This window comes from Phalaenopsis equestris, unplaced genomic scaffold (assembly GCF_001263595.1).
Source record: "Phalaenopsis equestris unplaced genomic scaffold, ASM126359v1 Scaffold000761, whole genome shotgun sequence".
NCBI classification, from domain to species: domain Eukaryota; kingdom Viridiplantae; phylum Streptophyta; class Magnoliopsida; order Asparagales; family Orchidaceae; genus Phalaenopsis; species Phalaenopsis equestris.
The window spans coordinates 5,170,195-5,298,144 of record NW_018165201.1 but is presented as its reverse complement, the minus strand read 5'-3'; the positions used below and the strand labels follow the sequence as shown (position 1 = coordinate 5,298,144).

The following is a 127,950-nucleotide window of genomic DNA, read 5'->3' as shown; positions in this document are numbered from 1 at the left end:
TCTGATTAGGAGAGTAGATGTTTTAAATTTGGTTTTTGTTAAGAAAGGCAGAGGTAGACCTAGGAAGACTTGGGCTTATTGTATTAAAAATGATCTTAATTTATTAGAACTAAATGAAAATATGATACTAAATAGGCAATGGAGAAAAAGGATTCATGTAGCCGACCCCACGTAGTGGGATTAAGACTTTGTTGTTGTTGTTGTTGTATTTATTCAATAATTTTTTTTTAATTAGATATTATTCATTTATTTTAATTGAAACTAGAATTAATTATTTTTGTGGGGATACGATTAGATTTAAACGTGATATGTTATATAGGATTAAATTATTTTTTATTTCAATATTTTTTTTGGTAATGTTATTTCTATTAATCAGGAGTCCTTGTATTTTGGATTACTCTATTAATGAATGAAAATTAAAGCTTCTTCTTATTCTCTTTAGTCTCTCTATCTCAGTTCTCTCTTTGCTAATTTTTTATTTTTTTTTCTTATATTTACCAACTTTATATCATTTGTTATTTGAGCCTTATGAGCAGACTAGATGTCTGATAATCTTACTTGGCAAGTTATAAGATTTTTGTTTATGAGGTTCTCGGGCAATTCATATAATGCTAGATGGCCGAACTTTCTTCTTCGGAATCAAGTGGTTTAAAGGGTGCAAGCTGTACAATATCATTTTCTATTCCCATATTACATATGTAGAAACTTGGTTAATATTTGTATATTTTCTCCTAAGACTTTTGTGTGAAGTGATCGCTTTGTAATTAGTTGTTTTCGAATGTAGAAATTACTTAGTGTAGAATAGAATCATGTTGTATTAATAAGGGTGTAATGAAATACACATATGATTCAAATTATCTTTTCACCCTCGTTTTTAAAGACCTTGAAAAGAAATTCAAAAGTTTCATCCTTTGGTCTCTCTCTTTAACAAGTCGCGACATCCTTCTAGCAGCCACTATTTATTGTCTAGTTGGGAGGACATTCTCCTTCCATCAGCCATCACCTATTGTCTAGTAGTCAGGACAGTATAAACTTCCTCCTTGCGATAGCCTTCTCCACCTTTAGCTTCTATCTTTGCAGCAAGGAGAACCACAATACGGAGAATCGTCCGCTATTATAACAACAATAAGAAGAAAAACCATAGTTTTAATAGTTTATATGGATGAAATTATTTTAACAACAAATCTTTCTTAAAAATGGAGGAAAGTTAAAACTCAAAACTCAACAATTCAAATAACTTGCAGTGAATGATCTAAATAGATTCAAATATTTTCTTGGAATAGAAGTGACTCACTCAATTAGGATATTCATTTTGTTACTAAAGGAAATCTGGAATATACTGAATGAAAAATATTTGATGGGATTCAAGTCTTTTAGAAGTTCCATTTGATTATTGCCACAAGTTTTGAAAGACAAATTACAACCCAAAAGTTGATAAATGAATGTTTCAAATGTTGACAGTAAGCTTTTTTTCCTCATTGACATAAGATTGGTTGTAACCTAATCTGTAAGTAATCCAAGTCAATTTATGCCTATACTGAACAAGTGTATTTATAAGTTACATATGAACCTCTTCATCTTCTCAAAGCAATCTCATGAAAATAAATCTTATTTAATAGAAATAGAAGACTCGTTTTAGAAGCAGACACATATTCTGACTGGGTGATTGCTTATACATATAAAATCTACTTCTAATTATCGTTCTTTTTATGATAAAATGTAATCATTGATTTATGAATGGGTAGGATTTCTCATACATATAAAGAATCACTTTAGAAGGAGACACATTCTAATTATAACTTTTTGTTCCCAAGATTCTTCATGGCTAGTCTGAATGCTCTTCTGATTTTCTTCTCTTTCAGTCATAAATCTATAAGGTCTCTCTTGCTACTTATTTTGATTTTGTCTATATCTTTGCGCATTGATCTTATCTCTCATAAAGCATGACTCGAGTTTCTTTTCATACATTCAGATTCACTTATGCACCAAACTTGATCCCATGCTTGATATAGTCTTATGATCCTTTTTTATTTTAACTGTATCAATTTTCCTTCTCTCTTCCAATTTCTTGCAACAGTCATAAAATCATCAGCATAATAGCTCGTGAGAGCTAAGTTAGTGAAATGTAGCCATCTGAATTTAACCTTGCAACATTATCAGCTTTTTCCCATTTGATTTTATGATGTGTAAGTGAAATTTGTTGTTGAACGTGTGTTTGGTGTGGTAATGTTCAGATCCACCTCTTCCCATTTGTTTTCCATTTTTTTCGAAGCTATTATTTTTATTGCCAGAATATTTTTTTTTGATACTAATGAGTTGCCTCATTATTTTCAGATCTGCAGTTGCATGAAGACGAGATTTATTGCTCTTTAGAAGATGAACAGCATGATGGATTTCAACCCCAAGTATGCTCAATTTTACCTCAACTTAAAAAATAAATAAAAACCTAGAATTTCGTATCTAGATTAAATCTCTGATTTTGTAATAATTCTTTGGTAACTTAAGGGCTTTGCAGTCCCAAACAAAAGATAACTTGAGGGTTTTGCAGTCCCTAACACTTTTGCAGTCTATGTTCTTATGCATGAGAACTGTTGGTGTTAGAGTTGTATGCATTCTTTTCAATATGTGCTAGGCATTATATCAATTTAAGAAGGTGTTTGATTAAACTTGTTGGCCCAATCTTGCTTGATGCTTTACAACTTGATCCTTTGTACAATTTTGCTTGAGCAACTCTGTTCTTGTTTTATCTGTACTGCATTCTTTTGACAAATTTTTCTATTCAGAACTTTTAACAGTACGACGCATTCATGCTTCTTTAACCTGCTTATGCTTTCGATTCCTCTCCAGTAATTTGGAGAGCATTTAACAATTTTTTGCCATTCATCCTTTTTCCCTTCCTTGGTTGTATTAGTAAGTTATCACGTTGGCCATTTTGCCATACCCACCTAGTTTTGTTTTCTTTTTCTTTGTGTACTGAGACGTTCATGGCTAATCCTTTCTCCTATTGTTTCAATTGAAAACCTTCTGAACCTGTCCATTCCTCCGATGCCCCACATGTATGAAGGAGCTCTTTTTTTAAAAAAAGTTTTTTTTTTCTATTTTTCAACGCAATGCTTTGAAGTGAAGAAATCAAGTGGCAAATGCATTAGTCTTCTTCAATGATCAACAAACCAGCTTCTTGCATGTAAACTCTCATCTTCTTTGGTTTACTTGTCACTTAATGCTTTCATTTGATGACTAAAATTCTTCTTGGTCATATCATATTGTTTTTAATGTCAGCTCTATGATCTTTTGGTGCATCATTTTAGTCTGGATGCTAGGCTGCATATATTTTTGCTAAAAAGGATGCATAATGGGTTGTTTATTAAAATGTTGCCTTGTTTTTTATATTTCTTGAGGGAAGTTTTAGATTGGTATGGTATTGATAGATGTTTTGAGAAAAATCTTACTGGTTATTCCTTTTTACCAAAATATAACAAACATTATTCTCCTATAGTAGTTTTTTACATATAGCTAATCATATTTCGTGACAGACTCCATCTAGGCCAGCATACAGCCCCCATAGAGCAAGCCAACATTCTTTTGAGCTAGCATCCAGCGTTGGATCCAAATACAATGATCACGAACATTTAAATACCTCTAAGTATGAAGATTTGCTTGATAAATGTTATATTCCATATGCTGAAAGATACAGAATGAAGAATCTGAAGTTCCCTTTTGGTGAAAAAGAATCACACAAGCGAACGCCTGAGGGAATGTCTTTATACTCCAGACTTCGTGATATACACAAGAGAAAGAGGCAAATTTTTAAGGACCATCCTCTACCCACTTTAGATACGGGATCTTCCATTCATTCAGAAGGCATTTCAGAGAGGACTAAGCCAACTGAAGAAGTAATTTCATTCTTTCCTGAGATCATGTTTCCAGCTAACTGTGTGCCTGAAAGTGCTCTCCCACTGTTAATCACAGAGAAAAAACTCAAGGTTGAAGTTTATGGTGCACTTGATAATTTACCAACAGTTATAAGCCCAAGTCCAGCAATGATGGAAAGATTTGGCATAAGGCCAGAATACATTAAAATGGGAAACAAATATAGGGGAAAAGGCGGATCTGAAGGGGATAAGAGTCCTCTTAGTCAGGAGCAAGCATCTCAAATGGCCCACAAGGCGGTAGCTCGTTTGTTCACAAGTGTAGGTTTTGAAGGTGGAACTGAAGTCTCAATGAAAATTTTCTCAGATTTTTTTAGTAGCCATATCAGTAAGTTAGGACGCAACTTAAAGCTTCTAACTGATAACTACAAAAAGCAAGTTTCATCTATAGAGCTTCTCAAAATGTTTCTGCAAATCTCAGGTCATGGGTGAGTTACTTACACTTAAACCTGTTTGGTTTTATTCCCTTATAAATATTGTTGTTTATTGTTTTTTTTTTTTTTGAAAATTGGATCATAAGAGAATGCCAACGTTTTGCATGCAAATAAACCAGCATTTTTTACCTTCTAATTTCGTGTTGGTTACTTGGGGCTTATATTAATGAGACTTAAGTGCACATGGCTTATTAGTTTCTTTTATATGTTAGTGCTTTGACACTGTCGGCGCTTAAAAGGGGAAAAAGAGAGTTTTTTTTAAAAGTTTGGGAATAGCTAATAATAATATTCAGTCTCTTCCAACAGAATATTTTTCAAAGATAAGATTTGGATTGTATAATGTTTAGCTTCTTATAAATGTGAAATAAATTTATGATATATTGCTCTCCTAATTTGTTATCTTATTAAAAAATTGGACTATTTAGCTCTCTTCACTTTGTAATCCAGATTATAATCCTCATTTGCTTTATGCTTCACGTCTTAGCGGACGTGCATATGAAATAAACTTCTTTCTGATTTAGCAGAAAAAAAGAAATTTAACAGTTAAACATAAAGAGAATTTGCATGGTGGAAATCTTCCAACTTAAATTTCTTCTTCAGTGAATCATTGCCAAATGTCCAGGACAGTTAATGATACATGTATTGATGATTTTGAGCAACAATGATTTGCACTGCTTTTTTAATCTGGTTTGATTTTGAAGGTTCGATTAGATGGAGTAATGCAAACTCTTCTTTATCTCTCTAGTTTTGCCAATGCATTAATCAGGAGCTCAGCTGTAAATTTGAATAAACATTTCTGGAATTTTATGGAGATTTTACCATCCTTTGCCCATGCATGGATCCTCCATGGAGATTGATAGTTGCATAGTATTGCTCTTGTTTCTATCACTTCCCGCTTAATCTGGGCTGTCATAATATTAGATGAAGCTAATATATCAAGTTTATTTACTTGGTCATTCTCTTCTTTCACTCCACAGAAATCTAGGTACCTTGGCAGAAATTACTAAAAATAGTAGCAAGGTTGGCTTTACCCATCAGACACAGCAAATTGTTCGTCAACTTCCTTCACCGCAACAAAATCCTCTTTTACAAGCCCAACAGGCAAGTATTTTCACCTCAAATTTTTTAATTTTTGAACATGTTTGCGTGCTGTTTTCTAAAATTTTGAATTTTTGAACATGTTTGCGTGCTGTTTTCTAAAAGTTAATTGACTTCTATTCCATTCTGTTGACAATTTGCATCTTTTCTCTTATTACAGTATGTCATACACTTGCATTTTAAGAACATTTAATTTAGGGTACTGGAATGATTGAATTTAAGTTTTTGACCCCTCCAATATTGGTGATGATGATTGATAACTAACCCCCAGGGAGTTTGCACTTCTTATATTGCTTGAAAAAAATATTTTTGGTGCAATTACATTTGGAATTGGGTCCTACGTGTTTAAATTTGACAAAAGTGTTGATAAAAAAATTAATTTAAGAAAATTACATGTGTGGCTTGGGAATGTTTGCAAAAGCAAATTCCCATTTTTTTTACTGGTGTTTTGTCTCTTGTGTGCATTGGTTGCAAGTTGTGGTTTAGTGGCAACAGTTTGATATGGGCTTATGTACATTAGCTTTAAATGGTTTCACATACGTATTTCTAGTCTTTTTTTTTTTTCCTTTTGTTTATTGCACATTTTTGTCTTCTAGCTTGTTATTTGGATAATTGAGATTTAAATTTTGAATTTGCTGGACCAAATAGGTCATGCTTTCCTTTTACATCATGTTTACTAACTTAAGGATGCAATTCTATAGATAAATACTTGAGGCGTGTAATTTTGTCCTGTTTGGGATTCAATATATTTATCGATTATATCTTTGGAAGATTTATAGACACATACCAATCAATTCTTATGTATTTACATATCTAATACCTAGAGTTCTATTTTACATACATACCGCCTTTCCTATGCATGAAAAAGTGTATGTCACTTCTTAAAAGTTAAAATAGTGGTATTTTTTATGTGATTTGAAAGATTTGTGTTTTATAAATGTAAAGAATGAAATTTTGGTCTTAGATATGTAAATGCATAGGAAATGGCTGGTATGTATGTAAATACCCTGCGACTTTCTTTCTTTTATTTGCTTGTTTGATTTGGAATTTTTTAAAAGTCTGGGGAAAGTATGACATCTTCCTTGGGAAATTATCTTCACTCACCCTTGTAAGACCTGAACTTTTCTCTGTATTTATGATTTTTTATTGAATCTAATTAATTATCCAGTATTTCTTTACTAGTTATGCTAACATCCCAATTTTTTTCAATGTCAATACAACTAGATTTTCAATTGGAATGCGTAGTTTGAATCATCACTTCTTCCCTATATCAATGCACCTAATTTTGCATTCTGCACGTTATAGTTTCAAAGGCAAATGCATCCCCAAATGAATTTGCTTCACCCACAAAATATAGCATTTCAGCAGCAACAACAGCAGCAGCTACAACAACAACAACAATGGGATAAGTTGAGGCGTCGACAGGTATCGGGGCGTGGTTCTGTAATGATTATAGACAAGGATCAGCCTTTGACGGATGTCAAAATCGAGAATATAGTGGAAGGACCTATCGATACAAACAGTTTCAATGCCCTCAATAAACAACAGATGCATTTGAGGCAACAACAGATGGCTATGGCAAATCATCCGACACAATCTGGACAGCATTTTAAACAACTTCAGTCTATTCAGATTCCTCAACTTCAAGCACAGCTGGCTCAGTAAGTCTTATACAATGACTAAACGCTAAGGGCCTTTTTAAATTAAAAAGAGAGGAGGAAACATGAATTTATTCATATTTCTCTCCGTGAAGTCTTTCATATCATACTAAATTCAAATTGTTTTATATTTTTTTTAATGAGTTTGGTCCTTGGAAGCTAATATCTTGGGTGCAGGAATACATTTAATATGAGAAATGTTCCGGTTAAAGTAGAAGCTTTCCAGGAACTAATGAGTGGGGATTCAACACTGAAGCTTGAACCTGATCAGAACAAACTGAACCCTCCAACAAAGTAAGCAGGTGTTTTTTTAGGATTTCGATGAAGTGGATTGATCTATCGCATCTAGTTTATTGTAATAACCTCACAACTTATCAAAATGGTGTATATTTTTATCGATAGTTTTGTAATACGAGTGTATATCTTTACTGGTGATAGGCCTGATCATCTTCTAATACTTGACGAATATAGCTTAATTATTTCATTCTTACCTAAACTTGGGGCAGAAACTATGATTGTGCATAATATCAAAACCCCATTAATATGTGGGATTGTAAAGTAATATTCATACACCGATAATATGTGAATAGCTTGTGGGTAATTAAGGCCTGTGATAAATTATTTTATGATTCCATATATATGTGATAAATAGTGGTTCATTTTTTTTTTTATCCAAGTAGTGGGAATATTGAGTGGTAAAGGAATGGTATTGAAGAAGCTGATCCCATTTGCCTTTCAATGTACTATAATAATCTTGAATAAATTTGCTAAGAACATGTTGGAGTTGAGAGTCTGTACTTGATACGAGTTACTATCTTGAAACAATAGATTGAAGAAAATCCCACATCCCTTTTATATTCTTTTGAGACATGATGGTAGAAGAATTCATATATTTGAGACTAATGAGCATCCATGTGAGAATCATGTTGGTTTGAGAACCAAAAATTTTGGTTGATGAATTTTCTCGTGAGAGAAAAAAAAAAACAAATGAAAAACTTGAGACCATGAGGGATGATAAGTGCCATTACTTTTGAAAGTGGTACTAAATTGGCATATTTTATTTTAGAGAGAAGTGGAGGTCAATGTTGCCATAGAGGAAAGGTCACAATCAAATGAGGTACTAGATGAGCTCATTTAGCAAGCTTGCGCACAAGCGGGACTATGTGAATGCTATTGCATGTGTGTGAGAAGGTTGCTGACAACAGTGTTTGTAGAACGAGTAAGGACATTGGCCAGAGGAAGGGCTACGATAGGTGTGAGGGTTGATAAGCTTGTGGATGCCAATGCACACAAATTGTAAGCATTGTAGATAATAGTAACGCGTTTGATGGGCGATGGTTGGGCTTGAGAAAAATACTGTGTTTATGTGTGTGTGTGTGTGAGAGAGAGAGAGAGAGAGTAAAATCAAGCCTTAACGAGACTTTGATATCATATTCAAATAATTAAAAACTATTTGATATATTTTAACTATTTATTATAGTGCTTATATATTGGCCAAGATAACAAATGAATTTATGAGGGTAATATCTTCAATTAAGAGCATAAATCATAGAATGCATACAAAATATTGACAATTAAAAAGTAAAAACATGATAACAATGCATATGTATATGTCCGTGCATGCGAATGATTGGTTTACTATTCTTTTCTATAAAAAAAAATATAATTTTTAATACAATGTTATTCTTTTTTTTATTTTAACTCATATAAAATTAGATTGGCAAATCAAGGCTGTTCACCTTAGATTTTATCATGAACAAATTTATGATTATAAACATGCAATTACAAGATGTTTTGACATTCATTAAACCTGAATAGTAACATGCTCTTTGCTTGGTTGAAATAACATGATAATTGATTTACTAATTTCATGGTACGTTAAAATGAAATGAAAATTTTTAAGCATGTTTAAGAATGCATCTTAAGTAGTTTAATTTAAAAAAATATTGAAGATATATTAATTTTATTAATGGTCATTCAAACGTATATTTCTTCATCATGTTGGATTGACGGTTTTTTTTTTTCTTAAAGTGGCCGAGAAATTAGATCATCAAATTGGATTTAGATTATAAAACAAATCAATAATCTTAAAATTTCAATCAAAAGTAGTAATATGCAAGTTTATGTGAATAATAGAGTTTCCAAAAGATGATTGCATTGTCAAAATGCTCTGTATCTCAGAGGTTTAGGAAAAAATGGGTAGACCTATTTTTTGCTGAAAGATGTTTTTGAAAATGGTTTGAGATCGATAGGTTTGACAATTCAAAAATGCTTTATTGGAATTGATAATTTATAATAACGACCTTAAATAATTTGGTTAGAGCTCATGTTGACAATGGTGATGTAAGAGGTTTATAATTCAGTTTCATAAATTTAAAGCTGTCAAGATTTATAATTATTTTATTTTATTTTAAATAAATTAATTTATCGATTTTTTTTTTATAGATATTTCCTTCTAAACTTCTAAACATTGCAAGTCTTAACAACTGAATTTGACACCTACTCAGAAACAATCAAACAAGAACAACCCCACCGAGGATTCACATTGAAAATGCAACAACACAATAAGAGTTATATAATAACATAATGTTATTGTATAGTATGATGAGTTATATAATAACAAGATAATATATATTAATAAAATTTATGAAGATCCACAGATTCAAAAATCCACAGATATTCCTCAGCCTTTTCTCATGGCTGAGGAATGTAGAAATATAATTAAAATAAAGAGAAATTTGCATACATAGCACACAGTTCTTGTGCATTTACATATCTCACACCTAAAAACGTATCACAACTAAAATCACAAACAAAATTCAAACATCACGCAGAATATACATTAAAAAAAAAAAAGGCTAAGGGTCACTCAGTGCACTATTTTTCTTTCTTCTTCCTTCTACCTGCAGTTGCCTGAACATCCCCTTCAGCGTTTGTCTCACATGTTCCCAGATAATTTTTACTCTTTGCTTTCGCGCCACCTCTCTGGCATTATGAGGTTTGTTTCCACTGCCGGAGAGGTGATGCGACAGCGGAGAGTCAAAATCTTCTGGGAGCTGGTGTCACAAGTGCTGAACGGGATATTCCGGGTGCAGGTGCGGGTGCAGGTGCAGCGGAAACGCCCTGATGGCCTGCTGATCTTAATTTAGATGGGAATTTATTATATTAATGATGCAATTCTCATCATATTATCATTAAAAATCTTGCTTAAAAATGTGGAGTAGCATATAGTTTATCAAATTTAATCATTTCTGACCTCATATCTAAACATTTTTATCAAGTAGCTATTATTGGAAAGCTTATGCACTCTTTTCATTTCACGATTTCCACTATCATCTCAGCTGTGTCTTTTTATTGGCCCCTAAACTCTTCTTTTCTTATGCAATGTAGTAGTTAAAGCTTCTCTGCATGTCTTATTTCATGGATTCGAGTATCATGTGATTTTTTTTTTTTAATCCTCACCCCCTGCTTTATGCCCCTCTCCTTTTGAGAATGCCTTTCTTTCGGCTGTGCATTGGTTCAAAGAATTAAGCAGAAGAATTTTATTTACGTAATGGTTATATCTTCTTGTTTGGATTAGGCATAATTGATAACGAATTAGTTTTACCATGAAAATTAGAATGCGTGCATACATTTCCTTACGATTCTCTACTTAAAAACTGACTGAAGTGTGCATTATGCTGGATTGTTTTCATTATTCGAAGGTTTGGTTATTGCTTCATGCAGAACAAAAAATGTGAGGAAATTCTCAGAACAGACTTCATTGCTGCTTCGGTTGTGATGATAATTACACGATGCTATTATGTTATGATGGGAGCAATTCTAGTGAATTTTATATATGCTTTGTATCTACATGCTAGATGAAGTTGGATTTACTCTAGAACTTACGAAGAATTCTCTGTAGGGCTCATTTGGCTGCTTGGAGTTAGTAAAATATGCTTCGATTACACTAACAAGTTGACTTTTTGATTCCTATTGCATTTGTCTTATTACTTTGGGTATGTCTAAAAAATTATTGAAAACAGTCTCTCAGATATGATGAAGGTGATGCCTACATGCTATTATTTTATCTCCTTCCTTTTTGTTACCTGCACCCCCGAATGTCCCATTCAGTAATTGCGATGCCGGCTCTCAAAAGATTTGAACTCTTTGTTGTCGCGCCCCCTCTCCAACATCTCCCTTGTTATAAGCTTTACCGCCACATTCATACCGTCAAGAGCCCATTCTTTTGATTTATAGCAATCTGTTTTGCCGAAAAAAAAATAGTCTCATTTAATTTTCTCCTTCAAATGATTCAACGTATTCTGCTTTATCTGATCACATTCATAACGCAGAAAATTCCATTGGCTTCAAACAACAATAAAGTGGTATTACCTGCAAGGAAAGAAGTTTTTGTATTTGCCACCAATTATACTTTGTCTTACTCACATAGTCAATTGTCCTGTAGCAACAAAATGGCCGCCTCTATCCTCTCCCTCTTCTGTAATTATACATGATGGTTACAATGTGATATTAACTGGTGCAGTTTAATGGATGCTGCAGCGAGCAGGCAACAAAAGAAAGAGCTTTAGTTGACAAATTATTCAATTCTGAAGGTATATTGATGAATTTCTCGTGTGCAAATTGAATACAAGAGATTTATCAGTATATCTTCAGAATTGAATAATTTGTCAACTAGAGCTCTTCCTTCTATATATTGCCTGCAAGCTCCAATATCTTTTAGGAGCATGCTCAATAGTCATGAAAGCTGCGCCAGTTAATATCAGATTGTAACCATTCTTCTTCCTAGCATAAGTCTCATCTCTGTGTCAAAGGGCTTCCATCAAGTATATCTTCATCGAGTTCAGGAACAGCCCCACTACACATAAGGCCATCGTCCTTCAGCTGATTGTTCAGAGAATTATGTCACTCTACCCGGATTCAAGATAAAAAGTTACGTACGGTCTTTAATCATGTTTTTAAATTAAAAAATAAAAATAAAAAATTAGGCCCAGTGAAATACACTTTTGAGTAGGGATGATCTACATACGGTGAACGCAGAGAAAAATTTTCCGAATTTATATGGGTGCAGCAGAGCTGGTCTAGATTAATGAGCATTGTACAATATTTATAGGTACATAATAGCATATGAAAACGAAAGTTTATTAACACCATATAAATGCTTGAAATAAATAAGAAATTAGTGAAAAGAGATATAAATGAAATAATATATAATACAATAAAAGAGAATAAAAATAGAATAATATTAAATACAATAAAAGGTATTTATGACATTCCTGTAATACTTTAATGGGTTGCTTACTAAGAAGTAAATCATGACATATCACAATGAGGTTAGTTGACTGATGATCTGTAAACCTTGCTCCTTCCTCCTTTATTTATATTTATTTATATAAAGAAATATTAAATATCAAGATAAAAATAGTTGTTTTTTAAATTTAAAAACTCAAAAGATACTCTCAAATCTTCCTCAACTGATATTTAATATTTTACACAAAAATAAATATCACAAAATTTTTATAAATTTATATGTTAGTTAACTCTTTATATTTATTTATATAGTACTTCGATAATATTCCAAATGAAGAACCTCTCAAAATAAAAAAATTTAGGTTTTTTTTTCCTACTTTTTTTTTTAAGGATTATAACTAATGTGTGCTAGAAAATTCGCAACAGTAGAGTAGTATGTTATCATCTTAATGTGGTACGAAGATTTAACATACACTCAGAAAAGAGAAAACAACTAATAATAATACCATAACTTTTTACGTGGTAAATCCGGAAAGAAAAAAACCATGAAGTCTGCCTCAGCTTAAGAGTTTTATTATAAAAAGATGATTACAATTGCAACTATTTACCCACAAACGGAAAAATATTACTAGATTTTCCAAGTTATATAGTTGATGTGATGATGAATTTGTTTCTAAGAACGGGAAAAGACTGATGGCGATTGGCAGCATTCGGTCAGTAGTGATCGGTAGTGCTCGACGACAGTCAGCGGTGGTCGACAGAGATTAGCGATGATCGATGGCCGGTAGTGGTCAACGGAGGTCAGTGTTGGTCGAAGGTGGTCAACAATAAACTACAGAGAACGACAAAAGTCGATGACCGTCGACGGTGACAGAGGTCAATGGTGGTCGACGGTGATTGGTGGTGGTGGTGCTAGAATTCAGCTTATTATCAAAGTTTTAAGCTTTTCCTCATATCTCAAACTCTTTGTCCCCTTATGAGAAAGGTGAGACTCTATTTGTAAAATTTGATGTGCAATTAATGTAGGAATATGAACCACTTTGATCAGACGGTTCAGAGAGCTTCCTTTGATTATACAACGTTTGATAGACATTTGAGTGCCTTAATGATGTTAGAATTGTGCGATCTCGGGTTCGTTCAATCAGATTATAAGCTCATCAAATTTGGCTTCCGTTTGAACTTCCAAAAATGACCAAAAAAATTCCAAAAGTTATTTAATAGCTTGATCGGGGCTTGATTTGACTTGGATTGGGCCTATTTTGGTATCATTGGGTTCGCCTCGTCAAGCTGGTCATATGACTATAAGTCTGCTAAAATTGAAACATTATATGACTTTTAATCAAAATTTGAATATTTTTTACTCAGAAGATTATCTCGAACTCCATAACGTATAATAGAATTATGTTGATGGCATATCTGATCATTTTATTATATAGATAAGCTAACAGGGGAATTCAAAAAATTTCTTTATAGGTATAATTCAACTACTTTAATAAAATCTTGACATATAAATGACCATCTTTTAGCAAGGACAAATTTATTCATTTTTGTAACGAAGAAGCACAGTTGCTATTTGACAAACAAATGGCTAAAAAAATTATTAAATACACATTTAAGTAACTGCTTATTTAATGTTTTATTAATATCATTTTATTAATTTATTTATATTTTACGCACTTTCAAACTTATATATATTTTAACAAAAAAATACGATCGCCCTAATAACAAATACTTAGATATACATATCAAGCATTTTTTTTATTATTATTTAAACCTCACCTAAATAATTTAAAATAATTCTTAAGCGAACTATACCAATTTTAATTAAAAAATTATAAAATTAATCTTTTTTAAATTATCAATAAAGTAAATATCATAAAAAAAGTACGGTGATACGAACAGAGCACTTGCCGTGCGTGATATACTTCTCGTGGTTAAGACTAGAAAAAACTAAAAAAAAAGTTGAATTGTGGAAGTTCACATTGAAGTCTAAAGGCTTTCATTCGAGTAGAACTAAAATTGAATACATTGAATGTGATTTTAGTAGTAGTAACTCTAGTAATAGGGTTTTAGCCATGGATGAACGCTTTAAATATCTCGGGTATTTTGTTCAAAGTGATGGTGATATAGATGAGGATGTTATTAGTAGAATTCAAGTTGGTTGGTTGAATTGGAGGAATGTTTCAGTCCTATTGAGCGAGAGAAAAGTACCGCTTAAAATGAAAAGAAAATTTTATAAGATGGTTGTGAGACCTGCAATGCTCATGGCTCCATGACACTGAATGTTGGCCTATAAAAGAGAAGCATAAAATTTAGTTAAGAGTTGCCAATGTGAGAATGCTTAGGTAGATGATTGGCTTTACACTTAAAGACAAAATGCAAAATGAATATATCCATGATAGGTTTAGTGTAGCTCCAGTGACAAACAAAATTAGAGAGTTTTTTTAGATGGTTTGGTGACATTAAACATCGACCATCTGATGATCCGATTAGGAGAGTAGATGTTTTAGATTCTACTTATATTAAATGAAAATATGACACTCAATAGGCCTCAATGAAAAAAAAAAAAAGGATTCATGTAGTCGACCCAACTTAGTGGGATAATAACTTCTTCTTGTTGTTCATTTTATTTGTTGTTATTGTATAATAATAATAATAATAATAATAATAATAATAATAATAATAATAATAAAATGCTTAAGAATTAAAGAAAAGTAGCTGTACATATTTTTTCGCTATGAAGAATAAGGTTGATTCCACCTTCTGCCCTCCACCATCGGAAAATGAATCATAATTGATGCGACATAATCATCATAAATATCCAAAATTGTCCATATAAATATAAAAAATGCATGATCTTAATAGAGAAAAATTGGGTCAGAAAAACCCGACCCAAATTTGATCATCATGACTTTATAATCATTAAATTTACTTTCAAGATAAATTCAATATATGATTAATCAATCAAAATATATCTCAAATTCATCTCAAAGAAATCTAATAATTATAATATCATTACAATTTGTTTTGAATTCAATATAAACTCATCTGGGCTGGGGAGCAATAATCTGGCAAAATGCAGACGGCTCTGAGGAAGCTATAGCTAATGCAGGTATCTTCCGGTCGATCGAATATTGGAAACGGTTAGAGCCGCCAAAGCTTTCAATGGATCTCATGTACTCCGACGCATTATTCTCGATGATGAGGGCATCCTCGAGTTCACGAACAATGTCAACTATGTTAGGTCGGTAAGCAGAGAAAGGTTCGATGCATGCCAATGCGGCCTCGACGATGCGCCACATTGCCTCTGCATGATAGCTACCCTTAATCTTTGGGTCCACAATCTCATCAATCCTTTGTTCCCTAATGTATGGCTTAGCCTACATTTGTATGCATAAAGATATGTAGAAGTAATTAGCTTGTGCGAAATGAACAATAAGACGGCAATTATAAAGTATAAAAAGAGCTTGTTTAGTGTAAGAGCGAGATATGAAGCGTAGTTGATGAAGAAAAACTTATTTCAGTGTTTTCAGAGAAGCTGTTTCCATGATTAGAACTTAGGATTGCTAGAAAATAATAAACGCGACCAAACCATCTGATCTGAACTTATCCTATAGGATTTGTTGTATATTACTCATAATACACATGTCCAGATGAAATCGCTCTCTCTCTCTCTCTCTCTCTCTCTCTCTCTCTCTCTCTCTACATTGGAAGATATAGATACATGCCATTTAATTTCAATGTATTTACACATCTAAATCAATTTTTACACACATGCCAGCTTATAAAGTTATATATGCGTGGACAACGATGTAGTTCACTTTATAAGAGTTAAAATGATAGCATGCTTGATATAATAAAGAAATTTTTAGGTGGTATAAATGTAAAAAATAAAGTTTAGGTAAAATAAGTAGAGTTTACTACTAGAAAAGCTAATGAGCAGATACAGCTAACTATGTGCATCATGGTGAGAGAAAAAAAAGTTCTTAATCATACCCATTCAACTAAGCTCCATTCGCTGCGGGGCCTTTGTAAATTTAGCGGCTCTCTCCCGGTGACAATTTCTAGAAGAACCACTCCAAAGCTAAACACATCACTTTTTGTTGATAGTTGTTGGGTCGAATAATATCTGGAGATGAAGAAAGCAAATCCTTCAGTTTTTCTTTTGATGTTTATTTAAAAACATGTTCTATAAAATACAAAAATATGTGCGCCAGAAAATTGAAATCTCAACTTAAAAGTTATGCCATAGTCCAACAGGCATAGCGATAAAACTTATTTAAGAATTTAGACGATTGTCCAAAGAAGAAAAAATATTCAACACCTCCCACTTGGAAGCTCGTATATCTGAGTTTTTCAAATTTGTGGCACAGCTGAAAGAATGCAAATTCCATGAATCATTGTTAGCCCAATCTCAACTACTTGAGGTAAGCATTATGAATCATCATCTTCCAACATTCCGCTCTTCCATCATTCATAAGGCGCATGATGCAAGATGCCTCGTAGTTATGATTTTTAAATGTAAATAATATTACGCATAATGTGCTTTCATGCAAAAGAGAATTGAGAATTCACAGATTATAAGTTATCACACAAACAAAAACTTATTTTCCTCAAATGATAACAAAAAAATTAAATTCAAGAAGCTTAATTGATAATAAAGTAATCTTAAATTCTTGAAAAAAAAACGCAGGCGAGAGAAGAAACTTCCCCTCTGTTCGAGAAGTCTTCTGTTTGCAGCGCAGGAAACCCCTCTGCTCTCATCATCTCACGATACACTCGCGCCGGGAGTTAGTCGGGAAAGTAGTAATGGGATTGCAACACACAAAGAACCGAAACCTACCTATCTCCTGCCGATAACTCCTCGCCTGCCCTACTCATAGCAGGGAAGCAACGATGGAATCACTCAGGCTGGCCGGGAAAGGCAACGGCGGCCCGAAACTCCCATCGCTCTTCTCCTTCCGCACCGTTCCTATCCGAAACCATGGAGGAAGATGGAGAAAGCCTGCCTAAGTTCTGCTGCGCCTCTTCCCTGTCGCACCGTAGCCTTCTCGCTTGTATTCCTCCCAGTTCGAAGGCAGCTAAGCCTTGTTCGTTCATCTTTTTCAATCCGCACACACACACACACCTGTTTTTGTTGTTCGAATCAAAGCGACGATGTGAATTCCCCTTCTCTTCGCACACAGAAACTCTTTCTTTTCCTTTAAAAAATGCAAGGATTCCAAATTCTCCACTCTTCTGCGATCTGTTCCAGGAGAAATTATTGCATCAGTGTGTCCAGTAACAGTAGGGCCACGTTGCCACGTGGCAATTTGGGCCGGGTTGTCAACACAATCAGATGTCCTGTTCGGGAGGGAATGTATATATCAGCAGGCCCACGTACATTAGCGCATTAATTGGTCATGTGATTAAAATCGATTCTTTCTCTATAAGACAACAAATGAAATCTATTTTGAGTTCTGTTTCATTTTAGCTTCAATAATGACCAGTATAAATCAGAAGAAATGGTTGAGCGCAATCAAAGATTAGCATGGGAAAATTTGTGAGAATCATTGGCATTCGCTACCGACTGCCCTCTAGACAGTCCGGCAGTGGCAGTAACGCTCGTAACGAGGGAGACGCCGGTGTATTCAAAATCTTCTGGGAGCGGGTGTCGCAAGTGCTGAACGGGATATTCAACGGTGCGGGTGACAGAACGAAAGAAGATAATTAATACATTAAGTTCTTATTGTGTTGCTGTATTTTGAATGTGAATCCTCAGTGGGGTTGTTCTTGTCTGATTGTTTCCAAGTAGGTGTCAAATTTAGTTGTTAAGGCTTGCAATGTTCAGTTATTGTATCTATGAATCCATTAAGTGTTTAGTATTGTATTTTTTTTGTCGCTTTAAGTTAGGGGTGAACGTAGTTCATGTGAAGGGTTTTTATGGTTTAACAGCTAAATTTGACAGCTACTTGAAAAATTTTATAATTATAAATATAAAAATCATACTTTTTGTGTTAGATATGTAAATAAATAGGATTTGTGTGGTATCTATGCAAATGCAAATTTCTTTTATTAGAAGATACTATAATTATTGAAAAGTTTGCGGTCTTTCTCACTAGCAAGGCAATTCTTTTTGTTTTCAACATATAATTGAATTGAAAGGGTTTAGAGATGATTTTTAACTGTAAATAATATTTGTGAAATCCCTTCAAGATGCACCCTTTGAAGTTATTTGATTTAATACATGCTATAAATCATGTAAAATGTCTTAAGATATTAAATGTTACAACTAAAATAGCTCAAGAACATAAATTTACATATAAATTTAAACGTTTTCATGTGCTCCAACCAGTACATTGAATAATCAAATATTAAGTTTGAGAATGATGCGCAAGCTAATTGGGTCACCTCGTTTACAAGACAGAATTGTAATTCCTATTCAACAAATCTGAGCCTCCTCATAAATAATAGAGTTGACGAGTCTAGTAATCCTTAATAAATTTCCAAATCCTAAAAATAAAAATTTACAAGTCCAATCTTTCAGTGTGATCATTCTCCTTGTAAGGACAGGGGTCGACAGGACTTATACCCTAAAAAAGATTAAATTAACTTTCTCATTTAATATAAATATTTTAAATGTTTAAATTCCTAATAATGGTCATGTTGATTGAAGATTTCAACCGGAGAGGTCAATCTCTTAAATCGAGATTTTTAAAATAATCAACCAAAACTCAATTTAAAATTCAATCACTAAAAGCTAAAAGTAAATTTCATCCACCCTCCGTAACATTTTGTCGAGAATGAAAAACTTCTAATTGACTTCAGTTCAGAAAGAGCAAATGTCATATCAAATGTACAAATATATTCACAATCAAATTAATTGTATGTCAAAAGGACGTGGCCCGAGTCTTCTATCCGTATGGTTATGCTGTCAAATAGCACTACAAAATAGTGATGACGGAACCATGAGATTTTGATCATGTTTTCTCTTCATTCTCCCACTATCTACTTTAAGCTCCAAGTGATCAAATTTGCAACTAAATCCTAAGCCTCTTATTATTGTATGTTAAATACTTGATTTTTAATGACCAGTCTTAATCAAAAGTGTTCTCCAGCTATCAAAAGGGGTATATTGACTACAAGGGCTTGTACCTATGGGAAACCTCGAACCCCAAATAAAAAAAAGTCCTCACTAAATAAGGACAAAATTTTTTAATAGTGACTTATCTACAATTAAATCTGCTTCTGAAAATTCAACCCTTCAAAGCTCTCAACAAAACAAAATGTGTTCCTGGGGAGCGGCCATGAATTTTCGGAGTGCACATAAATATCTGAAGAATTTTAACAAGAATTCAGAAACAGATTAAATCATAGAGCAAATCAGACATCAATTTTTAACCAAAATAAAGAGTGCCAAACTATCCAATAACAAATTCTACAGAAGAAATAGATAACGGAAGAAATAATCGAAGTAAAAAAAAGTTAGTGGATAAGATTGATACAAGATTAATCCTAATTAAGGTTTAAATTAATCATCAATTTAATTTAAATCCTAAAACAATCAAAACAGATAAACCAAGTGTCAAGTCCGACACAGTTCTGTGTCGTTTAATTTAGCCACAAGTCCAAACTTTTTGAAAATTTCCAAATCAGCCACAAACCACATGCCCCACCAACACCTCCACGGCTCAATTATAGCATGACCAAAAAACACCTAAAAACCAAGATAATTCCATACTCTATTTTATGAACTTCATGAATCTGAAATACTGCTACAGAAAATCCTAAATTCTATTTTGTGAACTTCATGAAATGCATCCTAAATTCTATTTTTGCGAGCTTAATCAAATGCATCCTTCTAGTTTAATTAAAAAAATCTTAATCCAAAACTGCCCTCTGCATAAATTGGCCTTGCTTGTTTCATACAACAGGTTATTGATGGAGATTTGAATTAAAAAACAACATATAAATAATAAGCATTTATAAAAAAAAACATGCATTTAGAAAAACATGCACAAATTTTCAACATCATCCGTAGTTTTAGCCTACCTGTTGTGATTTAGTTTTTTTAATCCATTTTTCCATCAATTTCTATTTAGAGAGTGGAGCAAAAACAAAGGAAAAAACAAGGCGAATTTCAAGGAGACCAACCATACAGTGGAAAAACTCATCTATCCCAGAAGTACGCCTGCACAACAGCCTTCAAGCAAGAGAAATGCAAAGAAGGAAGATTTACATAAATACCACTTAATTTCTATGTATTTACATGTTTTACATATACAACCTCGCCTATGCATGAAAAGTGTAGTTTACATTGAATAAAATAATGGTATTTTTTATGAGTTATGAGATGTGAAATATTTGAGTGGTATAAATGTGAAAAATATAGGTGTTAGATATGTAAAAACATTGGAATTGTTAGTATAAATGTAAATGCCCCTACAAAGAAATATAAAAGAACTGAAACCCTGCTGCTCAATAAGCAAATAATACAACAAGAAAAAACAACACATGTAACAAAGATGAATCTAAGCATATTAACAGCACAAATATGAATACCTAAACTTACTCAGGATCAAGGTAACCGGCTGTTCCTCTGACTTCCAAAGAAGCGCCACTATCCCCCTCTTGTGGTGCATATTTAGAAAAACCAAAGTCCGCCACCTTACCACACATACTATGATCCAGAAGAATATTGCTGGACTTCACATCACGATGAATTATGCATCGTCCAGGAAAGGTATGCAAATATTGTAAACCTGAATAAAACATACCAAAGAGGATAAATATGATCTTGTCATTGAGTTGCACCAAAGTGCTATGTATGCAAATATGAAAGTTTAGGTGTGAGATATGTAAATACATAAGAATTGTGTGCTAGGTATGTGAATTTCCCTTTTATTTTTTGTCATCATCATCATCACCATCATTTTACATAATTACAAATTACAAAAATTAGAACCCAACTGATGAGTTGCCATTTATATACAATTTAATCAGTAAATGCCAAGCTCAATAAGAACTTTGGTGCCCCATGTAATGAAAAACTAGGAAGCATATAAGAAGAATATTCAACACCTACAATCCCTTATATAGCTGAAATAGTTTGCTCAGAACTTTCATTTATGATATAGGTATCATTAAAATGGTTGCACACTTTCCCTAGAGAATCCAGTATAAATAGCATAAATTGCATAAAGCATATGCTAAAAGCCTCTTCAAAACATGCTAAATCGCTGCTAATGAAAACTGAACAACTAAGAGAAAAAGAAGAAATGAAAATTAGTAATTACCTTATTTATTTCAAGATTTTTTTTAAGTTCACAATTTCAACTTGTTTGAAAGCTAAGATAATTGTGATCAGCAAACATCGCTTCAATGAATCCTCATGCAAAAAAAGGATCTAATTAGTCCATTCCTTTGAATGACTAGTGGATGTTACGAGAAGCACTGAATTGTTCATACTGTCTTTAAGAAACTAATAATAAAATGAGGAAATTATTCTGGAAATAAGAGAATAGAACTTTTCTTGCCTCTAGCAGCACCGAGCGCAATAGAAAGTCGTGTTGGCCAGTCTAGAACTTTTCTTTTTGATGCCTCCCCTGAGGATTCATTAAAATTAATAGACAGAAGAAAATGAATGATTAACCGAAACCTATTTGATACAAAGCTGAATACCATATAGCCGTTCTTGTAAAGAACCGTTGGACATGAAAGGGTATACTAGAATTTGCTGATCACTTTCACAGCAGTAACCGAGGAGTGGAACCAAGTTCTCATGCCAAAGTTTCGAAAGGAAGTTTACCTAGAAAAAAAAAAGGTTATTTGTTAGAAAAAAACTAAATTTTATATTTAATTTCAAGAACAAGTCACAATGACTGTCGTGGAAAAAAAAAAGAGGGTGAAATAAATTAAAGTGGCAGTAGCATCGAACTAAGCTAAACTTATGTGATATCTCTAACGTAGATAATCTATGTGCAAAGATAATGAAAAGTATCATTCTGATTATTTCTGCTTTACCAAATAAGAAGATGATAAATTGTCCCGATCATAGTACAATACAAGGTCCTCTTGAGGTTTGAAAAAATGATGAAAGCATGCCGTTACAAACATGGAATCAAACTCCCGGTTTCTAGGAAAATATAGGCTATAAACAAAATAATAAGCCGTACACAGAAAATAAACTGAAACTAAAAAGTAAAATAATAATAATAAAAATAATAATGCATTTACAACTAGCTTGATTCATAAACGCTCAAGCAAGACCATTCAATTAATGAATAAACAAACTTTCATGCTAAAACTACAAACTGAAATACCATTCAAAAACTAGGCTCAATGAGCAAAATGAAATCTTAAATTTTTTACCTCATTATCAAACTCACGTGTCCCCTGCACTGATGTGGTTGACCGCACCTTCACCGCAACTTCTTGACCAAGTGAAAGTGTACCACGATAAACTGTCCCAAACCCACCTTCACCTATTAAAGTTTGGTAACCACAGGTTGCTTTTTTAATGTACTCAAGAGAGAAAGTCTTCACTTCAGATCCAGGTTTATTGAGAGTGTATTGGATGCTGGGGTCTGCGAACCCCAAAGCTGCATATTTGAGTCAAAACTCAATCTAATGAACATACATTTTTTTATCAGAAAAAAAGCACAAACATAATGTTTAATAAATGCACATCTCCATGAATGCAAATGCCCCTAAAGAAAAATAGTAAACAGGGTTCCTAGATCTAAATATCACTTGGTTAATAAATGCACATCTCCATGTAGCAATTATGTGTTCTCTGAGAAAGATAAATTAAAGCAAATAATGATGAAAAAATAAGAAAGATACTGTCCAAATAACTTTTTTGTTCCAACAATAAACAATCTCCAACTACGGGGCAAAGTAAGCTTTTAAAGAATATAGAAGCCATACTCTTAGTAACTGGGTAACCCCTTTTCAAGGTTCGACGAGGACGCTTGTAAAAGCAGCTAAAAATAATTCCCAGTGTTGCTGCAAAAGATGCACCAGCGACAGTGCCCATGACATGAATATTACTTTTTTGAGGAGTTGAAGCAATACACCCAGAGCTGCAAGCAAAAAATAAAAAATAATGATAAATAAAAGGTACAGATGGTTTCCCACCAATGCTTAAAGATAAGAAAACTCCTCGGTAGCTTACAAGAGAGTAACATTTTTTCTACTTGACAAGCTGGATGGAATCTGGCTGCTTAGCTGTGGGTTGCATTCAATGGATCTAGAAAAAGAGCACAAGTACATGTTAAAATTGAAAAATACAATTAAAATTTCTTGACAATGGTCATTATAAAATGTCATTTATTAAGAAATCTATCAAATTTGATGAGAGATATTTGGAAGGAATGAAAAAAAAAAAGCAAAAGGGTAGTAAATCAAGTTGTAACGTCTGATAAGATAAAAGTTACTAGCATACAGTTTTGACAAATTAGGAAGAGAAGCCAAGGAATCCGGAATAGACCCAGAAAAATTATTATACCGCAGATCCCTGCACATAAAAAGTGAAGGAGAACCTTAAGTTGATGGCATAAATTTCATAAAGAATAAATAAATAATTGTGCATAAAATTAAAACATACAATTCGGTAAGTTCTATAAGATCTCCAATTACTGCAGGAACTTCTCCTTGGAGGTTCATTGATGAAAGATTTCTGAGTAAATTATGTAAAAGTTGTGCCCTTTAGCATTTAGCTATGTACGAGATAACAAAAATGAAAAGTGTCGAAATTATAAAAATCTTTCACAGAAAAAACTAATTATAAGAAAATGGTAAGGTGAGATAACAAAAAAATAATATTAAATAATATGTAAATAATAATAAAAGGGCATGGAAGCATGGTGAGGCCCTGTAGACCAGGAAGGCACCACAGATACCAATTGAATTCAACAAGTCTGTTATTGTTAGAGAAAAGACTAGCCTGCTAGTTTCTCATTGTTTTCTCATCGTCAAGACAAACTTACATCTTTGTAATGGCAGAAGAACCATTCTTCTCTTCACAGGCCATGCCAAGCCAGGAAGCAGGACTACATGGGTCGCCTTGCCAACTCCTGAAGACCTCATGTTTAGAATTTTCCACCATCAGCTCATGCTTGAGTTTCATGACAGCAACCACTGGAGAATTTTTAGAAATCACATTAACCACTTAATATGAAAGAAACCAAAGGTCATTTTCCAAGATAAAAAGGATTAAGAGAGAGATTATTTCTTAGGTTGAAAAAAAAAATGCTTTGTAGGATGCACTAATCACTGCTCAAGTTTAAAAGCCCAAACTAATTCTTTCCTTGTCTATTTTGGGTAGAAAATTCTTAAGGTTGAAATTGCACTCCAAGTTTATTATACTGGCTTTTTGGTCAATACCATGCTTTAAGGATTAAAACCACTTGATTTAATACTACTTCAAATATGGGGCAAAGTCAGCTTTCGATCAATCCTTATCCTAAGTTTATAAGAATTCACTTTAGTCCTAGCTAAGCTCATTCCCAGAACCTTCTCCATTTTTACATTTATCTACAAATTCTCTTCTTCCAGGGTATTCCTTTATGTAATGAGAAGAAGCCATAAAAAATGCCCATGGGAGGAATGCAGTAGGGTTGACAAGATACTGGGAGAATTTTAAGTATATATATGAAGTCAAATCCAAACTCTCACACATCGAGCTACTATCTGCTTCAGCCAAATGGCCCCATGGTTTTGTCCCTTCAGCCAAATGGCCCCTTGATTTTATCCCCTAAGTGTAACTTCCTAGGAAATCACCCATCCTGAGAGTGCTTGCATATGAGAAGGCTTAAATTTGGAGTTTCTATCAAAACTCTTAACTGTTGCACTCCATGATGTTTAAATGTTCAGCTTCAACTTACTTAAGGGGGTCCACATATGAGTAAAGTTCTCTGAGGCAGAGCACATAAAACAGTAGAAAGCAAGTAGGCATCCTCGTGAAACATAAATTCCATTATTTTTTAAGTGCATTTTTATAAATTGAAAATATATGCAAATGAACACAAAATAATTATTGTTAGTTGAAATATATGCTTGCAGACCGGCATCAAATTATGAATAGAGTTGATCATTAATTTATGCATAATCATGGCAATAAAACTCAGGTATAATAGATTTAGAAGGCTGGGAAAGTATATTATACCATCTCTTTGAATCGTTTCAGTGTTTCTTCGGAGCACCTGATAGATCTCATAAGCACTGCAAATCGGCCCATATTTACCATTGACCTGAACTTTGACTAAAGAGATATTGAGAAAACCATTTGATTTCACCCGAAGGGTGACTACTCTGTAGTTAGAAAAATTCTCATTATCCAATATATCGAAGTTGGCTTGCTTTTTATAACCATTAACATATATATCAAAGACCCTTTGCCTAGTTTGCACATTGACATCAAGCTCGAGGAAATGAAGAACAATAAGTAAGTCATCATGGTCTGTCACAAGACTCTTCAGATTAAATATCAACCGTTCATTATCCGTGATAGCCGTCTGGAGAACTTCTAGTGGAACAGAAACATTAGATCCACGCACAGTTGTATTAGGTGATTCCAGTATCTTGCCTCTAATAAAACCTGCTTCCTCATAATCAACATGCCAAATGCGGTCTGCAAGATCCTTGGGAAACCTAATCACCAGAAGAAAAAAAAATGATTTTTTTCATTGCCTGTATTTATGGTAACATTGCATGAAAAAGTTCACAAAGGCCGTCTTCACTAAGGATTGAGCCAAAAAAGAAAGGGGGCATTTACATACATAGCACACAATTCTTATGCATATACATATCTCAAATCTAAACTTTAATATGTACACACATAATGCTCAAAGCTTCAATATCACATAAAAAATAGCAATATTTTCATGCATAAGTTTGAAACACCAAAGTGCTAGATATGTAAATACGAAGGTTTAGGTGTAGATATGTAAATACATAAGGATTGTGTCTACATATGTAAATCTTCCAAAAATAAATTGTACCGGTAATCGAGATTCTTATTTCCAAGATCGATACGAGTAACCAACTTCAGAATCATAGACGAATAGCCTTGAAGGTAAAAAGCATCGTTTAATGGCCTCAACTCTAACTTCGATATATAAGCATTACCATCCTCACTTCGAAGGCAGAAGCTTGTGTGGTAATCAGTGGCCGCATAGATACCTTCTACCTCCAAATATTCTAACGATGAATTAATTTGAGAGATTGATGTGGATCCAATTGAAAAGTTAAAGGTGTTTCCCGTTAAAAATTGGGGCAACTTGCCATTCATAAATGTAGCCCTCACTAGGTATTTCTGGCTTTTAATTACAGGAAGATAATAGCAGAACCTTTTAGAATAACTCTCATTAAAGATACGGGCAATTTTATGGCCAGAAGTTCCAGAAGCAGAAAAGTTCTCGCATCTCCCAGCACCATTAAATATATGGTCATCCGATGTCCATTTTAAGTTAGTTCCTTGATCAGTAAAATTTGATGGTGCACAACACTGAATGCTAATAAAACCTGCACACCCAATCACAGTTTAATCAACCAAAATACCATAGAAATACAAAAATTTCATATGAAACCAACTTTAGGATGCAGGTTTCAAGCTACACATGATTGCCGAGTGAGGAAATAAAATGAAAGAGAAAAGGATTGAGTTTCACCAAGTTTGCATTGAAACAGAATCGAACACATATTACCTTAACAGTTTAGTAGCATTAAACAAGTTTTTAAATAAATCAACAAAAACTATTGTGACATGAATTACCAATGAATAACACCAGTTTCATGTTAATCTCTGAAAGCCAGAAGACACAACAATAAAATATAAACTTTAGGTACTTCTACATTAACTATCTATCCTGAAGCCCGTGAAAAGGTTGACAAACAAAAAAGTCAATCATGTTTTTCAACTATTCAATTAATAAGAGAATGTTTGGTCAGCCAATGAAATGATGCAAAATGCCTTTATCATTATCATTATTAGCAAGTGATGTAGCTATAATGATAAACTACAACTAGCATAATTTATTCCGATCAGTTCAACGATCTATGCTACCATCAGTCCTTCCCAATTTATTGTTTATTCCAGTTCCTAATGTATTTAGATACAGAGCAGCAAAATTGTTGGCACCTCTCAATCATGGTTCCATTGAGGGATTCGAATATGGATAAACTAAAAAACAGAACCAACCTAGATATAATCAGATTTTTTAAATTTGAGCTGGCTCTCAAGTTCTTAAAATCTATGATCCACAAAAGCTGGCCAATTCTCATTTCCAACATAAGGGTCTATAGATCAAACATCCATACCATAGATGTATATGGATAACTATAAATACCTACAAAAATTCAAGCATAGTTATAAGTTGTGCATATCTATAACAATTATACAAGCCAATAAAATTGAGTGCTTAGTGTAAGTAGAAAGAAGATCTTAATGACAGATTTATGCTGAATAAATACATTTAATATGAAATAATTAAGAAGAGACAAAAAGTCTCTAATTTCTGTAGAAAAACTAGAGCATAAGAAACCTTACATAGCACCCAATGAGATGGAGGAGGATAAATGCCAATGAAGATGATGATGCGTTACTTATCCTTAAATATGATACCTAACTAAAAATATAGGCTCATAATTGACACCAATAACACAGTTTGAATGAACGATGAATAATTTAGTTATCAATATGTTAAATCCAAAAGTGTCCAGAAACACACCCAAGAAATAGAATGTTCTGCTAAGAAATGATTAGAGAGAGAGCACAATAGAGAACAGTAAGTAGAGTTTAGCTTTTATTCATGATATGGATCCCCTATTTATAGGCATATATCTCAGTATTACAAAAGTACATATTAGTCCTCTCATCATTAACTTTTTAGGGAGACTTTTTGGTAATTACAAAGCTATTAGCGTATAATAAGATCGAAAAACCGATTCGATCGATAATAGTTTGTCGAATGTTAGGTGTGCCTTGACTTAATTGATATCTAATCCGACTAAGAGTTTTATATTGATTGTCCTGAGTGTTGATCCCCACCTTGTGGAAAATCTTCTGGCACGTTCCGCCGATTGCTGGAACAAAACGACTCCCTTGCCAACATCCAGCTCAAGGCGGTCAACAGTTATGCCCGGTCGTAAGTATCATCTTCTTGAACCGTTCACCTATCTTGAGATTCGTGCAAACATATTTTTATATGTACACAATATCTAGGCAAAAAATGATACCGAACTAAAATTATAAAGGATATCAATCATTATAGCTAATAAGAAAACACTACATAAATCTGCATTCCAGTAGAATGTTCTGGTCAACAACCTCTTAAAACTTACTTTCCACCGATTTAACCCTAATATCAGCTAAAATTCTAAAATATCAAACAAACTATCCATCCTTAACCACCTTTCTAACTCCAAAATTACTTAAATTTCGCAAGGCCTACGAAAATGACCAGATGGATGGCAACATCCAATCCGCTGTACATAAAAGACACTCAAGTCAAACGTCCCGAACCGATCGATTCCACAATCAAAACCTCGTCAAACTCGTCAATCAACAAAGATAAACAAATCTACACACTGTATCAATTCAACAATTCACAGCACTCCAATCCGCCTCCAACGATAAAAACAAGCAAAAAAAAGGAAGAAGATGATGAAACAATCGCCGCCGATTACCTTCCTGTGCACAAACCAAATGAAGAAGGGCAAAGACTAGCGCGATCTCGATCGCGATCATGTTCATCCTATCTACAGGGTTGAAGCGGGCGGTGCCAAACCATGTTACCTCCTCTTTCTAAATGATCTCAAGGAGATTCCTAATGTTCCTTCCACCCCCATTTCGCCACCCTTCGCCGGCGAATTGAGTGGGACACTGTCCCCGCTTAACGCTGAAGTTCGCCGGCGAGGTCTTGAAGTCTACTTCGCCGAGTAGTCGTTTTGAATTGGTCAGTAGGCAGACTCTCAGACGTCGCGGTTTCCTTCCCGCACTTATAGTACCGAGTAGAGCAGTGAAGGGTTTGCAAGTTCATCCAATGAGTTTATTGATTTACAAATCTACCTCAAATTATTATTTCATAAAAAAAATGAATATTTGCAGAATGCTTTATTTTTTACAATCATTTAAATGCTTATAAATGAACATAATATTTTATCTTAAATTTAAAATCTCTTGAAACACATGAATTGTATTTTTTAAAAAAATTTCTTACAAAAATAGTTTACATTTATATTTCCGGCACCACTCCTAACTAATCAGAACAACTATCTCATAATATATTTAGAAAAAAAAAATTATATGACATCATGGGTATTTCGTCAATTAAAAAGCGATCTTGCCTAACGTTGTGTTTTTTTATTTTATTTATTTAGACTTTTTCTATAAATTAAAAATAATTGATTTATTTTATTTTATTTTATTTATTGTGTTTAGGATCACTTTAGGTTATATATATATATATAACCTAAAGTATATATAACCTAAAGTGATCCTAAACACAATAAATAAAATAAAATATAGTAGATTTTTTTTTTTTTTTTTTTTTTTTTTTTTTATTTTTTGGGCGGTCAGTGACGGTCAATACTTTTTAGTTCAATTTAAGTCGAGTCTAATCTAATTTCATGTTGTAATTGTGTATTTTTTTCATTTTTAAATACTAATTTATTTTTTTTATTTCTGATGTAATATTAATACAACAACAACAACAAAGCCTTAATCCCACTACGTGGGGTCGGCTACATGAATCCTTTTTCTCCATTGCGTCCTATTTAGTGTCATATTTTCATTTAGTTCTAGTAAATTAAGATCATTTTTAATACAATAAGCCCAAGTCTTCCTAGGTCTACCTCTGCCTTTCTTAACACAAGTCGAATTTAAAGCATCTACTCTCCTAATCGGATCATCTAATGGTCGACGTTTAATATGACCAAACCATCTAAGACGACTTTCTCTAATTTTGTCTGTCACAGGAGCTACACCAACCCTATCACGAATATATTCATTCCGCATTTTGTCTCTAAGTGTAAATCCACTCATCCACCTAATCAAATTAAAAATTAAATTGTATTAAATTTAATATATATAATAGAAATTATATATTTTTGAATTCTTTCAAGACATGTTCCATATTGTCCCCTTACTAACAGTGAGCTAAAGAGAAAAATAAAAATAGAGAGGAAGAGAGAGCCCTTCTTTCTCCTCTATTTTACATTTGACTCCTATTTATAAATGTTTATGCCTTTTTTTCATAGTACAAAATAAAGAATATATATAAGATACATAGTAAATTTCTGTCATGTCATGCATATTTATGTTGGATCGTTATATATAGTTAAACTGGACAGCTCAAGAGCTCAATATCTCGGCATCTTAACAAATAAACCAGCTTGAATGTTGATGCGGACATTGGTTTGAGATCATGTGTGGGCCAAAATCAACTAAGATTTGTTTATAATAAAACCTTTACACATGACGTTATTAAAAAATTTTGGCTATATCAATTTTTTTAAATTTAGTAACCGAAATTAATTAGTTCAACCAACTCCAAAAATGAAGCAACACTTCTACTCCAAAATATTATCTCGTGCTAACATACATACCACTCAATTCTTATGTATTTACATATTTAACATCAAAATTTTATTTTTTTACTTTAATTCCACTCCAATTATTTATATCACATCAAAAAATCAATATTTTGGTTTTAAAAAGTGAAATATATCTTTTCATAAGCATGTAAAGGTACATGTGAAAAAATAAATTATGCTAAGTACAAAAAAAAATGTAAAATAAAAATGAAAAAATAATCCCCTATTATTTATATGGGGTAGTTTCAATCCAAAAATTTATAGAAATATCAAAATAATCCTGACTTTTTAAATCGAGCCTTAAATAATTCACCTGAAGAATTATTAAAGCTCAATTTTTTAAATAATTTAAATTTATTTTGACACTAGCCCGTAAAAAAGCGGGACTATATTGGTATGTATTTCCTACCCCCAATTGCCTGATATCTCCGCATCTATAAAATAAAGCGGAAGTAGATTTCATTAAAAATTAATCATACGATTTCTGATTGTTTCCACAATCAACTAATTATTTTTTAAAAAAAGAAAAATCTTCCTGCTGCGAATATTTTTAATCTCTACAAATTAATATATAATTACAATTTCCGTAAAAATAAACTCTGTTACTAATGTTAGCAAGTCTACAACAACGGACAAATTACATATAAAAACAAGAAACAACTTGCATATATATATATGAAGAGATGTATTTTACATTTTAGAAGTTAAGGGGGTACATACATAGATAACACCCAATTCTTAAGTGAAATACAATTTTTCATGCATAGGTTGAAAGCACCAAAGTGCTATGAGGTGTGTGATATGTAAGTATATAAGAATCGTGTGCCATGTATATAAAATCTTGAAGTTAAAAACAGTGATATTTTTTTATGTGGCATGAATGATATGGGTGGTAAAAATGCAAAAATGCAAAGTTTAGGAGTTTAGAGATGTAAAATGCAGAGTTTACATGTAAAAGTTTTCACCAACTGGATCTGGCTACAAACCTGGCAGCCATCAATCCACAGACATAGGTTCAGACCCACGAGCACCGGCCTCGTCAATGCTACTCTTCTGCTCTTCCGCCACAGTCCTCAGCTCATCCATCAAACTCTTCTGCTCCTCCTCAACGGTGTTCTGCAGTTCATCAACCTATGGACACCACACATGGAATCACAACTTAACAAAAATAATACTCTGACAATGCGATTTGGAGAACTTTACATACATGGCACCCAATTCCTATTTATTTACATATAATACACTTAAAATTTACTTTTTTACATTTATACTACCCAAATCTTTCACATCACATAAAAAATACCGATATTTTAACTTTAAAAAAATAATAATAATAAAAGACACATTTCCATGCATATGAAATGTTGCATATATGTGAAAATTGAAGTTTAGGTGATGGATAAGTCAATATATAAGAATTGAGTGGCATGTATGTAAAACTTCCCTCCTAACAAAGTTGACATAGCAAGGAATTTGTCTTTCTAGAAAATACAGAGAAAAATAAAAATCTGCCTGCCAGCTAAATTCATGAGTACGCTAAATATTAGGAAAAAAATAGAAAATTTGAGCGTGGCCGTTAAGTATTTAGAAAAGATAAACTAAACAGGATGAATGGAGTGAAATGAATAATAATAAGGGTACTTACATACATACCACACAATTCTACTGTATTTATATATCTAACACCAAGCATTCATATTTAGATGCATACCATTAAAATCTTCAACATCACATCAAAAATACCACCAACACCACCTTTTTAAAAGTGAAATACACCTTTTCATGCATAGGTTTATGTCACCAAGGTCTGATAAATGTAAATATCAAACTATGGGTGGCGTTAAATATGTAAATACATAAGAATTGTGTGGCATGTATATAAATTTCCCATTATAATAAGGATGATCTGCATGCATACCACTCAATTCTTATTTATTTACATATCTAACATATAAACTTCCATTTTTACTGACATACCACCTTACCTAAGCATGAAATGGTGGACTTCACCTTTCAAAAGTTAAAATGGTGGTTCTTTTGATGTGGTATAAATATAAAGAGTGAAGTTTAGATGGTAGATATGTAATAAATAAGAAATGCATGGCATGTATGTAAATTTCCCATAATAATAACCTTCGGAATATAGTTAAATTCAGAATTCATAATTACCACATGTAGCAGAAGCGAGAACTGTTTTTTCCTGAGATCAAGCAATCTCACACCGGCCGCATTCTCTGCCTCCAACGCCGCAATTTCTTTCTCGAGATTTGAAATGGTCTGCTGGGTTTCAGACCTCGGCGGCTGCAGTGCAATCAATTTCCTGATCGCTTCGCATTCCTCTTTGTGCTGCCTCTCAATCTTGCTCTCCTCGAGCTGCTTCTTCAGATCTTCGATATCAGCCCGAGCTTGCAGAATCTGGCCATGGATTTCCTCCTGAAGCTCATTGAAGCTCTCCTTCTCTCGGATATTGGCATCGACCACCGCCTTACTTTTAATGAGCGGCATCTCAAAGGTGGCCAGCTCCTGTAAGAAGTTCTTGTGGAACTTCTCGCACTCATTGTAGTTGTCGAGATCCTTCTCCACTTCGAGCGTGAATGTGATGAATTTCTTGTTGAGCTTCTTCAATGGTGGTTCGCCCCTCGTGGTTGTAGTGCGTGTGAGAAGTCTATGTTTGATTATTGCATCATCGTCTTGAGGACTAAAGGCGTAGTTCGCCGCCATTTCTTCTCGCCCAACAGCTTTTCGTACCTTGGCGGACATTTCTATGAGTGTAGCCCACAAAGGAATGAGTAATGTCAATGTTAACCATTGATTGAAGAAAGACATGAATTTTTCACCAATTAAATTTAGAAAATTTTACATAAGTCGCACACAATTCTTATGTCTATGCACATCTCACGCCTAAATTTTGATATTTACATGCACAGCATTCACATGCCTTAAAAATATGTATTTGACTTTTAAAAAGTGGTGATAGAACTATTTTTTATGTGATATTAAAGGTTTGAGTGCTAGGAGTGTAAATACAAAAATTTAGGTGTGAGATATGTAAATACATAAGAATTGTGTGCTATACATGTAAAGATGGCATTTCAACAAAAAAGCTTGGAATGATCGTCAAATCCTTACATCTTATTCTCTCTCTTTTTTTTAAGGACAATTTATGCAACTAGGAGAATAACCATCTGAAATCTAACAAGTAAAATCAACCAAAGATCATTAACATTTCTAACAGTCAAAACAGCTAACAGAAGCAATTTATGGTTCTAGCAAAATGGTAATTTGAAGAGCCCCATCTATGAAATAAAGAAAGCCTTTTTGAAGGTATATATACAGCAAAACTCCACGTTTGGAGACCCAAATCTCCTTATCTTCTTGCATTGAAAGGGTATCAGCCTTTGCATTGATAAAACAGCCACGGATGCAGAAGTATTGATCGCCCAACAATATAAAAAGAAATTATCTTTCAGTGAATTTTTTTAAAAATATTATTTTTCATTAGTCTTCCCTAATATTTGGTTTTAAAGTCCATTTCTAAGGAAAGTGAAGATATACCAAATAGAGGTGACGATATTGATTTTTGGTAGGAATGTGCTCGTTAAATTTCTAAACCAAAATCAAATCAAAGATTTGCACAGAAGAGACATCATAGAAGCATAAAGAAGAAAATATTGCATTGCGTTGATCATTAAAGGCAAATGAAACCCTCTATAATCCCTTGAATTTTAAACCGGGCTGCAAGCAACTTGTGGCTCTTTTTCTATTCGTTCTTTAAGCAAAAGAGTCCAACACAAACTTTTTTTAAATCAATTTATAAACAAGCTAAACACGAACAGAAGATTATTTGATCGTGCTCAGCCCTTTTCAGCTCGAATTAATTAAATAAATAAATAATAATAGAAATTATAAACTTTTTTATATTAATTTTTATACAATTTTTTAAAAAACTATAAGCTTCATTATTTTTTATATTATTCACGGTGATTCAAGCCAAACACAAGCTGAAACAAACAAAAGAATCTAGGTTGAGCAAAACACAAACCCACTATTCACGAGTCATTTCGAACTCGAGCTGATTTCAAAAAAATTTTGAACGGACCATACAATAACAAACACTAGCTAGGCTTGCACAAGCTCGGCTCCTTTACAGCCTTAGGTGAAATACAAACTATTCAGCATTAAGCAATTTCTATTGGTGCTACACAATAGCACAATCACAGGAAGATTGCTTTAACCAGCCTATAAGCTTGTTTAGGTAGAAAAATCCAATCATGATTTTCTTCTGAGAAAAAACATATCCCTATAGCGATTCGGAAAAAAACTCCTTCATCCAATGCAACCAGCTTTTTATAATCAGATTAATACGAGCAAGATAATTTTGGAAGATGCCAGAATAAGCTACAACCCCTAAATCAATAATCTGATTAAAATAGCACATATAACAAATACGAAAAGAAAATGCACAGAAAATTTTTAAGGCTTCCAAGAGCAACAGCTTCTATTAAGCTTTAGAGAAAACACGATAGTCTGCATGATTGACGGGCACAGGCAAAGAGAAACTAAGGAAAAGCATTTATAGGTTTTATGTGGTTCAAAATCCTTACAGAGTACCTCAAATTGCTTCAATCATTTTGTTCCCTATTAGGTTATAATTCAGTTATTGTTCCTTTACATTGAAAAGAAGAGAACTTCTAATTTCTTGCTGACTTTTAATATGTGAATCATTTTAATATGTGAATCATCATGTTCCATTGCATGAATTTATACATTATATTAATTGCATTAAAAACCTTAATCCTAACTTGTCCTATAACGATATAGACAGTAAGAATCCTAAGTTGACATCCTTAATCTCCTATTTAAAAGTTCATATTTTGTTATTGTCTCGCTAATAGGAGAATTGATCTCCAAGCCATATAAAAAGTATTAGTCATCCTTTGATCATCTTTGTATTTTTATTTCATCAGTGTCCCGTAACACCTAACGGGAATTTACATGTATATCACACAATTCTTATGCATTCACATATCTAACACCCAAAATTTGATATTTTACACTAATAAAACAGTGGTGTCATAATTTTATGCAAGAAAAGGTATATTTCACTTTTAACAAGATAGTGATGGTGCTATTTCTTATGTGATGTTAAAGATTTGAGCAATATGCATGTAAATATTAACATATAGGTGTTAGATATGTAAATACAAAAGAATTGTGTTGCATGCATGTAAATGCCCCAACATCTACTTTTCAAGCCACACTCGTAAGGATGGGCAACAGAAGAAGTGAAAAGTAAATGTCAACATGGAGATGGAATGGATCTTAGTTTCTAGTATGATTGCACTGTTTGGTTCGGCTCTGAAGTGAATCCTACTTGAAACCGAACAAAAATTTTAAAAGTTTAAAACTGCACCGTAGAACTAACCAAACTTTTTGACTTAGTTTCTGAATAATTTCCATAAGAATCACAACACTGAAATTACGCATAAGCTAGCAAAATTCTGCATTGATAATCAAAGCCAATCGAACCTATAATTACGAAACTGCATTGAAGACCACAAATTCTGTCAAATCCAATCTAAACCTAAAGATTAATCACTCAAGAACTAAATAATAATAGCCTATCAAGATATTCTATTGCCGCTATATCGGATAATTATAGCATAGAACACTAAACTGATAAAAAAAACCACGTAGAAAAACACGAAAAGAAGAAGAATAATGTATGGTTGAACGATACTGCTACCTCCAGTTAGTAGTGAACAAAGTCGAAGCGTTCAGGTGAGATATCTCGAAAAAAAGAGCGGGAGACACGAACTGTTTCTGAAATCTCAAATCCACTGATCAAGCTCGCCGATGAGGTTTACGGATTGGCGAGTATTTCTTGGTGAGCTCTGGACAAGCAGGAAAGCAGGAGAGGTCTCCGGCAGCGGCTACGAGGGTTTCGATTGGGGGCTTTAGCGAGGGTGAGGAAAATTTCTTATTTATTACTAGTGCAATTTTATAATGATTTATTAAACGAAATATATATATAAACTATAAAATTGGTCATATTTATTTCTCATAAATCGTTTCAAATTAATTTATTTGTAATGAAAAGTATTAAATGTTTCTTATCATATTAATCTGAGTCATGTTTAAATTGATTAAATTTAAATTTATTTGCTTTCTAAATACACATTATTTATTGTACTCTTAAATGCTTTAGGTTTTAAACTTTTTTATCATTTATATCATTTCAAACAACAATAATTTCTATATCATAATAAAATTTTAAGAGAGCATAATGTTAAAATAAATGAAATTGTAATACACTTAACAAGATTAACAATCATAGAATTAAATTATTATATAAATTATAAATCTAATAATATAAAAAATTTTCCATTTTCAAAATTCTGATGTTAAAAAACAAAACTTTCATGCACTGCCAGATTCACACACTACATATCGAATATTGAACGAATAAGTTTATTTTTAATTTAATAAATAGGTAAATTATGGTGACATCAAACATCGACCATCTGATCTGATGTCCGATGAAGAGTAGATGTTTTAGATTTGACTTTGTTAAGATAGAAAAAAGTAGACCTAAAAGTGATTTAAAAAATTATTGCTTTAAATAATTATAGCCACAAATACTTCACTTTCTACTAATTTTGATAGCTTCAATTCGAAATTAAGACTGAAATCGTTGAAACAATCACAACCATCAAATTTACTGGAGTTAAAATATTATATGTTTTTTTATAAAAAGGTTCTTACATAACCAAGACCCAAAACATTAATAATTTAGGTGGTTAATATGTAAAAATCCCATAATCTGAGGATTGAAGCCAAACGCTTAAAACGCCAAATCAACGACAAACCCCATAAAATAACTGAAAAATTGGGGCTGAAACAACGCAGCGGTCCAGTTATAAATTCACTCAAATACTATTTATAAACCTGTGCGATGGAGTGCTAAGCATTCTTGCAAAAATCAGTATATAAGCCATCTCCCTACACAATTGAGAGTTTTGGCAGCAAAATCTTCCATCTTAAGAAACTCCAGAGCTCGAGCCGTCATTTGACTTATGCCTTTTTACATAACAACCACCTAAAATATTTTAGATTTACATTTTAAACACCTATTCAAATATTTACGATGTAACCACCATAACCATTCACTTTCTTCAAAATCACTGCCCTCCTTTCTCTCTCTCGTAACGTAGTTTGCCTCCATCCCATTTCCCGTGGTGGAACTGCCAAAGCAATAGAGTGAGCAAATTGCAGAAGAGAGCTGATGAACGGCGAAATTGTCAACCTCACCCTCGCCGTTCTCACCAACACAGCCCCGCTGCTCCAAGGACTAAGAAGGAACAGCCTGGCCCGCATCAACCCAGCCAGCTCTGACCTCCCCCGAGGCGGCACCAATGCCAGCGCCTACTGTCGGCACCGGCTATGAAGCCAATTACATCTATATGCCAATCTTCTCAATTATCCTAACAAAATTCCTATCAAGAGAATGATCAAATTAATCATTCACCATCGAATGATCGTCATCCAATGTCAACCAATGTTTGACTCATCTTCCACATCTTCTTACTTATTATGAGAACAATCAAATGGACTGCAAAGCACACCCAACATCTAATGTTTCCCATCGGTTGTAGTCTAACACCGGTCACAAACCAATCTCCAACTTTTACTTGGTCACATCTTCTCCTTTCTATAAAGAGAGTGATCAAACCAACAGGCAACAACCCTCCGTCACCTAATTCTTGTTCCCCATTACAACAACAACAAAGCCTTTTTTTTCTCCATTGCGTCCTGTTTAGTGTCATATTTTCATTTAGTTCTACTAAATTAAGATCATTTTTTTTAAAATAAGTCCAAGCTTTCTTAGATCTACCTCTGTCTTTCTTAACATAAGTCGAATCTAAAACATCTACTCTCCTAATCAGATCATCAGATGGTCAACTTTTAATGTGACCAAACCATCTAAGACGACTCTCTCTAATTTTGCCCCTCACTGGAGCTACACCAACCCTAACACGGATATATTCATTTTGCATGTGTTCCCCATTAAAAAGCGCAAAATGTCTATCAGCGGCCATTAATAGATATTAGACGATCACTGACATCCAATGCTCATCCTCTCCATTAGGGCTTTGAATTTTGCTCAAAGATCGTTAATAACTCGAAAAATGATTTGAATTTCCGCTACCTGATTCATGATGTTCCTCATTAACAGTCGTCCAAGTCTATCAATAAACATTAATAGATATTTCCCAATCACTGGCATCCAATGCTCATCCTCTCCATTAGGGCTTTGAATTTAGCTCAAAGATCGTTAATAACTCGAAAAATGATTCGAATTTCCGCCACCTGATTCATGATGTTCTTCATTAACAATCGTCCAAGTCTATCAATAGCCATTAATAGATATTTCTCAATCACTGACATCCAATGCTCATCCTCTCTATTAGGGCTGTGAATTTAGCTCGAAGATCGTTAATCGCTCGAAAATCGATTCGAATTTCAGTCACTTGAATCATGATGTTCCTCATCAACACTCGTCCAAGGTCTATCAATGGCCATTAATATATATTTGCCAATCACCGACATCCAATGCTCATCCTCTCTGATCTCCATCACTAGCTCTCCCGTCTCCTACCAAGAGAAAAACCAGTAAACCACCCGTAATCCCTCAACCTTTGCAATCCAACATGAACTGTTTTTTGAACCTAGTTGCTTAAAGGAACTTCAGCATCTCAAAAACTCCTAATACCAAAATAGGCATATCTTCCATTGTTCATATATATTCCAATATATTAAAGCCTTCTCTATTTAAAAGGAAAAGTGTTTTTTGTAATCATTAACTCACACAAGTAAAAATATTTCAATTAGGCTAGGCTCCATGATTTTTCCCCTTTTCAAATTTTCACATAAACATTTCGCATCTAGTAAACATTGCTCTCAACTTATATGAATGTGTAGGGGAGTACCTTCATACAATCCTGAAATATTAAATTATCTATGAAGTAACTTGTCTAATCACACTAGCATCAAGCTGGGTCAAACTCCCAATAACTTACAATACAAGAATTTCTAATAAAATTGATTGAGAAGTTCAAATGTTAAATTCAATAATATACAACACAAAAATTTTGATGAGAAAAATAGAAATCTCACCCAGGGCCACCAACTCTTCTGACAAGATAGCTTTGTAGTCCATTGCATTGATCTATTCAATGGAACAAACAGGAAACAGGACAAAATAATTCCAGGTTACAAGTAGGAAATGCCATGAATAAATAATTGAGAACCAATACATAATTCCTTGCAAGGGAAATGTAAAGGACTATACTCTGTTCTTGTATGAAATTTAGTCAATGTCCATCGCCTTTTGTTTTCCATTACTTCTACTGGACCAGATCTTGATGGTGCGGTCATGAGCAACTGTTGCAATGTGCTGTCCATCTACATTGAGAAAATAAAATAAAATCATTTCTTTGTTTGGTTATGAGGAATTAGAAGGAAAGAAAATAATTCAAAAAAAAAAAAAATTTAATTCTATCTAAGATAGTTGGAAATATGAATATTTCACTAAGGCATTATTAAGGAGAGCTTCTTCTTTCAAAAAAAATCCTTTGAAAGCAACTTTTGGAATAAATAGCGATATAAAATGATGGTTGCTAAAGTCAATATTGCCGTTTGAATTTGAAAATTTTTATGCAACACTATTAATCATAACTTTTTTAACATACAAGACTATATTAGCCTAAATAGTTTCAAATTATAATCATCATTTTTCTACTGATAAATTATTTAGCATAATTTTATATAGCACTCATTCTGCAACACGCGTGTTATGTCTTTTTCAAGATGACAATATCAAACTTCTACAAAATCTAACAGGTTAATAAATATCCACGTAAGTTGGGATTAAATAAATTCTATAACAAATAAAAATTTAATGTTTTAAGAACCTAAAATCTACAGCAACCATGAGAAACTCCACATGCAGAACTCTGGTACACATTGCTTTAATTCCAAAACTTCCTTGGCTTCTCTTTTCACAGAGAAGCCACTCTCATAAATGACCTCAAACTTCCTCCTATGGCTAAAGAAAAAAAAAAACCTCCTTCTTCACATCACCGCACATAGGCCACTGACAGGAAGATCTCGCCGACACCAAAAAATTTTTCTAGGTTCTAGCCATTGCCTAGTCTGGGATCCTGAACGCATCCTTCGCATTCGCCGTCGAAGGAGACACGTCTGAGGGTATTTTGGACTTTTTCATTTCCAAAATAGCCAAATTGAGCCTGAAATAGCAGAATGAAGGTTCGACTTTGCGATCTCAAAATAGTAATAAATGAGATTCCGGTAGGCACACTTCTAGAAAAATTAATCGGCCAAATGAACAGCAGCGTTCTCTCGGCAGTCCATACGAAGGAACGGAGGTGAGACATCCTCTCAAAGAAGCCCTAATTCTCTGCTTAAACTCAGTTAAAAAATAAGGTAAAATTAAAGTATAGGCAACAATAATGCTGTCTTCGCTCTTCAATTTGTTGTTTATTCCTTCGAATCAAACAAAAAGAGGAAATAGCCAGTCAATTAAAATTTTTCCCAACCAAACAAAAGGTTTTAAATAACTTATTAATTTCCATTTACTCTGTTTGAATTCCTTCAAGCAAAGAAAATTCTTAACATTCTCACAAATCTCACAATAAAACTAAAAAATAAGTGCAGCTTACCAGCTGTAATATCCAATCCTGTAACCTTTGATTCATGGCCAGATAGAGTCTTAATAGGCTTGAAATCTTGAGCTGACCAAACCTGACACATACGAGCAAGACGGAAAAAAAAGGATGAGAAAATGCAATACATTCAAGAATATCTCTGCAAGAGATAAAATTTAAAAAAAATTTACATACACACCGCATAGTTCTTATGTATTTATATATTTAACACCTATGGATTGTTATCTGCATTTACAACACTTTGGGGCCATAAACCTATGTATCAAAAGGTATATTTCACTTTTAAGAAGTTAGTAAATAGTAATAATTTTGATGTAATATTAAATATTTCAATGTTGTGCAAGTAAATATGAAAGTATAGGTGTTACACATGTAACAAAAGAACAAGGTGGTATATTTGTAAATGCCCCTCAAATTAATTACACAGAAAAAGGAACATACCACTGCCTTTGTATCAAATGAAGAGGTCGCCAGAAAATAACCTTCTTGGGGCTCATACTTCACTTGAGAAATAAGGTTTGAATGCGCTGGAATTGTATATTCACATTTTCTCTTCCTCAGATCCCAAATACGGCAACAATTATCTTCTCCACCACTAGCTAAACGAAATCCATTAGGAGAGAAGCAAATTCCCAAAACCTGCAAATTAAAAGAAAACTCATCAAATTAAACAAATTCAAAACCCAATCCATGTGTTAATAGCAGGCAACCAATGTCCATTAAATTAAAGAAAATTTAAATACTTTGCAAACAATTCATATGTATTTACATATCTCACACCTAAACTTTCATATTTACATACAATAGCACATTAGTGCTTTAAACCTATGCATGAAAATATGTTATTCATTTTTAAAAAGTGATAATATAACTATTTTTTATGTTATATTAAAGATCTGAATGCTATGTGTGTAAATATGAATTGGGTATGAGATATGTAAATATATAAAAATTGTGTCATATGTACCCAAATGGCCCTTAAGTTAAACAGCATTACAGAACAAAAAGGACACAACATAACTGGCTTAACATGGCCTTCCATTGCGAGAATGCTTTTTCCTGTACGAAGGTCCCAAACACGAACAAGTGAATCGAGGCCGCACGATGCGGCCAGAGATCCATCTGGATGGAAGGATACGGCATAGACGCTACGACTATGGCCTTCTTGGAGAAGTAACTCCGTTCCTGTATCGATGTCCCAAAGTCTCCATGTTTTATCGAAACTAGCGGTTCCGAGGTAGTTTCCAGACGGATGAAAGGCAATTCGACCAAGCCGATCGAGATGGCCATCAAAGGATTTCAAGAATGATCCGTCACTTTTCCATAGTTTAGCGGTTCTATCAGCTGATGCAGTTGCTAAAATGTTAGCCACGGGAGAAAATACAACGTCAGTTGCACGCTCTGTGTGACCTTTTAAGGTTGTTTGTTTGGATACTTGAGGCATACTCCATATTTTAGTGATTCCACTCCAAGCACTGAAAATCCAAATATAAACAAAAAAAAGGCAAAGTTAATGTCCCTGCATCTTTGCAAAGAATAGAATTTAGAGGCATTTGCATAAATACCACCCAATTCTTATGCATAGACATATCTAACACCTAAACTTTGATTTCAACATTTAAATCACCCAAATCTTTCATATCATATTAAAAAATATATTATTTTAACTTTTAAAAAGTGAAATACACCTTTTCATGCATATGTAATGGTGGATAGATGCAAAAAATTGAAGTTTAGGTGTTAGATATGTAAATAGATAAGAATTGAGTAGTATGCATGTAAATCTTCTTAAAATTTAAGTTAGAATACTGGAATAATAAATAAAACAGCTGAAATAGCCCTAAGGCCAAATGAACAGGGTATAAAAAGGTATACGGAATAGGTAGAGCAATGAATAAGGAGCAAGGATAACATAACGGAATTAGACTAAAAATGCCTAGCTAGAAGTTTGTGTTCCCTCAGTTTACATGGTTCGGTTGATAGATTGTACAAAAATCAATTGAATCAAAACAACCAAATAATAGGTAGAATCGAACCAAACTGACGCACAATATAATTTAGTCAGTTTTGGGGTTTGTGGATTGTTGTGTGGAGGTTGAAAAAAAATGTTTGTTTTGATAATGCACAGACTTAATTCCAATATTAATAAGGAAATGAGAAACCAAATCAAATTATTATTATTATTATTATTATTATTATTATTATATGAATATATAATATATAAATGCGCCGCTTACTCAGATCAGTTGGTCGGGCATCTGCTTCTCAGCTATAAGTCCTCTCTGGTCTGGAGTTCGATTCCCCATGAGTTTAGGGTGTGGTACTTGAATTCTTAGGCGCATGAGGGATGGTCGGGGCTCGTATAATACCCTCCGGCCATTCCTTTGCTAAATATATATATATATATATAGACACTCATATGACATTGGTTATTTTTGATTATTTGAAATAATATATTTATTAGAGACCTTTGGGCGTTCAATTTAACATTTTATTTTAACTAAACCAAAAAATGCATTTCGTATAACTCTTTATTCAAAACCGAAAAAATGAACCACTCTTTAACAAACCAAACCAAATGAACTACATATTCTTGGCTAGATTTACCAAGTACACATATAAACAAGGTGATGAATAGCTGGTTTCAGTAGACAGTGACAGAACTGTCTTCTTATTATTCCTTCACTCCATATTGTCACTTAGACTATTTCCCCTTTCAAAACCCATTGCTTTCTCTAACTAAATCCAACGATACAAAAAAGAACTAATGAGCCCATAATGCCCCAAATAATTCGTCCATGCAAGTCAGATAGGGCCGATTACTCTTCTATTATGTGAGTTCATCAAAATTAAATTTTGACAGTTCTCTAAAACAACAGACTTTGTGATAAACTTGTAAACATGATTTTTAAAAAAAATGAAAAGGCCATTTAGATACCACCCGATTTCTATGAATTTACATATCTAACACCGAAACTTTACTTTTCATATTTACAACACCCAACCTTTCATAACACATCAAAAATACGATCATTTTAACTTTTAAAGAGTGAAATGCAATTTTCATGTAAAGATAAGGCAAGTAAATCTTCCAAAAAAAAGTTTGGATGTTAGATATGTAAAAACATAGGAATTGAGTGGTAGGCAAGTAAATCTTCCAAAAAAATAATAATAATAATCAATTGCATTTTTATCTAAATCACCTATTTTGAACTTTGTGTTTACTCTGACAAAATTGTTCAGTCAAAATCAACCACAAAATACAAACAAAGATGAGCACAGCCTTTGCGACAATAATTCAAACAGGGAGAGAAATCACTAGACACCACTTACCAGTTTCACTTGAGGTGATTGTCGGAGATAGGACCGTCACCAAAAGCAATGGCTTGGGAGTTGAATGACCTACTATCGTGGTTCTTCTTTCTCTCAAACTCTATATCAAGGAGATAAATCAGCATTTGGGTTGGGTTTGTCTCGTCAAACTTTGACCTAATAATCTGGTAATGAAGCATTCTAAGAGCATTGATATTCACATAAATTTTCCTAAGAAATTCATGCCAAGTAACCGACATTTATGCTCACTAGATGCTACCAAACATGCGAAGTCCTCTTTAAACCACATTATAATTTTGCCAAGATCTAATTATCAATTCTATATGTATGTGAGTAATCAGGAGAGTTACAAAGATCTTCCCAGCCATGGAGAAGATGCTGAGGGTTTGTTCGAGATCAATTTTGTTATCTATTTTTATCTTTTATTTTTATTTTTTTTATTTTATTGTTGCATTTTTTGCATGTTTTTATTTTTTCTTAAATAAATTAACTTGTTTTTAAAAAAACTCAAAACATCTAAAACTAATTTTGAGTGTTCTTAAAAACAACTAAATATGTTATCAAATACCGAACATGTTTTATTTCAAATAAAAACAAATAAATAAGATAAAAAGTGATCCCAAAGGACCCCTAAACATCTCAATAATAGAGAATATAAGAATGTTCCCAGGAGCTTAGACCACCAACAGAAGATTGTTCCAAATAAGTAGGGAAAGAATATTGGAGAGCAAAACGTAGGAGGAAAGGCAAATTGATACCTCTTCAACCAAGCACTGAGAGAACTGTAGCTTCAACTAAGCATTATTTCATTCCAGAAAAGCTTCAATCATTAGATAAAAAAAGCCCTTAATCCATCGGTTGAAATTAAAAGTGAATTGATCAAATAACTAAAATTCAAAGGCAAAACAAAGATGACAAGATGGACAATAGAGAGGTTTGAACCAAACCAACATATAATCATAATCAATGCTCAACCAACAAGCCGGACACCTAAATAGCAAATACAAGTAAAAAATAATTTACAATAATATATATTTCAAGTCAACTGATAAACTATTTTAAACAAGAATGGTTGGGGTCAAAATCAAATTAAAAAAAAATATGACAAACTAATTCATGACCAACAATGAACTAAACCAAAATAAGTGAAACAGCACAAGGAACCAGCTGGACACAAAATACAAAACAATAGAAAATAATATATGTTTTTATAAAATCTAAATTCACTGTTTTAAATGAACTAAAATAGAAATAAAGAAAAATACTAATCAAATAAGTTCAACTAAAATAAAATAAATGCTCAAACTACTTATGCCAGCACTTGTTTTGTATTTTCAAGGAGTATAAATTATCACATTTGCATCACTTTCCTTCATTAGTTTATCTCAAACCCAAAGATTCCTACTCTGCAAAAAAAGTAAAAAAAAGGGTGGTTGAAGAGCGTAAAGGAATGAATAGAGTAGAAAGGGAAAATCTATTATAGGCTCAATGAGCAACAGTACAGTAAATCAGAGACCAAAATAACATAAAAAAGGTGTAACCCTTGACTCTGTTAGAAATCACTTTATTATAGGGAGGAGTCTAGGTATAAGTGCTACGAGAACGGTTACGGAATATGCTATAAATGTAACATGTCTAGAGTACAATTCAAAAAAAGCCTAGAACAAAAATAAATTTGGACTCAAACAAATAGTTGACCATCGGACTTAAAGAAGTCGCAGGCTCCTCTCTAGTGGTTGTCCTCGGGAAGCTCTCCAGGCATGAGTGATTGTCTAAATCAAGTAGGTCTAACAAGTCCATTGATAGCATTTGAAGAGTTCTTCATAAGTTTAGTGGACTTTCGTCATATTTGACCAATGTATTAGCCTTCATTTTAGCGACTGGAGAGTCCTCTTGGGACGTGGCTAGCGAAATTTTCTTAAGCTCAGCTTGACGAGCCCTCATAAACCTTGCTAGTGAATCCATCTTGAGTCGGCTAGCATGTGGGTGTCCTTGCCATTCATTGGAGCAAGTCCAAATTTAGCCAATAAGTGTGTTTTAGAGAGTAGTCTCCATAGCTTATTTACTTAGATCGATATCGCATGGTCTTCAATTCCTAAGTTGGCCAACTATTATCTTTATTAGCCTAAGTTGCAAATATGAAAAGAGTTTTTTAAATGTCAGCCTCGATGTGTGACTTTGACTTGGCCAACTCTTAATTCCAGGTTTAAATTTTTGAGTTATGTCATCATTTTTTTTTTATTGACTCATTATTCTCTTTCAACTGCCACTATGACATGATTACTAGGATTTATTTGATGGGGCAAATTTTGTGAGTTTACTCTTGTAACTCATCTCTAAGAGACGAGTTTTGTTTGTAAGAGCGATTTTCACTTACAAAATAAAAGAAAGTATCATAAATACAGTTAAAAAATAATTTCAAAAATCAAAAGTTTTGAGGTCATTAGTATCAAAATCTTCTGGACTTCTTGATGTGCAAGGAGACGGTTTGCTTTTTGACCACCTTATTCTCTAATGATATACAACTTGTCCCTAGTTGATCTAAGTTTGTCAAGCACAATTTGTACAAGTAGCGACGTTGACTTTCTTTAGAACTGATTTGCATGGATATCTTCTGTCTAGTATTAGAATTCCATCATTCTTTCGATTTCTTCTTATTTCATTGTCGATTGAATTATAAATTCTTTAATAAGTTAAGTACGAAATTTTGGTCTCTCACATTTGATTCTTGCCATTTGTTGGATTCTCCTTCCTCAAAATTTTAAGGAAATGCAAAGTTTTGGCCATGTAATCATGTCTGGGAGTCATATTTTGATTTTGTGTGAAAACATTAAAAGTGTTTGCCCAATCATCAATGCTAGAGTCGTCCTTAGGACCCATTGAATAGAGGACGAGACGTCCTTAGAGCCCATGAATAGAGGGTGGGATGTTCACCCATTCACCTTTGATGCATTTAACTTTCTTTCTTAATAAGCTAAAATTTAACTTATTTGTAGCTTAGTCCTTGAATATTTATCATTGAGAAAGATATTGACGCAAATTCTATGGCATTGAACAAAGTTTTTAACAGTTTTGTTAAAAAATTATAGACCATTATCAGATATGATCAGATGAGATATTCTATATCGAAAAATAATATTAGTCCATATAAATTTGCAAATTATCTCTGCAATTGTCTTGGTGAGTGTCATTGCTTCTATCTATTTAATAAAGTAGTTGATCGTGACAATTATAAATTTTTGTTATCCCTTAGCAGGCGAGAATGGGCCTAGTAAGTGCATGCCCCAGATAGTGGATGACCATCAATTTGAGATCGGCTACAACTTGTGTAAAGGGTGGAGTTGCATCAGATCAAAGATTGGGTATTATAAGCATCTCCTTAAGAAGTTTTTTTGCATCATACAGCTCGCCAAAAGCAGCATTGCTTTAGTATTCGATTAGCCAACACTCAACCTCCATATCACTTTCATGCACACAATTCATACGGTATAGTTGTTGACTTTTTGTGAGTTACCATTGATTAACATATAACATGAGACCTATCTCCTTGGATCTTTCAAATTAGACAAGATGATATCCAACTCTAGATACAAATGAATGGGTTTATCCAAATCAGCTCAACTAGGAAGTCAACTTCCATAACTTCTTGCTAGTCAATTCCAGGTTGAGTAAGCTCTATTGCAGGTCGCCCATCCAGCTTCTCATTGGAAATCATATCGACAAGTTGATTATGCTCTCTAGGAATTTACTCAATTTTTTAAGTATTTGAATTTGATGATTTATGCATTAGTTTGCATATCTTTTGATTTAATATACCATTAATTGAGAGTCTACGTACACTTGTAAATGTTTGGCTTTGACTCAAACAACCAGACTTAGGTTGACTATTCATGGCTAATAAACTTATATGGTTTATGTTTGTTCATAAAACTCTTAGTCGACTTTTCAAGGCCATTTTGATTCTAATTGTCAGGTCAATCGAGATTGTGTCTACATATAATGTCTTCAATAGTTGCCTCGTGAACTACAATTCAAGAATGGCATCTCAAATTGAGGCCAAATTTGGGCATACCATGAGATAAAACTTACAGCTTTTATTTCCCACGTTTATTTGGAATTTATGTGAATTTTAAATTATTTCAAATTCAAAATCATTGACATCCTTTATTTAATGTATTCATTTCCACGAAATCATTTAATATCTTTTGAATTTGATTTCTCTTAATCAAGAAACATCCATGTAATGAGTATTTAGACGATATATGAATACACTCGCAAACAAATCATTGGAAAAGTATAACTAAAGAGCCAAAACTAGAACTAAACGATTAAGAAAAATACCATGTGGCGAGAAGCGTTCCATCATGCGAAAAAGAGCATCCAGTCAGTGGACGATCATCACCGATCTCACTACATTCAAGCGCCAACTCCTTAGCCTGTCCCACAACCTCCATGGCCTCAGCATCTTCATCCTCATCCGGATCATTTCTCCTCCTCCTCGCCCTCTCCAATCTCGCAGCTGCCTTAGCCAATGAATACTTTGCAATCTTCATCCTCGATTCTAAAAGCTCTCGAGTCCCCTCAGTATAAAATGGGTACACCTGCGGCCCTTCATCCTCCGCAGGCACTGCGATCGTCTGCTGCTCCTCTTCATGCGCCTTAAGAAGGCGCTCGAGCTGTCCCTCGTTGTCTAACTTGAGCATAATTTCTCGGAGCCGATCACGGCGCTCCATCTCGCGCTCTCCGAAGAGTGTAACGGGCTCACCAAGCCGGCGAAGGCGGGCGCGAACTGAGACATCGTTGGTAGGGACGGCCATTGCGAAAGCTCGGCGCTTCATGAGTAAATCTTGCACAGCCTTCTCATGGCGCTCCCGGGCGAGGCGACTCTCATCTGAAATTTCATAGTCTTCGGAGCGATGAGGGGGGAGGGAGCCCTCGCGATCGGAATCTGAGGCGGCAGCTGGGGTGGAAGTGGCGATGCGGGGGCGGAGAATGGGTATGGGGGCAATTGGAGGGGGAGTGGGCAGCATGGAGAGTGGAGGAGGTGGAGATGGGTCATTGGAAGGGATTGGGTTTAGGGTTAGGTTTTGGAGCTCTTCCTCGTCCATAGCGGATGGTAAGACTGGGGTGTCGACGATGGCTGAGGGTTAGCTCTTCCTGGTTTTTAGGGTTTTTCTCTACTTGGCGCAAAGATGGAAGTCCCGATTTTAATACTCCTGCATGTCCCTAGTGGTGAAGCTGCCCCGCGACAAACCTTGCTCCTGAATAAGATTGTCATTACATTAGCATGTATGCATTCATCCATATTTACGCGCGTCGCCTCACATTCATGTCCTAATTTTTTTATGTAGGCATGCAGAGTGTCATACAAGATGTAAAATTATAGTTTTTATCTTTCCTTGTGAATAGAAGGGGGAGGAATACAAGGTGGGATATTTTCTCTCGAACTCTTACTAAAAAACCTTTCCTCCAAAAATCATTTCTTCCTCCCTCGGAGATTTAAAAAAGGTATTAAGAACTCGAGCTCTAGCAACATATACATCGACGTCTTCCTCTTAAAACAGGACTTTTTCTATATGTTATAAGCTCACGGACAATATGAGACCCTACATCTAAAAAGAATTAACAGTCATGTTTACTGACAAAACTCTTCCTTTATTGAGAATTATTTTTTAACATTCTCAGTTGATCATTTTCTCATGTATGTGAGTAATAGATATTTAAAACTAGTCTTATATTTCATATAATCTCTCACTTAATCAGATAAGTAGTCATGCTAAACATCAAACATCAACCACTGCTTATCAATAAAATGGCATATGATGCACATCTTCCCATCACTCATTCTCTCATACTATGATAATAACCAACAATGGCATGTGATATCTATCACTTTCAACCAATAGCTATCTCATTTTTGCAAATCAAAATAATCTTCAATGGCATTCTATTGATTGATCCAAAGTTAGTCATAACTTGACACAATCAAAACTTAATTAATAACTTTAATTATAATCAGAACAAAAAAATACTATATTTCTTCTTTTAAGATTATACATATAATATTATAACACCTACTCTTTCATATTTATCAGCATAACACTCAAATATTTAACGTTGCTTCAAAAACATCATAATTATTATTTTTGAGAAGTCAAATATATCATTTTATGCATAAGATCATGACACTATGATATAGTGATGAATATCATTCATACATTAGGTTCAAAGGTATTAAGACGCAAAACTATCATTATTTTTTAGCACAGAAAAAATCACTTAATGTCTATTTTTATTAAGTATTGGGGAAAAATAAATATGCAAGTGGAGCAAAATTGCTAAATTATATGCAATAAAATATTAACTTTTGTTATATATTTCGAGAAATCACAAATTTTATGCAGCAAGTATAACATTTTCCGGCTCCTAAATATGTAAATACATTAATTTACTGGTTTTTTTAATTCAAAATTTTTCCCTTTTTTTTTTAATTTCTTTATGTTGAGGCAAAAAGAGTGTTAAAGAAGAAGCTAAAAAGAGGATCGCTAAATACATCCCAACAAAAACTACAACAGTTGAAAGAGCAAAACAACAAATAGAAGGCCAAAAAGCACTGTCGGTGAATAAGGGAAAGGAGAAAATAAATTAAAAATAATAATAATATTCGAATTGAAAATAAATAAAAAGTGTGGGGCCAAAAAAAAAATCTTTATTTATTATTTTTTATTTTTTTTTTCTTTTTCTCAAAAATGTTTGTTGCTTTAATGATGAAAAGTTATGTTGCTTTCATTTCAGATTTATTTGTGTCTTTATCATTTCATTTTTCTCCTTGTTTTTTTTCACCTTCTTTTATTCCAATGTGTTGTCCAGCTTTGGGAAAAAATTTGCGTACGTCAAGGGGTACGCATCTCTGCGTACATAATAGTGTGCATGGGAGTTACATGAGAGTTACAAGGGGGTTATAACCTGTTGTACCTCTCGTGTAACTCCCGTGTAACCTCATGTGTAAATCCCGTGTAACCCCGCTGTAACAATTATACATGCTTGTAACTCCTATGTAACTCTCGTGTACACGCTTGTAACTCTCATGTTGTAACTCCACGCTTGTAACTCTCATGTAACTCTCATGTAACTCCCGTGTACACTATTATATACGCAGAGATGCGTACCCCTTAACGCACGCAAATTTTTTGCCCAGCTTTGGCATAACACATCAAAACGATCTAAACCTGACTCAAAAATTTGGGTTCGGGCTAAAATTTTTGAACCTGTCTAATTTTTCAAACTGCGTTTGGGTTGATACGCCGATACTAAATTGTTTCAAAATCAACATATCAACCCAAAATTGACCCAGGATGGACTCAAAATTGACTTGATTTTGACCCAATAGCTACCATTCCTTATGTTAAATGGGTAAAATAGGTCGTATTTGGGTTGACAAGTTGAGGATCGGTTATGTTCGGGTAGGACTTTCTAACACGATTAATATTTGTGTTGGGTTCTGATTAAATTATTTCGGGACAAGTCATACCCAAACCCAACCCACGAACCTTATTTAACACTGCAAGTGGTATAGAAGTGTTATATGCCACTTTGATATCAAAAATAATTTCTAAGATCAAATTAATTGATAAAATAAGGCAAGGTTGAACATATAGCAAGCACGATGGATGGGTGTCAATCATTTTTATTATGTTAGACACCTAAATACATGTTTTATATGTGTATTCTGACAACAAAAACTAACATATTGGATCAAGCTCACCTCCAAAAGTGTCTAAATCGAGCATTTATGCCAAGTGGTTGGATTTCATCTCTTCCATTGAGGTAACCTAGCTCACCTAGGGAGGGACAAGTATTATAGATGGACAACATTACTAGCTAGCATGCAAGTCTATCAATATTTAAAAGTGTGGCTAGACATCCTTGTCATTATCTTTTCATTAAGATATCATGAATAGACATCGTACTAAATATATTTTCTATTAATCTACTTTTTTTTTTTATAAAAGAAAAGTCAAGATGTCATCTTTTCCCCGAATCTTTTTTTTTTTCTCACATATACTGAAATCTTAAAAACCTCTCCTGAGCTATTTTTTCGTCTTATCGGAGTCGTTCAAGTTTAACGTACAAACCCTCAGACAAAATATGATTAAGAAGATAAACCAATAATAAGAATAATCAATTAATTTTCTCATTTCTCATATGATGAATTTTAGAATGGAAGCACCAAAGAAAATTAAAAAAAAAAATGTAGGCTCCACTTATCTCAAATTATTAAATGTCATGAGAGCGAAGGCACGATCTTTAAAGCATTAAAATCCAAAAAATTATGCATGCCCCCACCGGCTTAAATAATTCAATATCGTACTCTTTCTTCGCATGCAAAACTCTTTCCAAGCTTCCGCGCAGCTCAGCATGTGCACATGCACTCAACCAATCCAAATTTCACACGTGGCAGATGTGATTTCTCCAATTGTCCCATTACTTGATTCCATGCAGGATCATTCACAAAAATACAAATCAGCTCCCCATTTTTGTTAAATGATTTAGTTCTCTGCAGAAAAAAAAAAAAATTTATTTTTTATTTGAATTAAAATTGTTATTGTTAGAAATTGCCTGAATTTACGGTTAGGGCACTCAAGGGATTCAGACTTCATCAATCAAGACAATTTAACATAAGTATTGTTTTCTGACAAAGAAGTCCTTTCTCTCTCTCATGCAATTCAATCGTGGGGGCATTCCCAAACATATGATGACATGGTATATATGAATACGGCCATACATGCTAATAATGCTCTTTCAAGGGCCTGCATCATAGAGATTAAACAATCTTATGCCCTTCGGAACCCTACATCATAAGATGAGTCATTTTTTAGCGAAGCCCACATGTAAAGTGGTGGATCTAAGCCTACTTGTCGAAGTGGTCAATTTAAATGCACCTGTCGAAGTGTTCGAATTAAAGCATTTGTCGAAGTGCTCGATCTAAGCCCACCGGTTGAAGTGACAAAACTAAATCCATTTGTCGAAGTGCTCGATTTAAACTCACTTGTTGAAGTGGTTTATCTAGACTCACATGCCAAACTTGTCAAGCTAAACCCGCATGCCGAAGTGATTGGTCTAACTGATGACAAACCATCGGAGAAGATCATCATTACATATAATAACATGTGTAAATCTTTATTAATGGCGTCACCTGACACACATATCACAAATTTTTCGCCAAAACACTGCTCAAGGAGTAAAGTACAAGATATAATTTTATATTTTTTTTCTCATTTATTGAAGGGATGTAAGAGATTATGAAGGTATACGTTTTTGGGCCTTCGAAAATGAACTCTCTCTCTCTCTCTCTCAATGGATACCTCAATACAGGCAATGACAAGTTTCACTTAAGACCTTGCTAATAGGGGTATTCGACTGAGACGACAAACGGACCAGGTAAACGAGAAGTGGGCTCCGTAAAACTTGAGTCAAAGCGACAATTGAGCTACGATTCACTCAACAAAACAAATTGGTTTATCTGTTGACCGCTTGACCTGCTTCCCATGATTGTGATTAAACGGCTGAGCCGCTTTTATCGCGGCTGAAAATATCGATATTCAACCGAACGTCTCGGTTGACCACACACTAGGCACGTTTGCCACCCAATAGATCAGCTCATAATGGTACATTCTAGCGAATCGACAAATCAATTACCGTCGTAACAAAATTCAAATTCGAATACAAAAATGGAATGAAATCCATATAATTTATTAGAACATTAATATGTTAAAAACGGTTTTTTAAAATGTTTTCTCCTTTCTAAAATTATACAAAATATGTTCATATAAATAAAAGACAAAAAAAAACGATCAAGAAGAGGCAGGTCATTTGGACTCCACCGGTTCTCTCTGCACTAACTCTTGGTTAAATTTATTTTGATTTCACTAAACTCTCAAGATGAATTCACGAAAGACAATCCCGGATCTAACACTAATCAACATATTATGCTCGGAGGCAATAAAGAAAAAAAAAATGCTGAAATCTAAAAATAATTTGACACTATAGTTTATAAACATTATTAAATTATGATAATTATTTAGTTAATTGTTTCCATATTTATAATTTCATGAATAATGATAGGAATAAAATTTCAATTTTGTTAAACCCTATGAATGATAAATTGAATTATTTTTTTAAAATTTTACTAAACCACCCCCATCTAAATAGTAAGAGTACTATTTTGCATAAATAATAGAGAAAATTAATTATTTAACTGGATACGAACCTAATATAAATTTTATAATACATTAATCTCAAAATAAATAAATAAATAAATAAATAAACTTAAAATTTTATTCCAATTAAATTTGAGCAAATATTCTTACCTTTATTTTTTCCAATAATAACAACTAAAAACCTTTTAAAATGCCTCTCAATTATGCAAATTGATCCGGAAAATTCATTACTAAAGAATTCAACATCCGGCTAATAAGAACTGAAAAAAAAAACCAATAATAATAATAATAATAATAATAATAATAATAATACAATAAAGAAAAATTGAAACCATTTTTATTTTATTTTTTAAATTTTCAAAAAGAGATCCCTTCACTCCTGTCCCATTCCTCCTCCCCTCCATCTTCTTCTTTTCCGGCAATGTTCGCCGGCCGCCACGCCGAAGCGGTAAGAAGCGATAAATCCTTCCATCCCAATTTCAATCTCCCTCCTTCCTCCGCCAACGTGTACCCCTTCCACGGCACCATTCCCAAAAGCAAGCTCGCCTGAGCAGCCGGACTTCCGGCGAGAGAAACTGGACGGAAGCCTACTCGCCGGAGCTCATCCCCCCACCTTTCTACCTTCACCTCCCCAGTCCTCTTCGGCCCTCCAACCGCCACAATATTTTTTATCTCCCCACCCAAAACCCCTCTCTCCACTTCCCATCTCTCTTCCCCACCACCCCCTCCATCCCCAATCGCATCAAACAGAGCAGAATAGTAATGCAGGGCTTCGACAAACCTGCCGAGGAATCCTCCGCCGCTGCCATGGCCGAGATCCTGTTCGACGACGGTGAGGAGACGGGGGCGGAGGGAGGATAAGAATTGTGCGGCGGCGATATCTGATCCAGTGACATCGTAGAGGCAATGTTGGGTCCAGTGAACGACAGTAGCTTCTGCGGGGTTACGGTGGCAGAAAGGAGTAAAATCGGTTGCGAGGTCGGCTATCTTGCCTTCGAGCGGGGTGAATTGAAAGGGGAGGTTGAGGGAAGCGGCGAAATCGGCTAATCGCCGGCCGGTGGCTTCGAGGAGATCGGAATCAGGGCCAATTCCGGTGATTCGAATTGATTCAATGGGGCGGGGACGAGATGCGAGGATGTGGAAGAGACCCGGCCACTGAAGGCCCTGCATGATGTCGAAATCGACGATGTGGAGACGGGAGAAGAAGTGGATGGATTGGAAGATGGCCTGGTTGGAGGTGAAGTGTGAGAATTTGATGAGAGGGGTGAGGGAGTTGAGGAGGTGGAAGGAACGGGGGATGCGGTGAGTTAGGGTTAGGGTTTTGAGAGGGAGAGGGGAGTATGAGGAGAGGTATGAGGAGAGGATGCGGGCCCGGAGGGCATCGGAGAAGTAAGCGGCGACGCGTTCGGGGGAGGAGCCGAAGGGAGACGATAGAGAAGTGATTTCGGGAAGGAAGGTGAGGGCGCCGGAGAGATTGTCGACGGCGACTGATTCGGCGCATTGGAGGAGGAGGCTGAGGAGACGGAGGCCGCGGGATTCGATCTCCGGAGAGTCGGCGGCGGGCGGGTCGGTGGAGATGTCGAGGTTGGGGTGTTTGAGGGGGCGGGGGTCGGAGGAGGAGGATGGGGAGGAGGAGCGCTTGGAAGTCGCCGGAGCGGCTTCGGAGGAGGAGGTGGTCGTGGTGGGATTGATGGGGGATGGAGGGAGGAGGCTTTGGAGCATGATGGCAGGAATTCGGGGTTCCAGCCTTCCAGAGAGATGAGGAAGAGACAGAGCTGTGTAAGTGATTCGGATTTTGTGAGGAGGAGGGAAAAATAGTTATAATAATAATTATTATTATTATCATAAATATATATATATATATATTTTTTTCATTATGGCCGTAGTTATAATTGATTTTGGACTGAATTTTTAGTTTTTTATATGAACGTAATAGTAGATGAACAAGAAAATATTTAAGCTGAGGGGGACCAGTGGTGTAGGCATTGAAATCAAATTAAGCTATTGTTGGTTTAGGGTCTTTCAATCTAGGCATAATAAGAACTTGTCAAAACCATTATTAGATATGTGGGTCAAGTAAAACCATACAAAGATAATGAGTTATGTGGGGATTTTTAGATTGAACTTTAGGTAATTTAAATAAAAATATTATGTTGTTTTTAGATTTAGGAGATTAAATGTTTTAATTAGTCAACATATTTAGAAGAATGTGCCACGTGACAAGTGGATCCACACTTCTTAAGAACCTAACTAACCAACCAGTGTATTGCAGTAGATACCACTTGCCACGTGTTAAGTGCTCATTGGACTCCGAACACAAATTTGTGTCAAGTGTTCTGATGCAATATTCACTCATTAGAGTGAAAATGAGCAAAGACAACTTATGAGTTTGGCTGAAATTCAAGTCTAGAAATGGCATGCGGGTTAAACTTGATAAACTAGTTTTAAATAGACTCGTTCGTTTAAGAAAACATTAAATGTATAATGCACTTAATATATATTAAAATATAAGATTTTGATTATAAATTATTTAATTGGTTAAAAAAATATTTATTTTCTTTTCTCAACTATTATTTTTTAAATAACATTTCTTCTATATGTTCTTATAACAATTGTTTGAAACAAAATTATTTTTTTTTTTTGTGATTCATAGTGAATCAACTAGCTTTTAAGTCAACTAAAACACATAAAATTAACCTCGTTTAGGCTCTTGCATTGTTGGTCTGAGTGGCGAAAGAATATTGCATCTAGAGATTGATGCAATTTTGTGTGTATTAGCAGCCTTACTCATGTATTAAATTAAATTTTTATCACTAAAACGAGTCTTTTTGCACATATAGTAGGTCCTAATTGAAGTCTAAACTGCATCAAAATTTCTGAGCGGAGAGGAGAAGAACCGGTTGCGGGGAAGAAAGCAGCGCTGGCAAGGGAACTATTAACACAAATTTTATTTTCGTAATATTAATTTCTGGGACGTGAAATATGTGAATAATAATGTGTAATAGAAAATTCAGCTTGCCGTGGCATACACGACGTCAACAGCTTGCTCTGGTTATTCCTGTCTTTTTATTATTATTATTATTATTATTATTATATTAAATTCAAGAGGCAATTTTCCATAAGATTATAATATTTTTATTATTATTTTTTTTTATAAGAAATGTTATGATATCCAGATGCAGTCAAAGGCCTCCCTAGGTGATTAATTATCTGCCTTTTTATAAAATTAATAAGTATGAAGACTCTTATATTTATAAATACAACCTCTAACTTTTCAAATTTATGAAGAGGCCCCTAAACTCAACTTACGGCCGTGCACATTGGAGAGAAAAAAATATATATATATTTAGAAATGAAACCCAGAAAAACTTTGCAATACTTATAACAAATTATGATGAAATGTAGTAATCTTGTGACAAGCTAATTTAAAATATATTAAAAATCAAGTAGATTATTGATGTAGTTAACGTCAATTAGAAGCACATTTGAATATTTATATTTTTGTCCCAATCCTCCATTGTTTTTCAATTTAATTAACTCAGTTTAAATATTCAGATAATTTGTAATTAGAAAAGACTCCAAAATAAGAGTAATCAAAAAACTATTTTTATTACAAGGAGGTCGACATATAGAATCTTTAATTAGGAAAGGCAACCAAAATTGTCTCTAGTTCTTAGGATGGTGACTTGAGCGATAGAGGATGATATATATCTTATCAATATTATATTTTATATTCAAATTTAAATTTTCCAACCCTTCATAATTTTATAATTCTGATCCTTTAATTTTTACATATAAGCCCACTTAGCCATGCATGAAAAAAGTGTGTTTCCTTTTTTTAAAAGTTAAAGTAGTAATATTCTTATGTGATGAAAGATCTGGATGGTATAAATGTAAAAATTGAATTTCATATGTTGAATGTGAAAATACATAAAATTTAGGCGGTATTAATTTAAAAACCCTTTTCGTCCATGAACTATTCGGTACCATGTACAGCGGCTAGCCATTTGGCAGCTAAAATATGGAGTAATTGAACAGTTATTAGATATTACAGTTGGCTCCAACATTAGATTAGATGTTTTTGTGATAGTTTTTTCTCTGCTGCGGTGCGTTTTCAAAACGATTATTGTGTTTGTTTGAAAAGCACTGTGCGGCGGCTTTTATTAATAAAACACTATGTAATCTTGATAATCTAGGAGGCCCTCGCGTTCGGCGATTTATTCGGTTCGCGGTTACTTGGCTGCCTTCTCTTCTACCCCCTTCAAGCGACGAGACTTTGCTTAGTGTTATTTTTCTTCCCTTGCTCTTCTCCATTCTCCGAGGGATTGCCAACATTTACTTCCTCAGCTCTGCTTCTTCCTTTGGTACCTTCCACCCTTTACCTTCAAAGTTTATTTTGGGTAGCATTTTTGTTGTGGTTTGTGGTATGTGGTCCTCTTGCTCTTTGCGATTTGTTGTTTGCGGCTTTTAGTCTCTTCGCTCTTTGTGTTATGTAATTGGAAGAAAGTGATTTAGAATATTCATGTTTTGTTTTTTCTATAAATTTTTAGATAACTCAATTGTAGTCGCTTCGTTCTTTGTGATTTGTGGTTTAAATAATGGGATTTGGAAGATCCACGTTTCCTTTTTTCTATGAACTTTAGGATAAATTGGTTTGTTCTCTGGTTGTTGTATGCAATTTGTGGTTGGAAGAAAAGGATTTCGAAGATCCGTATTCGATTATACTGCGAAATTTATATCAGAGAACTGTGACTTTATTAGGTGGTCAGATCAAATTTTGATGATTCCACCTTTGAAAGTAATTACACGTGAAGGGTTTCGTTGCAGCTAATATTATCTCGTTAAATAAATCGTGCATTTTAAATTCAACGTTATAATAATATTAGTTATTATTTAATAATTTTATTTTGTTAGTTTGATTGTTGTGTTGCTCGTTGTTTAGTGGGGTGTAAGTTTTTATCATATAATATTCAAATTGAATATCTATTTTCATGTATGCAATGTGCCAAAAAGACTAATTCTATTATGAACAACACAATAGTACAAGTGCAGAAAAAAATTTTTATCATAAAGAGTTGTAACATAGTTGCTATACAACTACACAAAATAGACACATACAGCTATCCCGTAGTAGTTTCTGGCACAATTGTTGCACAATCATTTTTTAATAAGATGCAACTGCCACAAATAGACTCTAAAAAAATATGTTCAACTTTATATATGTATTTTTAGAGTGAAATGCTTTTCTTTATGGCGTGTTTGTTGCAGAGATGTGGTGCTCTACACTTTGTGACATTTTAACAAAAAAAAGTTGTTGTTAGTTGTTAGGTATGGCTCATATACGAGATAAGGAACAGATGCTGGAGGGGAACGAAGCAAGCCTGTGGAGCGGAGCTCGCGAGCGGAAGCTTCTGTCCAATCGGGGGAGTTACAATATATGGGTTGGGGGTGCCGGGACAACGCCCCGGCGGTACGGTACTGGGGTAATTTTGTAATTACATATTGTACTCCAGGGCTATATATATGTGTATTATAACCCTAAGGGGTATCATGTACTCTTTTCAGAAATTGAAAGAAAGTCATTGCTCTGCTCTCAATGACGTAGGCATCTTTGCCAAACCTCGTTAAATATCTGTTTTTTCTTCTGAATTTGTGTCGATTCTTGTTTTTCTTCACCCTAAAATTCCCATCATTAGCTTTTTAAAAAATCGTGGTGGAAAGCTATGTTTTGAAACTTGACATAGCCGTGCAGTGGCTGCTAGAAAGTTTTGTTTTTTTTTTTTCAAAATGTAATAGCTACTGCAACTTTTGGACAACAGGTTCTTTTGCATTACTTTTACAATTATTTTTTCAAACAGTTGTTATTTTCTCGAACATAGCCTTAATCAATAAAAAAACTAGTGAACATAATAAAATATATTTGCGTCCATAAAAAATATGCCTGCTTTAATCTTGAAGGGATCCAACAATCCATAAGGGAGGAGTGCGGCGAAGGCTAGCCCATGGCCAAGAGGTCGTGAGGCCCATTTGATCGACTGAGCGAAGTCATATGAATTATGCCTACAAGACAAAAAATCGACCAAATCGTGAAACAAACAAAAGATAACCGAAGGATACAAGGACATGTTGTCCGACTAGAAACGAGTCAAAAGGGAATTTGAGCCAACCATTACAACCACTCCGATGTGAGAGCCTACCCTCCGGTAGAGTTAATCCAAGGGAATGTCCATCTTTATTGTATCTCCAACTATCACAGGGACGCTCAGAAGCTCATTGTTAGTCATCATTAATCAACAAATATTAATGGAGTTAACTTAGTCGATCTTGCCATAAAACAGCCAAATGATAAGCTTATAGATGTAAAATAACATAAATACTTTAGTAATAACCTCTTAAAAAGGTAGAGGTAAAAATGTAATACACCATTGTATGTTTTGTACCATCTCCTTGATAAATAAAAGAATTATTTTAAAAATAAGACACACATAATGCAGTTGATTACTATTCTCTCTCTTTGTCCATTCTTATCTCTCCTTACCTATACTATATTTTTTTTAGTGTGATTCAAAAACAAATTAACCTTCAATATTTGTATTTTAATATTTAATCCTCATCTTCCATTTCCATTCCATTTTCTAATGACTTATTTCTTATGAAATTAGATTACATACTTGCTTGCATGCTACTTTCCTTCTTTTCATATATGTTGCTTGTGATTTTAATTTTTCATTCTATATTTATTTATTTATTTTTACATAATTTTTTATAATTTTTTTCTTAATTTTTTTATGCTTCATTGATTTTTTTATATTAATGTTAAAAGGCATATTTAAGAGCTCGTTTGGGGTTGTTAATATGTGCGGGGGCATTTGAATCGCGCGTTTTGTCTGCTTATCTGAAAACACAATTCCACTTTTACACTAAACGTTGGTCGTGGATCGACCCCCGCGGTTGACCCCCGGGTCGCGTTTCAGGATAAGTTGTTTATCTTGAAACGCATAAGCTGACCCAAATGCACCCTTAATGATTTTTCTTTTAATCTAGAGATGTATCTAAAATCATTTTCTATATATACGAGGACCGTGTTCTAAAGATTGAAAAAAATAGTATTTTGGTGTGACATGAAGAAAGATCTGAGTGGTATAAATCTAAAAAAGGTAAACATAAGGTGTTATAAATCTAAATACATAAGAATTAGGTGGTATTTATGTAAATGTCCAGAAATTTATATGAGAAACGTAGCTTTCAAGCACTTGCAATATATTGCTGGCTTCTTCTGCATTTGGCATCATCTTCACATTCCACCACTTTACCCGATTAATATATTGAGAAATTTACATACACATCACATAATTTTTATGCATTTACATATCTAACACTTAATAGTTTATTATTCACGTTTGTAACAGTTGGTATTAAACATTTTCATATAAAAAAGGTGTATTTAGATGTTATTTATAAATATAAGAAAATTTAGATGTTGAATATATACATACATAAGAATTGTGTGGTATGTATGTAAACGTGAATCATATTTTTTACAATGATATTGACATTATGGTTCTATTCTATGGTGGGACAACACCAAATTATTGAGCCATGCGCTGTCAAATAATTTATATTTTTTTTAAATCTTGCAATAGTAAATTATATTTATAAATTTAACCATAAATTTCAGCACCTAAATTTAAAAGTTGTCGGTGCATTTCATAATCTAGAGTTTTATTGATTTTAATAAAATTTTCAAAAAAAAAAAAAAATTATGGAGATTAGTTTTTTTTAGTCGTCTTAGATGGTTTGGTCACATTAAACGTTGACAATCTGATGATCCGATTAGGACATTAGATGTTTTAGATTCGACTTGTGTTAAGAAAGACAGAGGTAGACCTAAGAAGACTCGGGCTTATTGTATTAAAAATGATCTTTATTTACTAGAACTAAATGAAAATAAGACACTAAATAGGACGCAATAGAAAAAAAATTTTCATGTAGCCGACCCCACGTAGTGGGATTAAGGCTTTGTTGAATGTGACACTAATAAATTTACTCCATCTTATGCATACATAAGATAGAGTGTATGTAAGAGATAAAATAGATAAAAATTGATTGGTATATATGTAAATCATCTAAAAATAAAAATGAGAATTAAAAGAGGAGAGAGAATGAGTATTTATGTAATAGGAATTTGAGTAGAATGCCAACTAAGCCTAAATTCCTTTTTCATGCTAATATTAATCCATTTACCCACCCTCATAAAGATGACATTAATTTGTTTACATATTGTTTAATATTATAAATTAACCCCTTAAATTAATCTTAATTATGAATAACCTCCTAGTCTATGACCGCTTAATCTAATAATTATTGGCACAATTTAATATCGTGTGGTACAAACATATATTGTTCATGCAATAGAACAAAAACTTTGGATCTTATCATAAAATTTAGGATGCTCGAGACAACCGGTTATGATATTTTAATCCATCCACTCCTATATATATATTTTGACCACACTCATGGTTTAATTATATATATATATATATATATATATATATATCATATTATATATGGATGAAATCATATTTAATTATTTATTCGTTGTATATCTTTACCAGATTGAAATGTTAAAAATAAGTCCAATCATGCAAATAATAAAATTTTAAACCTGTCACCGGCCATCAAAATAATGTAAAGTAAAAAAAAAAGGAGAAATAGTTTTCAAATCAATTGAAAAATGATTACAGAGTTGGATAGGTGTAATTTAGATGTCTGAAATTACAAGTACACCGCCAAATGGCATGCAATTAACTAATGGTTAATTAATTAATTAATTAATTGATATTTTTCATTATAATTTATAAGTTAGTGTTCTCTTGTTGCCTGCTGCCATATTTGGATTAAAGCTAATTATTTATCACTAATCTGTCTCTATAATTACAGCTCTATAGTTTTTTTCTATAAATATATTTTTATTTATATTATTAAATCTTCTTTTATATATAACTAGTCTTTAAACCTAGATTATATTCGTTCATTAATCACACTCATAAATAAAAAATGAGAGAGAAAACAATCTCAAGTTTATAATATTTGTGATATTTACATATACTTAGAGTAAATAGAAGTTAAAAAGTGGAATAGCAATAATGTCCTTGAAATTCTCATTGGGCAATCATTTTACTCGTTCCCAGGTTGGTGAGTCATTCGTCAATTTATTCGTCTGATGCCTACTGCAAAACTCTGCGCTCATCAAATTGATTTCTTGATACGTGTTCGTCCGGAACTGTCGGATATGGTTTAATTCACTTTGATCCTCTACTAGTAAACAATAAAAAATATATAAAATGAACTATTTTATTTTTTTGTTACAGATGATCTCTTATTTAACTGCAAGCATACTGCTATATTTATATTACCGTAGTAATTAAATCATGTGTATAAAATTTTGGGCTTTTTGAGGTTTGTTTGATCTTTAGTAGGTTAGTGGGCTTTTTTAGTTCTATAATTGGGCTATCGTGGGATTAAACTTCTTCATATAATCTGGATATGGACCTAGAGATCCACTAATATGGAATAGTGCTGTACTAAATTTATTTGCATCTGCGCTCCGGACAGATGAACGTGCGGGGAAGGGAACCAAAATGCGGCGAGTCGCCTTCGCCATCGCCGGTGCCGCCGAAGTGCGATGCGGTGCACCGCGCTCTCATCGAATGCCACCATCGCGTTCGCAATGATCTGCAGCGCTCGATCGCGTGCCGTCATCTGAACAGTTCCCTTGCCGAGTGCCTCTTGTCGACTTTCTGCCCTGAGGAAGCTGAGGCGGTTCGATCGCTGTGCTCGAGTGCGGGAACTGCCCTCAAGCGATCTCAGTGCCGGGATGCCCAGCTTTCCCTCTCCGTCTGCCTCGCTTCTCACCAGGAGTCGGATTAAGAAAAACCTAACTCTAACCCTTTTGCTACCGCGCTGAGAAAAGGCTTCGTCACGGTATGAATTCTTTTTGATTGATTGTTTATTTTCTGGATTTTGCGTGGAGCTGCCTTTTTGGTTCGTTGATATAATGATTTGTGATGTTGTGTTCATAGTAGATGTTAGATGGTTGGTTTGATGATACTTCAGATTGACGAATTTATAGATAGCATTTGAGCTTTATTTTAATGGCACCAAGATACTAGTCTTAGGCAGGTCCTGATCAAATCTAAAGACATATAGATATTGATTTTTCTACTTGTAAAATTGAATTGTTGAGGCCAAAATTTGAATAATGAATGAAAAGTCATATGTAAAAAAATTGACAGGACAAAGATTTTACGCATTTTAGAAATCTGTCCCTATTTCTACGATCTCATTGATTCCATTATATTTATTATGTTACAATTACAAGAGATGACGCCCTTTAAGCAGAAGGCCAGAAGAATTATAATCATTAGAAAGATCGGACTCTTTAAACTTTCTACGCAAATGACTACAAAGAAACGAGTTATTTTCTATGTAGCATAACATGATGGTAATTACACAAGGGTTTGACACACCCCTCTCTCATTTTCCCTTTCTTTCAACTTTTGAATTTTTTGTGCTGTATTGTAAGAGACTTATTTATGGGTTTGCTGGAACGAATTAAGTGGATTGATGACTCTTATAAGATTTGGAATAGGCATGCTCTTGGAGAAAGGCTTAGCGGCTGACCTCAAATATGAGAATGGGTTTGGTGATCTCTCAGGCATAATCATAAGTGGTTAGCTTATATTTTTTGGTATAAAAATCCCAGAGAAGCATACCTGCATGCAGCATACATATTAGTTCACATATATTGTTCACCTTCAACTTTGGAATGATAAATGGCAGTACTATTGTCCTTTTGGTTGTATGGAAATTATCTTTATCACATATCTGCAGGTTTTTTTTTTAATGTATGCTGCATGAATTTTATCATTGTCCAGCTTGTCATACATATTAATCCACATTTCAAAATATCACATGCAAGCTTGAGTGATAATATTGTGAATACTATTGTCCAGCTTGCCGGTCCATGGGATTGCAAAACTAGTCACCCACCTTGTCATTTATCATTTGCAATTTGTAGGCCTCGAGATTTAGAAATCCCTTTCAGATTTTTAAAGAATAAATGTGTGAAAGCTATAGAATATATATATATTTTTTTATTGCTAATTACAAATGCCTATCAGGAAGGACGGAAATCAGACAACTAAATGAGGAGTTTTCTATAATTAGGAGCATTCTTATTTCTAATATTTTTATTTTGATTTATTTCCCTTTTCTTATGTGTTAGGCAGGTGACCTCATCCATAAGCCTCCCAGTTCGGGTATTCAGCTCCAACTTTGATTGCTTCATGTCTTCATTTGCAAAAGACCTCTCTGCCAATCGACTCCTTATTTCTGAAAGAGTTCGGCAACCAAACGTTTCCTATTTTCTTTGAGCTATATTATGTTCTTGAGTAATGCTGCTTTGTTTAAACTTTCATAACCAAACCTCTTGGATTTGGGATCCTCTTCAGTCCACAAAGAGTAATTTTCCTCCAACTCCTTCAACTTCTTAAGCAAATCCTCATTCGTTGCATGCCCTTGAAGCTTAGAGTTGATTAGCTCATCGTTCCAAGAGGTCTTAGATCCTCTTCTTCGCAAACCAACGTTCCTGTGAAGGTCAAAAGGTTCATAAAACCAATTACCATTGAATGTCTCATTGATTGGAGTGAGATCCAAGGAGCACCCTTGAGACGTCCTATCCAGATTCCCGCTGGACGAGTTCTCATAGATGTCTTCAATGGGAGCATTTGTTCGAGAGTTGCATTCCCGATGGCCAGAAAAGGATTTTCCCTCACTGTTGTTTTCCAAGTATTTCTGTTGGAATGCAGGCTTGAGATCATCACTTATCCATTCCCTGCTTGGGAGTTCATAATGCTTCTCTGATATCCCTAAATGAGTATGATCGACGATTGTCTATGCTATAGTTAGGTGATGTTGGTGCTGTGCACGAAGCTCTCGGTGGCCTTCCTAAAATAGAACTTTTATTATTTTCATCTACGGTGCCATCTTCCCCACTTTTAGAAACACATTTTTTGAAACATCTTTTGCTTTGCTAATCCTATGTTCTCCATCAATATAAAAGTCGAGAACTTTGTTTTGAGAAGAAATTCGAGATGAGCAAGTTGTTCAATATCTTAGAGGAATTGGAGAACTGCAAGCCGATGTAGGGTCTGAAGAATTTTGACGAACACCAAAGGAACTGGCAGAACTTCGTTTCTCAAAAGCATTCAACCAAAGATTCTCTCTTTCAACTGCTCCATATCTATCTGGAATAAGTGAGCCATCGCTGCGAAGAGGATATCGGTCAACATTTTGATCATTATTACAGCAGGAAATCATTCTGCTCTGATCACTCAAAGAACTAAAACTTCCCTCCTTTAAATGGCTTCAAATAGCTTTAGATGTGAGAGACAAGCTCCTTCGCCAATGTGGATTAGAAGATCTCTCTTCCTTGAAATTTTGATTTAGAGGCTTGAGAACAGAGTCTTCCGGAGTTTCAAAAACGTTACAGTTACTCTCGTGTGTGGAAGTTTCATCTTTGATCTCCTCAGCCACCCCTGAACTGATCTTCTTCCTGCTCTTGTTCGATTCTGAAGGAGCAAAGATGTCGTTTCCACCACTAGATGAAGATCTGTAAGAAAAGTTAGCTATAGATATTGATTTTTCTACTTTAAAATTTTTTTTATTCATATTAAAAACTTTTATGACGCTCAGTAATGGAGAAAAAGACTGATGTAGCAGACTACGTTTAGTAGGATAAATATTTGTTCTTGATGTTATTGCGGGTTTAAGAATACTTTGAAGGTACAAGGTACGTGTGGTTGATACTAGATAGAGTTCCTTTCATGCCTTAGCTGGCTGTTTCACGTGGAATAAAAAAATCATTTAAGTGCCAGAAATTCAATGTATGCCAACCTTATAAGCCATCTACTGAGTTCTATGATTGGCTGATGGACATCACGAGGAAAACATTTTGATGGGGTTTTTTTTTTTTCTTTTATGATTTTAGATATGTAAATTTTATATTAGTTTGAAGGAGGTTAAATTATTTTTAAGAAAATAATTGAAAATAAAGTCACAATAATTGTGAAGGTAAATGACAAAATCATCCTTTATAAAGCATTTATTTTGCAAGTGCTTAATAATGTAAAAGGTGCTGTTCAATTTTAATCACTATAAACTTTTATATTTTTTTTAATTCGATTTTGAATTGCCAATATAAAAGATTAAGTTAATATAATTTTGAATTTGGCAGTGTTGAAAAATTATTTGAGCTTGAGCAAGCTCAGGTTTGACTTTTATTCTGCTTGTTCAAAATGGCTCTCATTGGCTCGTTCGAAATTAGCAAATTAATCTCAGTGCTCTTTATATTTACACAACTAAAATTAATATTTTTCTTATCAGGTCCATGCAAACACTAATTCATATAAATAGTGAACGTATCATTCTTTTTTTAATGTTCGTTAAATGATTAAAATATATATATTTTTTATTTTTTTCATTAAAATTCATTTATTATTATGGATAAAAATAATTTTGATTTAAATATATGACGCGTTAAATATACTATAGATGCTATACTTTAAAACCCGTTTTTTAAATTCAATCAACTTCTTCGAAACCTTATATATTTAGGCTACTGAGAGGTCCTCTTAAGTTCATGAAAACAACTTACTACCAATAATAAATTTTAAATAAAATTTATCTCAAAATTATTGAATTTTATTTGAGGTAAGGCAACATATAAATAATTAATATTACATTAATTGCTATAAAGACAAAGAATGACGCTAAGACTTTGCCAAGCCAAAATAAGTCATTGTTGGAGGTAAAAATACTTCAATCGGTCGTCTCGCATCAGTCGATAAATTAAGCTCTCTCCTCTGACCACCTTACGGCAATCGGTAGGCTAGATCTCTCCTCTAGTCAACTTACGACAGTTGACCGGTCAATTCTCTAAACTTACCGATTAATTCCATAATCAAACAACTAAATGCATAAAACATAAGATATAAAATATTCTATATACACCATCTAATCTCTTAGCAGGCGTGTGTAAAATTTATTTACGATAGATGCAAACTATATAATAAATAGATAACATGATAAGAAGAGAGTCGCAGAACCAATGCAAGGAAAATTGTAATTTAAGAATTTGCATGAATCTTGAAGCTATCGAATGGGTAGAGTTAAGACATGACTGAAAATATATTTGAACACCCAACCTGAGTTCAACCGATTAGTTCCACCTTCTTAGGGCTAGGATCGGCTGTGCCAGAGGGGATTTGAACACCCAACCTGAGAGGTCTTTCACTGAGGTTATCATCCAATATGCCGAGGTACGTGAATATTAATCTGTTCGTTTGTTTATAAGATTATAAATCAATGAAAATTAAAAGAATCAAGCAATAAACATTGTATCTGAACTTGAAGCTTAACAGGGTTAATACCATAAATATACAATTTCTTGAGATAGTAAGTGAAATCACAAAAAATTTGGCTTCGTGTCCTGTAGCCGTTCCTATACCCGCACGCGGCGACCACGATGCTGCACCGGCAGCACAGCAGTTGCTCCCACGGCCACACTGACGGCTACACCGCACATTTCATAATTACAAGTGGAAGCCGGCTCTCGACCAAAAACTTCGAAAATCTGTCAATCCCATAGATCGCCGGAGTTCAATCCGATATTGACGGCGGAAGAATGACGAAGAAAGCTGTGCTGATCGGCTGCAACTATCCGGGAACCAAGGCGGAGCTGAAAGGTTGCGTGAACGACGTGCGACGAGTCCATCGATGCCTGGTAGATCGCTACGGCTTCAAGGAGAGTGACATCAAGATACTGATCGACACTGACACCGCCTACACCCAACCCACCGGAGCAAACATCCGGCGAGCCATCACCAACCTTGTTCACTCCGCGGAACCCGGCGATTACCTCTTTGTGCCCTACAGCGGACACGGAACACGATTACCGGCTGAGACTGGAGAAGATGACGATACCGGTTATGACGAGTGTATCGTTCCCTGTGATATGAATCTCATTACTGGTCCTCTTCTCCCCTTTGATTCTTCATCATCTTTTTTTGGATCTAATTTTTCTCTTATTTGTCTGTTTCATTTGATCTTTAATTTAACTTGTTAGTTCTGGTGAGAATTGATGGGTTACAGTAACTTTGGAGTGATCTTGGAGATGGGGTTTGGGTTTATTGATTTAATTACTGACAGCTCTCAATATTCTCATCTTCTTAAACTGATTCAATCACAAGACCACTATGTCACAACATTTTTTATCATTGGCAGCTGGCCGCTAGGCAGTGGTGCTTCTCACATCACCACTGATCTGTGCAATTTCTCTCCTCGCACTCTTTATAATGGCTTGGATGATGTTATGATTGGAGATGGCTCGGGTTTACCCATAAACCACACCAATCCTACCTCTTTGTTTTCTAGCTTTTGTAAAAATTCCTTAAATAATCTACTTTTTGTACCTTGTTTGAAAAGCATCCTTATTTTCATGTTTTAGTTTTTTAAATCCAATCATTTATTTGTAGAGAGCTGAATCTCTTACTGATTTCTTGTAATGGATGCGTGCGAGAGAAATCAGTTTATCAAAGCAAAATAATGATTTCTCTCCAATCAGCTCCACTTAATTTTTTCTACTGTCAAGACGGCTTCATCTGACTGGCCTTATAAATTAAACTATCCAAAATTTTGATCCTTAAACATATTAATAATTGCCACTTTCATCTACTCTAGTTTGCAGTATGATTCAGTGCAATAAAATTCATAACCTTTCATTCTTTGCCACTACTATTATATATGCTTTGTCTCTTGAAATATTTTTCTTTGGTGTGTGGACCTCACTTATTCTATTCTGTTATGGTTTCAAACACTTTGTCATTTTTATCAATCATCATACCAAATACATGTAGTACCATCCACACAAGCAAAATCCTCATGTTTATGCTGTCTTCATTATCTTCAATGCCTTGGAGAAATATTTTAATTGTAAAATCATTACCTTATACTGAAAAATTCACCTTTGCCAGTGATATTTTCCATCTCACTAGCTTATCACACACACTTGAAGATAATAGGTACCATAAAAGATATCATTGACATATTAGCAGATTGTTCTCTTTCTTATCCCGTGCATCTATTTCACCTTTCTTTTGAATTCATAGCTTTGCCTTATCAATCTATCTCATAAATCATCTGCGCACATCCACATTTATCGTGTCCTCTCCATATAAAAACCTCTTTGGCCTGCCTTCCGACCATTCAAAACTTTGTATATTTGGCCACCTCTATTACCTATGTCTTTTCCTGTCAAAACAAATAAACTTGAATCTCACTCCAAACACCTCATCTCATCCTAAAATACTCACTCAAACTTCATATTTTTGCCACGACATTACTACTTATAAAATCTATCTCTCCCGTATGTACAATTTATTGAATAAATTCTTCCCCTTCCATCTTTTTCTTTGTTTCGTAATCTGAAGAAGTAATCTTCTCTTGGCATCACCATATCATACCCCTTCTCCACACTGCAAGGCTACTTTCGTGCTCACCATCTATAACTTTCATCTCTATAATGCCCATCTTAACAATCTTCCACTAAATGAACCATGCCAAAACTTCTACCTTCCTCTACAATAAACAACAACTACAACAAACAAACCATTCCCTTTCTACCCCAATAATACTCATTTTAGACACTACTTAAGCCAAAAATAATATTAACAAACCAATTTATAATGCACTATCACAATCACACTAAACCTATCACTTCTCTCTACCTCCACTCAAAATCTTATTGGGTCAAGTGAATTTTTCAAGTAAATATAACTTTGACGGCTCTATTGACATTTACAAAGAAGCTTAATTGCTGGCTAAAGGTTCACGAATGATTAGGACTTGACTATCATGACATTTTTGACCCATCGACCCATTTGTCAAGCATGCATCATTACAGTTGGTTCTCAACTTGACTGTTAGTTAGTGATAATCTCTTCATCAACTTGATATTAATAATGTTGTAAAAAACAACGACAATAAAACGAAAAATGGAACGAGAAAAATTGTACGTAGAAAAAACACCAGAGCGACATACAAATTTACGTGGTTCAGCAAATTTTCCTACATCCACGGAGCTGCAGAGGATTTTACAACTTTGAAGAATTACACCGTCGAGCGCCTCGACGTTTACAAGAAAATCTCTATTTTCTTCTTTCCCTTCCTCTTTCTCTCTCTTCCTCTCTTTCTCTTAGCTCTCAAGATGACTTGACTTGGTCTTGCTTAACTTGCATTTTCTTTAAACCAAAAAAGACTATTTATAGAAACCATGAGAGCGGTATGTGAGCGGTAGGTGGGTGTTGTACGTGAGTGGTAGGTGAGATAATTAAGAAGCTAATTAAATTCGGTGGACCGGATCTCCACATTACCCAACAATTCTCCCATTTGGAGACTGAGACACTAAATGCATCACCTACTATTTGCATCATCTACTAGCTGTACCGACCTTTTCCTCAAACATGATATCCTCAACCTCTGCAACTCAAAGCCTCTGTCTTTATATCAGAGGACCAGCTGAAGTCGAGCACAACTTCAGTTTCTCACGAGTAACAACCTTAGTTGACATATCACTCTCCACGTAGCCTCGTACCACCAGCTCTTTCCTGGGTTACCCTTGTATCTGCTTACAACTATCATTGCATGAGTAATATCCTGCCCTTGCTGAAAGCTCTGTTTAACAAGTCCAATATTGTACCTCTTATTGCCACCAAGCGCAGTCTTCACCCAGTACACCCACTTATTGTGCAATGTCTTCTTTCTTTGTGGAAGTTCTGTCAGCTCCCAAGTTCAATTCCCTGACAGGGAATCTGTTTTATCCTTCTTGGTCAGCTCCCACTTGCTCGAATTCTCATCTTACAAGATTTCTTCATAACTTTGTAGTTCTCCTCCATTTGTCTGTACAAAGTTCAGAAGTTCAGTTTTCCTGCCTTTGGTGCTCTGCCACTTTTCAGGGAATGAACATTCTTTTGCTTCCCCATAATGCACCTCTGACTCATGTGTCTACGCCTGAGTAAACATGTAGTCATATATAATGTGTTAGTTTTTTACCCTGAGCCAGTACTAATGCTTCTTTGGTAACCTTCCAGGTGCTATCTGAGAACACTACCGAATGATCACCCTTATTGAGTTGCCCAACAGAGATGAGATTTTTCTTCAACTCAGGAACGTGTCTGATCTTTTGCAATGTCCATTTGCTCTCATTAGAGAGTGCAATATCAACGTCTCGCATCCCTATCACGTTCAGAGTTTTTCCATCAGTCAGATGTACCTTTCCAAAGTTATCTGCAATATAATTTCGTATTAACTCCCGACGAGAATATGTATGGAAGGAAGCCCCTGAATCCAGTATCCAGTCATCAACAGAACTGTGAACTGTCAGCAATAATGCATCATGTATTTCTTCAGTTACAACATTAATGCCATCATTCTCCTTCTTAGGATTCCAGCAGTTTCTTTTTATGTGGCCAGTCTTGCCACAATTTCAGTAGGTTGTCTGCTGACCTGACTTTGATTTTGATCTTCCACGGTTTGAGCTTCTGTCTTGTGATCTCCCTCTGGAATCAACATTCAACACCGAACTTGACTTGAACACGCGAACTTGAACACGAGGCATCGCCAAAATCCTTTCTGCGCACCTCCTCAGCCAAAATCAAATCACAAATATCATCTTATTTCAACTTAGATATACCTGCAGAACTGCTAACTGTCATTCTCATAACTTCTCAGCTATTTGACAATGAAACCAACAATATCAGCGCACACATCTTATCTTCAAAATCAATTTCAACAGATGATAATTGATTTATGATAGTATTGAAAATAGTATTGAAATTGAAATCATTTAGGTGTTGAGCAACAAACACACCTTCCGTCATCTTCAAGTTGAATAACTTTTTCATTAGATGCACATTGTTATTCGCCGATACCTTTTCATATATACTTGATAAAGCCATAATGAGATCTGCAGTCGTCCTCTCCTTGATGAAGTTGTGGGCAATTGATCTCGACAGGGTTAATCGTATAACCCTCAGAACCTGTCGATCTAACAGATTCCATTCCGCTTCGTCCATCTTTTCTTGTCATTTTCCCAGTAACGGAAGATGAAGTTTCTTCCCATAAAGGTAGTCATTTATCTGCATCATTCAGTAAGCAAAATCTGTGTCATTGAACTGTGTCATTGAACTTCTTGATGTCATTGAACTTCTTGATCCCCAATTTATCACTTCGTCTCCACCCATCATTCTTTCTTAGATTCAAACCCAAGGCTCTGATACCAGTTGTTTTGAAAAAACTACGATAATAAAGCGAAAAATGGAACGAGAAAAATTGCACATAAAAAAAACACCATAGCGACACAGATTTACGTAGTTCGACAAATTTGCCTATATCCACGTAGCTGCAGAGGACTTTACTACTTTGAGGAATTACACCATCGAGCGCCTCGACGTTTAAAAGAAAATCTTTATTTTCTTCTCTCCCTTCCTCTCTCTTTTTTAAAAGACGACTTGGTCTGGCTTGGCTTGTGGCTTTACTTTTGACAAAACATAAGTGGCTATTGACTTGCATTTCCTTTAAAACAAAAGAGACAATTTATAGAAACCATGAGAGCGGTAGGTGGGAAGTAGGTGAGCGGTTGGTGAGATGTGATAGGTGAGCGGTAGGTGGGTGTGATAGATGAGCGGTAGGTGAGATACTTAATTAAGAAACTAATTAAATTCGGTGGATCGGGTCTCCACATCACCCAACAAATAATGTCATTTAATTGTGGGCATCTTTATAGCCAAAACTTTACGGTTATTTACATACTTTGCAAAGCCAGCTTTGTCCTCAAGGAAGCACCTTGTGCCTTGTTACCTGTAATACAACAATTCTTAGTTTCTTTTGGCTTTGCCAACTCTCTGGTTATTACAACTAATACATCTAGTGGATACACTTATTTATACTTTCATCATCTAATGAGATTATTTTAAGAGTTAATAACCTTTTTGTGATTTTTTTTATTATTCTTTTTGCGAAATGAATATATCCATGACAGAGTTGGTGTAGCTCCATTGGAGCATAAAATTAGAGAGAGTCATCTTAGATAGTTTGGTCACGTTACATGTCGACCATCCGATAATCTGATTAGCAGAGTAGATGTTTTCAATTCGATTTACGTTAAGAAAGGCTGATTTTGAGCAGAAAGACTTGAGCATATTGTATAAAAAATTATCTTAATTTATTATAATTAAATGAAAATATGACACTAAAAAAGGATTCATGTAGATAAAAGCTTGTTGTTCTTCTTCTTGTTGCTTTTTTGTTATTCTTTTTACATAATGATTCTCTCTATCAAGTATCTTGTATAGAGAGAGTCGTTTTAGATGGTTTGGTCACATTCCATGTCGGCCATTCGATGATCAAATTTGCAGAACAGATATTTTAAATTCAATTTATGTTAAGAAAGGCTGAGATAGAGGTAGAAAGACTTGAGTATATTGTATAAAAAATAAACTTAATTTATTAGAATTATATGAAAATATGACACTAAAAAAGGATTCATGTAGCCGACCCCACTTTGTGGGATAAAGACTTGTTGTTTTTGTTACAATGACTCACAATTAGCAAACTAAGGCAATGACATACTCGTAATTCTATCAAAGCTGTTAAAAAATTATGGAAGCTTCCAATTGGTGAACCGGGTCTACTTGTGGAATACTCATTTGTTGTAAATTATGAGGGAGGCTTGTAGAGGTGACTAAGGAAAGAAAATCAGTTTGTTAGAGAAAGAAGAGGATAACTTGTAGAGAGTGAAGAGAGAATCTTAGAGATTTTGTATGAAGGTGATTTGAGAAAGAGATCATGACAAGATGAGAGCTCATTTCTCAATGTAAAAGCTATTCCAGGAGACGAACTGCAGGTGTTATTCATTGAACCGCTAATATTCTGGCTACAGGTATTCAACACTTCAGCCAACAGTGACCTGCGGCAGTCGTATCTTCGAACTGCAGCTTACAGGAGGTGTTCGGCTGTCCAGCAAGGTGTTCTTCGGTATTCCATTTCTTGGGCCAGTAGGTGCTGAACAACAGTCTAGCTTTTTGGTTCATTAGGTGCTGGGCGGTCCTGTTTCTCGAACTGTTCTTGTTGCTGCTTTTTTGTTATTCTTTTTGCCTAATGATTCTCTATCAAGTATCCTATACGGCTACATTATTTTTTTTAGCTAAGAAGCTATTTTGCACTTGTATGGACTTCTCTTATCTTGGCATCAATACTTAATCTCCTAGCACGAACTAAGATTATGAATGGTACCCTTGTTGCCACATTAGTTGCTGTCACAAACATTCACTTTTTACTCTGGTTATGCGTACTTTGATCCAACAAGTTTTAGATCTATTGTTTGCAATATACAAGATGTAGCTCTTACTGACCCATAAATTGCCTTTGCAGTTAATAATTTACTCAGCATCAGTACATTGTTAATCTTCTTGGTCGGACTAAGATGATGAATGACACTCTTATAACTATAATATTTATCACTTCATCTACACTCAATACGTACTCCAATTTTGTGCTCTTCGCTCTGTCAAACTACTACATATTTGCTGTTTGGTTGTGTAAAATACATACATCTAAACATAGCCTCGAATGATAAATTATCCAAATTTATGCTCAGCTTTATTACTGATTTTAGGACTCCATTAACAGTTTTCCGCAGTTGTTGGAGGATCGTTAGGGGATGATCTCACCAAACCTTCGGCGCACTCACTTTTCCACTTTGAACTTCAAGATTAAATTCTTTGACCAGAGCTTCTTGAGGGGGACATCTGAATGAATAAATGCATAATTATTATACCTTGTTTCCTATTTTAGTCTTTTATGCATTATTTCAATCAACTATTACAGTTTTCTGCCTGCATGTGAAATTGGAAAACTTTCTCTTAGCAGTTTTACACAGTTCTATTTTTTTCAGTATTTTTAATTAAAATGATTAAGGCATTATTCATATCTTCTATAACCCTCATTCTTCTTTTATCCCTTCCAGAAATTTTGGACTGGTTCATGCATTTGATGTGATGCTAATAAGCCTCATGTTTCTACTTTGTGGATGATCTGGGAAGCTCATTTATTTCCGTTCTCTTTTCGTTGGAATCTATTAAATTTTGTTAAAATTGATAGGGCGGAGTAACTCAAACATGTGATCTTGCAGATGGGGTGTGGCTTTGCTTGCAGTGATTCGTCCCTTTTATATTATGAATGTTGATTGAACTATTTTTTTGCGTTGTATCTAGATCTCATCATTCAGATTTGTCTGATACTGAACCTGATCGCATTCTTACTAGTAAGAGTTGTTATCATTGAATCTCATTGCAGTTCTTGACATTTTTGACTGCTTAAATTATTCTAATTCACGAGAATTTTTATTCTTTGGAGTCGTCAGTTTAAGTTTTTTATTTCCTATTCTTTTATTCCTGAAAAGTAGAGTATTTTTGGAGTACTGCTACATTTTGCAAATAAATCCACTCTTAAACTAGGACTCAAGTGGCTGCTTGCCTCATGGGCCAAGCGGCTAGCCTGAGTGAAATGGCAGGTGGCGCTTAGTTCCTTAAGACGAGGCTTCCTCGATTGTTAGTACTTAATGCTATTAAAATATGTTCAAATATGAGGTTTTATAAGATACAATATTTTTTGTCTTTTTATATCTTATCCAGATATAGCATTTTCATTAAATAACATATATAGACTTTGATCTATGTATTATTAGGTATTTGATGGAAATAGAAGATTTTATTGCGAGTCTTCTTATTTAGATATAATTTTTTTTCCCAAACATATTGCTTTTAATCATGGTATAAAAAGTTATCAACTATAATATACTTTACTTTGATGTAATACATTCATCTCACATATAAAATGTCTAACCTTGATATGAAAACCTTTGACTGATATCAAAATGGTGCATCCTTTTATAATAGTAACTTCTACATAGGTGTACTAATCGAGCTAAGTTGACCACCCCATGGATTGAACTAGAGTGGCCGTACTATGAGTTGTTCGTGTTTGGCTTGAGCTTGAGTGGAGCTTTTGCATATTTATTCGTACTTGACTTGTTCATATTTTCCTATATTCTTGGTTCACATATACTTACTTTTTAAATTAATCAAACTAGTATTTAAATGGGCTAATCAAGTTAAAGAAATAAACAAGTTCTTGACTTATCAAGTTAATAAATAATTTTATAATCTAAATGGGCAAGCAATTCAACAAATCTAGAATTAATATCTAACTATATAATATTAATTAAACAAAACTATTTAAGTAAGATTAAAAATAATTTTTGAACAGAACTTTTTAACAATTATATCATTAACAGACATAAGAAAACTGGTTCGTTGACATAGAGAATTGAAAAGGGATTAAATCAAATGAATACATGGATTTATTAATGATGGATTAATTAATTTGAAAAAAATTGAAATCTCACCAAATAATTATAAATATTTGCTCGATCTCATTGAAATCAAGTTGATTTACTTCAACAAAGAAAGCCAACATAGAATTAGATGCATGAATTTTATTAAGGGATAAAAAATGACCCACTTAAAAAACTATCCTTTTGAGCTAAAATTTGTCAAAATATAATTGCTTTTGTAGTAAGTTGATATCAATAACATGCATTCAAACTATACCAAACAACTAAGCATGTCATTGTGAATACATTCAATTGTCGTATATATTGTCATGGATGAATAAATAACTAAATAAGTATTATTTTCAAGTTTACACTAAAAAATGGTATGCAAAAATCTCAAGTCAATATGTAGTCTGCTCCTGTCGAATTGGCTACTCTCGGTTGACTTTTCCTTTGATAGAGGAAATTTTCCTCCGAGGTCTTTTCCTCCAGACTGAGGACCTTTACCCCTGACGGAGGACCTCTCCCTCCGACGGAGGACTTCACCCCCCGACGGAGGACTTTTCCCTTCTACTGAGAACTTTTTCCTTCGACCGACCATCGGAGCTCGACTTCTCCCCTCAATAGAAAAACCTCAAAATGAACGATCCAGTGGTTGATGAAAGACCTAGCAGAACACACTAAAGCAAAAGACTAAAATATATTTTACCACCCCTTTAAAATAAGGATAATATTGTAATTTATTTTTTGGCTCTGCTATATTCTATAAATAGGACTTACATGTAAATGGATTTTTTGACTCCCCCGCTTGTAACCTCTATTTTGATGGAATAAAATGGGTCAACGAGCCCAGAAACACCCCGATTCACCCCCGAGGGGGCAAGTCTGCCTTTCTATATCTTCCTCTCTCTCTCTTCTCCCTCGTTCTTCTTTCCTTGGCCTCGTGCTCTATTCTTTGGGCACGATCTACCAGACATATTTGAATTCAATACCAACATATACACTATCATTTCTTATCATTTTTTACCCCGATAAGATTCTAGAAAGGTCTTAAACAAGTTGAAACTATATATACAATTGTTCTTTCTAAAAGATACTAATCCATAAAAAAAGTACCAATCAAAGTTGATAGCAATGCAAGTATCCTATATTGAATGCTTGCACAAAATCACCTTGTATTCTACCCTTGCTTGCACAAAACTGCAATACCATCATTTAAAGAAAAATAAGTTGCAAATCATTAAAGTTATATTATTTCAAAGGAGGCTAAAATGTACAAATGGTAACATAATACTTGTTAAGAAAGGTTAATAACTTTGATGTCCCCTGTACCTTGTTACAAAATGTGAAATTTATATAATACAATCCAAACATAGATGCATGATGAGATAACTTATAATAGTTAATGACAATGATTTTTTTCTTCCATAACTATTTCTGAAACAATCATTTTTTCACAAAAGAATTGCAGTTATGTTTGCACATAATGATGAATGATATGTACCTATAACTCTGCCGCACACCCTGAAAGTGAAATTTGATTAAGGATTTAGAGTTAAATATGGTGTTAATTTCACAAAAAGAAAAACATTTAGCTTAATATATACTCTTATGAAATTGAAGTGAGTTGCGAAAGTTGTGATTGTACTTGAGAATTACAAGAATTGTAGGATTCTTAGCTTAATACACACTTATGAAATTGAAGTGAGTTGCAAGAGTTGCGATTGTACTTAGAGTTACGAGTTGTAGGATTCAAAGCTTTTGTCAATATTGACCTCCTTCAGACCTCTTGCTCACTTAACTTCTGCGAAAAAAAATCTTTCTCCATCAAATCTGAGTCTATTAATTTCACCTCAATCAATTGCCATCAATGTTTCATTGATCCCATAAGATGTCGGTGAGACCTACAATACTTTATAGCACAACATGTTGGCTCGTAAAGAGAAACATAAAGTTAAGTTGATTGTTGTCGAGATGAGAATGCTCAGGTTGATGAGTGACTTTACACTTCGAGATAAAATATGAGACAAGTATATCGGTGAAAGGGTTAAAAAGGCTCTAGTGGCCGACATGATTGTAAAGAACCACATTAGATGGTTTGGACACTTTAAACGTCGACCATTTAATGACTCTGTTAGGAGAGTATGTTGTGGTATGTATTAAATTAAACAATCGACGACGAATCAAAAAATTAAACGAGAAAATTCACACTAGAAAAGAATACCCAGATTTACGTGGTTCGGCAAATTGTCTACTTCCACGGAGTTGTAGAGGATTTTATTATTTTAGGAATTTATGCTATCGTTGATTACGTCGACAATTATAAGAAGAACTTCTCCTCCTCTCTCTCTCTCTCACACACACTTCTCTCTCCTCCTCTCTCTATGAGCCACTGAGGGAGAATTAAAAATATAAATGGAGAAGAACGAAGCCTTACAATTCTTGTTGTGCTTGGAGTTCGGTCACACCAGAAAAGGAAATCTCGAAACCTGAAACCGGAGAGAATAAGCAGTAATACGAAAGGAGCAGAATTGAGATTTTCTTTTCTTTGATGTCACGCGGGCATCTAGCCTAAGAATTAGCAGAGGAATGAATTTTTGGATTAGCAACTAACTTCCTGCACTTCCTTTTATAATGCATCAATCTTAAAAGCACTTTAGAAGGTCATTAAGGAACTTAGCAAGAAGAGGTGAGAGGGATGCTTCGATTCGCGAAATGGAGGCTGGACCAGTTTTCTCTTTTTTATTTATTGGATTGGGCTCCACCTCTTAAGAGAGTAGATGTTTTAGATTTAACTTATGTTAAGAATGGTAGATGTAGGCCTAAAAGACTTGGGCATTCCTTATAAAAAATGATCTTAATTTATTAGAATTGAATGAAAACTTGACATTCAGTGCCCGTTTGGGGCAGCTTATAGGGTGCGACGGCGTTGTGAAAACGCTGCCTTCTCATTTGAATATCGCAATCGATGTAAATTTTTTGTGTCGTGGCGTTTTATTATCACGATTTCCTTCATCGCTTCGCAAGCCAGACTGCCCCCTCGTCCCGCGTATGAATTTTGCGATTAGGGAAGAATTCCTATGGTGCCTCTTTCTCGCTCATCGTCGCCCTTGGAGAATCGCATATCTCCTCTGCTCCTTCGCCTCGGCTCGCACGCCCTCGCCCTTGGAGAATTGCAGTTCTTCTCTGCTCTTTCGCCTCGCCTCACAGATCTCCCTCGGCTCGCCCTTTCCAGGAGAATTGATCTCCTCTGCTCACCCTTTCAAAGAGATCGTCGCCCAGGAGAAACACACCTCGCCTCTCTCTCGCTGATCCTACTCTGCTCTTTGCTTCGACTGAGATCGGCGCAAGGTACAACCGATATCCCTCTTCTTCCTTCCCGCGAGCCCTAGCATTTCGAAAATCCTTTCTGATTCGTTTGGTATGTGTTCCCCTACAATCCTTGGAAAGTTCCTCTTTTATGTTGGGTTTTTTGGGAGTTGGAGATGCAAACAATATATTTTTTTAAACTTTTGGTGTGATATATGAATGAATGGTTTTGGGGTATATCCTAGCTTATATCTGTGACTTGAGGGTTACTCCGATTTTTCTGCATCTTTATTTTGGAGGTGGAGTTCCAAGCAAGCTAATTTTTATCATTTGTGCTGATTTTTTTGGGAGGTGGAGATGCACATAATATATATTTTTTTAAATTTTTCTGTGATATATGAGGGTTCCTAAGATCTGTGGCATGAGGGTCCCTCTTCTCTAGCAGTTGTGCATAGATTTATGAAATTTTTTTCATTAGTTTACACGGGAATGTTTACATTATGAAGGTCCAAGCAAGATATTTGCTTTATCAATGTTCGAACATTAACAGGGAAAAAATTGTTTTCATTGCATGAAACTTATGACATGAAACTTATGAGTTCCTCTTATGAGTTCCTGTGTCTATATTGATGAGGTTGTGTAGTATGCTGGTGAATTGTATTCATGAGCTATTTTTTAGTATAACGTACTAATAAAGGAGCACTTCCATGCTGCAGCTGTACCCGTCTCACTATTTTTTGTTAAGGTTCTCGTTCCATTGTTCGTAAATTGATGATTGTCGTAGAATTAATTTGGAGGAAGTTGGCATCATGTTTATAAATTTGATTTGTTTTTTTATCTCATCTCATAATTTAGTACAACTTTCTCATATAGTTTGTATGCTGAGAAATTTGCATTATGTTTATAAATTTTTTGTTGACTTACATTATTTACTTGGTACTTATATTTTGTTCCTTATAGTGTCAACATGTCTAAGGCGAATGAAATGAGTCCGCCTGCTATATCGGATAAAGAAGTAACAAAAAATTTTAGCGATTTATGTATTAAAGAAATAAAATTTGAAAATAGTCAAACCACGTATTTTAACAAGGAAGGTTAGCAAAATATTACGAAGAGGTTTAAATAATTGATTGATAGGTATTACGACAGACTAAAATTCAAAAACAAATGGGACCAACTGAAGAAGGAATGAAAAATTTGGAAAGAGCTCAAATGTGGATGTATCCGTTTGGATTTGAATCCCATTGAGCTGACAATCGATGCCCCGGATGAATGGTGGGCTGAGAAATTGAAGGTAATAAACCCACTTTCATACTTTTATTTTGATTTACATTACTTATTTTTTCTCTAATAAACCCACTTAACCCCCTCCTCCATTACAATGTCACAGACAATGCTGTCAGCGAAGAAATATAAGCAGTGCGAAATTGACCCAGACTTTGAAGAAAAACTCAACATAATGTTTAAATGGGCTGTCGCGACAGGAAAATTTGTATTCAACTCTAGTGAAATGAGTTTTGTAGGCATATACAATTTGAGGAAAATTTGCATTCAACTACTCAAAATGTCATGATAGTATGTGACTTTAACATGTGTTTTACTTTTGTCATGGCGGACTGAGAAGGGAGTAGACATGACAGTTGGGTTTTTTCCTATGTAATTAGGAATAGATCACAGCGTTTTCCTCACTCGCCTTCAGATATGATTTGATTTGTAAACGTACTAGTTATATGTATTATTTGTCATTAACAGTGTATTCCATAACAGGAAAATACTATTTGGTTGATGTTGGATATCCTATGCAGAGGGGCTACCTGAAGCTATACTCGAGGGGCTACCTGAAGCTATATCCAGACACTAGATATCATATTCCTGATTTTGAGCGAGCAAGTGACATCATCCGTGGTAGGAAAGAAATGTTTAACAAATGTCACTCCTCTTCACGCGGGGTAATTGAAAGAATGTTTGGGGTTTAGAAGAAGAAATATGTCATCTTACGTTATATGTCGTCGTATCCATTTCAAAAGCAGGTGTGTATTGTGTTGGCAACAATGACACTTCATAATTTCATCCGACGACATTCTTCACATTCAGATATAGACTCTAGTATGGCCGGTAACGATGAACTGAATGTCTTTGAAGAACCATCAGCATTTTTGGTTGAGCTTCAGTCCATGAGGATGAGATTAACTCTAACGAATTTTGGGTTCATGACGCTGAAGGTGTGGCTGAGATGACTGCTTTGAGGAAGTTAATCGCAGATTATATCTATGGCAGTTAATCCACCATGTTTTCTTTATTTTTCGTATGCACGTCTTTTTGTTGTTTTTTTTCAAGATTTGATGATTTTTTTTTGTTTCTTCTGATACTCACAAGAGTGTGAGCATTGTATGTTATCTTTTGAACTGATCTAAGATGATTTTTGAGTTATGTATTATATACTTCTGTTCTTATTTTAGTTTTGTTGCAAACAACTTAATCAAACAAGGGGCATAATGGTCATTTATCTAACAACTGCTCTCAGTAAATTATTCTGAATAAGCTGCCTCAAACAACAAACTAGCTTATTCTGATAATCTGCAGATTATCAAATTATCTGGATAATCTGCTTTCAATAGATTATAAATAATCAACAACTGCCCCAAACAGACCCTCAACAAGACACAATGGAGAAAAATGATCCATGTAGCCAACCCCACTTAGTGGAATAAATAGTTGTTGTAATGTTTCACTGATTCCAACAATCTTCTACCCTCTTATTCACTTCATGTTATTTCAGTGATACACCAGATTATTAATGTTATCTCATCATCCTAATTGAGATTATGCGATAATTATTTTTCAACTAATCAATTCGTACATGGTTATAATTATTTCCATGATTTTACATGTTTCCTATTAGTCGTTCTGTTATGATTGTATAATTGTTACACAAATGTTAGATTATATTGTAGTATTCTCTTAGCATTTCTGAAAGACACAATCTTCATCATTGCGTCGATCAAAACTTACAGGCATTCTCTTTTTGTTCACTTAAATCTTCTTATTTGTAGTTTTCATCACTGCAACTTAACCTATATCCTTCTTTCCCATTGCAACCAATTACTAGCATTTTTTTTCCTTTAAAATTGTAACATCATTTTAAATGTGAATTTATTTGGGGATTGCACCATGATTCTTTTTTATATATCATATATGCTTTTTATGAGATCTTTATTTACTTGTGATGCAGAGGCAATCTTCTCTTCAGCATTGCCTTTTATCCCTTTTTTTTTATTAAGCAAAAATTTGTGCGGGTGTTTCTCTTGTGTGCAGATGATGATTTCAGGCTGTTTGTGGAGGGACTCCCTGAAGGCTGCAGGTTGACGATCATCTCCGACTCCTGCCACAGTGGTGGCCTCATCGAAAACACAAAGGAGCAGATTGGCGAGAGCACGAAGCGTGATGACGATGATGATGATGATGAATCTGGCTCCGTGTTCAGTCTCTCATCCTTCCTCAAAAAAACCGTCAAGCGTAAAGTAAAGAGTGCACTCAAATCCCGTGGAATTGATAGCCATTACACCCATCGTGACCATCACTATCATGAAGCCGATGATGAAGAGGACGATGACGACGACACCAATGAACCTGAGCACTCCATCATCAAGAACCGATCCCTCCCTCTCCCCATCCTGATCGAGATCCTGAAGCAGAAAACTGGCAACGAAAACATTGATGTGGGAAACATCAGACCGACTCTCTTTGATATGTTCGGCGAGGATGCCAGCCCTAAAGTGAAGAAATTCATGAAGGTGGTACTGCAAAAGTTACGTCGTCATGGAAGCCACGGCGGTGAGGGTGACAACGAGGGTGGATTCCTCGGCTTCGTTGGAGGCCTTGCAGTGCAATTCATGAAGCACAAGCTGGAGGAGAATGATGAAAACTATGTGAAGCCGGCCATGGAAACCAGAGTTTACAGAAAAGAAGAGGTTTATGCTGGAACGAAGCAGGGAAAGCTTCCTCATAATGGAATTCTGATCAGTGGATGTCAGTCTGATCAGACCTCAGCAGATGCTAACCCTACAGGGAATAGTGAGGGTGCCTATGGGGCTCTGAGCAATTCAATCCAGGCCATTCTTTCTCAGATCAACGGCGGTATAAGTAACCGGGAGCTCGTGCTTGGTGCGAGGAAGATGCTGTCGAAGCAGGGATTCAAGCAGCGGCCTGGACTTTACTGCAATGATGATGTTGTTGATGAGCCATTTATCTGCTCCTAGAGGTATTTTATGATCTTCCTATATATGAACTTTAGTTGTGTTCCTGAATGCTTTTTTCTGCTGTTAGAAGAAGGGATTTGAGGGATTTTGTTTTGTTATGAGTCCATAAAATTTATGAATAAAAAGAGAATGAATGGGTCTTTAAACATTCTTAAACAGATGAAGTTTCTTCTCATTTCTTGCTGATTTCTATATTTGCTTTCAACATGTCAGGTACAAAAGATTCTACTTAACTTTTTTTTTTAGGGGCATTTACATACATCCCACACAATTCATATGTATTTGCATACAACACCCAAACATCCATAATTACATGCATCCCACTTAAATCTTTAACATCACATAAAAAATATCACCCTCTTTATCTTTTATAAAAGTGAGTGAAAGACACATTTTCATGCATAAATTTATTCCACTAAGTTGTTTCAAGCATGAAGGTTGAACTTTGGGTGTTAGATACGTAAATACATAAGAATTGTGTGCTATGTATGTAATTTTCAATTTTTTTGTTTTATTTACAATTACAACTATGGAGACATGGCATTTTGAAGCGAAGCATGATGGTTAGATCACAAATGTAAAATAGATAGATAGTTTCCATCTCATTTACATCAAATGAGCAGCAATATAATTGCAAGTGTTAATCCTTGATTATGTTCAGTACGGAGGCCTTTTATATTTACTTGACGTTTTCAGAAAAAAAAAATAAGAACTTTATTTTCATGTCTTAAGTAAATGAAAATAGATGAGTAAAATTTAAAAATGTTTTTGCTATTTACAGCAATTTTGTAAATAGATATTATCAATCTCTTCTCATCCAAATAATAATATAATAACAATTTCATGTCATTTCGACTTGAAATATTTGGAAATGATAAAATGGGAAATGATAAATTGAATAAATGATAAGGTGGGAAATGACAAATTGGGAATTTTGGAGAGCAAAGAGCATTAAAAATTGAATATAATATTCAGTAGAAAACAGCGCGAGTACATGGGTGCGGCGGGTAAGAAGGCAATCCGCATAAATAAGAAAGAAAACGGCAAAAGGTGGGCGGGACGACCTCTTCCATGCATGGGACTTTTGACTTGTACCAACATTATCAAATACTATATTATTATCAAATTTATGCCCAGCCGAAGGAGGAGTGTTTATTACTATTAATAATTTATGCTGAAATATGCCGAAGGAGGAGGATTTAATTAACACCTGTAAAGCAGTTCTTTTTTTTTTTTTATAAATTTTTTAACATACAATTATTGAGTTGACAGGCTTTAGACATGATTCCTTTGATTGAGCTTTACTGATGAGATTTACATATATATAGAAAAAATATACTACATATATAATAACATGATGCTATTGTATGGTATAGGTGTGACTCATATACCAGATAAGGGACATATGCTGGAGCAGAACGAAGTGAGCTCGCGAGCGGAAGCATCTGTCCAATGGGGGTGGTTTGTTATGTGGGTTGGGGGTGGGGGGTGACGACCCATGGTGCGGTACACGGGATAAGAGCAGGAAAAGCCGCCGCTCTGCTCCCGATGACGTAGTCATTTTTGTCGAACCTTATTAAATCTCCGTGTTTCCTTCTTGATTTGCATCGATTTTTTCTTTTCTTTGCCATAAAATTCTCAACAAGTGGTATCAAAGCGAGGTTATAAGACGGAGGAGTTTAGCGCAGGAAGGACAAAGAAGGATTTAGCGATTTGGCAGAAAAGTTTGGCTAGGGCTTCAGACGGTTTGGCGTAGAAATGACGAGGTTTTTGGCGCAAGTTCGGTTCGACGAATCACACAGAGGAGTTTGGCAAAGGCTGAGGCGATTGTGCGGTGAGAAGTTCGGCGCACGAAGATCGGTTCGCGCGAAGGATTCAGTGACCAACGAGGGCTTCAACAGTTTGAATTTGGCGCGATACAGAGAATCGTTGGTTCAACAGTTTGGCTACGACGCGAGACAGGAAAAGATCACGGTGGGACTAATCAACGATGACAATCGCTGGTGCAAAGTTCAAAATAGTGAAGTTTGATGGAACTGGTAACTTAGGGTGAGATATTTATTGGCACAACAAGGGATCTTGAAGACTTTGTGAGCAACAAAACCAAATAACATGGAGGATGAAAATTTGGAAGAATTGCAATAATGACAACAACTATATGTTTATGTCTAGTATATGAGGTTATGTATCATACAATGAATCTAAAATCTTCATGGGAGGTATGAAAGAAATTTGAAACTGAGTTTATATCCAAATATCTAATAAATAAATTATATCTGAAACAAAAAGTTGTATGGGTTGAAGATGCAAGAAAGTTTTGATCTGGCGCAGTATGTGAATGTCTTCAATCAAATAATCACAGATTTATCACGACTTTATGTGAGTATTGAGAATAAGATCGAGTAATGATTATGTTGTGTTCATTGTCTTTCTCTTATGAACACATGGTGACACCTCTTACATATGAGAAAGAAACAATCAAAGTTGATGAGATTACTGCAGTATTGTTGGCTAACAACCAACAGAAACATAATGTAAGGGAAATCTATCATGGTGATAATTTATATGTTAAAGGTAATTAGGATCGTGGAAGGAAGAAAGAGTAGGGTTCTGGAAGACAAAGTTTCATATCAAAGTTTAAAGACATAAATATGATTCATTGCTACAAGTGTAATGAGTCGGTTCATATGAAAAGAGTTGTCTAAAGCTCAAGAAGTAGACTGAGGACATAGATGATGCATCATCCAAGTCTATAAATGTGACACAGAGTAATAATTTAGATTACAATGATGGTGATATGTTTTTAGTTTCATCAACTCAGTTCATGGATGCATATATTATTGATTTAGGATGTTTTTTTATCACAAAACACCTAACATGAAGTAGTTCTGACTCTGTCTATTTAGGTGGTATTGCAATATTGTTGGTATTGGTGATGTCAGGATTAAGATGTATGATGACACTGTTAGAACATTATGTTATGTCAGACATATTCCATCTTTGAAGAGAAATTTGATTTCTTTAGGCACTTTACATAGAAATGATTTTATTCCTAACACAGATGGTGATAGAGAAACCATCAAAATTGTTAAGGATGCACTGACTGTGTGAAAGAAAGGTTAACTACAAGAAATATCTACAAACTGTTGGGGAGTACAGTTGCAGATGAAGTTAATTTTGTAGAGTCATATGATGTTAATACAAAACTACAACACATGCGTCTTTGTCTTCTTAGTGAAAGTGGGAAGGCGAAATTGCATAAAAAAAATCTGTTGCATGGTGTTAAAAGGTGTAAGCTCGACTTTTTTAAGTTTTGTGTTTTTGGAAAAGACTAGATTCAGTTTCATAACTGTAAAGAACAAAACTGAATAAATTCTTGATTAGGTGCATTTTGATGTACTGGGTCATACGAGAGAATCGTTATTGAGAGGATCTCTGTATTTTGTTACTTTTATTTACTATTTCTTTAGAAAAATTGGACGTATTTCTTGAAACAGAAATATGAAGTATTATCCAAATTCAAGGTGTGAAAAGCCGAGCTGGAGAACCAAATTGGCAGAAAGAACAAGTATCTCATGTCTGATAATTACACAAAGTGCACAAATTCACAGTTTCAAAAACTTTGTGAGGAGCATGAGATTAAGAGACATTTTTCAGTGCGCAAGGCACCACAACATAATGACGTTGCAGATTCTTAATTTTTCAGAGTCATTTTCCTTCTTAATTTACGTTGGTTCTCACTTTTCTGAGCCCTAAAATTCTCAACATATAGTATTGTGAGAGGTATATAATAAAAATATTACACAATATATCTTAATCACATGTATGACTTGTTTGTAAGAAGATCCACCGATACAAAAAAGAATAAGTCTTCTTATGCAACACATATAATTGTTAAGAAAATTTTGTTCAGATATAAAATAAACACGTCAGATATATAAGCTCTGATTCACGAAATTTCTTCAGATTTTACCTGACCTGCGTATAATATAAAAATGCAAAAATACGGCGCCGTATAAAATCTCATATTTGAATGACGTGAACATCTTAATTTATATTTAGCTTATTGTTCCTTTTGCCAATAAGAGGATGCTGACTTCAGCGTGCTTGTAGGATAATAAAGATCTTTATAAATACATCCCCATAATTGGTTGAGGGATTTGGAAAGAGTAGCATGGGAAAAATTGTGAGAATCATTTCCCTGCCCCCTGGAAGGTCTGGTAGTGCCCGTGAAGCTCTTAGCAGGGAAGACGCCGGACACGTGGTGCGACAGCGAAGAGTTCAAATCTTCTGGGAGAAGGTGTCCCGAGTGCTGGACAGATTATTAGGTGCCCCATGCTGCGTCCGGACGACAGTCGTGATACAGCGGAGGTCGCCCGAATGTGGCTCAATTTCCGGGCGAGGGACGTAATAATTTTTGTAAGTGTTGGAACGGGACATTCTGCGGTGCAGGAGCAGGAGCAGATGCACTTAAGAAAAAGAAAGTGGAAAAATAATACATTTAAGTTCTTATTATATTGCTATTTGTTCAATGTGAATCCTTGGTGGGGGCTCTTATGATATATATGTGATGCAGTCGGAGATGGTGAGCTATTTGATGAAGCAGGCGATTAGGCAATGGTTGTAGAGAGTGACGGTCATACAAAGTTTTTACTTTAATTGGACAGTTTTTGGTATTTCAGCCCTAAATCTAACTGCCTGCTGTTTTAATTTAAATTGTATTTTACATGTAATTCTAAAAATACGGAACTTTCTGTTTTTAACATTTTTTCATAAAATCAAACGAAGAGCTTGTAGCTTTTTTATTTAGATTGTGAAAAAAATAAGAAGAACAAAATGGCTAAGATAGTTTTTTTTTTTTTTCTTAAGAAAATTAACCATGGAGCATTAAATAAACATAAAAATCTTGCATATTTATTTAAAAATATGTAATTTTTTTTAGCATGTAAATATTTATTTTGATAAAATAAAATAAAAAATCTTTTTTTGAAAAGAATGCCCAATTTAAATATGCTACTTTAATTATCAAGCAAAAATTAAAATTTTTCATTAAATTATTATTTGGTAATATTCAAAAAAGAAATTAAGAATTTATTAACATAAAATAAAAAAGTAATTTTGTATTGAAAAATTAAAAAAAAAAGAATTCAAGCCTTAAAAATAAAAAATTAAGATCCCTGATTATCCTAACAGAGCGTGTTTAATCTTAATATATATTTTCGTATGTGGTAAGCATGTCGTTGTGCGGAGGATGCGATTAAGGATTAAACTAATTCCGCTATAAGTACTACTTGTTGATTATGGAAGGTACTAACTACTAAGGGCTTTTACATTCGCTTAAACACGCTTTCTGTAAATTAAATTAAAATAGCAGGCAATTGGATTTAGGGTTGGAGGCCCAAAAAATGTCCAATTAAAATAAAAATTTTGTATAACTGTCACTCTCTACAACAATCGCCTAATCGCCTGCTTCATCAAATAGCCCACCATCTCCGACTGCATCACAAATAAATCATAAGAACCCCCACCAAAAATTCACATTGAAAATATAACAACAAAATAAGAACTTAATTGTATTATTTTTCCATTTTCTTTTTCTCAAGTGCATCTGCTCGTGCTCCTGCACCGCAGAATATCAGGAAAAATTATTACGTCTGTCGCCCGGAAGTCGAGCTATGTCCGGGCAAACTCCGCTGTATCACAATCGTCGTGTCCGAACGCAGCTCGGCGTACCTAATAATCTCTCCAGCACTCGCGACACCTTCTCCCAGAAGATTTGAACTCTTGGCTGTCGCACCACGTGTCCGGCGTCTTCCCTGCTGCGAGCTTCAGCGCCACTACCAGAGCTTCCAGAGGGCCGGGAAATGATTCTCACAATTTTTCCCATGCTACTCTTTCCAAATCCCTCCACGATTCATCGGGATCTATTTATAATGATCTTTATTGTTCGACCAGCACTCTAAAGTCAGCATCTTCCTAGTAAATCATTACTAGACAATATTCTACGACGACCGCAGAAATATTCCTTCATGTCGACATTTATTACTTGATGCTATTAAAATATGTTCAAATATGAGATTTTATTAGGCGCCGTACCGTATTTTTGCATTTTTATATTTTACGCACATCGGGTAAAATCTTATGAAATTTCGTGAATCAAATTTTATATTTATAACGTGTTTATTTTTTATCTGAACAAAATTTTCTTTTAGGGTTATATGTGTTGCATAAGAAAACTTATTCTTTTTTTTGTATCCTTGTATCTTCTTACAAACAAGTCATATACAATTTTAGAGCAAAGTAAGAATCAACGTAAATTAAGAAGGAAACTGCCTCTGAATAATTAATAATCTACAACTTCATTTTGTTGTGGTGTCTTGTGCACTGAAAAATATCTCTGAATCCCATGCTTCTCACAAAATTTTTGAAACTGCGAATTTGTGTACTTTGCGTAATTATCAGACCTCATATACTTGATCTTTTTGTCAGTTTGGTTCTCCGGCTCAGCTTGCACACATTAAATTTGGATAATACTTAAGATATATACTTCAAGAAATACACTCAAATTTTTCTAGAAAAATAGTCAATAAAAGTAAGAAAAAACAGAGATCATCCCAATGACGATTCCCTGGTATTACCCCATACATCAAAATGCACATCATCAAAAATTCATTCGGTTTTGTGCTTTACTGTCATGAAATTGAATCTAGTCTGTTTTTCAAAAACACAAAACTTACAAAAATCGAGGTTGCACATTTTAACACCATGTAACAAATTTCTTTTATGCAATTTCGCATTCCCACTTTCACTAAGAAGACCAAGTCGCATCTGTCGTAGTTTTGTATTATCATCATCTGACTTCACATAATGAACTTCACCTACAACTGTACTCCTCAACAGTTTGTAGATATTCCATGTAGTTAACTTTTCTTTCATCACATTCAACGCATCATTAACAATTCTGACGGTTTCCATATCACCGTCTGTTTTAGAAATAAAAACATTTTTATGTAAAGTGCCTAAGGAAATCAAATTTCTCTTCAAATATGAAATATGTCTGACATCATATACAGTCTCATCATACATCTTAATCCTGACATCACCAATACCAACAATATTGCAACATCCATTATTACCTAAATAGACAAAGTCAGAATTAAAAGACATGTATGAAGTAAACCACTCAAAGTTAGGTGTTATGTGATAAGAGCACCCCGAATCAAGAATCAATGCATCCATGAACTGAGTTGATGAAAATAAAAACATATCACCATCACTGTAATCTAAATTATCACTCTGTGCCACATTTACAGACTTGGATGATGCATCATCTATCTCCTCAGTCTACTTCTTGAGCTTTAAACAATCTTTCTTCATATGACCCGCCTCCTTGCACTCGTAGCAATGAATCGTATTTCTGCCTTTAGACTTTGATATGGAATTTTGTCTTCCAGAACCCTACTCTTTCTTCCTTCCACGGTCCTAATTATCTTTAACATATAAATTATCCTCATGAGAGATTTCCCCTACATTCTGTTTCCGTTGGTTATGAGCAAACAATGCTGTAGTAATCTCATTAACTTTCATTGTTTCTTTCTCATATGTAAGAGTTGTCACCATGTGTTCATAAGAGGAAGACAATGAACACAACATAATCATTACCCGATCTTATCATCAATATTCACATCAAGTCGAGATAAATCTATGATTATTTGATTGAAGACATTCACATGCTGCGCCAGATCAAAACCTTCTTACATCTTCAGCTCATATAACTTTTTGCTTCAGATACAATTTATTTGTTAGAGATTTGGACATAAACTGAGTTTCAAATTTCTTTCATACCTCTCATGAAGATTTTAGATTCATTGCGTGATACATAACCTCATATGCTAGACATAAACGTATAGTTGCTGTCGTTGTTGCAATTCTTCCAAACCTTCATCCTCCATGGTATCTTGTTTCGTTGTCAACAAAGCCTTCATGATCCCTTGTTGTGCCAACAAATATTTCACTATAAGTTACCAGTTCCATCAAACTTCATGACTTTGAACTTTGCACTAGAGATTGTCATCGTTGATTAGTCCTACCGCGATCTTTTTCTGTATTGTGTCGTAGCCAAACTGCTGAACCAGCTTTTCTATGTATCTCGCCAAATTCAAACCGCCGAAGCCCTCACCGGTCACTAAATCCTTCGCGTGAACTGTTTTAGTGTCTTCGGATTTTGGGGGGTTAAAAATTTTAGGTTGCTTAAGACTTCTTAACCGATTAAATTTTGTGATTCATTTTTATTTTATTTTTATGTTGAAATGAACTGATCTCGTAGTTCTGTCCTCCCAGGGTCATTGAAGTTTGTGGTTTGATTATTCACGAGTAACTGGAATGTATTTTGTTACGAAGCAATATTTCATGCGATACCTGAGAAGGAGTCGCGACCATAATATAATCAATAGGAAGGTATTATCACTTTACTTCCCCCCTATTTAGAAGAAGTTGTGGTCGTCCAAGGACAAGTAGGATAATGAACACGATAGACGAGATAAGAAACACGAGCACAAGAATGTGCAGTTTTTTGTAAAAACATGGGGCATAATCGAGCAATGTGTCCCTACAATCCAAGCACTAGCAGGTTCAAATAAAATACTCTAATTATTATAAATTTTAACTCTCTGTTGCTTCTATATACTTATCTTTTTAGTGAAACAAATTGTCTTTCTATTTACTAGCACTACAATCGCTGCAGTAGAGGTGATCGAGGGAGCAGGTTCGACAGGCCACCCCCACCGTGCTAGATGATCCACTTCGCAACGAACACTCCTACCTCCCAGTATTGCATCTTTGGGTAAAGCACATCATGCAATAACAGTTACTTTAAATAGTGTAAGAACATAAAGAATTTTTTGTGTTAGTTAATTTCACATGAAATAGTTATCTAAACTAATTTACTTTAAATTTTACAGAAAAACATTCTGGAATGTGTCAGTAATGCCTTAGTGTTAAGAGAATGGCAAATCAATGCTCACGATTCTTGCATTCAATCAAAATCTTGGGTTTGGAGTGCATTTGACACCTGACCTACATCAAACTCGACCACAAATTTATAACTGCACTGGTCCAGAGGTGGTGCTCGATGACCAGTACGTTTCATTTACCTATTGTTAAGATAAATTTAATTTTGTATTTATATATAAGTTAAATTATTTTTACTTTTCTTATTCATACATTTTACAAATCTATCAGGTGAAATGACTATAATTCTACAAGATGTTTAGATACTCGGTATAAGAATAGATGAAAAAGTCATAGTAGGGCCGAATATTATTGATTCGGGGTTGCACTAGCCAAGTTGATCGATATGCTGCAATGAATTGTTGGGTGGCCATTCTAGGGATGACGTTGAATATCACCATCCTAGACACCATAACATTACATCAAAATTCTTTATGGGACTGTCACATCCTAATGCAAGCTTAATTTCCTTTATATTTTACATCTGTTTATAAATGAAAATGCACGTTGAAGAAATATATTTTTGTGTTTTTTTTTTTTTGTAGCTATAACAAACATGACATATGGAGCGAAGCGGGGTTAAAATGAAGTGAAATGGTGCATTTGGAGACTAGTAGATTGGTGCCTAGGTGTCAGGCTATGACATGAACAACTAGTAAGATCACATTGAACTAGTGGGTGAATGAAAAATAGTCCATAAGACAATGCAAATAGATACAGAGATAAGTTTTGATGGGTATAACTTGGGGGTTTCTACGGTGACATGCAAGAACATTTACTAAGTTAAACCAAACTTCTCTACGCACTCGGAAGAGGGTAAACAAGATATATGCTTCTATTTGTCACTAGTCATAATAATAATTTATAGTATTCGATCTTACAACCCACTTATGCAATCACAAGAGAAAGATAACTTTTACATCTTGATATTCAACGAACTAATTGATATAGTTAGATTTAGCTTTAGACTTAGTGATGTAATTTAGGAGGAGTTGTTCGAAAACTCACCTTAATAAAAATTCTAAACCAATACATATTAGTAGTAGACTAGAACTTTTCTTAAAAGAGTTATTACCTCAATTTCTCTGTGAGATCGACAATCTAGACTTAATTGAGCGCAATATTAATGAAACGATACGTATACTTGCGTGAGAAACCCTGATGTGCAAGAATATCTAATTTTAAGAATTCAATAAATCGGTAGGGAGCGAATCAAGTTTTTTGGAGTCATTACTAGGACTTACATATATTGGCGATACTATAAGGATTCTTATAACGGGGTCTGATTTTTTGTGTGATCTTAGGGCGCACATCTTCTTATTGATCGAACGCTTCCTTATACCAAATACATATGGATCACATGTACGCATAGGTTATTTACCATTATTGAAAGACATGGATGGATTTAGATGATTTTCTTTGGGTGGCGCAGTTTTGACATTCATTTATAAAGAATTAAATTTGGCTACCAAGCCTTCGCGTGCCATGATCGGTGGATGTTTGTATCTGCTTCAAACGTGGACATGGGAGCATTTACATGTTGGTCGACCAACTCTTTATGTTCTAGTTCCTCAGGAAATAACAGGCAAATCATTCGGGTTCAATTACATAATTATTTTTTTCTTTAAAACTAAACACATTAATTTATTAATAACATTAGACTCATTATTATAAATACAATGTCGGTGGAATGAATAGTGGGTCTGAGACGTCGCTGTCCTAAATATCTTGATGTATAGGGATAAGCTTGATGGACTCACGAGGAGTAAGGAATACTAATCATTTTTTAATTAATTTTGATTTAATTATATATGTTAACTAAATTTAATTTATAAACTCATCCGCAAGTTATCTTGACACCATATATAGATATAAATATTGTGATAATACATGACGTTTGTTTTAAGGGCATGGACATTTGGATTGTACGTGTTCCAATATAAACTGGAAACGTGTTGAGTGACACCTTCGTGATCGCACTTTGCGTCAGTTCTCAAGCACTTAGTCAATAAACATTGAACCCATCGAACAAGGTTTTTAGAGATTCGATGGGCCAGATAAAGTAGGACTTAACTGGGAGCAATATCATAGTAAATATATGGAGCTATGGAACATTCATCGGGCATTTATTGTGCCAATAACCTTGGTTCAAGGAGACAGAGAGGGAGAATTATATATTTATTTGTGGTGGTGTCAGTCATGGGCTTCGCTCTACTTAACAAAGTCTCCAACTCATCCTCCTTAAACATATTACACAAGTTTGTGATGAAAGAGAATTGTGGTAAGTTTTGTGTTTTTTGTATTCCAAAAGATAATGTTGTATTTCCTTATTCGGAATTAAGAACATTGTCGAAAGATATGGAAGGGATCGTGGAGCAAGTTTTACTTTCATGAAACAAGGTTAAAATGAGATTCTAGATTTATCACGTAGAGTGGAAGAATCAATGCTCATTGAACATACGACATTTGAGCGGCCTAGTCGACATGATTTTGAACTAGGGATGTCTTATAGCATAGACGTCAGACCGAAGGTTCCCGATAGATCAACCCTTGCTGCTCCTCATCGGTCATCTTCCTTTGTTGCGAGATGACCAACAATAGCAGCTCCAAGGAGATCTTCTATTAGTAGAACACAAATATCTACATTTCAAGATGCCGAAAATCAACAATATTCAGAGACATTTGCTTATCCTGTCCAATTCGTATTTGCCGGACACTTCAGTTATGCAGAACCCTATAGCCTTATAGGACCATCCAACTATGCAGAATCATCCAGATATGCAGCACCATTAGTATTTGAGGTTCCATCATTTGACCTACAGTGAACAATCACTAATGGTTGAGACTTCGATTTAAACTTTCAAAACATTTCCATATATGAGCCAATTTTTGATGTAGGCATGTATTTCGGTACACCATAACTGTATTCTCTGTCAAATCCCAATGAACAGATCCATTGGATGACACAAGATGTTACAAATGACACAACTAAAAGCGATGATATTGAAAAACTTGAAAAACATCAGTTGCGTTATCTGACACTGCGACCACCGTCTCGATATACATCTTGCTCAGACATTATTTCACTCCGACATAGAAGAAGATAATTTTTTTTAATATAATGTTAGTGTTGCTAAGATTTGCATGAAGCTATGAATTGTGAAATATTCCTTTAAATAGATTTTAAAAAAATGAGTTATTTAAAAAATATGAATTATTTATAGATTTTTAAAAAAGGTTATTCGTAAATGTGAAAAATATGAATTATTTATAGATTTAAAAAAAAAAGTATTTCAATTATTTCTGTCAAAAATTCAAATTAAATGCATGTGGGGATTCCTCTAAATTGAATGTAATATTCGCTTAAATAGATTTTGCAAAACTTGTCTTTTATTGCTCCTGTAGTCAACATAAGACATGGTTTTATAGCTGACCCTGTTGCCATCACTTCCGTGACATAAAACAACAATGGAGGGGTATTGTTAATTTGACTTTTGTGTCTAATTATAGAATAAATAATGCAAATTACTTTTCTTTTAGTTACTAATTATCCTAATTTTCTTAATCTAATGTCTAAATATGCATCGGAGTGGGTGATATTCATTTATTATTTTTGTTAAATATTCTTAGGATGCAGGGTCCCACATCATTTGTGGGTTCATACAATTTGAGAGAGACCTGTAAAAAGACGACATGAAGGTGCTCTTCATGTAGGAGTTCTCTATATCTCCTATGAAACTCCTCAAGTAGAACAAATGAGGCGATCTGATCTCTTTATGATCTGAGTGTATGTGTGCGTGCGTGTGTGTGTGTGTGTGTGCGCTTGCTTGCGGGTGTGTGTGTGTGAGAAAGAGAGAGAGAAAGAGCATGAAAGCAATCCATCGATCCCCTCCGCTCAATACATAAAGAGAAAATAATAAAACCATGAGCAATACAGTACGAAATCTGTCCACGCTATCTTGCTAAGAAGATTGCAATGAAAATGTTAGGCGACTCATAAATTATGATGAAAAATATGTCAATTCCTTTAATGTTGATAATTATTTTGGCTATTTGTCTATTCTGAGTACCAATGGTTAAGAGAAAATCATCAGACAGGTCTGAGGAACGCCACAACTCTTGGGAAGATAACAATGCCACTTCAATTCGGCAGGTCAATGCGTCATGTCAATTTGCCAAGCACATTTGATGGATAAGATGAGATATGTAAGGAACCTGATGACGACTCTGACCCATGCAGTCCTTCAAATATCCATTAGTCGAGAATTGGTTATTCCTATACGAGTTCATGGACGTCAATTATCCGTATAAAATTTTGTTGAGTTTGATAGCTTGATTTGATAAAAAAGTACATACATTATGAAAAATGTACTTTTTATAATTTAATTATTGACTGATATGCAAAGTTAGTGCATACGTGTATAAACTAATTATATGATGTAAAAATAGTATTAAAGTTAAAATATAGATACAGGAGACAGAGATGTTTAAAGTTAAAATATAATAAATTTAAATAACTTGATATAATCTTCTTAATTCTAACCCTATTGCTACATTTGTTTATGATAAACATTGCTTTCGTAGTTAATTAGTCACTAACTCCATTGACCAATTTTGCAATGTTGATTGTGTATGTCTTGCAATAATGAAGATGGGATAATCAAAATTTTATTATTATTATTTTTGCATGCATAACAAACAATTTTAATCTATTTATAAATATAACACCCAACTTTAATGTTAATTTGCATGCATAATATTCAAATCTTTAATATCATATAAAAAATATTGCTATCACCTGCTTTAATAAAGTTAATGTATATAAGAATATAGTTGTCAGGGCCGGACCTAAGTAGGGTTAAGGGAGGGCAATTGCCCCTCCTCAAATTCAGATTTTTATTTATATGGAAGGACAATTTTATCTTTCGTTCCTCATGAAATAGATTTTTACTCATCTTTCTTGAAAAGGTGATCTAGCCCACTTAGGTGGAGACAACTATTAGGGAATGTTATCATTGCCATCAAGGACTCAAGTTTATTATTTTTTAAAAGCGTCACATGAGATCCACACGATGGGAAGGGACGATGAGCTTGCTTCTCGCGTTCTAGGGCAAAGAGGCACCAGGGGGTAAAATTTGCTTTCGAAAGCTGGGCAGCGGGCCTTACCCAGCTTTCGGCTTTCTATCGATACCGCGGGACGCCGTGGGAGCCACGCCGAAACAAACAGCGATAATATCGTTAATAGGTGCGGGGCGGCACCGCACAGCGGAGATAACGCCCAACCAAACGGACCCTTAAGAGGAGAAATATGAGACAACGGATGTCGCAGAGAGTGGGTCGAACGGCTGATAATGGATGACAGGCTATTCAAATATCAAAACAAAATTACTTTGAAATGTTAAGTTCTAATTTTCTTTTATTTACTACTGTGGAGATATGGCATTTGAAGCTTGATGGTTAGATCACAAATGTAAAATTGATAGATAGTTTCATCTCATTTAAATCAAATGAACAGCAATATAATTGCAAGTATTACTTCTTGATTATGGATCGTACTAAGGGCTTTTATATTTGCTTGAAGTCAGAAAATTTTATTTGAATTAAGAAAAAAAAATGAAAACTTTATTTTCATGTTTAAAATAAATGAAAATAGATAAATAAAAATTTAAAATGTTTTTGCTATTTACAACTATTTTATAAATAAGTTTTATCAAGCTCTTCTCATGCAAATAATAATAATAGTAATAATTTTAAATGTTCTTTATAGATAAAAAATTATCTAGTTAGCTTATGATGTTTCCGAATTCTGAGAAAAAAAAAAATTATCACGATGGAGTATTTTTTTCTTCAAATAGAGGACTTTTACTCCTGACAGAGAACTTCTCCCCTTTGACAGAGGACCTTTAGTTCCAACGGAAGACTTTTTCCTCTGACTAATCAGTGTAACCCGACTTCTCCCTCTACGGAAAAACCTCATAACAACAAATACAGTGGCACCAAAAACTAAAAGATCTTCTACTACCCCTTAAAATAAGGGTAATATTGTAATTTATTTTTGGGCCCTCATTATATCTATAAATAAGGGTATCCTTTCATGTAAAAAAGTTTTTTTGCTCTCCCCATTTGTAACCTCTATTTTTTTTGAATCAAATGTGTCAACGAGCTCAAGAACACCCAAATTCACCCCCGATAGAGCAAGTCTTCCTCTTCTTCTGTTTCTGTCTCTCTCTCTTTCTCTCCCTCCCTCATTCCTCTTTTCTCGATTCTATGCTTTACTCTTTTGGGTACGGTCTACCAGATAAATTTAAATTCAATATTTCAAAAGTTACAGTCAGCATAAATCATGCCGACAATAAGAAGATAAACAATACTAAACACGGAGGAGAAATAAAGTGAAGTTGCGGATAATTGATTTCCTTATGCAATTAATGAGGAGCAGTGGTTTGGGAGAATTAGCTCGTCGCTTTGTTAGTTGAGCTGTATATGACCAAGCCACTTTGCTCTTCGTTTCAATGGGACCTACAAAATCTGGGTAACCTATAACGCCTGCCCTCTTTGTTGACGATCTCATCCCTCCCGTGTCTAGATTTTATGTAAATACATACAAGTTTAGGAGTTGGACATAAAATTTTCTGGGACACGGTAAAAATAGGGAGCATTTACTTACACACACATTTTCTCTAGAATCCTGTTCAAAAGCACGGGAAGTACCGGACATGATTATGAGTTTTTTTTTGATAATTTTTTAATAAATAATTAAATTTATCATTTTTCCTATAAAAAGATTCACAAACATATCACTCAATTCTTATTTATTTACATATCTAACATCTTAATTTTAACTTATATATATATATACTTATATATATATATATGCCCACCTTATTATTACCTACGGGTGAAAAAACTTATGTCACTTTTTAGGAGTTAAAATAGTGGATTCGAAAGATTTGGATGGTATAAATGTAAAAAATAAAAAAAAATAAAATAAAATTTAGGTGGTAGATATATAAATAAATCGTAATTGGGGGGTATGTATGTAAATGCTCCCCTTTTTTTATGCCTAAGAAGCAACGCCCTCTCTGCCTTCGTCTCTAAGACTGGCTCAGGCTTTCCTCTCCTCTCTCGATTCACAAGGAAGAAGCAGCCCACCGTTTTGGCTCCCGGCTTGATGATGATTTCAGGCTGTTTGTGGAGGGACAATCATCTCCGACACAAAGGACAAAGCAGATGATAATTTAAGGAAAGAAGAAGAAGATGCATAGAAAAGGTAAAGAAAAGAAAACAAAACAAAAGTTTTACCCACTCAACAAAAAAACTGGCAGCAAATAGCCACCATCTCCGACTACATCACAAATTCAAATCACAAATTCAAATCGAAAATGCATAAGAACCCTAAATCAAACATTCAAATCGAAAATGCAGCAACACAATAAGAACTTAATGCATTAATTTTTTTCTTTCTTTCTCTTGCCTGCAACTGCACCTGCACCTGCCCCTGCCCCTGCACAGCCGAATATCCCGTTCAGACATTGCGACACCTTCCCACATAAGATTTTCAGTCTTGGCTGTCGCACATCACTACCGGATATTCGCCGTCGAGAGAGAATGCGCATGATCCTCACTACTTTTCCCATGCTACTCTTCCCATAACCCTTTCGGATCTATTTATAAACATCATTTTTGGATCTATTTACACATGTCCATCTCAAGAACTTAACACTTTCTTCGGAACGCTGGCCCACCAGCGAAGCATGACCTACGTGCTGATGATATTATTAGAATTGCAATAGCTACTATTATAATGTTATTTTCATAAAATAATATCATAATACTGCAAAAATAACTACTAAATACTATCAACCTCACATGAACTATTTTGAAAACTCCTGGTGTAATATTTTCTCACTACTTACAAATTGATATTTTTTTTAAATATTATATTAAAATAAATACATATGTTTGAATATTTTTTTAAATACATTTATTTTAATATAATAATTAAAATAAATTTAAGTAATCATATATTATGATTTTATCGCATAATTAGTCCGCAGCGAACAATAATAACATCATCGTATCGATAATATATATATATAAATTTATAATAGCATATTCAATGAATTAAAAAAAAAAAAACTAATTCATATAAGAACTTTGAAAATAAGAAAACAAATTAAGGCTTTCTGTGCATAAATTAACACACACACACACACACACATATATATATATATATACAAATTTTCCCAATTTATTTTGATCTGTTTATAATGATCTTCATTGAATCTAAAAAAAAAAATGATTCAGTCAAAAAAATGACACGTGTCCGCCAGGCTTTCCCCACAGCTGAGGAATGTAGGAAAAGGCGGCACTGAGATTATGACCAACAAAAGGATAAAAGCCACGTGATTAATTAAAATGACATCAAGATAATACTTGGCTGCCGTGGGTGTTTGCGTGGCGACCGTTGGTTGGCCAGCACTTGCCGCCACGGTTGAGATGAATTTGAAAATCAGTCCTTGGAAAATTCTTCAAAAATAAACTAAAAGACCGTTAAGGATGGTTTCACTGTCAGTTTAGACTCGACGGACCGAAGCAGATTTTTTTTAAAAAAAAATTTGTTAAATTTATAATAGCTGATTCAAGGAATTAATACAATTAATACATATACAGTTTTTGAAAATAAGAAAAAAAAAAAAAGACTTTCTGTAAATAATATTACGTGTGAGTGGGGTCCGCATCATCTTAACAAAATAATACCAGATAATATTCCTTAAGAAAAATAAGGCTACGTCGGTTGTTAGTACTTAATGCTATTAAAATATGCGGTTTTATTAGGTACAGTATTTTTTTTTAATATTTTACCTAAATTAAAATTTTTATATCTAATGTGTATTTTTTTAATATCTGAATAAAATTTTCTTATCTATATATATATATATGGATATTAATTCATCCGTTTGTTAGTTTATAAGATTACAAATGAATGAAAATTGAAAGAATGCATACAAAAAACATAGTATCTAAACTTGAAACTTTACAGGGTGCAAAGCATAAATATCCAATTTTGTAGGATCGTAATTGAAATCACTATATATATTTTGGGCTTCGTGTCCTGCTCCCATTCCCCCGCACGCACCGCCCGCTACCCTGAGCCGCAATTTAAGAATAGTTTTTGATCTTAATTCTTGATTATGGATGGTACTAACCACTAAGGGCTTTTACATTCGCTTAAACTCATAAATTTTGTTTTCAATTTAAAAATAAAAAAAAATGAGAATTTTATTTTCATGGTTAAAATAAATGAAAATATATAAATAAAATTTTAAAATGTTTTTGCTATTTACAACAATTTTGTAAATATGTATCAACAAGCTCTTCTCATCCAAATAATAAAATTTTAAAATGTTTTTAAAGTTATTTTTGCTTGAATATAATATGAAGATAATTAATATTATCTTCTTCTCAAAATAAATTTAATAATTTTAAGATTCATCATGATCATTTTCAGATTTGAATATCTTTATGTAGTTTTATTTTTCATTTATAATACTATTTTCTCTCCAAAACTTTCAATTTATCATTTGCCACTTTATAATGAACTTTAATCTTTTTTTTTTTTAAATCCCGTAGGAATTTTTTTTTTTTAAATCCTGTAGGAAATTTTATTTCATAAAAAAAAATAGTTACAGGGGGTGTGGCCAATAGTTATACTAAACCCCACACACATACAACTCACTAAAAACAAATAAAATACCTAAAAACTGTTAGCACAAATGCAACTCACGCAAAAAAAAAAAAAAGAAAAAAAAAATTATTATCAGCACGAATATAAGGAATACCCAGGCAGTCCCCTTTAATCAAACGAGAAAACTTTAACGGAAAAATAATTGAAAAGTTAAATTCTTGAGAACTCAAACCTCTTCTCGCATCCCAATTAGCACATTGATTCATTCACGATGAATAAACAGTCACTGTAAATGCACATGATTGAGTAAAGCAATTTTTTTTTTCATATGAACTATCAAAAGCCAAGGATACTCATTTTTCTTATTACAATAGTTCCACAACTCCATAGAATCCATTTTGATCTCAATATTATCCCAAACACAGCTGGCAGCCAAATTCATAGCCACAATCACCTCCTTCAGCACAGATAGGAGAAGCTGCTAAAACTTGCACAAAATACCACAACAGACAAGCAATATTAGAATTTCGCCACATACCACATATTCCAGCAAGCAAATTATTTCAATTACCATCTGTTTTGAATTTCAAAATACCTTTCTTAGGTTTCTTCCACAAAATAACTCATAGGAATAATAATATTATACTGATTAAATACCTTCAGCAGGTCCATGCGCACCGATTTTTTAAATCTGTTATAACTAAGCATTAAAAAAAAAAATTATAATGTAAATAAAACAGGAGAACATAGAAATCAAATTACCCGTATGCTTAGCCTCATTCTTAGCAATCCAAAGAAATCAAAAGACTATAATACGATTATAAGCAAAAAACAAACCTCCTCCATAATCTCTCCAACATTTAGTACAACCGATAATGAAATTCATAAGGACATTTTTAATCTTTTTATCACAAAGAGTAAAAAACCTTGGATCAAATATCTTTAGCAAAAAAAAACAGTTAACAAAAAGATGCTTCACATTTTCCTCATTTTGATTACACATAAAGCATCTAGTGGATAATCTCAAACATTTCACCATAAGATAATCTGTAGGAATAATATGACCAAAAAGCCTCCAAAAGAAAAATGATTGAGACTGTTTAACAAAAGAATTCCAAGCCCAATTTAAATCCAAACTATCAAAAATTGCAAAAACTTAGCAAAAGTTTTAGAAATAGAGCTGCCACATTGTCCTTTAATCTCGATTCCATCATTACCAACAGTGATAGGAAACTTAGTAATCATATTAGCATCTTCCAAACTAACCAAATTTCTCAACTTCTATAAATCCCATGTATCATTGCTACACCAATCTTTGACAACAAAAGTCACCTCAAAAGGACCCATATAAGAATTAGCCAAAGGAGCTTTCCCTAACCGATTATCATACCAAAAGCTACAGCTCCTAGCTCCCATTACTCTATTACTAACATCCCAACGGAAAAACTCCTCATTAACTCTAGCAGCTTTAAGCATTTCCTTCCAAACAAAAGAGTCAGAATGATTTTGAATAATGAAAAAAGGATGAGAATTACCACAATAATTATCTCTCATCAAGCAGGACGAGAAGGAATTATCATTTCTGAATTGAAACTATAACTTCATAAAACCAAATTTCATATTATCATTAATGCTTCTACAACCCAAACAACCATAATGAGTAGGTTTATACGTTTTCAACCAAATCATCCAATGAATTTTGTGATTTTTACCAGCCCAAAGAAGTTTATTAAAGATATTCTCAAGTTTTTTGATCAAAATGTTAGGAATTTTCATAAAAAAAAAGTATGAAGAGGTATAGAAGTAATCACACTTTCAAGTAAAGTAACTTTACCTCCAAAAGACAAAAGTAAATTCTCCGAAGACATGATCATCTTATTGATCTTATCAATAAGACTATCAAAAGATGAACTTTTCTTTTACCTTTATCAAGATTGAAGCCCAGAAAAGTAATATATAAACTTTATTTAATACATTTAGTATAGTCTTGTACCCATTTTTTTTTTTCATTGTAGAAATCCATTTAGAGCAATACAAACTGTATTTATTTGAATTAAATACCAAACTGGGAGCATCTTGGAAATGATTAAGACCATCCCATAATCTTTTGATAGACCTCTTATTAGCATTGGAGAAGGTCACCAAATCATCAGCATAAGCAAGATAATATATCCCAAAATTACCCTTGATAGCATAATACATATTGAGATAATTAGAGAACACACTGTTGAGATATCTGGATAAGTAGTCAAAAGCCATAATGAAGATAATAGGAGAAAGAGGGATCTCTCTGCTTGATCCCCCTAGAAGACTTAAGAAAACCTCATTTATTACTATTTATCAAAATAGAATAATAATTATTCTCAAGAATTTTCTTGATAAAAAGACAGGAAGCTTGATTAAAACTTTTTGCCTTAAAAACCTTCAGAATGAAATTCCACTTGATAGTATCATAGGTTTTTTTAATATGCATTTTAAAAATAACATTTCCATTTCTTCATTTTTTATCAAGCTCCAAAACCAACTCATGGGAAAGCAGAGCATTCTCACCAATAGATCTGACTTTAACAAAATCAAATTGTTACTTAGAAATCAAAATATTGAGATGATCTCGAAACCCGCTAACCACAATTTTAGAAATAAACTTAGAAACCACAATATTAAGACTTATTTTATGCATGAAGTTATCCCAATGTAAAACATTCTTGTTCATAGGAACAAGAACCAAATTTGAAGCTTTAAAATATTTGGGAATTGATCCTCATTTTTTATTAGGATATGCACATCAATATTATTAATATTTATTAATCGGAATGTATAGCTATGCATCCCTACTTGAGTGACACGTCGACGCTCACTTAAAATTTATCAAAATTTCATAAATCAAAATTTATATATCTAATATCTATTTTCTTATATCCCTTGCATCACCCTAATTTCTAAAATAATATCAAAATCATTACCGATTTACTAAAACTAATTTATTTAAAATAAAAAAAAAATTGCTTGCATGTATATTTAAATATCATTTAGGCATTATGCTGCTATATAAATTCAGGGTTATTTATGTAAATTCCAAAAAAGAACTATTTTTCGGCAGAAATGAAAAAAAATTGAAATTTAAAAAGGCCATATATTTCCTAGGATATTTCCGTTGGCGCTCTCGCCGCTCATCTCGCCAACGAATCCGTTCTCTTAAAAGGGCAACACATTTTCCCCATCAATCCCACCCTTAGCACCAAAGTTTCAATTTTTATTCTTCCATGGCGTTCTCCGTTGCCCGAATGCCCGCCGGCAATCTCTGCTTGCCGGCGACAGGAGCTCGCCGGAGACAATCGCCGATCCTCGATCGGTGGGACAGACGACATGCCTGTGAGATGATCGCCACCATCGAACGGCAGAGTCATGAAGCCGAGCTCTCTGCTCTCTCCAATCTCCGCGCCTCGTCTCTGATACAGATGTGGAGGGAGATGGAGGCCGAGGCCAGTCCTCGCGGCGGCGCGGCTTCGACAGCGGCGGAGCTGGTGTTCGGCGGGTCGGATGCGGAGAACGAAAGGGAAAGAAAAGGGGTTGGGAAGATGGTGAGGTCGATGAGTCTCAAGATGTCGTCTTGGACGTCTTCATCGAGCGACGAGTTGGAAATGATGGCGGGGACTAAAGAGCAGTTTCAGAATGGGCTGACGGCGGCGAATTTGCCGGCGTTCGGCGGTGGAGGGAAAGTGGTGAGGGTGAGGGGAAGGAAGGAGATGGAGGGGTTGGTGATGAGGATGAAGGAGGAGAGGCTGAGAGAGATCGCGGAGCTTGCTGAGGAACAGAGAGTCTCTCGATTCCCTTTCCGCGGGAAGATTCAGGTGGTTTCATTCAGCTTTAGATACTAATTTTTTCTTAAAATTATAATTTTGGATTAGATATTTACACTCTCTCTCACTTATCCATACTTTCAATGCCTAACAAAAAATATTAAATGTTCTAACAACACTACTCTTGAGTTCAAATTAGACTTTTTGATCATGCCCAAGAAATAAAGCATGAAACTAGAGAGAAGAGAGGGTAGGGGGGCTTGTCTTGCAGGGGCAAAGAGGGATTTTCCCTGGCTCTTTCGCTCTATTATTCTACACAAATTACGATTACAAATGAGAGGAGAAAGGGAGTGAGCTCCCTACATGGGGCTTAAAAGAGAGAGCTTAGGGATCATTTTACATATACCACGGGTCCTCAATTTATAGAATTACAAAGAGAGAGAAATATAATATTACATATTAACCCTTGCTTTAAGGAGGTTATTGTGGGGCATTTTAGTCTTTTTTGGTAGTGCATGCTGCTTCTTACCTCATCAATCGTTGGATCTGGGCTTCGGTCATCAGCTAGTTGAAAAAATAGCCGGTGGAAGCAGGTCGGGTGAAGCTTGCCGCGTGAAGCATGCCAGGTGAAATTAGACCGGGTGAAGTTAGGGCGAGTGGACCTAGGCCTAGTGGAATTAGGCTGAATCAAGGAGGACGGCTGAGGGGGTGTTCGACCAAGTAGGGCCAACCGGTTGAGTGGTTGATGCAATCTCCAAAAGCGAGCTTACATGTGTCCAGCTTGTCGTTTAATCGATGAAAAATCTCCCCAAGTCATTTTCTTGTCGTACAACTACAATTCATTTTTTGCACTTATATCAAATCCAAAACTTATGTGTAAGAGAGTGATTTAGTTTGTCGAAAAAGTGATCTGATTATCGTATTGTAAATAGAAAAAATTAATGCTATGCACATAAATATTTGGGGTTCTAATATACTTACCACCCAAAACATTGAGCATAACATTTTAACCACCCAAACTTTAAATATTACATTTTGACCACTTTTTTTAATTTCAACCATCCTCTTTTACCCACTATTGAAGGCTTTGAGTAGATGTTTTAGGTGGTTAAAATGTTATATTTAAAGTTTTGGTGGTTAATATGTCATATTCAATATTTTGGGTGATTAGAATCCCCCTCCCCCTCTTTATATATATAAGAAAGTTTGAGTGTGAAGCAAGAAAGTTCAACTTTTTCAAAGTGAAATACACCATCTTATGCATAGGTTTATAGCAGCAAATTATTATAGTTATAAATATCAATTCATAAGAGTTCGATATATAAATACATTGAAATTGTGTGGTATGTATCTAAAATTTTCAAAATTGAACTATGTGGATTGTATCTTAGAATATTAGCAAGTATTTTCATTCACGACTAAGTTAACAAACACCCAAACAAGTTAGCATTTCTTCATATTTTATCTTCACTTTTTTCTTGAGCTTTTAAGCAACTTTAATTTCAGTACATTTGTTCACCAACATTGTCAATCAATCTTAAATCACAACGAGAGAGAGCCGAGGAAGCTTTTGAATTTTTGCGTAAAAAAATAATTATTACATTCTCGAATGCACAACACATTGATTGGAAGCAAACTTAAGATTTCTAAGTTGCAGGGTCTAAGTTGCAAGGTGCGAGCACTCGCTCTGCCCAACTATCCCACCCCTCCTCCCCCACCTAAGCACTATCTCACACCTAAAATTTCATATTTACATGCATAACACTTCAGTGCTTTAAACCTATACATAAAAATGTGTAGTTCATTTTTAAAAAGTGGTAATAGTGCTATCTTTAATGTGATATTAAAGATTTGAGTGATATTTGTGTAAATACGAAAGTTTAGGAGTGAGGTCTATAAATACATTAGAATTGTGTTCTTTGAATGTAAATAGCCCAAAAAGAAGAAGAAGAGCTCTAATTACCAAGCTAAAAACTCATTTTCGCTCAATATGTAATATAAAAAGGCTCTTCAGAATACATTAACTTTTTTTTTATCTATCTCCAGTCATTGATTAGGCTAAGATTCCTCCGACAACAAGCAGCAGCCACCAAAGACCAACACCAACGGTCAATAAAATTTGAATCTGAGGAATTACAGGGAGGATCAAACGGTATATTCTTGAGGTACTTGCGTAAATTCCCTATTATTATTTCAATTTCAGGTACCAACCAATTCTTATTTATTTACATTTTTAAAACCTAAACTTTAACATTCACTTTAGATAATACTCAAATATTTAACATTACATGGAAAATATCATTGATACTAATTTTTCTAAAGTGGAATACATCTTTCCATTCATATGTTTTAAGGTGATCATGACAATAAAATATTAGATATCTAAATATCATCAAAGTTTAGATGTTAGATATGTAAATATATAAGAAATGCATGTTTTGTATGTGAATCTCTCAAGAAGAAGCTTTGTATTACCTAATCATATTAGATTTTTCTTAATTTCACAAATGGTTTTTAAGTAAAGGGACACTTACAGACATACCACACGATTCATGTGTATTTAAATAGCTAACAGCTAAACATTCATATTTACGTACATACCGCTTAATATTATCTGTGATATTGAATTTCAATTAAATCATTAGCTCTCAATAATTGGCTGTAATTGAATTTTTCAAGGGAAATAACTCAAGATATAACTCAGCATTATGCAAACAAAATTGAGTCAGAGGATCATACGACTGATTTTCAAAATTCAGATTTTGGCATTTCAGTCAATCCTTCTGAAACTGAAGAAAGTCAGTTCACAGAATTATTCAGAGCAGAGGATCTTCAAATAGAAAACCAGAAATCTGATGCTTCTAGCAATGAGAGAATTTCATGGGAAAATTCAACTGATTCAAAACTACCCGATGATTCATTGCAAATCTATCAAAGAGAGATTTTGATAGACGAAACTGAGAATTTCACGCGCTCTAACTGGTTATTCGAGCAGAGTTTCGCCGAAAACGTCGAAATCCGAGAGCTACTTGACAGGTTTAATTGGCAGATTACTTTTTATGTTTGTCGTAGAATTTATGAGAATTTAGTTCCAGGTTCTGATGCTTGGTCTGATTCTTGATCAGGAAAACTGTTTCGAATTTCCTTGCTGGCGAGTTATCTCACAAATTGAACCAGCTGATTATGTCATTTATAGAAAAAAAAGGTTTGCAGTATGATGATAAGGGAAGAGAAGGGTGTGAAGAAGAAGAAGAAGAAGAAGAAGAAGAAGAAACAATGTGGAGGCGAAATTATGAGGATTTTTCTGATCAAGATCCTTCTGAATCATTTATGCAAAATTCGTCGGCAAGCGGGAAAGTAGGATATAGTTTCCTGACTAATATGTTTGAAATAAGTAACTTTTTTTTAAAAAAATTGGATGAAATTTACATTTTTTTGAGTTCCTCTATGGTTTTGTGATGTGATAGGACGAGGATGCTATGAATGATATGAGAGATGGTTTTGCACAAATACAGAGTGAACTTTCTGAGCTAAGAAAGATGGTGGAGAGTTGTTTGGAATGGCAGAAGAGGATAGATTTCTCTATCAATGAGGAGTTTTCTTCTGCTATTAATCAATCAGGTAAGACTTTGCATCTTATTAATTATTGTTATGCATGTAAATATGAAACTTTAGGTGTGAGATATGTAAATACATCAGAATTGTGTGCTATGTATGTAAATGGCCCTAAAAAATAAGCCCATGGCTTTCTGATTGATGTCAATGCTGTTTTTACGATGAATATGATGGAGTGCTATTAAATATCTATCATGAAAATAAAAAAAGAATTGTCCGTCATTGATTCTTCAAGCAAAATTATGGGAAGATTTACATGCATACCACTTAATTCCTATGTATTTACATCTAACACCTAAATATCAATTTTTATACATATGCTAAATTTATCAATGCATATGAAAAGGTGTATTTCACTTTCTAAATGTTAAAATAGTGGTATTTTTTATGTGATAAGAAAGGTTTTGGTGGTATGAGTATAAAAAGCAAATTTGAGGTGTTAGATATGTAAATACAAAAGAAGTTGGTGTTATGTATGTAAATGCCCCCAAGGTTATACTCTTGCAGCTCAAGTGTTAAACTATCTTCTTTTCTATCTATTAAGGATGTCTAAATATGTTAAAAGTCATTTCTATTCACTTAAAATCTCTTTCCTTCTTTATATACCAATGAAGCTACTTAACTACAGATAATTTTGACATTGATTTATATAATTTCATTAAAATTTAAACATAAAAGTTGGGTTTTTTTTGTAAGTTTTCTTGCATTATTTAAAACTCATGGTAGTTCATAAGATTATATTTCAGTGAATACAGTTAAAAGAGGGAAATCTTCACATAAAACCAAATGGAAGGACAGTTGTTGCATCTGCTGTGAAGCCCAAGTTGACACAGTATTATACAGGTATATAATTGCATATTACTTTCTCTTAAATGAACATGAGGGAAATTTACATACCCCGCACACAATTCTTATGTATTTACATGTCTCACGCCTAAACTTTCCTATTTACATACATAGCACTTTGGAGCTTTAATTTTATGCATGAAAATATATATTTCACCTTTAGAAGGTAGTAATAGTCCTATTTTTTAGGTGATATTAAGAATTTGAGTGCTGTGTATTTAAATATGAAAATTTAGAAGTGAGATACGTAAATAAATTACAATTGCGTGCTATGTGTGTAAATGCCCCAAAAATAAATAAATAATTTTATGCTAATTATATGTCTGCAATGTTCTTATAGATGTGGGCACATGTGTGCCTGTTTCAAGTGTTCTCAAGGTCTGCAATGGAGCAATGGTAATTGTCCCATTTGTCGTTCTACAATCATTGATGTTGTTCGAGTATATCCAAACATCTAAAATTTAAGCTTTCATTTGGTTACTTTCTTTATTTTTGTCAAAAAAAAAAAAAAAAAAGGGCCAGCAAAATATAGAGACTGATTAAGCTGTTTTTGAAAAGGTAGAATGTGTAGTGGCTCAAAGAAAAAGAAAACTAATAAAGTTCTGGAATACGAATCATACAAAATGAAGCCCAATTTTGAGGATGCAACACCTTACCAACCATTCAGGTTTTGATAGTTTTAGTTGTATGTATCTGATTTTCTTTTGCTAAATATATCACATTGCAGTTCCTGGCCAACAAGGTAGTGATTACTAGAAATAATATCAATTTCTATTGTTACAAAATGGAAATTCTTATTATGATTATTATAAATAATATCACTTTGTTTGAAAATGTTTGGAAGGATTCTGAGTGATTGGAGCTCGGTTTAATGCGGTTCATGAGCTAATCTTGGTAAGAATAAGTTTGAGCCTTTTTAAGCCTCGTCTTAACACATTGTTAGCTTGATTCTGTAATTCTAAAATTAAATGTAAAATACAATTGTAATGATTAGAATTTATGGGTTTAAATTTCTTATTACTTCTCTATTTAAATGCAAATTGTATCCAACTCCTTCAAATGTCTTAACGCATTGTTAGCTTGATTGTGTAATTCTAAATAAAATGTAAAATGCAATTGTAATGATTATAATTTATGGGTTTAAATTTCTTATTACTTGTCTATTTAAATGCAAATTGTATCCAACTCCTTCAAAATTCAAACTTAGAAAGCCCTTCGGGGCTTAGTAGGTGTTGGATTCAAATATGTCTTGTAGATCATGTCAAAGGAATAGAGCGTTGGGCTGATGAAAGGAGATTGAGAGAGGGATAGAAAGAGAGAAATAGAAGAAAGAAGAGTAAGACTTCCCCCACTGGAGGGGGAGAGAAATGGGGTGTTCCCGAGATCGATGACCCATTTTATTTCATTTGAACAAATGAGTTACAAGAGAGGGGAGCCAAAAGTTTCTCTTATATCATATAGCTCTCCTATTTATAGAAGATAGGAGGGCTAAAAAATATAAAAATTAGATATTTAGTCCCGCTTTAAAGCGAAGAGAAAAGGGCGTTCTAGTCCCCGTCTTATTCCGACCATTATATTATCTCGAGATCCGTGCAAAATATTTTTGAGTATACATATTAAGTTCCTCAATTTTTTTGTTTCTTGATAGTGACAACTGCAATAAAAATAAGAAAATTTAACAAATAAATCTTGAACACATAATTTGCTAATGATACTCCCTGTTAGACGTTTTTGCGCTCGATTTTGGTATCTTTGTCATCATCTTCTGGATTTATTATTATGGAGTTTTCTAGTCAGGGGAGTCGTCAGGTTCTGTCAGGTTCTGGTGGCAGGTCAGCAGGTCAGAGAAAGAAGTCGGTCGTTGGAGGAAAAGTAGGTCGTCGGGGAAAAAGTCGGCAGATTCTGACAATAGTTCATTTAGCCTAACGAGTATGGTGACCCTTTTAGTCTATACATGAATCCCTTTAGTTTTTTTTTCTCTTTGAGACAATGCTTCAATAAGAATGAGAAACCCATGAATACAGAAAAGATATTCTTTCCTTAGCCCTTAACTTAGTTTATTTAATAGCCATTTCATTAACCTTTGATGAGTACATTTTTTTTAGAAGATTATTGTTTAAGTTTGTGGATTTTTTGGATATGATGTTTGTCCAACTCAAGTTACACCCCTTACGGAGCTTGTCGTTGTCAGGTGGCGAGTCATCTTTGTGGTCAAAGATGATCGTTGTACAAACCCTCGTGGAGATTGTCGCTGTCGAGTAGCGAATTGTCTATGGGGCTGAAGATGTTAGTCGTATAGTGTAGGGTGGTGAATCTTTGTTGAGTTTGTCGTTGCCGAGTGCCAAAACGTCTATGGGGCCGAAGATGATTGTCGTACACCCCTCGCGGAGCTTATCGCTGTAGGGTGGTGAATCTTCTCTGGAGTCAAAGAAAATTATTGTGCATCCCTCACGGAGCTTGTCAATGTCAAGTGGAGAATCGTCTCTAGGCCATAAGAGCACGGTTCTAACCTTTTACTTGCATATGTTCCTGTTTGTTCGATCGAACCTCCTTCTTAGGTTAGGTCCCCTCTCTATCAGAGGAGGCCGCCTAGACTCTTCTCCAGGATGATTGTCATCGTACTCTTCACAAAGCTTGTCGCTACTGAGCAAGGAATCATCTCTGGATGTTTGTCTGATATGAACTACGAGACTTGAGCTCATTGTAAGAAAAGACTCGTGACTAGCCCTTTGTGAATTTTTACCGATGGGATGTCCATGGCATCATTGTCGGTTTTTCTACCCAGGTTTGAAGTGGGGAGCATATAACATAAGCCCCATAGGTGATGAAGCAGCCGGTCGAATGGGGAAGCGTTTGAAGGAAAAACAGTCGTGAGACTGTCCATGCAGATTTTTTTCTCAACAGAGAGGCAGAAAACATATGTGATCTCTAGATATGGAAGTGGGGAGCAGATCGATGGGAGAATAGATGGAGTTTCTTTGTGATCGCCTGTGATGGCAAAATAAATGGAGTGAATCGAGTAATGTGCTAGTTTTCCTTATGCTTTTTGCTAGCAGTATTGCCGTTACTCATCTTCTTGTTAATGATATGATTCACGCTCATCAAATTTATGTATGAAAACACGTATTTTATCTTTCAAGGAGCTAGTGATTGCAGTATTTTTTATGCATGTAAATGCACCTTTTTATTTCAACTTTAGATGTAATATATAACTCTAAATTAATAAACTTATGCATAATCCAAAAATAGGTTTTTTGACTCCCCCCGCTTGTAACCTCTATTTTGATGGAATAAAATGAGTCCATGAGCCCGGAAACACCCCGATTCACCCCCGAGGGGGCAAGTCTGCCTTTCTATATCTTCCTCTCTCTCTCTTTCCCTCCCTCGTTCTTCTTTCCTTGGCCTCGTGCTCTATTCTTTGGGCACGATCTACCAGACGGATTTGAATTCAATACCAACATATGCACTATCATTTCTTATCATTTTTTACCTCATTAAGATTGTAGAAAGGTCTTAAACAAATTGAAACTATATATACAATTGTTCTTTCTAAAAGATACTAATCCATAAAAAAAGTACCAATCAAAGTTGATAGCAATGCAAGTATCCTATATTGAATGCTTGCACAAAATCACCTTGTATTCTACCCTTGCTTGCACAAAACTGCAATACCATCATTTAAAGAAAAATAAGTTGCAAATCATTAAAGTTATATTATTTCAAAGGAGGCTAAAATGTACAAATGGTAACATAATACTTGTTAAGAAAGGTTAATAACTTTGATGTCCCCTGTACCTTGTTACAAAATGTGAAATTTATATAATACAATCCAAACATAGATGCATGATGAGATAACTTATAATAGTTAATGACAATGATTTTTTTCTTCCATAACTATTTCTGAAACAATCATTTTTTCACAAAAGAATTGCAGTTATGTTTGCACATAATGATGAATGATATGTACCTATAACTCTGCCGCACACCCTGAAAGTGAAATTTGATTAAGGATTTAGAGTTAAATATGGTGTTAATTTCACAAAAAGAAAAACATTTAGCTTAATATATACTCTTATGAAATTGAAGTGAGTTGCGAAAGTTGTGATTGTACTTGAGAATTACAAGAACTGTAGGATTCTTAGCTTAGTACGCACTCTTCTGAAATTGAAGTGAGTTGCAAGAGTTGCGATTGTACTTAGAGTTACGAGTTGTAGGATTCAAAGCTTTTGTCAATATTGACCTCCTTCAGACCTCTTGCTCACTTGACTTCTGTGAAAAACAATCTTTTTCCATCAAATCTGAGTCTATTAATTCCACCTCAATCAATTGCATCAATGTTTCATTGATCCCATAAGATGTCGGTGAGACCTACAATACTTTATAGCACAACATGTTGGCTCGTAAAGAGAAACATAAAGTTAAGTTGATTGTTGTCGAGATGAGAATGCTCAGGTTGATGAGTGACTTTACACTTCGAGATAAAATATGAGACGGAAACAAGTATATCGGTGAAAGGGTTAGAAAGGCTCCAGTCGCCGACATGATTATACAGAGCCACATTAGATGATTTGGACATTTTAAACGTCGACCATTTAATGACTTTGTTAGGAGAGTATGTTGTGGTATGTATAACATTAAACAATCGACGACGAAACGAAAAATTAAACGAGAAAATTCACACAAAAAAAGAACACACAGATTTACGTGGTTTGACAAATTGGCTACTTCCAATGAGTCGTAGAGGATTTTATTATTTGAGGAATTTATACCATCACTGATCACGTTGACAATTATAAGAAGAACTTCTCACCTCCTCTCTCTCTCTCTCTCATTTCTCATCTCTCCTCTCTCTCTCTCTCACTTTTCCTCTCTCTCCTCTCTCTATGAGCCACTGAGGGAGAATTAAAAGTATAAACGGAGAAGAACGAAGCCTTACAATTCTTGTCATGCTTGGAGTTCGACATCAGAAGCTGCGAGATATTTTTTTTTTTATCTTATAAAGAACGTTTAAAACTATAATAATAGTAACTATTAGCGCTTTGGGAAATTTGGGCGCAGAAAAGCCTGCACATCCTGAGCTATGAGAAATTTCAACGTAATTTCAAGTAATTTTTTTTTTCTTAGTTCCAATAAAGATCATTATAAATCAGAAGAAATGGTTGAGCTTAGCATGGGAAAAACTGTGAGAATCATTCGCATTCCCTCTCGACTGTCCTCTCGACGGTCCGGCGGTAAAGATCATAACAGGAGAGAGACGCCGGAGAGGTGGTGTGTTGTGGCTGTGTTGGTGGTTGGGTAGTGGCTCTGTTTATGTTGTGATGGCTTTGGTTATGTTGTATGTTGATAGCAACATTTTGGGTGTGTGATGGTTGTATGTAATTGCCTTAAAAGAAAATTTTCATTAAAAAAAAAAATCTAAGATTATAAATTAAAAATGATTAATTTATGTTTTTATTAAACAATTTTTTCGGGCTCGAGCCCTAAATCTGACTATCTGTTTTTTTTTAATTTAAATTATATTTTACATGTAATTCTAAAAATACAGAGCTATCTTTTTTTTTACCTCTTTTCATAAAATAAAATTAAATTAATTATTTATTCTATAGATAATAGATTATGATATCTTAGCTATGCACATTTACAGAGTTACAGTCTCTTTAATTAATCCAACCGGGCCCACCTCGGACTAACAATCTCCTTTATTTCTCCTTCAAATTTTAGAAGCCATCGAGTTTTTTTAGTTCATTATTATTACTATTTATTATTTATTTTAAATTTAGTTTTCGATCTGCTTCATTAAGAATTTGCATTGAAATTTTGATCGATATATATTTTCTCTCTGCACTTTTTGTTTTCCAATTTTCAATTTCTTTTTTTAATTTGATTGCTAAAAAAAAGAAAAGACTTTATTGTACACATGATTCTGCTACCATTTTATTCTTTATTTTTTTTATCTTCATCATAAATAATAACTAGTTTAATTTATGAGATTGAAATTTAATTTTTCAAATTAAATTTAATGCTTTGATCTATATAGTTCAATCTGCATATTCGTATAATCGAAAATTTTGCAATATGATGTTATTATATAACTCTCATCATACCATACAATAACATAATGTTATTATATAATATATTTTCTATATACGTACATCTCATCAGTAAAGCTCAATCAATGAAATCAACTTTAAACCCTATCAATTCAATTATATATTAAAAAAAAAAAAAGAACTTGCCTTATACAAGTGAGAGCCTTATACAAGTGAGAAAGACAGCAAATTTTTCAATAATTATAAAGTGGCATATGATAAGTTGAAATTTTTGGAGAGGAAATTGTATTAAAAATGAAAAAGAAAATAGATAAAGATAATAAAATTTGAAAATGATCATGATGAATCTGAAAATTATTAAATTTATTTTTGAAAAGAATATAATATTAATTATCTTTCCATTTTATTCAAGTAAAAATAACTTTAAAAACTGAGTAGTTTAAATCAGTTTGGATGAGAAGAGCTTGTTGATATCTATTTACAAAATTGTTGTAAATAGCAAAAACATTTTAACATTTTATTTATATGTTTTCATTTATTTTAACCATGAAAATAAAATTCTCATTTTTTTTTATTTTTAAATTGAAAACAAAATTTATGAGTTTAAGCGAATGTAAAAGCCCTTAGTGGTTAGTACCATCCATAATCAAGAATTAAGATCAAAAACTATTCTTAAATTGCGGCTCAGGGTAGCGGCCGGTGCGTTCGGGGGAATGCGAGCAGGACACGAAGCCCAAAATATATGTAGTGATTTCAATTACGATCCTAGAAAATTGAATATTTATGCTTTGCACCCTGTAAAGTTTCAAGTTTAGATACTATGTTTTTTGTATGCATTCTTTCAATTTTCATTCATTTGTAATCTTATAAACTAACAGACGATGAATTAACCTTTTAAAATTCTTTTACCCATAACTTGACTCTCTGGTTATGGGTAGTCTAAGTAGATACTTCTTTCGCGGATATTAGTTTAAGGTGTCTTCACCCGAACTTGTTTTGGCGGATCTTCTTAACCTATCCTTGCGAGATTTATCGCACGTAGACTCTCTACGTTTTACTTTTTCTCTTGTTTGTCTCTTTGTCGTATGTCTCTTTTTATTCGATTCTTCTCCTCTTCAAATCATTTATATGGTTCGGGAGGGAGATTTATTCGAATGGGGGAAGTATACGACGATCAACAAGCTAACGATTCATTTTAAAATAAAAAAGAGAAAAATGAATGGAAACAGTGGCGTGATAACTAATTTTTGTCGATCACATATGGACACCCTACACCTATGATACCCAAAAATTGATGCCAACAAGCTTTTACATTGAGAAATGAGCTCTCATCTTGCCATGATCTCTCTCTCAAATCACCTTCATACAAAATCTCCAAGATTCTCTCCTCACTCTCTACAAGTTATCCTCTTCTTTCTCTAACAAACTGATTTTCTTTCCTTAGTCACCACTCTACAAGCCTCCCTCATAATTTATAACAAATGAGTCTTCCACAAGTAGACCCGGTTCACCAATTGGAAGCTTCCATAATTTTTTAACAGCTTTGATAGAATTATGAGTATGTCATTGCCTTAGTTTGCTAATTGTGAGTCATTGTAACACAAACAACAAGTCTTTATCCCACAAAGTGGGGTCGGCTACATGAATCCTTTTTTAGTGTCATATTTTCATATAATTCTAATAAATTAAGTTCATTTTTTATACAATATACTCAAGTCTTTATTCCTCTATCTCAGCCTTTCTTAACATAAATCGAATTTAAAACAAATGTTCTGCTAATTGAATCATCAAATGGTCGACATGTAACGTGACCAAACCATCTAAAACGACTTTCTCTACACAAGATACTTGATAGATAATCATTAGGTAAAGAGAATAACAAAAAAGCAACAAGAAGAACAACAACAAGCTTTTATCCCACAAAGTAGGGTCGGCTACATGAATCCTTTTTTAGTGTCATATTTTCATTTAATTATAATAAATTAAGATAATTTTTTATACAATATGCTCAAGTCTTTCTGCTCAAACTCAGCCTTTCTTAACGTAAATCGAATTGAAAACATCTACTCTGCTAATCAGATTATCGGATGGTCGACATGTAACGTGACCAAACCATCTAAAATGACTCTCTCTAATTTTATGCTCCAATGGGGCTACACCAACTCTGTCATGGATATATTCATTTCGCAAAAAGAATAACAAAAAAAATTACAAAAAAAGTTATTAACTCTGAAAATAATCTCATTAGATGAATGAAAGTATAAATAAGTGTATCCACTAGTTGTAATAACCAGAGAGTTGGCAAAGCCAAAAGAAACTAAGAATTGTTGTATTACAGGTAACAAGGCACAAGGTGCTTCCTTGAGGACAAAGCTGGCTTTGCAAAGTATGTAAATAACCGTAAAGTTTTGGCTATAAAGATGCCCACAAGTAGATGGCATTATTGATATCAAGTTGATGAAGACATCATCACTAACTAAAAGTCAAGCTGAGAACCAACTATAGTGATGCATGCTTGACAAATGGGTCAAAAATGTCATGATAGTCAAGTCCTAATCATTCGTGAACCTTTAGCCAGCAATTAAGCTTCTTTGTAAATGTCAATAGAGCCGTCAAATTTATATTTACTTGAAAAATTCACTTGACCCAATAAGATTTTGAGTGAAGGTAGAGAGAACAAGTCCAATGTTCCCTTCTAAATAAGAGCATCATAATCATCCAAAATAGACCCGGACCAATTATAATCTTCTGATTGTTTGGGTTATATTTGTGGATTGAAGCTGAAGTGATAGGTTTAGTGTGATTGTGATAGTGCATTATAAATTGGTTCGTTAATATTATTTTTGGCGTAAGTAGTGTCTAATGAGTATTATCCGGGTAGAAAGGGAATGGTTTGTTTGTTGTTGTTGTTTATTATTGTAGAGGAAGGTAGAAGTTTTGGCATGGTTCATTTAGTGGAAGATTGTTAAGATGGGCATTATAGAGATGAAAGTTATAGATGGTGAGCACGAAAGTAGCCTTGCAGTGTGGAGAAGGGGTATGATATGGTGATGCCAAGAGAAGATTACTTCTTCAGATTACGAAACAAAGAAAAAGATGGAAGGGGAAGAATTTATTCAATAAATTGTACATACGGGAGAGATAGATTTTATAAGTAGTAATGTCGTGGCAAAAATATGAAGTTTGAGTGAGTATTTTAGGATGAGATGAGGTGTTTGGAGTGAGATTCAAGTTTATTTGTTTTGACAGGAAAAGACATAGGTAATAGAGGTGGCCAAATATACAAAGTTTTGAATGGTCGGAAGGCAGGCCAAAGAGGTTTTTATATGGAGAGGACACGATAAATGTGGATGTGCGCAGATGATTTATGAGATAGATTGATAAGGCAAAATTATGAATTCAAAAGAAATGTGAAATAGATGCATGGGATAAGAGAGAGAACAATCTGATAATATGTCAATGATATCTTTTATAGTACCTATTATCTTCAAGTGTGTGTGATAAGCTAGTGAGATGGAAAATATCACTGGCAAAGGTGAATTTTTCAGTATAAGGTAATGATTTTACAATTAAAATATTTCTCCAAGGCATTGAAGATAATGAAGACAGCATAAACATGAGGATTTTGCTTGTGTGGATGGTACTACATGTATTTGGTATGATGATTGACAAAAATGACAAAGTGTTTGAAACCATAATAGAATAGAATGGGTGAGGTCCACACACCCAAAAAAAATATTTCAAGAGACAAAGCATATATAATAATAGTGGCAAAGAATGAAAGGTTATGAATTTTATCGCACTGAATCATACTGCAAACTAGAGTTGATGAAAATGACAATTATAAACTCAAATTGAATCGTGAAATAATATGTTTAAGGATCAAAATTTTGGATAGTTTAATTTATAAGGCCAGTCAGATGAAGCCATCTTGACAGTAGAAAAAATTAAGTGGAGCTGATTGGAGAGAAATCATTATTTTGCTTTGATAAACTGATTTCTCTCGCACGCATCCATTACAAGAAATCAGTAAGAGATTCAGCTCTCTACAAATAAATGATTGGATTTAAAAAACTAAAACATGAAAATAAGGATGCTTTTCAAACAAGGTACAAAAAGTAGATTATTTAAGGAATTTTTACAAAAGTTAGAAAACAAAGAGGTGGGATTGGTGTGGTTTATAGGTAAACCCGTGCCATCTCCAATCATAACATCATCCAAGCCATTATACAGAGTGCGAGGAGAGAAATTGCACAGATCAGTGGTGATGTGAGAAGCACCACTCCCTAGTGGCCAGCTGCGAATGATAAAAAATGTTGTTGAAACCATAGTGGTCTTGTGATTGAATCAGTTTAAGAAGATCAGAATCTTGAGAGCTGTCAGTAATTAAATCAATAAACTCAAACCCCATCTCCAAAATCACTCCCAAGTTACTGTAACCCATCAATTCTCGCCAGAACTAACAAGTTAAATTAAAGATCAAATGAAATAAACAAATAAGAGAAAAATTAGATCCAAAAAAAGATGATGAAGAATCAAAGGGGAGAAGAGGACCAGTAATGAGATTCATATCACAGGGAACGATACACTCGTCATAACCGGTATCGTCATCTTCTCCAGTCTCAGCCGGTAATCGTGTTCCGTGTCCGCTGTAGTGAACAAAAAGGTAATCGCCGGGTTCCGCGGAGTGAACAAGGTTGGTGATGGCTCGCCGGATGTTTGCTCCGGTGGGTTGGGTGTAGGCGGTGTCACTGTCGATCAGTACCTTGATGTCACTCTCCTTGAAGCCGTAGCGATCTACCAGGCATCGATGGACTCGTCGCACGTCGTTCACGCAACCTTTCAGCTCCGCCTTGGTTCCCGGATAGTTGCAGCCGATCAGCACAGCTTTCTTCGTCATTCTTCCGCCGTCAATATCGGATTAAAGTCCGGCGATCTATGGGATTGACAGATTTCCGAAGTTTTTGGTCGGGAGCCGGCTTCCACTCTTGTAATTATGAAATGTGCGGTGTAGCCGTCAGTGTGGCCGCGGGAACAAAGAGGTAATCGCCGGTGCAGCATCGCGGTCGCCGCGTGCGGGTATAGGAACGGCTACAGGGCACGGAGCCAAAAATATTTGTGATTTCACTTTCGTTCTCAAGAAATTGTATATTTATGGTTTTAACCCTGTCAAGCTTCAAGTTTAGATACAATGTTTATTGCTTGATTCTTTTAATTTTCATTGATTTATAATCTTATAAACAAACGAACAGATTAATTTTTTAATTTAATCTTAAACGCGCTTTCTGCTACGATAATCAGGGATCTTTTTTTTATTTTTTAGGGCTGGAATTCTTCTTTTTTTTTTAATACAAAATTATTTTTTTTAATTTATATTAATAAATTCTTACATTCTTTTTGGAATATTAGCAAATAATAATTTAATGAAAATATTATTTTTTGCTGTATAATTAATGTAGCATATTTAAATTGGGTTTTTTTTTCAAAAAAAAAATAATAATTTTATTTCGTCTTAATAAATATTTACATGCTAAAAAAAATTACATATTTTTAGATAAATATGCAAGATTTTAGCCATTTTGTTCTTCCTATTTGTTCTTCCTATTTTTTTCACAATCTAAATAAAAAAGCTACAAGCTCTTTGTTTGATTTTATGAAAAAAAGTTAAAAACAGAAAGTTCTGTATTTTTAGAATTACATGTAAAATACAATTTAAATTAAAACAGTAGGCAGTTGGATTTAGGGTTGGAGCGCCAAAAACTGTCCAATTAAAGTAAAAACTTTGTATGACCGTCACTCTCTACAACCATTGCCTAATCGCCTGCTTCATCAAATAGCTCACCATCTCCGACTGCATCACATATATATCATAAGAGCCCCCACCAAGGATTCACATTGAACAAATAGCAATATAATAAGAACTTAAATGTATTATTTTTCCACTTTCTTTTTCTTAAGTGCATATGCTCCTGCTCCTGCACCGCAGAATGTCCCGTTCCAACACTTACAAAAATTATTACGTCCCTCGCCCGGAAATTGAGCCACATTCGGGCGACCTCCGCTGTATCACGACTGTCGTCCGGACGCAGCATGGGGCACCTAATAATCTGTCCAGCACTCGGGACACCTTCTCCCAGAAGATTTGAACTCTTGGCTGTCGCACCACGTGTCCGGCTTCTTCCCTGCTAAGAGCTTCACGGGCACTATCAGACCTTCCAGGGGGCAGGGAAATGATTCTCACAATTTTTCCCATGCTACTCTTTCCAAATCCCTCAACCAATTATGGGGATGTATTTATAAAGATCTTTATTAACGAGCACGCTGAAGCCAGCAGCCTCTTATTGGCAAAAGGAACAATAAGGTAGTACGACCGCAGAAATATAAATTAAGATGTTCACGTCATTCAAATATGAGATTTTATACGGCGCGGCGTTTCCTTTCATTTTTATATTTTACGCAGGTAAAATCTGAAGAAATTTCGTGAATCAGAGCTTATATGTCTTACGTGTTTATTTTATATCTGAACAAAATTTTCTTAACAATTATGTGTGTTGCATAAGAGGACTTATTCTTTTTTGTTTAGGGTTGGATCTTCTTACAAACAAGTCATACATGTGATTAAGATATATTGCTTAATATTCTTATTATATGCCTCTCACAATTGTTTAATATTCTTAATATTATTATTATATATCTGAACAAAATTTACTTAAAACAAAATATCTCGCAGAAGCTTCTTATGTCGAAAAAATTTGAAGAAAATAAAATATATTAAAAACCAGTTTAGACTCGACGGCTTAAAAAATAATTATATTAAAAATCAGTTCAAAAGTGAGATGAATTTGAAAATCAGTCATTGGAAAATTCTTCAAAAATAAACTAAAAGACCGTTAAGGATGGTTTCACTATCAGTTTAGACTCAACAAACCGAAGCAGATGAAGCAGATGAAGCAAATGAAGCAGATTTTTTTTTTTATAATTTTGTTAAATTTATAATAGCTGATTCAAGGAATTAATACAATTAATTCATATACAGTTTTTGAAAATAAGAAAAAAAAAAAAAAAGCTTTCTGTAAATAATATTACGTGTGAGTGGGGTCCGCATCGTCTTAATAAAAAAGAAAACAAAAAATTCCACCCCTAAAAGGGCAACACATTTTACCCATCAATCCCACCCTTAACACCAAAGTTCCAGGGTCTGTTTGGGTCAGCTGCAACTTATCCAACTTCTGCTGATAAACAGTTTATCCTGATATTCTGCTGATGACCAGCTGATCCGGATAAGCTGTCTGGTTGTTTGGTTAGTGCGTCTGGAAAACAGCTGATTCTGTAAAATTGACCATTCTGCCCTTGTTTTAAATAAGTTGTTTAGTTTTTTGGTTAGTGCGTTTTGTAAACAACATATTTGCAAATTTTTTTAGTTGAATGAATAATCTGTGTAGCAGAATGTTATTTTCTCAAATGTCAAGAAATGAAAATGCAAAAAAGTTTAATAATATTTATATAACTCAAAAAAGTTGTGATTACATCAAAAAAGCATAGTGACATATATGAAAGTTCATTACACGTTTATGAAAGCCTAATATGGATTATAATAAAACCCCTAAAAAAGAAAAAATAATATGTTAAAATTACAAGGAAAAATATGACAATATTGAGTTTAACATGTAAAATCACATCATGACGAATGTTGCCCGGTTCTGATACCTCAAAACCCCGAGCAAACGTGTCCGACTGGGGTGCGGTATACACGGAAAAACTTGAACCATATGCGGTGGTGTCCTGTCGTGGTACTGTCGAACTCCTAGTAGCTGTGTCCAATTGGGATATCGTAGAAACAGTTGCATTGTCGGCCCACCTGAAGAATTTACAATCTTCCGGTCATTGTCCCCACCGCGGGCACCTGTAAAATTGCCTCACGAAGCTAGTGTCTGGCGTGACGTGAATAACAAAGATGGTAGTCCGCAACGACACATCACTTTCTCGGACTTCCCTGAATGTTTGGAACTCATTGTTCTGCAGTTATTAAAAATAGAATAGATCAGCCCAAAAATTTAGGAAATATAAAAAGTAAACTTACCCAAGTGTGGAGCCAGCGATTGCTGACAACAAATTTACGTGACCGTCCAAACTGCTCCACCGTTATCCACCATATAAAAGGTGAAGCTATTAACCAATATAAAGCAATATATCCACATTAATTATAAAATATGCTCAAAGCTGCTAATATAAACTCTAATATAAGCTTCACATGCCTCTATGATACTCATGATTCCATAAAACAAATCGCAAATTCAACATTTTACAAAAAATTCAGGTTTGTTCATAATTAAGCTTAACAGTACATTAGTGCTCAAATTTAAAAAAATGTATGTCTCATAATTTAGGTTAACAGTACAGTCTTGCAGGCGGAATGTGGGAGAAAGGAGAGGGGGAAACATACTGTGTAGCTAACAAAATTTATTTGAACATTACTGCAGCATTCAATCGACTAGGCAATGATTTCAACAACTTTCAACAAAGTCCCAAATGGATTCCCCCAATTCCATCATAAAAAAAATAAATGGCACAATGGTTGCTTTAATTATTTAAGTCATCCTAAAGTGCCAAATTTTT

General features: G+C 34.2%; 8 protein-coding genes across 14 annotated transcripts in view; 3 read left to right on the top strand and 5 right to left on the bottom strand.

Annotated features, from left to right (window-relative positions):
• Nucleotides 1-7,711, top strand: part of LOC110030983 — a 12,341-nt gene extending 4,630 nt beyond the window's left edge. Inside the window, exons 2-6 of the mRNA XM_020733991.1 lie at nucleotides 2,335-2,405; nucleotides 3,534-4,357; nucleotides 5,341-5,464; nucleotides 6,767-7,122; nucleotides 7,297-7,711. Of these exons, the coding sequence (XP_020589650.1) occupies nucleotides 2,335-2,405; nucleotides 3,534-4,357; nucleotides 5,341-5,464; nucleotides 6,767-7,122; nucleotides 7,297-7,417 (1,496 nt within the window). The 3' untranslated portion in view covers nucleotides 7,418-7,711. The remainder of the gene's footprint in view (nucleotides 1-2,334; nucleotides 2,406-3,533; nucleotides 4,358-5,340; nucleotides 5,465-6,766; nucleotides 7,123-7,296) is intronic.
• Nucleotides 7,712-15,339: 7,628 nt separating this feature from the next.
• On the bottom strand, nucleotides 15,340-29,310 carry LOC110030915 (nodulation receptor kinase-like). Of its 3 annotated transcripts, none has more exons than XM_020733902.1 (14): nucleotides 29,038-29,310; nucleotides 26,352-26,874; nucleotides 25,517-26,001; nucleotides 24,339-24,489; nucleotides 23,957-24,028; nucleotides 23,795-23,866; nucleotides 23,525-23,599; nucleotides 23,278-23,432; nucleotides 22,720-22,949; nucleotides 22,030-22,156; nucleotides 21,885-21,953; nucleotides 20,921-21,110; nucleotides 16,366-16,498; nucleotides 15,340-15,749 (listed from the first exon to the last, which is right to left on the bottom strand). In XM_020733902.1, exons 1-14 carry the CDS (start codon nucleotides 29,102-29,104, stop codon nucleotides 15,414-15,416), a joined length of 2,685 nt encoding a protein of 894 aa, XP_020589561.1. In that variant the 5' UTR covers nucleotides 29,105-29,310; the 3' UTR covers nucleotides 15,340-15,413. The 3 variants fall into 3 exon arrangements, with proteins under 3 accessions (XP_020589561.1, XP_020589562.1, XP_020589563.1); XM_020733903.1 differs by having other exon boundaries at nucleotides 15,341-15,749; nucleotides 26,700-26,874; XM_020733904.1 differs by lacking the exon at nucleotides 15,340-15,749 and having other exon boundaries at nucleotides 16,422-16,498; nucleotides 20,911-21,110.
• Nucleotides 29,311-31,779: 2,469 nt separating this feature from the next.
• LOC110030856 (THO complex subunit 7B-like) lies at nucleotides 31,780-40,324 on the bottom strand. Of its 3 annotated transcripts, XM_020733800.1 has the most exons (4): nucleotides 40,298-40,324; nucleotides 40,123-40,174; nucleotides 33,115-33,707; nucleotides 31,780-32,076 (listed from the first exon to the last, which is right to left on the bottom strand). In XM_020733800.1, exons 2-4 carry the CDS (start codon nucleotides 40,163-40,165, stop codon nucleotides 31,942-31,944), a joined length of 771 nt encoding a protein of 256 aa, XP_020589459.1. In that variant the 5' UTR covers nucleotides 40,166-40,174; nucleotides 40,298-40,324; the 3' UTR covers nucleotides 31,780-31,941. The 3 variants fall into 3 exon arrangements, with proteins under 3 accessions (XP_020589459.1, XP_020589460.1, XP_020589461.1); XM_020733801.1 differs by having other exon boundaries at nucleotides 40,123-40,319; XM_020733802.1 differs by lacking the exons at nucleotides 40,123-40,174; nucleotides 40,298-40,324 and adding an exon at nucleotides 36,692-36,923.
• On the bottom strand, nucleotides 40,298-50,324 carry LOC110030855 (U4/U6 small nuclear ribonucleoprotein PRP4-like protein). Its single transcript, XM_020733799.1, has 5 exons — nucleotides 49,368-50,324; nucleotides 42,715-43,168; nucleotides 42,135-42,332; nucleotides 41,688-41,769; nucleotides 40,298-40,410 (listed from the first exon to the last, which is right to left on the bottom strand). The coding sequence occupies exons 1-5, from the start codon at nucleotides 50,132-50,134 to the stop codon at nucleotides 40,316-40,318; spliced, it is 1,596 nt and encodes a 531-aa protein (XP_020589458.1). The 5' UTR covers nucleotides 50,135-50,324; the 3' UTR covers nucleotides 40,298-40,315.
• A 5,268-nt stretch (nucleotides 50,325-55,592) lies between these two features.
• LOC110030908 (scarecrow-like protein 23) lies at nucleotides 55,593-57,049 on the bottom strand. Its single transcript, XM_020733890.1, has one exon. It carries the CDS (start codon nucleotides 56,966-56,968, stop codon nucleotides 55,604-55,606), a length of 1,365 nt encoding a protein of 454 aa, XP_020589549.1. The 5' UTR covers nucleotides 56,969-57,049; the 3' UTR covers nucleotides 55,593-55,603.
• Nucleotides 57,050-69,914: 12,865 nt separating this feature from the next.
• On the top strand, nucleotides 69,915-86,482 carry LOC110030853 (metacaspase-5-like). Its single transcript, XM_020733794.1, has 2 exons — nucleotides 69,915-70,338; nucleotides 85,383-86,482. Exons 1-2 carry the CDS (start codon nucleotides 69,993-69,995, stop codon nucleotides 86,324-86,326), a joined length of 1,290 nt encoding a protein of 429 aa, XP_020589453.1. The 5' UTR covers nucleotides 69,915-69,992; the 3' UTR covers nucleotides 86,327-86,482.
• A 21,713-nt stretch (nucleotides 86,483-108,195) lies between these two features.
• On the top strand, nucleotides 108,196-114,067 carry LOC110030839. 2 transcript variants are annotated; one of them, XM_020733771.1, is made up of 8 exons: nucleotides 108,196-108,874; nucleotides 110,870-110,988; nucleotides 111,503-111,859; nucleotides 111,949-112,180; nucleotides 112,291-112,444; nucleotides 113,194-113,281; nucleotides 113,625-113,680; nucleotides 113,847-114,067. In XM_020733771.1, the coding sequence occupies exons 1-8, from the start codon at nucleotides 108,287-108,289 to the stop codon at nucleotides 113,909-113,911; spliced, it is 1,659 nt and encodes a 552-aa protein (XP_020589430.1). In that variant the 5' UTR covers nucleotides 108,196-108,286; the 3' UTR covers nucleotides 113,912-114,067. The 2 variants fall into 2 exon arrangements, with proteins under 2 accessions (XP_020589430.1, XP_020589429.1); XM_020733770.1 differs by having other exon boundaries at nucleotides 113,185-113,281; nucleotides 113,847-114,062.
• A 9,435-nt stretch (nucleotides 114,068-123,502) lies between these two features.
• LOC110030840 (metacaspase-4-like) lies at nucleotides 123,503-124,315 on the bottom strand. 2 transcript variants are annotated; one of them, XM_020733773.1, is made up of 2 exons: nucleotides 123,889-124,315; nucleotides 123,503-123,631 (listed from the first exon to the last, which is right to left on the bottom strand). In XM_020733773.1, exons 1-2 carry the CDS (start codon nucleotides 124,232-124,234, stop codon nucleotides 123,621-123,623), a joined length of 357 nt encoding a protein of 118 aa, XP_020589432.1. In that variant the 5' UTR covers nucleotides 124,235-124,315; the 3' UTR covers nucleotides 123,503-123,620. The 2 variants fall into 2 exon arrangements, with proteins under 2 accessions (XP_020589432.1, XP_020589431.1); XM_020733772.1 differs by lacking the exon at nucleotides 123,503-123,631 and adding an exon at nucleotides 123,642-123,793.
• Between the last annotated feature and the right edge of the window lie 3,635 nt (nucleotides 124,316-127,950).

Excerpts from the sequence above, each read along its gene's own strand:
- LOC110030915 (XM_020733902.1), bottom strand. The coding sequence starts at position 29,104 with ATGAACATGATCGCGATCGAGATCGCGCTAGTCTTTGCCCTTCTTCAT. Across the intron at positions 26,875-29,037 it reads TTTGGTTTGTGCACAGGAAG|GTTTTATTAGCATTCAGTGT; the intron begins GTAATCGGCGGC and ends TTGGGTGTGCAG. Across the intron at positions 22,157-22,719 it reads CACGTGAGTTTGATAATGAG|GTAAACTTCCTTTCGAAACT; the intron begins GTAAAAAATTTA and ends TTTTTTTTCTAG.
- LOC110030856 (XM_020733800.1), bottom strand. The coding sequence starts at position 40,165 with ATGGACTACAAAGCTATCTTGTCAGAAGAGTTGGTGGCCCTGG. Across the intron at positions 33,708-40,122 it reads AGAAGAGTTGGTGGCCCTGG|AAATGTCCGCCAAGGTACGA; the intron begins GTGAGATTTCTA and ends CTACACTCATAG. Across the intron at positions 32,077-33,114 it reads TCTCGCTTCTGCTACATGTG|GTTGATGAACTGCAGAACAC; the intron begins GTAATTATGAAT and ends TGGTGTCCATAG.
- LOC110030855 (XM_020733799.1), bottom strand. The coding sequence starts at position 50,134 with ATGGACGAGGAAGAGCTCCAAAACCTAACCCTAAACCCAATCCCTTCC. Across the intron at positions 42,333-42,714 it reads TGGAAGGCCATGTTAAGCCA|GTTTTGGGAATTTGCTTCTC; the intron begins GTTATGTTGTGT and ends TTTAATTTGCAG. Across the intron at positions 41,770-42,134 it reads CATTTGATACAAAGGCAGTG|GTTTGGTCAGCTCAAGATTT; the intron begins GTATGTTCCTTT and ends CGTATGTGTCAG.
- LOC110030908 (XM_020733890.1), bottom strand. The coding sequence starts at position 56,968 with ATGCTCCAAAGCCTCCTCCCTCCATCCCCCATCAATCCCACCACGACC.
- LOC110030853 (XM_020733794.1), top strand. The coding sequence starts at position 69,993 with ATGACGAAGAAAGCTGTGCTGATCGGCTGCAACTATCCGGGAACCAAG. Across the intron at positions 70,339-85,382 it reads TGATATGAATCTCATTACTG|ATGATGATTTCAGGCTGTTT; the intron begins GTCCTCTTCTCC and ends TCTTGTGTGCAG.
- LOC110030839 (XM_020733770.1), top strand. The coding sequence starts at position 108,287 with ATGGCGTTCTCCGTTGCCCGAATGCCCGCCGGCAATCTCTGCTTGCCG. Across the intron at positions 113,282-113,624 it reads GTTGACACAGTATTATACAG|ATGTGGGCACATGTGTGCCT; the intron begins GTATATAATTGC and ends ATGTTCTTATAG. Across the intron at positions 113,681-113,846 it reads AGGTCTGCAATGGAGCAATG|AATGTGTAGTGGCTCAAAGA; the intron begins GTAATTGTCCCA and ends TTGAAAAGGTAG.
- LOC110030840 (XM_020733772.1), bottom strand. The coding sequence starts at position 124,234 with ATGACGAAGAAAGCTGTGCTGATCGGCTGCAACTATCCGGGAACCAAG. Across the intron at positions 123,794-123,888 it reads TGATATGAATCTCATTACTG|TTCTGGCGAGAATTGATGGG; the intron begins GTCCTCTTCTCC and ends TTAACTTGTTAG.